Source organism: Mustela lutreola, chromosome 8 (assembly GCF_030435805.1).
Source record: "Mustela lutreola isolate mMusLut2 chromosome 8, mMusLut2.pri, whole genome shotgun sequence".
NCBI lineage: Eukaryota > Metazoa > Chordata > Mammalia > Carnivora > Mustelidae > Mustela > Mustela lutreola.
In genome coordinates, this window is record NC_081297.1 from 25,052,909 (window position 1) to 25,197,087 (window position 144,179).

Genomic DNA, 144,179 nt, shown 5'->3' on the forward strand with positions numbered 1-144,179 from the left:
TGCCCCATATACGTGCACTGAAGAGTGAGGGACAAGGATGTCATTATGTGGGGTCACTCATTATCAGCATCAACGTGGACCTTATATCCATCAGTTTATAAAGGATCTGGGAATTTCCCTCTCCTCAGACTACATTTGTCAAAATAAAGGGTCATATTTCTCTTTAATAAAAGACTAGGAGAATCACTATCTCTACATTTGCTGTGGAGTTGCAGAATTTTTGCCAAACCAAGAAGAAGAAATAAAAAGCTATCCAAATCAGAAAGGAAGAAATAAAATCATCTCTCTTTGTAGATGACATGATATTTTACATAGAAAATCCTTGGAATATCACTGAGCCATAAAAACAAATGGAATCTTGCCATTCGCAAAAACATGGCTAAGCGAAATAAGCCAGAGAACGATAAATACCATATGATTTTACTTTTATGCAGAATCTATAAAACAAAACAAAGGAGCAAACAACAACAACAACAAAACAGAAACAGACTCACACTGGTGATTACCAGAGGGATGGCAATAGGAGGAGGGCTGGGCAAAAGAGATGAAGGGGATTATGGGGTACAAACCTACAGTTATAACATAAACAAGTCATGGGGATGAAAAGTACTTTTCATAGGGAAATTAGGGAATACTATGAATAATATTGTAATAACTTAATGTGGTGACAGATGGTAATTAAACACAGTGAGCATTGCAAAATATACAGAACTGTTGAATTACTATGTCTTACACCCAAAGTAATCTAATATTATCAACTATACTTTGGTCAAAAAAGAAAAAAGAAAATCCTGAAGACTCCACCAAAGGCTTTTAGGACTAATGAATGAATTCACGGAAGGAAGGGAAGGAAGGGAACGGAAGGGAAAGGAAAGGAAAAGAGGAAGGAAGGAAGGAAGGAAGATAAAAAGGAAGATAGATGGATAGATGGATGAGTGGAGGATGAGTTTTGTGCCCCAATCATGAGCCTGACTCTGAACTCAGCAACTGAGAAAGAGATCTGGTTCCCATGAGGAAAGACTCTGCAATAACTAGATAGATGATTAGATAGCTAGATGATGGACAGATAATAAGTAGATGATAGATAGGCAAACAAACAAAAAAACTCACTTGATCATAGTGTATGATTTTCAGTGTATTGTTAAATTTGGTTTACTAATATTTTGTTGAGGAATTTTGTATTTATAATCATCTAGAATATTGACAGGTAATTTTCTTTTCCTGTAATGTCCTTATCTGGTTTTGGTATCAGGGGAATACTGGCCTCATAAAATGAGTTTGGAAGTGTTCTAGTGTTCTATCTGCTTCAATTTTTTGGAACCATTTGAGAAAGACTGGTATTAATTCTTTTTTAAATGTTTGGTAGAATTCACCCGTGAGTATGTCTGGTCTTAGACTTTTGTTGGGAGGTTTTTTATTATGGATTTAATCTCCTTACTAATAATTGGTCTGATCAGATTTTCTTTTTATTCGTGACTCAGTCTTTATTCTTTATTTCTTTTGAATACATATATTATGAATGTAACGTGTAATGCATATGTAATATGTAATACATATATTATGTATCTGCACCACTCAGATCCCTCTTCAGTGAAGGACTTGATATCGCACATGTTCGTGCCAATGGCAATTGACAGATAGTTTTAGTTTCCCGCATTTGCAGTTTTCACCTGAGCTGCAGAGACACCCTCAACTAAGGTCATGCCCTTCTCAAAGTGGTGTACACCCAATGACTTCTCGAAGCAGGATTAGAAAATGCTAGCACTTTGGGGCACTTGGGTGGCTCAGTCAGTTAAGCATCTGCCTTCTGCGCAGGTCATGATCCCAGAGTCCTGGGTTGAGCCCTACACCACTCTCCCTGCTCAGTGGGAAGCCGGCTTCTCCTTCTTCCCCTGCCTGCCATTCCCCTGCTTGTTCTCTCTCTCTCTCTGTCTGTCAAAGAAACAAAATCTTTTTTATAAAAAGTGCTAGCACTTCTCCTCAACTTAAGGCAATTCTATAGGGCCATTTTGGCTCCAGAGCTCTCATGTGGTCAGCCAAGATTGGTGTTGGGTCTGCTGGATCTCCCTCTGCCCAATCCTGCTTCGACACCCTCCCTTTCATAGGTGATTATTCCACGTACACCTCTAATTGACATCTGGAACCCTAAACTCTATCTCACAGATTGCTTCCTGGAGAAGCCAACTTGCAACAATTGGTACTAGGAATAGTCTGTGAAAGCAGGAGATAAGATGGGGTTTTGGAGCTGGGTGACTTGCCACTTTCCAGCAATGAGGACAATATCACTGTTAGTAGGCAGAGCATAGGTAGTTCCACGAAAAAAGTAACAGTCTGGTCTTTCAAACTTTCACTGGTGATGAACTGGGATGGTATTTCAGTGGAAGAGAATGCACTAGCAGCTGTGGTGAATCAAGCATCTGAGAGATATGCTGAAAGTAGTAACTACAAAGATAATGAAAATGGGTGAGTCTGGTTAAACCATAATTAATGCTGGAAAAAAGATAACAAAAAGCTCAGAGTGATTAGTGGCCAATTGAAAGCTAAATCTGAAATCCAGATGCTTTTCTTTGTAGTTTATCAAGTATTGGGAGGGCAGTGAAAGCTTAGGATCATGCCCAGGAATAAATTTTCAGTGTACAGTTACACTGAAACTCTAAAGAAAGTTGAAGTTGAAACTGAGACAGGTCAGGGTTGGAGTTTGATTGGGAAGGAATGGTCCTGACACATGAGAAGGGTACATCTGGCTTAATGGTATCAAAATCTTGAATTCCAAGATTCCCCTGAACCTTCTGAACCTGCACAAGGGTTCCGCCCCTATTAAAAGCTAGCATCCTTTTAAAGAGAATGCAAAAGCCTTCTTGGGAGCCGAGCAACATGCTCCTACCCAAGATCTGCCCCATCTCCTCTCTTGGTGTCTAGGTCTGTAACTAGGATTATGTCACAATATAACCCATCAGGAACATGCTTGACCTGATTTGAAAAAAAAAAAAAAAAAAAAAAAACACCTATACCTCAAAAGACCTACAAGTTAGCTTACATATACTAGAAAGAATCAGGAATATGCTCATGGGAATATCTTCTAAGGGAATTGTGATGAAATGGGCTGGTGCATAAAGGTGAATGCATATTCTAAAGATTCAGGATTAAATATCCTGGCAAGGACCACAGAAGATGATACCAGAAGCAGGACAAAAGCAATGGACCACACTAAAGGATTTAAAATACCAGAATTGCCATAGAATATGGTATAAAAGGGGATGCAAAGGCTCAAAGAAGTGTTCATGCTAGAGTGAATATATCATGTAAGGCCAGAAAACATATCAAGTTATTACATTCTGTTGGATATCCAAAAGAGACATTATTTCAAGTCCGTAAGAAATACACTGGTGAGAGATCACCAATATCATTAAAAACTTCAGTAGTACATCTCCTATGTAGTCTGGGACTGACAGCAGGAGAGTCCTTTAAAGAGTCTCTCTGGTGACCATGGAGTTGATCGAAGCCCCTATATGTTAGAGTCCAGGTGAAAGTACATAATCATAGGAAACCAGTTGGGTGCAATTATAATGGGTAATGAGTTTGGAAGGGCATTTAGATGGACCTGATACATAGGGAGTTGTGGAGATGGTTTAATAGAACATGGTCCCTCAGGGGCAAAATGGATGGATAGCCAACAAAGTTACTACTCAATTTGTCCCATCAAAAGAAAGAAAGAATTGATATTGAAGTCAGTTGCCACAATTTTTTTAAAGTGATGATCTGTACACCAGCTTCCAGACATCAGTCAGGTTTTAAATATGGAACTCATTGCCTTAAAAGAAGACTGGGTCTCTAGGAAAAGGGATCTTGTAATAATAAAGCAAGTGCACACAGTCATGATCTTCCTTAGTGCTTCCCCAACAGAACCCACAAGTATTTACTCCTATAACTGTGACCTGTGGAAAGGGAAATATCCAGACATTTCTAGAACTCTTTAAAACACAGAGTCCAGGGGCGCCTGGGTGGCTCAGTGGTTTGGGCTGCTGCCTTCGGCTCGGGTCATGATCTCAGGGTCCTGGGATCGAGCCCTGCATCGGGCTCCCTGCTCCGCAGGAAGCCTGCTTCCCTCTCTCTCTCTCTCTCTCTCTCTGCCTGCCTCTCTGCCTACTTGTGATCTCTGTCTGTCAAATAAATAAATAAAATCTTAAAAAAAAAAAAAAAAAAACACAGAGTCCAAGTTAACAGTGATACTCAGTGACCCAAAATGTTAGGACCCCTAGTATTTCAGGGGCATATGGGGAAAAGACAATATAAAAGTTCTAGACAGGGTATTACCCTCAGTGTGTTCACAGGGTCCATGTACAAACCTGATGGTCACTTCCCTAGATCCTAATAGCAAAATTGGAATTGGCATTACTTAGAGATTAGCACAAACCGCACATTGGATTCTTGGCCTATAGTGTAAGATCTATCAGTGGAAAAGCCCAACTAGAAATCTCTGAATTTGCCCCTCATTCAAGTAAAGGTAATAAGATTTTTGTTTTTGTTTTTGTTTTTTTTATTATTAATTTTTTATTTTTTATAAACATATATTTTTATCCCCAGGGGTACAGGTCTGTGAATCACCAGGTTTACACACTTCACAGCACTCACCAAAGCACATACCCTCCCCAATGTCCATAATCCCACCCCCTTCTCCCAAACCCCCTCCCCCCAGCAACCCTCAGTTTGTTTTGTGAGATTAAGAGTCACTTATGGGGGGCTTAAGTGGGTAAGATTTTTTTAAATGTCATATTGAACATGTGTCAGGTGCAGAAATGAGTGCCACTCTTAAAGATTCAGGATGAGGGGTGATGGACCCCATTACCTAATTCACCAGTCTGTCCCCTGTAAAAATTAGATAGATCCTAGAGAATGACAGAAGACTACCACAGACTTAACCAAGTGCTAGATTTAATTATGGCTATGTTGCTAGATATGGTTATCATTGCTAGAGAAGATTACTACATCCTCAGTTACATGCAATTGTTGATTTGGTCAGTGAATTTTTCCATTGCTATGGAAGGTCAGAATCTGTTTACATTCCCATGAAATGGACAACAGTATATACTATTAATTTTCCCAAGGACTCTAAGTATCCCACCTTATGTTAAAATATTGTCTGAAAAATATGAGGACATGCTTCAAAATATCACATTGATCCACTATATTGAATATTATCGTGCAAAACACCAGGTGGCTGGCATGCTGGATACCTTTGTAAGAAACATATACTCCAGAGGTGAGCGATAACCCCTCTAATACTCAGGGCCCTACCACATCAGTAAGATGTTTAGTAGGAGTTCAGTCAGGGGCCAACCAGAATATCCTATCTATGATAAAGGAAAACTTAGGACACCTTGTAACTTTCACCAAGAAGAAGGAAGTACAAAGCCTGATATCTTTGGATCCTAGAAACAGCATATTCTATACCAGTATATGCTCCAACCCATACACTGGGTGGCAAAAACCTGGAGCAGGAAAGGACTTTACAGCGCATCCAGACTGTGGTGTAAACAGCCCTATTCTTTGGTCTGGACTATGAGTTAGACTCTGTGATATTAAAAGGAAAGATATTGGGAAAAGTTGCTATGTGATGTTTTTGGCAAGCCCCACAAGAGAATCACAACACAGAGCCTTAGAGTTCTGTAGAAAGGTCATTCCACCTTCAGATATGCTCTTGGGACCTAGTAAAGACAGGGTCCAACTGATGAGACAACAAATGATCACATGGCTACAACTGCCCATCTTGAGGAGGTTTCTGTTAAACCCAACATTGAGTCTTAGAGTTGAGAGGCCCAAAGATAATCTATCACAGGTAGCAGGAGTATGCCTGGGATCAAAGCAGAGCAGCACCAGAGAGCACAAATCAGCTCCATGAGCAGATAACCCAGACTTCCCATCATCACCACAGTTGTACTAGTACCTGTGTCTAAGTCCCACTGAGGGATTCCTTATGTCCTGGTGACAGGGGAGGAAAAAGTTCAAGCTTGATTCACAGATTGGTCTTGGAATGTGGGTACAAACTGAAAATGGATGGCAGTATAAATCCACTCAAGTACAGCCTTAAAAAACAGGAGAGGGGTGCCTGGGTGGCCCAGTCAGTTAAACATCTGCCTTCAGCTTGTGTCATGGTCCCAGAGTCCCAGAGTCCCAGAATCAAACCCTGCATCAGACTCCCTGCTGCCCCTCACCCCACTTGTGCTCTCTCTCTCACTCTCTCTCCTTCTCTCAATAAGTAAAAACAAAATCTTAAAAAAAAAAAAAAAAAAGGAAAGAAAAACAAGAGGGAAGAAAATATCCTTGTGGCCAGAGCTTTTACAGTATACATTGTCAGTTATTTTATGGCAAAAGAGACATTGCTTAACGTTAAAATATATATAGGCTCTTGGAAAGTGAAAATGGCTTGGTCAACTGGCCATGGACATGTAAGAGGAAGAAAGATTAGAAGATTAAATATAAGAAGGCCTGGCATAGAGGCATGAAGATGGGCATATCAAAATGGCAGGAGGTATGAAGACTTTCATGTTCCTGTCCATCAGAAAGCATTAACTATGGATGAAGTATGACTCAACCAGTGACACTAGCCATCTCTGACATCAGTTTTTCCACTACTGATACAACGGACACATGGCCATAATGTCAGGGATTGAGGACTTTTTGTGGAAAAAACATGGACTCCACTTACCAAATGTACCACACACCAGCAAAAAACTAAATCTGACTCACTAATATGGCACCATTTCCCAGCCATTCACTGGCAAGATGACCACAATGGACCTTTTCAACCCTGGAAGAGATAGGAATTTGTTTTAGTAAAAATAGATACAGCCAGTTCAGCTTACGCTATCTATGTTCTGCAGCTGCTTTAATGAATAATCCCCTTCTTTCCTTAAGTAAACCCATAAATTCTCCAACCAGGTTATGTAAAAGCCTTTAGGAAGAGGCATCCCCTGGCCAAACTGGAGACATTTGGGGCATCAGAATAAATAATGATAACAACATATTCAGTGATGCTTTAAATGATAGGAAATATACCAGAAAATTCGTTACTTTTGTATATGATGACATATGAAACACATAGTTTCAAAGTATCCCATTATAAAATACTTATTAATGACAAAAGAGGAAAAAGTAATTTTATGGTAGACCTAGATGTCACTATTTTGATCAGTTGAATGACCAAAGTGAACATCCCTAGTAATGGGACAAATTAAAATTACATGCCATTTGGCAGGATCCCATGAAGAGAACAAAGCATCACTATCAAAGATGTATAACTTGAGTCTCATCATGGGCAATATTAAACAGATGCAAATTGATTAAAGAGATGCAAATTGACTGATATTCCACAAAATAAGTGTCCCATATTTCTGAAAGTGTCAAAGCCATTGTTATGAACTGAGACATGTCCCTCACAATTCATACGAATTTTGGATTGAAGCCCTCTGATGTGACTGTACTTAGAGAAAGGGACTTTAAGGACATAACTGAGATTTAATGAGGTCACAAGAGCAGGATCCTAATCTGATTGGGTTTATAAGAAGATAAAGAGAGAAAGGGAGATAAGTAAGGAGTGAGACAGAGAGAGAAAGAGAAAATTAGATCTCTTGTTCTCCATGCAGAAAGGAAAAGCCATATGAGGACACAATAAGATGTCCACAAGCTTAGAAGAGAAAGAAGTCTTATCAAAAACTGACATTGACCTTGACTTGCAGCCTCCAGAAATCTGGAGTTGGACTTGGACTTGCAGCCTTGATATTGGACTTGCAGCCTCGATCTTGGACTTGCAGCCTCCAGAAATGTGAGAAAATAAATGTCTCTTGTTTAAGCCAGTCTTTCCTATGGCAACCCTAATAGACTAATACAGTGCAAAAATCAAGAAGACTAAGTAACTGTCTTTGCCTTTCTAATATGTACACATGAATCTTTCTTAAGCAAAAGAATTCCTAAGTTTTATTAGCTATACTATTTGTCTCAAATGTCTTCTTTATGAATTTTGTAGAGAACATTGTGGTTAACTCCTCAAAATCCAATTCCACCTTTCTGCCACTATATGTCAACAATATGGTTGAGTAAATTGCTTGAGCTCCAGGAAGATTTCTGATTAATATAAACCAATCGTTGCAATCATAAAGCTCTTCTTGCAGAGTGGTTAATAACTTCAAGCTTAAACCAACCACAGCATACAGAGATGGATTTCTAAACTGTTAGCCAAATTAAGGAAGAACACTTCTTCAAAGGTTAAAGAAGAGATGTTCTCTTTATTCCACTAGATACCAATGAGGAAATAGCCATCATCCTTAAACTCCAAGAAAAACAAGCCTTAAAAAGAAGCATATACTTTGTATACCGGAGAAGAGCAATAGTGAGGATATAGTTCCTGAGGACATTCTTGAACTACTGAATCAACCAATCTTGACTTTTATTCTACTTCTGAACTTCTGGTTATGTGAACCATTTTCATTAATGATTTAAGTCAAATTGACTTGTGTTTTCTATGTTGCAGATTAAAGCATACTAACTGAAGCAGCAAGCAATTATTTTTTCAGTAAATACATAATGAATACCTACCATGACCCAGGCACTCTCCTATACATGAACAAAGCAGAATCAATTGCCTTTCCCTCAAACAGCTTATTCTAGCCAATTATCTTTATTTTGATTCTCCATCCTTTCTACTTTATCTACAATCACTTTACATATTGCTCTGATCTCTTGTGTGCATGCTGGAAGACTTATTCCAGTTTGTCTACTTCAGTGCTTAACTCATTTTCTACACCACTAATTATGTTCTTTATCACCTCTATGACCGATCTTCCTTCTTCCCTCTATTTTGCTACTATGTTTTTAGTTTCTTTACAATCCTCTCCCAATGTGAATCCATTTGGTATCATCCATCCTCACTTTCCTCTTTTTCTATAACATTTTATCTCATATTTTCTATCTTCATCAGTTTTTTAATAAATAAAGGGAATTCCTTTTTTATACTATTGATGATGCAAACAATATCTTAAGTTGACCTCCTACAGTATTTTCCACTAAAAGCATCTTGTCTTCCTTGTAACTTCACCTGTTCTCTATGACCTTCAATAATAACAAAAAATTAAATCCTCTCTTTTCCCCAGTTTCTTAAGTTATACAAACTTCATTTGTTATATGTTTCTATGTAATATATAATATCAATATATATAACTATTGTGCATAAAATTTCTGTGAAAAAAAATGATAAGCAACAACTTTTTCAAAGAGTAAAAGCATGCTTTCTACTATCAAGGAATAAAAAGTCCAACCTGATTTTAAAAATCATTATTTACTTCCCTGGCATAAGAAAAAACAGAAAATGTAAAATCTTATGATCTCTCATGGAATGGGTAAGTAAATGCAAACAAACTTTGGAAGAGCATAATGGCAGATAGGAATTGAATATTAATAAAATAAGTCTGGAATATACCTTTATTGTGTTTTGTGCCAGGAGAAATGATACTCCCTCTCTTAACTACTCCAGCTCAAAGAAGAACCACATCTGAAAATCAGAGATTTGCCTTCAGAATTTAGACCCTAATGAAAACAGAATCACAACATGGTAGGATAATTAATGAAGAAGATAGGATACATATCATCTGTTAACACAATTTAATAGAAATAACATTTGTACTATTCTATATACTACCTTTGTTCTCTTAACTTCCTCACTTACTATACAATAGAGTAACTATAGTTAAAATTTAATCTTTTCAATCCCCATTTTGTAATGAAAACATAAATTAGAGTGATCTGGCTTAGTCTAGGCTACAAGAGTTAATTTCGGTGTTACTTTTAAAGATTTATCTTAATTGTGAATTGCAAAAAGAAATGGGTTGTTAGAGTGGTATAATAAGAATCAATGAGAAAAAATTTGAACATATGTCTTTAAACCATAGAAATATGTTTAAAAATAATTACATATTAAACTTCTCACTAAAGGAACATAGTTTTAAGAATACCTCTTAGTTATTCATAAAAATGAAACAAAATGTGTTTACTGTTTGATAATTATATCACTTAACATATAGCCCCTAACTTGGGTCTCTGCTCCTAAATGGATTATATTTTATCTACTTTGAACTGAAATTTCCATCTGCTGACCTACTCATCTAGCTGATACAAATGATTTTAAATATGTTTGTCTCATTTGTTGATATTTGTGTTGCCTCCATTTTTAGTACTGCTAAAGAACTGTATCACTTTCATTTACTTTTTCTCAGATCATCCATATCAACAACACAGGACTAATTAGCTTAGAAGAGCTACCTGTTCTGAAATCACTGAGGAGAATCACAAGAAGCCTCAAAGTAATCTCTGTCAATGAGTTCCCACTTTTTATCACCACCTTCTGTGATCATGCTGTGACTTTGACAACCACCCTTGAGGGAATATTTTTGCCAGCTTACACAGTGAATCAAATGCAGAACTAGGAAAGGGATGGAGCCCAGTATTTTCCACTATTTGTCGTCTTTATACCAGTGTATACAGTGTTTCCTATTCCAAACGGACCCTGCATGACTTTCTGCAACATGATAGGATCCCCACAGTGGTGTTATTTCTGGGAACACTTAGGTACAAAGAGAGCTCTTGACATAGCTTAACCAATGTAATATTTAATAGCATCCATAAAGGAAAAAATCACAAATGGGTATTGTCTTGATTTTCTCAGTATTAAAAAAAATACAGTGTTTTTACAAATACAAAGGAGTATTTTGAAATTTATAAAATTAAAATGAGAATTTGTGATTATCTAAAATATTAAATCATATATTGTAGATAGATATCAGAATACATAGCTACCTGTCACAAATATTATTTTTCGGGGCACCTGAGTGGCTCAGTGGGCTAAAGCCTCTGCCTTCAGCTCAGGTCATGATCTTAGGGTCCTGGGATCAAGCCCCGCATCTGGCTCTCTGCTCAGCAGGAAGCCTGCTTCCTCCTCTCTCTCTGCCTACCTGTGATCTCTCTCTCTCTCTCTCTGTCAAATAAATAAATAAAATCTTTAAAAAAACAAATATTATTTTTAGTTATGAATTGCTTTCTAAGCAAAATAGCATACAAGTGCTCCTACAATTTCTATAAGTATAATATACATTAGAAGAATCCAGCCAATTTTATTCCACATGATTTTAATAATATAACAATTTTTTTTAAAGAAAACCTAAAATCATGGGGTGCCTGGGTGTCTTGATTGGTTAAGCAGCTGACTCTTGATTTCAGCTCTTGTCATGATCTCAGTGTCCTGGGATAGAGCCTCGAGTTGGCTGAGTGGGAAGTCTCCTTGCCTCCCTCTTGCTCCATCTCTCTCCCTGCTCATTCTCTCTCTTTCTCTCTCACATACACACACAAATAAATAAATCTTTAAAAAGAAAATGTAAAATCAAATTTTATTAAGGTGTAAAAGCAATGACAGAATCATCTAGAGAAGGTGAGATCCTGGCTGATAGGTGCAACTATTCCAAAATGTTTTTTCCCCTTTTGCAGTATTCAAACCATAATACAATGCCACCACCTATTGATGGAATGGCAGAATTGAAATTCCAAAATTGAAATTTTAAAATTACAAAGAACACAGTATCAAATATTTATAGGAATTATAAATCAAGATACAGAACATAGTTCATTAATCAATGATTAGATGAGATATATCAGTAATACATTTAGATGGTAATAGATTTGTTTACATCAATTGCTTCTTTGACATTCTGGCATTCTGTGGAATGGCGCAGTCTTTCTTTAAGTGCCAATTATTGCTTGAACATAAGAAAATATATAATTAATGTTAGTTTCCTTCCATATATTTAAAAGTAAATGTTAGAAGAAAAATATTGTAAGAATCATTTTTTCACACAACACATAGTCACATTGGATTGAATATTAGGGATCTGCAGAATACATTTTGGGGAATCTAGACTTCATTTTCCAGAAATGGATTGGATAACATCCAGTAAGCACATTTAAAAATAAACTTTATGCTATGGAAAATATACTCTCCGGTGCTTACTAACACTTGCAAGAAAGCAAGAGACATCCCTCAGACCAAACCCAAGGAAGAATCCCAAGAGAAGAGCCATAAGCCAATGAGCTAAATATCTCCCAGATGCCCTGAAAGAATGTGTATCTGTGTTTGGGCGGGGGGATGGAGGGGAAATTGCTTTCAAAGTTCTTGGGCTTTAAGATGTCAAATCAAAAGACAATAAGTTGAACTTCTTTGATGTTGTTAGATGAAACTGAAACTTTCAAATAGTTATATTTTTAGCAAATGTGCAGAATAGAAAAAAATACACTCACCAACTCAGGAAAATAACAAGAAAGTAAGGTTGTGTTCACACAAAATCTAGACAGATCAATAAAAGTTGGGATTGAGAATTTGTGATATTGGAGTTTTCCTCTGACATGATGAAGTTCTTATTTCCGTTATCTATATGGTCCAAGAATGTTTCAGCTGAGAAAGCAAGATAAAGTGGTCTATGGCTGCATTACTGTACAATATCACTGTAACATCTGGATGAATCAAATTGAAAATCTCTTTAAAGGACAAATAATCTACATTGTAAAGCCACACCAGATTCTCACAAATAAAGCTTCACAGAAAATATGCTTATAATACAGAATCATAGAGCCAACAAGGAAACATTTCATCATAAGTGAGTAAATTTTTAAAAAATCCAAATATTTTTGTTGGTACAAATTAAAGTCAATCATTGATATTTAAAATTCAGTAAGTTTGTTAAAAGCAGGTAAAACAAAGCTAAGTAGAGAATTAATAAATATAAGACTGTATTTCCCATATACAATGCTTCAAAGACATATACAATGCTTCAGAGACAATACCATGAAAGAGAAGTTGAGACATAGAATATGAAATGATTAAACCTAGTGTGTGCTTCTTTGGATTTCCAGAGATAGACAGTAAGTGGAATGACTGAGAGAAAATATTAAAAATTAAGTGGTTGACAAATTTCCTAAGCTGATGAAAAACATAAATCCCTTATGGACATCAGGGAGGGTGTGTGCTATGGTGAGTGCTATAAAATGTATAAGCCTGATGATTCACAGACCTGTACCCCTGGGGCAAATAATACATAAACATTAATAAAAATAATTTTTTAAAATACAAGAATTTTTTTAATTATTTTTTCTAATTTGAAAATGTACAACAAACACCAAGGTAGATAAATACAAAAGAAACATACCTACGTAATACAATGAAACACAGAAAACCAAAGGTAAAGAAGTGCTTTCATGTGCAAACAGAGAGACAAGGCAGGCTTCCTAAAAGAAATGACAGTTACATAAACTACAGACTTCCCAAAAGAAATGGTAGATAGCAGACAATGGTGGAATGCTATTATCAAGAAATGGGAGAAAACAACTCTCACATTATTCATTTATTATTATATTATATTATATTATATTATTGATGTAGGGTTGACACATAATGTTACATTAGTTTCAGGTGTACAGCATAATGATTCAACAAGTCTATAAATTATGCTAATCTCACCATAAGTGTAACTTACCTTCTATTGCCATACAACACAATTAACAATATCATTGACTATATTCCCTATGCTGTATCTTTTTTCCACATCACTTTTTCATTACATAACTGGAATCCTGTATTTCCCATCCTCTTTACCCATTTTACCCATCCCTTTTCTTCCTTCACCTCTGGCAACGTTCAAATTGTTCTCAGTATTTATGAGTCTGTTTCCACTTTTTGTTTATTTTGGGATTTTTAGGTTCTACATATAAGTGAAATCATATAATAATTGTCTTTCTCTGTCTGACTTATCTCACTTAGCATAGTATCTTCTAGATCTACCCATGTTATTGCAAGTAGCAAAATCTTAACCTTTTTATGGCTGAGTAATATTCCATTGCATATAGCATTTCTTCTTTATCCTTTCATCTGTGGATGGATACTTGGGTTGCTTCTGTATATTGGCTATTGTCAAAAATGCTACAATTCACAAAAAGGTGCATATATCTTTTCTATTTAGTGTATTTGTTTTCCTCATGTTAATACCCAGTAGTGGAATGACTAGAGCATATGGTAATTCTGTTTTCAATTTTTTGAGGAATCTAAATTGTTTTTGATAGTGACTGTACCAATTTACAACCCCAGCACAGTACACAAAGTTTCAATTTTTCCCACATTCTCACCAACACTTGTTATTTCTTGCCTTTTTGATTCTAGCCATTCTGACAGGTGTAAGGTAATGTCCCATTATAGTTTTGGTTTGCATTTCCCTGATGATTAGTGATATTGAGCATCTTTTTATGTATCTCTTGGCCATCTGTGTCTTTTTTGGAAAAACATCTATTCAGTAGATCTTCTGCCCATTTTTTAATTGGGTTATTTGTTTCTAGAATGTTGAGTTGTATGAGTTCTTTACAGATTTTGGTTATTAATCCTTTACCAAATCTATCATTTTCAAATATTTTCTCCCATTCAGTAAGTTGCCTTTCCATTTTGCTAGTAGATCAAAAGATATTCTTTGGTGTAGTCCCAATAGTTCATTTTTGCTTTTGTTTCCTTGCCTGACAAGACACCTCCGGAAAAATGTTACTACAGCTGATGTCATAGACATTACCACCCGTGTTTTCTTTTAGAAGCTTTATGACTTTTTTCACATTCAGGTCCTTGATTCATTTTGAGTTTATTTTTGTATATGGTGCAAGAAGGTTTAGTTTCATTTTTTGCATATAGTTATCCAGTTTTTCCAACACCATTTATTGAAGAGACTGTCTTTTCCCCTATTGTATATTCCTGCTGCCTTTGTCATAGATTAATTGACAGTGTGGATTTATTTCTAGGCTCTCTATTTTGTTCTCTTGATCGATGTGTCTACTTTGTGCCAGTACCGTACTATATTATTACAACTTTGTAGTATATCTTGAAATCCGGAATTGTGATGTCTCCAACATAGATCCTGGAGAATGTTCCACAAGCACTTGAAAGGAATGTGTATTCTATTGTTTTTGGATGGAATTTTCTGTTTATATCCATTAAGGCCATCTGATTTAAAGTGTCACTCAAAAGACATTGTTTCCTTATTAACTTTTTTACCTGGATGATCTGTCCATTGACGTAAGTGGGTGTTAAAGTCACCTACTCTTATTGCATTACTGTCAATTTCTCCCTTTATGTGTGTGTTAGTATTTGGTTCCTGAGCCCTCTGCACCAGGGGTGCTCTAGGAAGCTGTCTGGATTTGAAGTGACAGAGACCTGTGTTCTTAGTGCAATGGCTGGAGCTGTAGAACCAAGGGTGTCACGGTGTGTGCCGTGTTGGGACCATATAGGTAGATGGCTGGAGCTGGTATGGTCTAAGTAACCAGGACTCGCTAGGTAGTGAGTCCTGCACTACCAAGACAGAGGGGAAAAATAACCTGGGACACCTGCCAGCCTGTCTGACCCAGAGAGTTCTAGCAGCTCCTCCAAAGTTTGGCACAATTCTAGGTCTAATTCCTTTATATTCTTTTGCTCTTTTAAACCCACAGCTTTTTTTCTGTGCCCCAGAGCATCCAGGGCTAGGGTGGGCTAGGGACCTTGCTCACCAAGGCAGCAGGCCAGCTATGGCATCTATAACTAAATATCAGATACTACCACAATTCACACGAATTCAGATCATTACTTATAGTTAAAGGAATAATTTTCCAGATAGAATAATTCTAAATTCATGGGCACCTTATATATAATACAGCAAATTATAGAGCTGTGTCTGTCACAATAAGAAAGATATTGACAAATCCTCCTTAACAGTGGGAGATTTAACATTCTCTCTAAAAGACTGAGCAACTAGATTTTTTAAAAAGGTTTTCAGACTGTGGATGGAGACAACAATGAATTAACCTTTTAATCTATTAGTGATACATAGGATGACACATTAAAAAATCAGGGAGGAGATACTCCTCTCAGTCGTGGACCAAACTTTCACAAAATTTGACCATGAACAAAGCCTAAAAGCAAGTGTTTCCAAATACCAAAGTAACAAGATCACAAAATGTGTATTCCCTAAACAAAGGGAAAAAGTAAAAATTAAAGTAGAAATTGATAATAAATAGATTAAGAAATACTTAAGTATTTAAAATTTACTTATAAATAATAAATTAAGGGAGAGAAATAATGAGAATATAAATATGTTTAAATGAAGGGTGATTATGAAATAGTATATACCAAAACTTGTTTAATTCTTAGCAATTCTGTAGTACTAAATACTATATTAGAAAACATTAGAAAATTAAAAATTAATGACACTAACAATCTAACTCAGAAAATAAGTAAAAAAGAACAACAAACAGAAGATAATCATTTTGCAACTCCTAATGAAGTAATTGATTCAGGCGAAGTTTTTAGTGGATGCCAAACCATTTGATAAAAAGCTGACATAAAATGGAATTGATACAAAACTCAAATAGGGCCCACAGATTCCTTGCTAGTAAATGGGATCATCTTCCACTGTGATCAATATTAGCAACATTAATAATTAGCCAGATTTTTGATGTAATTAATAATAAATAATTAGTCTTATAATATTCTCACAAAGAAGCATTTTATCAACTTAATAATGTACTCAAAGTAAGTCAAATAAAATCTTTACACTTAAACTTCTAATTTATAGGAAATACCAAAGCCTACAGTGATAACAAATACCAAACAATCCACAAATACTTTAAAATCCACCATATACTTTAAAAATCAGATGTTCTGGGGCACCTGGGTGGCTCAGTGGGTTAAAGCCTCTGCCTTTGGCTCAAGTCATGTTCCCAGGGTCCTGGGATTGAGGCCCACGTTGGGCTCTCGGCTCAGTGGGGAGCCTGCTTCCTTCTCTCTCTCTGTCTGCCTCTCTGCCTACTTGTGATCTCTGTCAAATAAATAAATAAACTCTTTTAAAAAATCAGATGTTCTAAGGGAAAACTGATCTGATCTCTTCAAAAAACTAATGTCATAAAAAAGAAGAGAGGGGAATGCTCTGTATCAAAATATCCTTTAGAGAAATACTACATATTGCCATTGATTGAATCATGGTCTGAAGAAACTAGATTTGAAAGGAATTTTATGAACTAATGGAGACATAGATAAATAATATTAAATTATTTTAGGGAATGATTAATTTTGTTAGGTGTGATAATCCTGTTGTGGTTATGTAGAAAAGTGTCGTAGTTTTAGAGATGGATACTGAAAGAATTAGGAGTCTCTTATGGGTTTTTTTTTTCATTTATTTATTTTCAGCATAACAGGATTATCTTGTTATGATATCTTTAATTTACATTTAAAAATTTACCAAAAACAGATGAAACCAATGATTTAATTGTTAAATCTGAGATAGGTGTTTATAATTCCCTTTATTCTTTGTGTGTTTGAAATTTTTTATAAAAGTTTCAAAAATAAAAAGCAAAGAAAATAGATGCAGCCTCAGAGATCTACTATTCTTAGCTAATGTGAACCAGACATCAGCCCATCCAGGCTCCGGTCTCACCAAGAGCTGCCTCCCAATGTTGCACGATGTCTGGCCCTGAAAGTTATAGCGGCAGAGGTCATTCATTCCTCAGCAAGCATGGCCTTGTACACTGAGTGATCATGACATTAATTCAACCTTCTCTGGTCTTAAACTTAGTATTTGAACATGAACTGGGAGTCGAGCAAATTTGGACAGCTCCTACTTGAAATAACCAAGAACACTGGGGAGACATTCTAGGATTAAAAGCAGTTTCAACTCTTGGAACCAATTTTCCTTTCCAGTTATACCATTGCTGATTTGGCTTAAATCCTGCCAAATATTTCTTTTCTGGCTGTCTCATTCTAACCAGTTTATAAGCTTTATCCGACGGAAATTGCCATTCTTCTTCCAGAATATGGGGAAAAGAATTATATTCTTATATGGATAAAAATTAAGCAGTCCAATTTTATATTCATTTATTTGAGCCTTAATCTATCCAAAAGGTATGCAGTATGTGCTACGAGGGACTCATAGATAGGCAAGCTCTAAAGAAAGCATAAATGACATTGGGAGAGAAAGGTCTTAAAGATTAAAGGCATAGTTTGTTGCAGAAATCCAGAGAAAAAACACTATCTATAGAATGAACCATGGGACAGGCTATGAATAATGATAGTTTTGTTTCTACCTTATTCACCCTTTCATTTCTTTTTCTTTCCTTACTGACTATGACTCCTTTATTAGGCTGAATAAAAGTGACAATAGCAGGCATCCTTTTCTTGTTGCCAATCTGAAAGGGACATTTTTCTAGTTTCTCCACTAGTATGCTGTTGCCAAAGGCTTTTTTATTTTTTATTCTTGTAGTGGATTCTATTGGTTGCCACCAAGGTTCTTTTCATTAAATCAGTCAGTGTAGCCAATCCCCAGCTATTGAAAATTAACTGACAGTTTAAGTTTATAGCTGCCTTTTCCACAAAGAATTATCTGGAGCCAGTGGGGCAACTAGTGTCAACTCATTGAAATATGATTACCAAGACTGACCACTTTGTAAATGCCGTTGAGACATTGAAGAAAGAAAATTGTAGGCTCATATTGAGTAATCAGCAATCTAAGACAAAGTATGAGACTCAAAATTCTCCTTGGCAGCATTAAAAAAAATATTTTTTCCCATAAGGTAGTAAATAAAGCGAAAGGCTAGATTTAGAATTTATTTGTGAGACTATCATAAATTTTTTTAAAGATTTTATTTATGTATTTGACAGACAGAGATCACAAGTAGGCAGAGAGGCAAGCAGAGAGAGGAGAAATCAGGCTCCCCGCTGAGCAGAGAGCCCGACCCGGGACTCGATCCCAGGACCCTGAAATCATGACCTGAGCCGAAGACAGAGGCTCAACCCACTGAGCCACCCAGGTGCCCCGAGACTATCATAAATTTAGAGGAGGTCATATTCTCCTTGCCTAGGTCAGTGCCCTCATAATAAAGTGGGATGCTGAGGTTTGGGATGGGCCATGTAGCTTCACTTCCTCTCTACATGTGCCTATCCACAGATGCCTTGGATATCTTCCCATTATGGCAGTTGGCTTCCCACAAAGAGAAGATCCAAGAGATCAGGCAAAAACTTCAATACCTTTTATAACCTAGTTTCAGAAATCAGGTACCATTACTTTCACAATATTGTATTGGCCACTCAATTCAGCCCCATTCAGTGGGAAGAAACCACTCAAAGGCCTGAATATCAAGAGGCATGATTCCTGGTTGCCATCATGGAGGCTGAGTCCCACAGACCACACTTTGGTTTTTAATAATTCAAGTCTCTCCTACACATGAATTCTCATAAAGTCTCAAACCCTTGCAGTATCAGCTTGAATTCCATGGACTTCATCCTCTAAATCAGGGACAACCATGTATGTGCTTCCTCGAATGTAATTTCTAAAGACTAATAAATGAAGAGACAGTTATCCGTTCTGCACACCCATTAAAATGGCAGGGCAGGGATAGGATAATCACCATAGACTCTTCCATGTAAAACTGGAAAAACAAGAGGTACAGAGAGTTATGGGCCCATAACATTCCTAAAATCTAGAATGTCAGACACGTGTTCATAGTGCCTTGATGAGGATTTAAGTTTTGGGAATCGTTCACTGTGTTTCTGGATCTGCCCTCTGAACTTTTTGTTCTACCCTTCCTTCACTATAAAATGTGTCTCATGTTTATAATTGGGTCATGTTCTCAGCCTTCTTCCTATATAAATTTGAGGATTCAGAGTTCAATTTTTAATTTTATTGTCCCTGTTCCTTTCAGTTCAAATTAGTGCTACTTCCATAGTCTGATAATTTTTAAAATTTTACATTACTGTTTTTTAAAGTTTTTATTTTAATTTCAGTTAGTTAACATACAGTGTAATATTTGTCTCAGATATACAATATAGTGATTCAACACTCAACAGTGTGAGAAATGAATTCACAACTATATGGTCAATTAATCCTTGACAAAGCAGGAAAGAATATCTAATGTGGGAGAAGATAGTCTCTTCAACAAATGGTGTTGGGAAAACTGGACAGGAACATGCAAAAGCATGAAGCTGGACCATCTTCTTATACCAAACACAAAAATAAATTTAAAATGGATTAAAAGTCCTAAATGTGAAAACTGAAACCATAAAAATCCTAGAAGAAAACAAAATATGTTTATTTTTAAAATCTTTGTGGTTCTCCTAGTAATCTTACTAAAGTTTAATCCTATAGATAAAAAGCCACACTACAAGTCTCTTTGAGATAAGCCTTTTTCTAATTGGACTTCCCAGTGAGGCTATTGAAGTATAACACACTTTAGATTCTTAGAAGCCCTGCTATTTAAAGTAGAAGGTCCATGAGACACAACATTAAAACATTATAAGGATTTTGTTTGACTGATTTTTCTAAGGTCTTTACTGGCATATTCTCCTCTTCATCTTTAGACCATGTTTTCCTGAACTTTTTCTGTACTTAATCTTTTCCTGGGAGCCTTTTTTTTTTTTCCTTGAAGTAGAGAGGTTTACTTTATTTTTTTTTTATTAATTTCTTTTCAGCATAACAGAATTCATTGTTTATGCATCACATCCAGTGCTCCATGCCATATGTGCCCTCCATAATACCCACCACCTGGCTCCCCCAACCTCCCACCTCCCGCCCCTTCAAAACCCTCAGTTTGTTTTTCAGCCATTTTAAAATGTTTACATCATTCATCATATGGAAAGTCTAAGAATTTTCCACACCAGCAAATCCTTCGTTTTCATGTTTAACAGTTATTTCCTGAGCATATCTCTCTCTTCTTGCATTTTACTACTGGCAATAAGAAGCAGTCAACTGGCATGTTGAGTAGTGTGCCTGGAAGTTACCCAGTTCACTAAAAAAAATTTTCTACTCTCCATGTTAGTGCAGGAAACAGCATATTACACAGGGAGTCCCTTCACTCTAGTTTCCAGTAGTATTTTTCTCACTTTTCTTTAAGCCCTCACTGTCCATCTCCTTGGAATCACCTGGCTTCCATAAACAAACTCTTTGCTTCCATTTCCCTAACATTCCTTTTAAAGGCCTTCCCCCTTTTACCTCTTTCCTTGTTTCAAAGCAATGCCCACATTTTTTAGATTTTTCTTAGAGTAGTATCACAGTCCCAATACCAAAATCTCTATTGTCTATTGCTGCGTAAACAGTTACCCCCATATGTAGTGGTTTAGAATAACAATGAATATCTTCTATCTCTTTGTTTGTTTATACAAGAATTTAGGTGTAGTTTGGCTGGGTAGTTCTGACTCAGGGTTACTCATGAGGTTCCGTCAGACATCAGCTGCGGCCGCTGTGATCTGAAAGCACAAATGGGCTGGAGAATTCACTTGAAGATGGCTCGCTCACATGGCCACCAAGCTGATGCTGGCTATTGGAGGACAGTTTCAGTTCTTCTCTATGTGAGCCTCTCCACAGGACTATCTCAGTGTGTCATGACATGTTAGTTGGCTTCTCCATGAATAAGAGATCCAAAAGAACTAAGGCAGAAATTTTAACACCCTTTATGACTTACCGTCAGAAATCACACACACCACTACACATGACATCATGTTAATTGAACCTGATAACTGAGAAATGGCAAGTACAGCTGAGCCTTGAAAAATGCAGGGGTTTAGGGGTGCTGAATCCTCATGCAATTGAAAATTTGTGTACAACTTTTGACCCTCCAAAAACCTAACTACTAAGAACTTTCTGTTGGCTGGAAGACTTACAAATTAAATAAGCAGCCAGTTACCACAGGATTTAATGTAACATACCAAATACTTCATATATTTGTTTTTTTTGTATGTGATCCACATTGTAATGTAAATTTGATGAGCTTAAGAGCATTTGTCAATTTTTAAACTGTCGGATCCCCAAAGTATATATAGAAAAGTGCCTGTATAGCAGAAAGTAAGAAAATATTTATTGGGTGAATAAATGCTAGACCCCGAATTTTAGTGAACGTCTAATGAACATCTTCATTTCAATGCCCTTGAAACGTTGATCATTATCTGTCATTCCATACGGCAGACAGAAGAATAACTCCATCCAAAGATGTTCATGTCCTAATCCTTGGAAACTGTGAATATAACTTGTGTAGATTATGTGGAAAGGGAGAATTAAGAGGAAACTAAGATTGCTAATTAGTTGACCTTAAAATAAGGGCATTATCCCAGAGTAGCTGGGTGGATTTAGTGTAATCCCAAGAGTCCTTAAACCTGTAAAAGGGACAAGAGGAGGAGCTCAGAGTGATGTGGTGTTTGAAGAATTCAATTAGCTCTTGCTAGTTTTAAAGATGGAAGAAAGGGGTGACAAGCCATGGAATGCAGGCAGCTTCTAGAAGCTGGAATAGGCAAGCAAATGAACCCTTTGCAAAGCCTATAGAAAAATAATCCTTGGGTTTAGCCTGGTGAGATCCTTGCCAGGCTTATGAACTTCAAATCTAACGTAATACATTTGTGTTGTTTAAGTCACTAAATTTTGTGGTAATTTGTTATGATTGCAAAATTAATACAAAATTAATACACTTCCTCCCTGTTCTCTTTAGATCTACTTATTCTCTCCTATACCCTCTTTATTACCAGGGACACAGTGGTAATAAAGTGTTATAGGTTTCTCTTTTTTTAAATTTTTATTTATTTATTTGAGAGAGAGGGTAAGAGAAAGTATGAGAGGGGAGAAGGTCAGAGGGTGAAGCAGACTCCCCATGGAGCTGGGAGCCCAATGTAGGACTCGATATCGGGACTCCGGGATCATGACCTGAGCCGAAGGCAGTTGCTTTACCAACTGAGCCATTTAGGCACCCAGGTCATAGCCTTCTTTCAGGAGCAGTGTCGGCCTCCTCAAATCCAGTTTCTATGTAGTAGTTTCAGGAAACTTCAGTTCTCAGAAGATACAATCTTGCTCATTTACTCCTGTATCAATATCTGGAACCAAGCACACCTTATAGTTTTGATCCCCATTTGTGTTTCTAATCTGTTTCTGATACACAGAGATGCTAATCTTGTATTTAAACATAGTTGTTTTATTACATTTTTAATATCCCCTTACTTTCATAGTAAATAACTAAGTTTTATCCATTCTATTACTAAAATGTCTTGTGGGATTTGCTCCTCATTGGAACTGTCACTGGTAATGTTCTCCTCTAAGTCCTAAGCATCTCTTCAGGGATTATTGCAGTTAACTTCCTAACTGGTTTAGCTGTTTCCAGGCTTTCACATTTTAATTCATTGTCCTCTGCATACTGCCAGTTATCATTATAAGATATAAGGATGATGTTATTACTATACTGTTGAAAAATCTTAACTAGCTCCTATAAGTCCGTAGTATTAAGAACTGAGTAGTATTAAGGCCATAGGCTCTGGAATCAAATTGCCTGTGTTCTGCACTTTGTTTCAATTCAGCTTCTGGCTCAGAAAAATCTGGGTGTAATAAGTCAAGCAGAGAGAGTCAATAATCGTATGGTTTCACTTATTTGTGGAGCATAAGAAATAACAGAGAGGACATGGAGAGATGGAGAGGAGAAGGGAGTTGAGGGAAATTGGAAGGGGAGGTGAACCATGAGAGACTATGGACTCTGAAAAACAATCTCAGGGTTTTGAAGGGGAGTGGGGTGAGAAGTTGGGTGAGCCTGGTGGTGGGTATTATGGAGGGCACGTATTGCATGGTGCACTGGGTGTGGGGCATAAACAATGAAATCTGTTACACTGAAAATAAATTAAATTTTTAAAATGCCTTCATTTAAAAATAATAATAATAATAGATGTTCCTTCACCATGTAGTTTAGGAGTCATGGTGAATAGCACATATATCTTAATTTTATTAAACAAGTTTTTTAAATTTTTAAAAATATGCTTTCTTAAATAAAAAAAAAAAATCTGGGTGTGCATCCTAGTTTTTCCATGTATTGCATGACTCAGGGAAAAGTTTTTATCCTCCTAAGAGATCATTGTAGTACTTTCTCCAGAGTGGTGAATACTGTACTGTAATACATGGAAATTTCTTAGACAGTAACTGGCATGAAATGTGATCAATAAATATTAATTGCTTAACTATATAACATAGTATTCAATGTTATTAAGATTCTGGTCCTTTATATTAGTCTGTCCAGGCTGCCAAAACAAAACACCAAATATTGGGTGACTTAAGTAACAAATTAATTTTCTCACAATTTTGGAGGCTGCAAGTACAAGGATCCAAGTGCCTTCAGGGTTAGTTAGTGGTGAGGCCTCTCTTCCTGGCTTGTAGACAGCCGCCTTCTTAGTGTGTTCTCACATTACCTCTTGTCTATGTGCATGTGCAATCAGAGAGATTTATGGTGTCTTCCTGTTCTTCTTAGGACACCATTGGGTTAGGGCTCCATCTTTATGACCGCATTTGGCTTAATCACCTCTTTTACAGAACAGTCTTTAAATATACTTATATCAAGGGCTTCAACATATGGATTTGGAGGGGACACAATTCAGTCCATGACACCCTCCTTAACCTGACATTCCGGACTCATCTCTTTCTAGTGATACAAATGCCAGACTCCTGCCATACTAGTATTTTGTGTCAAAAATGCACATCCTCCCATTCTTCTCTTTTCAGAGTTCTATCTGGTTCAAATGCAGAAATAACTGACCTTCCATCTTTGCTCCTATGTTACTTTGTTCAGACCATTAACATAGCTAACATGAGATTAGTATTTTTCAGGTACCTATTTCTTTTATATACAATGTTTTCTGTTAAATGTCATAAACATTGTATAATGTAATTATTATTAATGACCTTCCTTTATGAATGTAGCAGCTGAGCCTCAAAGAAGTTCTTTATTCATCTTATCAAATTTGAGAACACTAAAAATGTGCTTGTTTGTAGAGGATGGTACTATTCACTGATTAGGAAATATTGAAAGAGGAGTAGGTTTTATGGGAAAAGATGTTTTATTTGACACATACCAAGTACAAGGTACCTATGACTTATCCAAGTATGCAAATATTCTGTACCCATTTAATATAGCCAGTCTTGGATTAACATACAATTTGGGACTTAGTCTTCTCAGTCCATCATGGTTAGTACAAGTAAGTGTTTGGTGGCAAATAATCTCTTCTAGTGGTTAGTGAAAAATAATGTGTTAGTGAGTAATAATGCTAAATTATTTGTTTGTTCTATATGTTCAACATTCTTTCTCTTCTCATTTTTACCATATATCTTAATTTCTAAACAGACAATTTTTTAAATCATAGAAGTGGACAGGATCTGAAGTGAATGACACAAGATAATCTAAAGGTAGTTCTTTTAATTTATAGATGAAAAAACACATTTTAGTTAAAAGTGGCTCGTCCAAGGTCACAATTAGTACTCACATAAGAAGTAACACTCATATTTTCTTAAGTTTAAGTTTGTACTTCTTAATCATATTCATAATCATAACATTCAAAATGTTTTCTAATTCCAATCAAAAGCCTATTCTACCAGTGATTCTCAAGCAGTATTCTGCAGAACATAAATTATGTGAGAAGCTCAGTGAATAAAATTCAAATGTCTTTGAACTCTGAATACAATCCTCTCTTAGAGAGTTGCAGTGAACATTTAACCCAGAATTTAATTTATTTTTATTTTATTTTATTTATTTAACCCAGAATTTAATGATAGAACCCCTTTTCCAGCATGTATTAATTCTAGTAAAAGATGCTTTGGAAATTATGCACTATGCCATATTTGAGAATGACAGTGGTTGGCCTAAATGCTTGATAGGAAAATTTCCTGCTGAGATGAGGTCAGGCTAATGCAAAGGTAAGAATTTCATTTGTTTGGTAGATTTACATTGTTATTGGAAGATGTAGCACATATTTAAAAAGTTTCATTAATAAATGAGTATGGGATCATTTGAGTAACTTCCTTAGAATGTATTAATCATACTGTAAGGTAGGTTTTTTAAAGATCTGATTTCTTTTAGGTAAATGGAATGTAAATACACTAAACTGGGTGTTTGAGGGCTTCCGGTTGGAGAACTGTTCTTTCCATGGTAATTGCTGGAAACCAGGTAATGAAGTCATTGTTCTTTGTTTGACAAAGAAATGCTGGGAAAGATGGGAAACTAAACACAGAGTTAGGATTTGACAGAGTAATTAATTCTGTTGCTGTGAAGTAGTAAAGAAGCCTCAAGGGAATTAATCATGATGGAAATCTCAGCCCAGTTTTACGGCTGTGCATTGACTTGAATTTGAATTAAGGGGAAATATTTCTAATAAAATTTACACATGAACAGAAAGTTTCTGATTTTTTAGGACTGTCTTTTAGGACTAAAGATTACTCATGCAAACTGTGTACATCTTAATGATACACATCACTTCAATCAAAACCATGGTACTAAGAAAAAAATATGTGCTAAAATATGGAGCAATATAAATACTTCAAAGTAAATTTACATAATTTTCAAGTTATTTTGGTAAGAGAAAGGCATTATTGTCCTGTGCCAGTTGTAAATGCAACAAACTTGACTACTTTCAATATGTATTATGTTTATATATAGTGAATAAGAAAAATTTAAATATTAATTTGCGTTTCTATTATCTTTAAGCAAGTTCAGATTTTAAATGTTATAACTAATGAATTAATCAACATAAATAACTTAACATTAATTTAATATTCCTTGTTAAAAATACTCCCTAATTAAAAAATTTTAAAAGTTGCAAATAAAGAATATAACCTAAAAGTGGAAAGGACATACCAACGTACTGAAGATTTTGCCAGCTTATTGTAGCTGGAAACTTAGAAAAATCACAGATCAAGAAATATTCTATTTTTAAAACTACATTTGGAAGTTTAGCCTTTTTCCCATATCTATAGATACAAAATCAAATCTACAACTACAACTATAATCTATTATCTATAACTATATTAATGGAAAGAAAACAATTGTGGCAAACACCTCTGAACTTAGAGGTCTGCCTCTTACATGCTCTATGAAAGCAGACCCTTCTGTGTCTTTCAGGAAGTGAAATAAATCTATAAATTATAAACAACCAAGCAAACATTAGATATTTAACTGGACCAGTCAGTGCTACTTCCCCTGATCCCTACTTCTCCTGCAAGATAATGAATTTTTAAATTCAGTAAAGGCAAGCATCACTCCTTCTACTAATACTTTTTGATCCAGCAATGTTCAATGCGCCATACTAAGTACTATGAATAAGACAAGTCCTTGACCGCCATATATTTATATCTCAGGAAAGCAAGTAATTCTTTGCAAATACCAGGATGAAGGTAATTATCATAAGCAAGCTACAGAGAAGTTATCACGAAAATTTCAGATGCTAGAATTTTTACTTCAAATTGTAATGACTGGAGCCAGCTTTATTACAAAATGGCATTTACACTATGTCTTCAACAACAGGTCAGATTTGTTTTTGCAAAAATAGGGGTAAAGAGAATTCCAAAGGGCATAAAAATTAGAAGGGTTATCGGTACGGTTCAGGCACTTTGAAAATTCCTCTTTTAACTACAGCAAAGATTGTTGAAGTTGGAAATAAAGTATAAATTAGCAAAAACCCTCTTACTTGTAAACTGTAAAGCACCCATGAGATTTTGCCGTTTTGTTGTCAATTCAAAGGTTAGGCAATAACTCTTCTTTTTCACCAGCACAAATACAAGGTTTTACACAAACTAAATTCACCTGAATGCTTGTCAATGACTAAAACCTGGACTTCAGTTCCAGGTGTTGTCCACACACCCTACCCTCTGGAGAGGGTAATGTTGTGGAGATGAAAATGCTCTACCATTTCCAGACAGGCTGTTTTCAGTCTGTTTTCCCTATAAATAGCTTTGTAATTCTGCATTACACCACACCCTTTGGTTACGTATATAATAGTTGGTTGGGCTTTATATGATTTATCGAGGCACACAGGCTGACAGCCTTCAAATTATCGGTGGTTCTCCATACAGACATGGCCGTTTCCTCCCTGAGACTCAACCATCCTCTTAAGAGTGGTAGTTCAGTGTAATCAATATTACAAATTTTAAAAAACGGGCTATGTTCCAGGCCCTAAAGCTCGGGCCTCAGAGCCTACAGCTAAGCCCAGAGCAGCGCGCGGAGGGAGGTGTTTCGGGATGGTAAAAACATGCCAACGCCCAGGGAACCGGACCGGCCGGCCTATTCAGAAACCAACACCCCACCGAAGGCCCGGGGGCTGAGCTCCGGAAGGCTGGCCGACTCCAGAGAGCTGCGAAGCCCTTCCTGCCTCCCACTTCCGCTTCCGGGGAGGTGACTCCCGGGTACTCCCGGCGTGAGGGGCGGTAGCGAAAGGGGAGCCGGAAGTAGCCCGACACTTCCGGTACGGGAAACTCCTTGCTGCCGCTCGGGCTGGCTTGACAGGCGCGGTCTCTGCAAGTAGCTCTGTCTCCTTTCGTCTTCCTCGCGTCCAGCTTTCCAGCTCTTTCGCCGCCGCCGTCCCGCAACTCCTGTCTCCGCAGGCGCCCCTTCCCCCATGTTCCGGGGCAGGAGTCCTGAAAGCGAAGACCCGCTCGCCGGTACCCCATCATGTCCGAACTGACTAAAGAGCTGATGGAGCTGGTGTGGGGCACCAAAAGCAGCCCCGGTCTCTCTGACACCATCTTCTGCCGCTGGACGCAAGGTACCCTGGCTGGGCTCTGACTTCCAGCCGCTTCCTTTGCCCTGCGAGAGGCTAGCTGGACGCCTCTGGCGCCACAGCTCCCCGGCTTGCCCCGCACTGTGTCCCAGTTGCCCAGCTCAGCTCTGAAACTGGACTTTCTAGAAACGCCCTGCCTGCCTTGGGGGGAGTGGTTGAGTAGGAGAAGGGTTACAGCTGAATGGTGCCACTAAAGCCCCGAAGCGCCTCTGCCACTTCTGAGCTCCCCTCGGGCTGGAGAGCAAGGGTGGTGGTGGTTGGGCTGCAGTGTGTGACCCTGAGGGTGTGCCCTGTGCCTCGGTGTCAGCGTCTCAGGAAGTGTTGTGGCCCCCTGAATCTTGACCGACCCCCGCCCCCAACAAGGCTTCATGAAATGGGTGTTCGGTTTAATTTTGGAGAGCGCCAAGTCCGCACGAAAGTCAAAGTGGCTAATTCCAGAAAGCAGCTCTGCTCTTTGTATTTCAATTATGTGGTTAGACGTAGTACTCGGTGTACGAATTTAGTGTTGCTTGCTTATCAGGTGCTCTTTGGACCCAGAGTATCCCCGGCTTTGAGACGGTTTATGTCTATTACAGTTAAAAGCAATGTGGATAATAGTACTTCCTGTGCTGGTCTAATTATCCAGATAGGATTTTGAGTTTTGTAAGAAGTTTTATTAATACGAATGCTAATGAAATAAAAATGACCATTTATTGAATTTCTGCGCTGTGCCAGGCTCTGCGTTAGGTACTTTATGCTAGTAATTATCTGTAATTCTGAAGTTATAATAAAACACAACGTGGCACACTGCTTAAGGTGACTTAAAGACTGGTGAAGTTAAGAGCCTTTGGAGTCAGAAGGATTGGTAATGTAAGTATGTAAATCATCACAGGCCGGTAAATAATAGCATTTCATTCTTATCATTAAATCAATTTTTTAGTAAATACCTGTTCTCAAAGGATTTGGGGGAATTTTAGCATCGTAAATCCAAGTTCCTACCTCATAGTGTGTACTTTGTAACAAAAATGCAGGGTTTATGTAAATCCCTTCCTCTCTCCCACATATGCCTCATTTAAGAGCTGGTAAAATTAGACTCATAATGTTTTACAGTCAGCTTATTTAGCTGATCACTCTTGTTTTGCAGATGAGGAAAATGAGTGGTGGGGCCATAAACAGGCCAGAGTTGGGCAAATTGAAAGAATCGAGTGAATTACAAGTCTCCCAATTCCTAATGCAGCTCTCTTTTCACTTTATTCCTTTGAGTTTCCAAACCTTAACATGTAATTAGTTTGGCTCTTTTTACTCATTTTAATTACATCACTGAAGTAATATTTTCTGAAATCTTGGTCTCCTGCATTTGCAGATTTTAAAGCTTGCTTTCCACTTTGACTGAGTTTATCCTAATAATGAACAGCCCAGAAGTATACAAGGCTGTGAAGGATTAAGAAAAATTTTACTTCCTGTGTAATTAATTAGCATTAATTAAGCATTTACAACATAGAATAAGATAGTATTCAGCCTTGTTTATGTTAATACTGAGATGGAGATTCCAGGAGAATTCAGAGGCAGTTCTAGTAGTGGTTAAGAGAAGGCTTTGGAACAGGTGTGCTTTGGTCCCAGATTCAAGTTATTTAATTTAGTTAAACCTCAGTTTCCTTCTCTGTAAAATGCAGATAATAGTAGTGTCAACCTTACAGGGTCGTTGTGAGGATTGAAGGCGTGTAAACCCATGGAGGCACTTAGCACGATATCTGACATACGGTAAACACTCAGACATGGAAGTTCTTGAGACTTAATTTAAAAAGTGTTTAATTGTAAGATAAGCCAAAGATCACTCCAGCCATGACCTGATACTTACAAGAAATTATTTGATGAATAACCATTATTTGTTTACTTTTATTAATTTTTTATTGAAGCATCGAGGATACATGATAATTATTATCTAAAATACAACTTTATAATGACATTAGAGAATGCTGGGCCAGGAAGGTCCTTAACAAGATTCATTCAGTCACTGCCATTTAAAACTAAAGAATTTTTTTTTTCTTTTTAGAGTATGTTTACATTGTGGATATATAATTCTTCAGGGTTTTACATTGATCAGGATTTTCAGGCAACCGAATTTGTGTTTTTAATTTACCATCTCTGAGAGGAAGGTTGTTATTGGTTTTGCAATGTTAACTGTTGTATTCATCTAGAGGCAGAAATCATTGCTGAAGATTGCTTCGGCAGTCATTTGGGATTATGAGACTAGGCACAAGAAACTGCTGTGCTGCACTTGCCTTACAGCATTTGTAATGTGACACCAACTTTGGCTTTATTTCCTAGTCTGTAACTGCTCTGACAACTGTATTCTTACGAGTTTTTTGGAAGCTATTTAAAAGTGTGAGATGTTTAGGGTAAATATTTGTAAAATTATGTTTAGGCATAGTCTATTTATGAACCTATATTGATCACATTAAAAGTTTTTTGATACATTAGAAAAAGCTGCAGGAGTTGCTGCAGCACAGAGTTGGGTTTTTTTCTGAATTGATTTAACAATGTCAGATAATACGTGAAATCAGTAAGCCACAGAAGTGGCACATAGTTGTTTTAATTCACTTGGCTGTTTTAGATAATTCCATTCTATAACTCCTTTTTCTTTGGGGGAAAAATGGCATTTTGTGGGATTTTGGTTTGGGTTTTTTGTTGTTTTTTTTGTGGGGTTTTGTGTGTGTGTTGGGGGGGGGTTGCCAGTTTCTCCTTGAAAGACCATAAGTCACATAATTTAAAGATTTGCAGCTGTTATTTTCTTTTCCTTTTTTTCTTTTTTAAAGACCTTATTTATTTACTTGACAGAGACACAGTGAGAGAGAAAACACAAGCAGGGGGAATGGGACAGGGAGAAGCAGGCTTCTCTCTGAGCAGGGAGCCTAATGCAGGGCTGGGTTCCAGAACCCTGGAATCATGACCTGAGCTGAAGGCAGTCACTTAACAACTCAGTTGTTATTTTCTAACTTGGAAATTGAGTCTCTGCCCCTGCCTCCTTTTCTCCTGCTCAGTTGCCTATGATCATTTTTAAGAAAAGTGTATATTTTCTACCTCTTATTCAGAAACACCATTTATTCTCCTTGCCCTTTTTCCCACAGACTACAGCAGTGTTCCAGGCCTCTGCAGGTTAGGATGGGAAGGCAGACAAACAATAAGCATAGCACAAATGAAGTACATGTAATAGAAGGTAAAGAGATAGGGAGTTGTGGAGTGGGGTGGCATGGCTAGCCCTTATTTTAAGATGAGATTTGAGCAAGCACTGGAAGCAACTGAGTTAGTTATGCACTTATATCTGAAGAGTGTTCCAGGCAAAGAGAATAGCCATTATAAAAGACTTGATGGAGAATATTCCTGGCTTTTTGTTCAAAGACCAGGAAGGAAACTAGTTCAGCTGTAAAAGGAATGAGAGAAGGGGAGAGTAATAAAAGATGATGTAAGAAATAATTTTCATACAATGGCCAGTAAAGCCTTATAGGCCATGGTAAGGACTTTGGCATTTATTCTGAATGAATGAGAGGTCATTGCAGGGTTTGGAGCAGAGAAGAGAAACAACATGACAAGTTTGTTTGTTTGTTTGTTTAAGATTTTTTAAATTTATTTGATGGATCACAAGTAGGCAGAGAGGCAGGCAGAGAGAGGGGGGAAGCAGGCTCCCTGCTAAGCAGAGAGCCAGAGGGGCTCAATCCCAGGAATCTGAGATCATGACCTGAGCAGAAGGCAGAGACTTAACCCACAGAGCCACCCAAGCGCCCCCGACATGACAAGTTTTTAAAGGACTGATCTGACTGCTGTGTTTGAGGATAGAGTGTAGTGGCTTGAATGAGACAGCAAGATCAAATGAGAGACATTTGCAGGAATCCAGTGGGGTAGAGATGGTGGGTCAGACCAGGATAGTAGTACTGGGAATGGAAGCCAAGTGGTGCAATGGACCAACTCCCAGCAGAACCAAAATAAGAGTCATTTAGATCTGACAGGATTAAGTATAAATCTTATTATACATGAAAACATTTTGACTTATTGAGAATTTGTTTCCTTTTCAGTATTGATTGTCCAGTTCAGTGTTTGGCAAACTTTTTCTGTGAAAGAGTCAGCTGCATTTGTTGTTTCTGTCTCAGTACTCATCTCTACCATTGCAGCAAAAACAGCCCTAGATAATATAGGTATGGCTGTATTCCAAAACTGCATTCACAGAAACAGATCAACCCCTGATCTAGATGATAAGCTCCAAGACACCTTTATTTTTTTCCTTTCCTCTAAGTTTTAAGTTATTTTATCGTTTAACCTATTAGATTAACCCAAGAGGGAGAAACACAATTCCCATTTATACAGTTCATTGTTTGGTGGGGTTTTGTGCAGGTGGATGGAGAATGGAGATATAGTTGGCTGAAATTAAGAGTTTGGACTTTTGGTATAGGACAGTTTTTGTTATGTAATATGAAAAAAAAATTAACAAATAATTTATGTAAGTGAGGGATCAGTTAAAATATAAGTATCAAATGTATTTATAAGTTAATAGATTTTTTATGATTTAACATTCTACCAAATAATAAAATGATAAACCAGTATTATTATTGTTGTTATTATTATTGAGAGAGGGCGAGCAGGCATGTGCAAGCAGGGGAAGGGGCAAAGGGAGTGAGAATTTTTAGTGGGCTCCCAGCTCAGGGCAGAGTCTGACATGGGGTTCTTTCTCATGACCCTGAGATCATGACCTGAGCTGAAACCAAAAGTTAGACTCTTTATTTTTTTGTAATTTTATTTTATTTTATTTTATTTTATTTTATTTTTTCAGTGTTCCAAGATTTATTTATGTACCACATAAACAATGTACCACACCCAGTGCTCCATGCAATACGTGCCCTTCTTAATACCCACCACCAGACTTACCCAACCCCATATCTCCCTCTCCTCAAAAACCCTCGGGTTGTTTCTCAGAGTCCACAACTCTCGGTTCCTCTCTCTCTCCGCTTTCCCCCAACTCATTTCTCCTCTCCATCTCCCAATGTCCTCCATTTTATTCCTTATGCTCCACAAATAAGTGAAACCATATGATAATTGACTCTCTCTGCTTGACATATTTCACTCAGCATAATCTCCTCCAGTCCCGTCCATGTTGATACAAAAGTTGGTTATACATCCTTTCTGATGGAGGCATAATACTCCATTGTATACATGGATCATATCTTCTTTATCCATTCGTCCGTTGAAGCACATCTTGGCTCTTTCCACAGTTTGGCAACTGTGGCCATTGCTGCTATGAACACTGGGGTACAGATGGCCCTTCTTTTCCACTGCATCTGTATCTTTGGGGTAAATACCCAGTAGTGCAATTGTAGGTTCATAGGGTAGCTCTATTTTTAATTTCTTAAGGAATCTCCACAGTTTTCCAAAGTGGCTGCACCAACTTGCATTCCCACCAACAGTGTAAGAGGGTTCCCTTTCTCCACATCCTCTCCAACACTTGTTTACTGTCTTGTTAATTTTGTCCATTCGAACTGGTATGAGGTGGTATCACAATGTGGTTTTGATTTGAATCTCGCTGATGACTAATGATGAGGAACATTTTTTCATGTGTCTTTTAGCCATTTGTATGTCTTCTTTGGAGAAGTGTCTGTTCATGTCTTCTGCCCATTTTTTGATGTGATTATCTATCTTGTGTGTGTTGAGTTTGAGTAGGTCTTTATAGATCTTGGATATCAGCCCTTTGTCTGTAGTGTCATTTGCGAATATCTTCTCCCATTCCATGGGTTGCCTCTTTATTTTGTTGATTGCTTCCTTTGCTCTGCAGAAGCTGTTGATAACGGACTGAACCAGGCACCTTGATATACCATAATTCATTAATGATTCTTCCAAAAAGGAGGATAATGTGGATCATTATCATTTCAGAGGTTTTTGTTGTTGGATGCCTCTTTTTTCTCTCAAGGATAGATATTCCTTTCTCCAGCTTACCTGAGTCATGTCACCTAAGATCCAATTCTTTTAAATTAAAATTTGTAAGTTTATATGACAAAATTAATTTCTTGGTACTTTGAATACATTATGTATATTTTAGTTCAAAGTATCTATCATAATATCTTACATTGCATTATGCTTTACAGTTTTTCAAAGTCTTATTTAATCCTTGCAACAACCCTGAGAGACTGCAAAGGATAAATGTAGTTTTCTTCATTTTTATAAAGGGGAAACTAAGGTACAGTTCAGATTTGACTCAACCAATATCACAGAGTTTATAATGACAAACCAGGTCTTTCTGTGGGCTTTTGTTTACTTCAGAGCTTAGTGTTATGGAGGCAGAAGTTAAAAAACTGATTTGAATAATGTATATATGGGTAGTAAGTCATATGAAAGTAAAAGATTGGAAAACTACAAAGATGTTCATGACTTAGGTTTAAATTTGTTATGAGCTATAAAACAGATTTCTATGTCTGTAGAACTGTGGGAATGTGATACTAAATTATATATTTATGATCATATGCTTTAGATGACTAATTTCAGATCTAATCAGAAAAAAACCATTTTGAGAAAAAATAATTCCTTTTAGAAGTAGGAAATTATTTGAGTGTAAGAATACAAGAGAAATAACTGTATATCCTAAAAAACTTAAACTCAAGTGAAACCTTATTATAAAGGGAGAAGCCTACTTAACCTAGTCCTATTTTAGCATAGAATATTTAATTTACATTTAGTTGACTTTATTATATTTATTTTATAATAACCTTTGTGCATTATCAGCACACTGGAACATGTATACTGTAATTAAACAGAATTTGGAGTATAGCAGATCTGCCTAGAATTCTCTCCATGGGATTTTTCTATGTAACATACAAAAGCAACTCACTGTAGTTCATTTCAGCTATAAGACTTGCCCATGGAGCTTGAAAACTGCATTACATTGTTAGTAAATTTTAAGGAAGGTAAAATTCATTATTGATTCATGTTTATTACATACCTCAAATGTTTGATAGCTTCTAGTTTCACTTCTGCCCTTGGGCCCAACGTCAAAGATCCTTTCCTGTTCCTGTAGGAACAGAACTGGATGGAGTAAGGGGCCTTTTGGCTTCATCTCTTGTTCCTAGATTGGATCTCAGATTTGGTTGTCTTGATGTGATAACCAGCACCCTTAGATTTCATTTGTCCTTATTAAATTTGTCCTGTGCATCTTACCTATTTCTCATCCTCCGTATAGCTTGTCTTCTATTTTGTTTCTCCCAGGCTGCTGCGTATTGAGGGAGAAAATTGTGGTCAGCATCAATGCAAATGTAGTAATCAAACCTTAGCTGAGCCCTCTGCTTTTCTTTCAGTTCTTTATCTTGTCAGCTTTTCTTAGTGCTTTTTAGAATTAACATTCCCTCAGTTCTCTTTTTCTCCCATTCCCCTCATTCTTATTCAGTAATACCACTTCCTCTTTGTGTATATATTTAATTTAGAAGCCTGCTAAAATTCACTTCTTCTGCCAGGCCAATGGCTTTCAAGTTTTTTTTTTTTTTAACTAGAGGCCTCATTATACTCTGAAAAGTATTAAGTACGTCAATATGAAAAATAAAATTAATGAGACCTGAAGCATTATTTTACATTTCTGTAAGTCTCTCTAATGTCTGGCTCATTAGAAGATGGCTGGATCCTCACATTTGCTTCTCTGTCAGTCTGTTGCAGTCTGTGTTAGGAAGAATATGCAGAAAATCCAGCCTCACAAAGGTTTGTAAAGTAGGAATCATAAAAAAGCCTTTTTAGGTAATTGTGAATATTCATTTTTGATACAACACCAGAACTTGACCGGTGGTAGTTTCTTAGAGGTTATTCGCAGTATGGAATCTGAAACCACATGAATGAATTTTTTGTACTCTCTTAATTGAAAACCATTGGTTTGTCTTGTACTTTGAATGAATCTTTACCTGTGCATTCATATCTGACAGCCATGCATCAGTCATTTGAAAGTTACTGGTCCACTGGTTTATTCACATATTCCAAATGATAATACACTTCATTCTACAATAACAAAAATCACATTTATTACTGTCACCACTGATCTCATTAGAAGAATATCCAAGAATTGAGATGCTGTCAAGTTCACAGTGGTAGATGCAAGTTTTCCAAAATTTTAGTTATGCTCGAAAGCCTAAAATTTTATCACTGGTAAATATAACCGTCAGTTATTTTTCTCGATGTAGCAGGCTCACTTCATTCCCTTCTTAGAAAGTGTTTGCCGCATAATCAAGTCTGAATAATCATAGTTTGTTAGTACCTCTTCAGAATAAAAACAGTGCTCTACAAAAAAGTATGTCCAGCTTGCAATTCAGAAAATTACATACATGCATTTTCTGGAGACAAAGATCAGTCATCATCAAGGTATGTTGCACAGGTGCTTTGTGGGTAGTTTCCATTTTGTCATGCAGAATAATTTTTAAAAGGACACTTTATTCAAGTCAAAATTTAATAAAAATAGCATCAGTGAGGGCATTCTTTAGTTAAACAGGTTCTTTATGTGTGTTTGAGAGAGGGTAGTTTTGTTTACTGGGATGGTGACTGCTAGTACAGTTTAATGACACACTTTGTGTGTGCTAAGACATTAGCAGTCACACCTATCGCTTTTGTACCATGGCTATGAAAGTCAACACAGTGTAAAGGGCAAAAAATGTCTTAGTATCCTTATGAGAATTATTTTTACTCCTAGTAGATCCCCTGAAAGAGTCTCAGATTTTCAAGTTTCTATAGACCACACTTGGGAGAATCTCTTTTTCTCCAGTCCTGTCTGCACCCCACCACTCCACAACTCTTTCAAGACTTAGAGTCTTTAAACTTCCTTTTTCCCATGTAATCACTCATGCCCTTCAGTCCATATAAATAATAATTTTTTATCCAGCTATGTTTTAAGTTACCATATGTTTCCCCTTCATTGGTTTAACGAGTAGTTTGCATTTACTCTTTCTCCTTATATTCTGAATCACAGTTCAACCCTTTAAAATTTGCTTACACTCTCCAGTGCTTTAGATTTCTTTTTGTATTCCCAGTGATGTGCTTAATGCAGTGTTTTATGTTTTACTCTGCTCAGCAGCATTTGAAGCAAGTGACTACTCTCTGCTTCCTGGAGGACTTCAGTGTGTTTTCCTCTTACCTTTCCAATCTTTGTCCATCTTTACTGATTCAGCCTCTGCTAATTTTTTGATGTTCCCATCTCCATTATTTTTGTTTTACATATTCACATTTACTTGACTGCCAATGTTGACGATGATTCAAATTGTGTTTAATCCTAGTACTTGCCCTGAGCTCCAGACCGGTATTTCCCCACTTCTAAGAATTGTTGCCAAATGGGAGCACCTCGGTGGCTCAGTCAGTTAAGCATCTGCCTTCCACTCAGGTCATGAACTCAGGGTCCTAGGATCAAGCACCACCTCGGGCTCTCCACTCAGTGGGGAGTCTGGTTCTCCCTCTCCCTCTGTAATCTCTCTCACTTTCTCTTTCTCAAATAAATAAATAAATAAATGTTGCCAAATGGTTATCTCAACTGAACTTGGCACACCTAGAAACAGACTCTCCCATTACCTTCCCTTGCAATATTTCAAAAGTATTTATTGAGCATTACTATACAGTATACTAGGAAAACAGTGGTCAGCAGAACAGGCAAGATACCTGTAAGGCAAATATTAAACATGTAAGCAAGCAGTTACTTGTAGTAATCACAGAATATGAAAAGTACTAGTTGTGCTTAATGGTAGGAGAGACCTACTTAGATAGATTTATCAGGGAATATCTCTGAGAAGTTAACGCCTAAAATGAGAATGAGATGGATTCAGGTTTCTGAAGAGAGAAGAAACAGCAAGCACTAGGGCTGAAGTAAAGACTTTTAAGTAAATTCACTGTAGATGATGAATATGAAAGTGAACTAAGAAAATGTGGGTTTGATAGATCACGGTGTCTTTTAAGGCCATAAAAATGAATTTGGGTTTCATTTTAATTGCTGTGAAAAGCCACTGAATTGTATTAAGTAGGCATGACAAAATCTGATTTCCAAGGCTACAGTATTCCTCTGATAACTATGGTGAGCATATAAGGATTGGGAGCAGGGTAAGTGGGGAGGAATGGAGTCATCTAGTTGGAAACTTTTAATAGTACTCTAGATGAGCGATGACAGTGGTTTGAATCTCAGAGTAGACCAGAGATGGGATAGAATAGAAAATATAAATCATGTTTTCGGGTCTTGAACCAAGAGGATCTTGCCTTAAGGTGACAAAGGGTTAACAAGTGTTTCAAGTCACAGTATGTTCAAAGGGTAAGAAACCTGACAGAAAATGGATATTTAATGACCTGAAAGATACTCAGCATGCCTGAAGTCCAAGAGGAAGAGTGGCCAAGGATGAGGTAGGAGATTTAGGTCGAAATCAGATCATACAGGACCATGTTAAGAAAACTAAACTCTCTTTATGTCTGGGATTGTAATCTGGGCTCTGTTTGAGAATTCTCTGATTATAACCAATAATGGAAATCTTGAGAGTGGATGAGTTACACAAGGAGAATGTATGGAATGAAAAGAACATAGATCCTAAAGCCAAGACGTGAGAAACATTAACATTGAAGAGGAGTTGACTGAGGGGACTGAGAAGAAATGGAAAAGAAAAATTTGCCACAAGAGAAACCAGTAAAGCCAAGGGGCAAAGGTTTTTCAGAAGAAGCCCATGGTCAGCATTGCCGATGATTCTCTGGAGAGTAAATAAGAAAAGACTTGAGAAATTGCCCGTACTGGTCATAGATGAACTTGGTGAGAATGAATTTGATGCAGTGAGAGGTTGAAAATTTGGGAGATTGAATAAATTGTAAGGAGAATAATATTGTAAGGTTAAATAAGTATAAGGAGATTAAAAGAGTGCCTGTGGACAACTAGGTGGGCTTTGAGAGGGTGGTGATTGGAGTTTTTGGGTTTTTTGGGTTTTTTTTGACAATCAACTGCATTTTTTTTTAACTTAGACTTTACTTTTTTAGAGGAGTTTTAGGTTTGCAGCAAAACTATGGGGAAGCTACAGAGATTTCTCATATACCTTCTGCTCCCACAATGTGCATAGTGCTCCCCTATTACCATTACACCCCACCAGAGTGGAATATTTATTAATTGATGAACCTGCACTGATGTCATTATCACCCAAGATCCATAATTTACAGTTCACTCTTGGTGTTGTGCTTTCTCTTGGTTTGGACAAATGTATAATGACATTTATCCATCAGTGTGGCTTCACTGTATTTCCCTGCCCTAAAAATGTTCTGTGCTTTGCATGTTTATCCCTCTTCCCTTTCTTCCTTCACCAATCCCTGGAAACAACTCATCTTTTTATGGTCTTCATTGTTTTGCCTTTTCCAGGGTATCTTATAGTTGGAATCATACAGTATGTAGCCTTTTCCAGTTGGTTACATCATTGAGTAATAGGCACTTAACGTTCCTCCATGTCTTTTCATGACTTGTCAGCTCATTTATTTTTTTAGTGCTGAATTATATTTTGTTGTCTGGATTACTGTAGTTCATTTACCCACCCATTCACTTACTGAATGAAGAACAGCTTAGCTGCTTCCAAGTATTAGCAGTTATGTCTCAAGGAGCTTATAAACATCTGTGTGCAGCTTTTTGTGTTGACATAAGTTTTCATCTCTTTACTCAAAGAATTTTGGGAGGATTCTTAAGGAGGAGGATTGGTTTTTGAATATGTGAGAAACATGTTTAAGCCCTGTTTGAAAGAGAAGGATTGAAAGGTTGAGAGAGTAGAGGTGGGATGGAATGGGATCCTCTATGCTGTTTCTTATCTCAATTGTTACCACCTACTCTCTCAAGCTAGAAACTTCAGAGTCTGCTCTCATTTCTTTGCCCCACTTGTACGTGCTCATCAAACCTTAATTTTTACCTAAGAAATACTATCTAGGTATAGTTTCTCCTCCCCATACTAATGGCAATTTTATTAGGTCGCTAGCATCTCTATATGCCTGTTGAAACAGTCTCATCCCCGTTCTGTTCCTTTAAAAAATGGGGGGGGGGGGAAAGGCAGTATGATCATATTATAGTTCAATTAGTATTTGTCATGGTCTGGCCTTTCCCAGTACTACCCTCTTGTCAGCTTTCCCTCCCATTTACCATCTCCCCCATACTACCCTTAAGCTACATTAAATTTCCCCCTGTCCTATAAACTTGTCCCTTTTCTTACCAAACTCTTTCCTTTAATAAAGGTAAGTTTTCTTTACCTGAAAGTCATTCCTCATCCTCGTCCTCACAAATTCCTGTTCAAGATCAGCCTCAAAATCACCTATTGTGACTTGACTCAGGCAGAGTAAATCATTTCTTTCTGTATCCATAATACTGTTTTCATATTTCTGTTTTAATATCCATTTATGCTTTATTTGTTCATATGTCCATGCTCACCTGTACTGTTGGCTCCTGCACATGAGGGACTTTGTCATTCACGCATACATCCTAGATGCTTGCTGTAGTATTGTATGTTCATTAAGTGTTCGTGGGATGAATGACTGAACTACAACTATTAGTGAAACTTTACATATTCCTACCATTTTGGAATTATAAATGATCATTTTAAAGATAACTACACAGAGACCTAGGGAGGTGAAATGATTTCCCAACAGTGATACCGATAGTAACTCGGTCCTCTGGACTTCTGGCCCTATACTGTCTGTAGGAACATTTACTAGTTGTTCTGTCAGTGCTGGTTGGGTAATAGTGAAATTGAGCTAGAGCTAGTATGAGCACATTCATAGTCTATGATGCCTTTAATTTTTAGCTTATAGAATATGACTCAAAGATTTGAATGAAAAATATATTCTATATGGAAAGGATCCTGAAATTCTGTTTGAAATCAGTAGATAGACTAGTCTTTCTTCAAATAAATTATTTAGTGTTCTTTTACTAAGGTCCACACTTTATCCCCTTAGTCCACTTAGGAGGATCCCTACGTACAAATTTTGTGTGTGCATGTGTGAGTATGTTTATGTGTGTTTACATGCATTTGGGGCACAGGGTGGGAACAGGGACTCCAGATCTCTTTTCAGAGGGTTTCTTGATTCCCCAAAAAGTTAAGAACCACTGTGCCTGAATAACTTGGAGATATTTTGCTTTTGTAATAAATGATCTTTCTCAAAGCAAAGTACATTAAAAATTCTTTGGGCTGCTGTTTGAATTACCTTTTTAATCTTTGCTACTTGCTTTCATTTTTAGGGTTTGTGTTTAGTGAATCAGAGGGATCTGCATTAGAACAGTTTGAAGGTGGCCCCTGTGCTGTTATTGCACCTGTTCAGGTAACATAGACTACTTTACCGACTCCTTAGAGGGACATGTTCAAACGTTTCATATTTGACTTTTCGTTTTCTACTGTGTATGTAATTAGATGATGAGTTATCTCTTCACTTTTGTTCATGTAAATTGCTATAAATATCCAAAAATAAAAAATGAATTCAGAACATGGGCAGGTTATGCAGCAATAGCCTTTTAACGGTCTTTATTTTCAAGAAAACATAATAGGTGTTCTCTAACCTTCAGAAAATGATGGTGACATCGTTCTAGTATAGTGATCCTATCAAGTCATAATGTTTTATGCTACTGTTAGGTATATCATAGCAATAATACTCTTTTCATTTGTACTTTCTGTAAAAATGATTTTCCTACAAAGTTGAGGATGAGTAATACTTCCATGCTCTGAAACCGTATACATTTTTAAAATAAGCTGTATTTACAGTTTTAGGCTGTTGGCTTTTAAAATAAAATTAGTGGTAACTGACTACAAACAGAATTTCCAAAATTTAAAAAAAAGAGGTTTTTCTTTGACGAGATAGTGTTAATCTGAATGTGTGTGTGTGTGTGTGTGTGTGTGTGTGTATGAGATTTGAATCCTAATGTATTGTTTGAATTTCAAAGGCCAATTTGCTGCGAATGTTACATTGTTAAAACCACATATTGAATTTTCAGTTTACTGTAATACTTTAAAATGTCTGAACAGCAGTGTCACTTCGCAGCTGGTCTAAGAGAAGCTGGAATTGATTATGTTTTAATCAGCACGTTTTGAAAATACATATTTAATGTGATATTTATTATTCATTGGGCATAAGGAACACATTCCTGAACTTTGTTAGCTACAAAGTAAATTTGTCTCTCAAGCCTTATGCTCCTCATTATTAAATTAAAAATTTATCCTGAAGGAGGCGGCAAAAAAAAATCTTTCATGACTGAGTCCAAAATGTATCTTTTATAGTTCATCATTTTTCTTTGAAGGGTAAATTTGATTTTTTTTTTTTTGCATTAGTAGAATTACAAAAAAAATAAGAAAAATTTGAATGTTTGAATGTTGCCTGGGAGTAACTGAATATAAAGAATAAAATTTAACTGTAAATTAGTATTAGAGTTGTTATAATATTATGCTGGGCACAGATTTTGGTTGCTTTCAGAATCTTATTAACTGAATTTAAAGATTCCTTATCTTGTCAGTATTTAAATTAGATTATATTAACACTGCCCTTCCTGGTTTTTTTACTAAAAATCTATGAATGTAGTTAAATGCAAGGTATACCACAGTTCCCTGTTTTATAAAATTTTATAAAATTTATAAAAATGTGAAGTTTTACAAAATTCGGTATATTTCCACAATGATAGCTGTTTTTGCAAGGAATAATTGTAATGTTCAAAGCCCTCTTGTATCTTTGAGGTTGTAATTTAGCTTCATAGTCACATAAATATTCTCAATCATAGAATTATGGGTTTCTTTTTTTTTTTCCTCAGTGTAAAAGTCAAAACTGAGCCTTTAAGCCTAATGAAGGGAGATGAGCAAGTCTAGATAGTAAAACTTTTTTAAACTATAAAAATTAGAATATGGTACTATAGCCAGAAGAGTAGGCATATTATGGAACCCAATAGTTAATACTGGACAAATGACATTACATATAGCATTTTACCAAGAATTTATCACATACTGCAAATCAATGGTAGAATAAAATGATATTTAATGAATGTCACTTGATAAAACTGCCTGCCAGTTTGAGGGGAAAAAATGAATTTAGACAAGCTGATAGCATATATCAAATATGTTCTTGATATAAGATTTAACCACAGAAAAACTAAAACTAATGTATTGTCAGCACTAGAGAAAGGATGAGTTCCAGGCTCAGAAAAATATTTGTAGTGAATATTAGCAGTAAGTGGATATTGTTGTTCTTATACAAAGAACTTGTACAGATTGGTTAGAAAACACTAAAACTCGTCAGTGGTGAAATGATGTGTATAGAGTCATCACAGGTGGAATAGTGATCAAGAACTAGAGAATCAAAATGTTCAGTCTTACTAGGAATCCAGAAAAGTACAAATGAAACTATAACTAGATTGTGTTTACTCTTATTTTTAAATATAAAATAATTGCCAGTGCATATTATGGGTAGGATGATGCTGGCATATTCATAGTGCCATAAGTACATTTGTACTTTGATTTGGGGAGGATAGTTACATTATAACAGGAACCATAATGCAGATTGTTTTTTATGAAATCATTGAACTTCTGTGAATCTCTCTTAAAGAAGTAATCCTTCATATGGAAAAGGTTGTATTCAATAAGAAACTATTATAGTAGTAAAAGAAAAAATTATAAGCCTAATTTACTATAATGTAGTTTACACATGAAATGATGTTTGAGTAATTTTGATAGCTCAATAGACATTTAGTGATTAAGAATTACAGTTATGATGCCTGTGGGAAAGCCAAAATGAGAAACATGATCGCATACCCATTATGCTTCTCACTTGTAAGAAAAACTAAAACAGGTATGAAAGGCTGGAAGGAAGTATATCAAAATACTAACAGCATTTGTATTAGCGGTGAAATAATGGGTATCCCACCTAATTTTTCCCAAATTTTGTAAGGTAGTTACAATACTCCACAATTTTATGGTTGTTGCCGTACTGGGGGAAAGCCAGAAACACTTGATTGCAGCATTGGTAGATTTTACTAATATAAGAATGTTGTAGAATATTACTTGTGTGGTTTTTTTTTTGTTGTTGTTGTTGTTGTTAAAGTAATTGAAATGATTGCTTATTAGGTGGCAGGTACTGTGCTAAGTGCATTACATAGATTATTTCATAAAATCCTCACTGCAGCCTTTTAAAGTTTATGCTATTATTATTTTTAGTTAGTAAAGTAGTGGAACCAAGATGCACACCTAGGTGTGTCTGACTAAAAGCAGTCCTCTTATCAACACACTACCACTTTCAAACATGTAAGTGAGAAACATCGAAGTAACCTTTTTCTTGGATCTGCTTCCTGGAGGTTCAGATACAACAGGTGGCGCATAAGGGTCTTCATTTTTAATAAACATGTCAGGTGACTAGGATGGAAATGGTCTGTAAACTGCACTTTGGGAAGGAAACACTACTGAACTGCTTTCTATCAAATCATCAGTATAACACACTTAAGGAAAAGTGAGAGATCAGTTTGTTTTTTCTTTTAAATCTTGTATTTTTTTTAGTCAAACCAGGAAGTTGGAACTCGTGATAAGCGGAAGAGTCTTGTAGTGTATTTTTATGTCACAAATCAGAGCTAATAGAGCAGAACCACCTTTGTATTTTTATTTCTTTTCCCCCAAGGAACCTAAGAAAAATGTAGACTTGTTCCTGTTTCTAGGGTTTTCATTTTGTGAATGAGCAATTAAGTTTCTTTACTTTTCTGTTTATGTGTCTGTTTTTTTGAGTCAGTTGAGTCACTTTTTCTATGTATCAAAAAATATGTATCATGAAAGAAGAATTTTATGGATCTAGAATCAAGTTTATAGTAGTATATTCTGAATAATATGCTCAATTACTGTTGAATGTGGTGAGAAACTCCAAAATTTTTATAGTACTATTTAGTAAATCATAAAGGGTTTTTTTCCATTTTAAAATAAAAGAATAAGGTATGCTTACAATGCATTCTAATAATTATTGCTTTAATTGTGTAAAGGCATTTCTTTTGAAGAAGCTCCTGTTCTCTTCAGAGAAGTCTTCTTGGAGGGATTGCCCAGGTATGATCGTGGTTGGTCTTTAAACTTTTCCTTCACCTTCTAATTTATATATGATCTATGCAGCTTTTACTGGCAATAGTTTAACTGAAATTATTTATCTTAAAAAGTAAACCATAAACAGGATATTTGTTCTTGAGATTTATTTTTTCAGTGTTTCAGAAATTTTCATGAACAGTGATATTTTAATATGTGTATTACCTAATTTGGTTTACCCAAGAGTCTAAGACAGGATAATAGAACTAAGGGCAAAAAACTTTGGCTCTCACTAAAAAGTGGTGCCATTTCCCTGAACTGTTAAATGATAGCCTACCATAAGGAATGGTCATTTGTGTTTGTTTTGTCTTATTTGGCTCTCAGCAAGAACTGAGTTATCTTTGTATTCCTGCAACTTTTAGTGCAGTGCCTTACACAATGCAGATAACACTGCAAACGAAGCTGTCCTAGCTTCTGCGCTATGATTAGGTCAGAGAGCTGTGTGGTTCTACCTGATAATAACAAACATTTGCATTCCTCTTGACAGTTTAAAAGTCTTTCCTTCAATAAGTGAACAATTTCATGTGAACATCACGATAACTTTGAGAAGAATGGGGAATATATTATAATCCTGGTTTGGCATATAAAGGCAAAACAGTTTCCATTCCAATCCATACCCATAGAATCTAATGATTGTGAATTTAAGGGCTAAAGTGTCACTCATGTATTTTTTATTAATTAGTAGTTGAAATGCAAAATAAATTATAGAAAACAAATCAAGAGATATAATTATTAATATCAATGTTTTATTGATAAAATTTATAATAGCTGTTATACAGAAAGATATTTACATTGATAAAATATATAGCGTTGTCATAAATGTAAATGTCGTGGTGGTTATAAAATGAATGACCTAATTCTTGCCTTTAAAGAACTGCTAGTCTATTAAGAGAAGTAAAATTCTCCCCAGAGCATTAAATTTTACGTAGGATGTGTGTACACATCGTATCCCCTTTGAAAGTTTCAGGGGCAGTCCTACTGTTAGAGAGCTATCCTGCTTGGAAAGGGGAGGTGGCTAAGGCCCAGGAAGACGTTGAGCATTTTCTCATTGCCCCTTTCTATAAAAGTCTAATGTTCAGATCACTGCAATATAGTATCAGGAGCTTCTGTATTATGCAACGTAACCGCGATGGCGTCTGCTACTGTAATGGATTGTGGTACAGTATGTGCTATGTGTCACCTCATTATCCTTACCCCTATGGGACAAGGAGATCAAAGACATTAGACTGACTCAGAAATGAGGAAAAAATAGAAGTCTCAGCAGGCCCTCACACTGTGCCTGGTCCTGCAGTAAAGGAGCCCTCAGGGCTCCTAGTGCTCCCTTTGCAGCCTCAGGTTATTCCAAGTAACGTATTCTTTCTCCTAATGTTCAATTCATCATTTTTCTCGTTTCTTTTTCTAATTAATGGCCATATTTAATACTGATGACATATTAATCCTTAAGCACTTTTTTTTTTTAAACCTAAGTTGTTTATGGGGGGAGGAATCCTCCACTTAAAATGCTTGGTTTTCATTATTAAGTTAAAACATTCTTACTATTGTTATCCATGACAGGATATTTTTCTTTTCAAAGAAAACCATTATAACTGATACTTTGGTTATTTTTAGAGGAAGAGCGGAAGGAACTCCTTTGTCATACCTTATGTGATATTTTAGAGAGTGCTTGTTGTGACAACTCTGGATCATACTGCCTCGTTTCCTGGTTAAGAGGAAAGACAGCCGAGGAAACGGCTAGTATTTCTGGGAGTCGTGCAGAGTCTAGCTGCCAAGTGGAACATTCTTGTAAGATACATTTTTATTTCCTGAAGTCATTAATAAAACTGTCTTAATAAAACTGTTGAAAATTTTAAAGAAAAAAAATATTTAAAATTTTCATAACACTTCTTTTTTTTAGCCTGAGCTTAATTCATGAGCCTTAGAATCTTTCATTTCCCTGTCAATTATGTTAGTTGCTGGAGGATATTGCACTTGTTTATCATGTCATTTTTGGAAAAAAGAAAGGATTTGCATCTCTTGAACTTCTCTATAAGTTTTAGTTAGTTTCTGCTTGATGACAATCTCTTCTGATCTTTTGGAACTCTAATACAGAAAGTTAAAAGAACATAATCCTACGTACTTTAGTTTTAGATGCTTTAATGTTAGTTTTCTTGCTATTGGGAAAAAAAAGGATTTTTGGGGACATTAGAAAATTTCTTAAATATCTTTAGTTTCTTAGAGCAGAGATGGGGACATTATTCTTTATTACATATTATTTATTTTCCTCCTGAACTTTTTGGACATTGTGTAATACAGTCTACATATATAGGTTATTTTTAGGTAGTTTTAAAAAGGGTTTAATTATTCTTTCAGGTTTCTCATTATTGAAGATTTCTCTTTAAACAAAAGCTATTCTTATTCATAAAAAAAACATATTCTGTGGATTATAGCCTTTGACACTTCTTACATAATCAACTTCAAAACTGCCAGAATGCAGTAGTAAAAAGAAGACTTCTGGTGGTACTGAAGGTAGATAAAGAATTGCTTTTCTGTTTTTCTTTTCAGGAATGATCTTGCTAGTATGTGACTTCTGATAATTGGTAGTTCCATGTGTTTATATTGAAGAAGTGACTTATTCTGCCTATGATGCATTCCATTAATGATCATCTCTGCAGAAATTATTTTTAAAGAAATTGGACACCTGATTTACAGAGAGTAAATTTTGATTACTCATGATATATATATATATATATCTCAGTTTCCACGTAGGATTATCCCTGAGGCACAATTGTCTCCACAGGCTGAAATGACTCTGTAATGTCAGTCTTCTTTCTCCTGTAGTTAAAGTGGCAAATTCTAATAGGTGTACATTGGCAAGGAATAATTTTTAAAATTTAAACAGTTGAATGACTTTCTTTTGAGGCCTTTTAAATATAGCCTTTCAAAAAGAATTTAATATACTTTGAGAGTTGATGATGACAGTTGAAGAAGAAAATTGGAAAATATTCCCAAGGATGATTGTCAAGAATCTTAAGATTGGTTTTAAACTATTTTCCAGGTTTTACTGGGTTGCATGAAAGCATGTTTAATAGTTTCACTTAGGACATTAAAATCCTGACAGAGGAACAGTTGGACTAATTAAAAGTTCTTTTAAAGACTATCTGCTTAAAGCCAATCTATACACTAAAATGCAAGAAAATAGTACGATCTTTTCTTTTAACATTTTTCGTTAGTATTTTTGTAGTACAATCTATACATGCCATAGAGTACACTGTATAATTTCTGTAGTTAGAGGTTAAATCACTCTAGGTTAAATAGCCTTTATAATGTATTAACTTTGGTACTTGGTACTTGAGTAACTAATTTAGGTGGGCATATTAGATTTAATTTCTTTTCCAAAAACATATTTTAGTAGTTTTCCAGTTCACTTTGCCTCATTTTAAAAGTGGACATGAAATGAAACCATATATTAAATCTGTTTTTAGGTTAAGACTGTAAAAATTTGAAAAGTTTTGTTAAATGAAAATTTGAGAATTTACCTTAGATGTTGACAAATGCAAAGAACTTACATTAAAGTTTTTATTCCGTATAACAATCTGTTTTACCTGTTCTTTCCTTTGTTCCCAGCTATGTTCTTTTTCTTGTGTTTTATATTTTTTCATCATCCTGCCTGCTAAGCTTTTTATTTTGCTTGCCTCTTCTCTCTAAATTACTATCTTTATGTCTACTTTCATAGTGTATACCCAGTAGAATTATTTAGGTAATCAAGCACTGCAGAGCAATTAGTACAGTTTGGAAAAGGTTAGGTTGAATTTTTATTTTATCCTGAAATTTTACATGTGAACTGTTTTTCCCCTTGTCATTAGTACATTGTGCACAAACATTAATTTCATTGGCTTGTGTGGTTGTGTAGTTTTGGCTTTCAGTAATGCACACTTGTTTGCAATAGTGAATGCTCAGGTTCAATTTCAGTTTGTTTCCCATGCATATCAAAAGCTTATTGAAATTAACCCATTTGGGCTGGTAAAGATTTTTAAAAGTAGTTTAAAGCACTTGAGAATTAAAGTGATTTGAAAAGGAGAGCCTAATGAAACATTTTTAATTGTAATTCAAAAAATCCTAATTTTGAATTCATAATGAATTTCTTTCATTTTCTTATCAGAGAATGAAAGAAATTCATAAGAATTAATATTTAAAAGTACTAAGATTTGCTTTATAAAATATATATAAAATTGTTCATTGTGATAAATTAGAAGCATTTTGATTCATGTTTGAGATCTTTAAAGGTGTTATCTTTGTAAAGGGAGCCAACTCTCTGGATTCAAATCTCTGCTGTGCTGTTCATTGCATTGTGCTCCAGGGAGGCTTCTTCTCTGCCTTGGTTTCTCTTCTGTAAAATGCGGCTGATAGGGTTGTTAGAGGATTAAATGAGATAAAACCTATAGAGCATTTACAGAGGGGCCTGGCACTTAGTATAAAGTGCTATATAAACATCACCTTGGATTTAAATGATTTATTTTATTTCCTTTGCTTTTTTAATTTATAATTGTACTGTGTTAATGATCATAATCCAAATGAGTTACTGAAAACTTCTCTAACAATTGTACCAACAAATGAGGAAACAGACTTAAAGCTGTCGTTGAACCTGTGTAGTTTCAAAGTGCTATTCCTTTTTATACACATTAGTTTAAAAATTAAACTTAACCTAAAGATTTTATATTATAAAGGAAGAAGATTAGCTATGATGATTTTATTTGGATCTATGATTTGGAAGATTATTTTAAAGTGCAAGACACATTTCAGTGATGTGTGAAGCACTGTCAATAATTTCTCATATTTTATGTAGTATTCTAGCCTGACTGAGTTGAAAATAAATGTTTATCATTTAATCACCCTTCTACATTCTCAGTATTATATCCATTTTAGTTATAATCATGGTAACTAAGATCCTGAAATAAAAATTTGTGTTATAGTAAAGTTGAAAATAAACAGAATTTTAAGGGAGTAAGGAAATAGGGAAAATTTTGATTGCTTGAAAGTATTTACAGCCTGCTGTGTGTATCTTGTGTCATTTATTTGCCATGTGTAGTGCTGAAAAGTGTCTTTTATGTATAGCTGCCTTGGCTGTCGAAGAGCTTGGCTTTGAGCGATTTCATGCATTAATTCAGTAAGTAACATTGGAACATTTAAAATACTTACCTTGTGGACACATTGCCATTTTAAGTCTGTTCATATTGTGGAAAGGTACTTAGATATATATAATTGAGGATTAATTTGTTACCAGTTTTTTAAATAGTAATTTATTAATGTTTACTTAAATTATTCTGATTCCTAAATTAGCTAACTACCAGAATACACCTTTTATAATATTAAAAGCTTCTTCATCGCTTACAATGAAAAAAATCATTCTAGCTTGATGTCTCTCTGACCTGAATGAATACAAAAATTTCTAATAGGATAAATATTTGAATTATTTTGTTTGCCAATATATGCCTTCTATGATTCTCATTAAAAGTGCCATATTTTCACTAGAACATTAAACTTTTTATTATAAAAGGTAAGGATAGGTACATTGATAGTATTACAAGTGGCATTTGAAATACGACATTACTTTCTTTTAAAAGAAGCCACAATTGTACACCTTATCTTTGGTATTCAGATATTTATTACGTAGTTTTCAGGCTTTACAGAGTCAAGTTTTTTTTTTTTTTCTTTCTTGAACACCTCTTAAAGCTACTTCATTCTTTAAAAATGTGTAATTATTGTAGAATTTATTGATGCCAGACAGTTCACCTAAGTGATGAAGAGTTTTCCTGCCAAGTAGGCATTCTATTTTAATAGTATATATTTAGCAACATTTGTCAGCAGCAGCTTTTGCTTTTAATGGCTAAATCTGTATTTGAAAATTTGAGACACAGAAATCTCATTTGTACATATACAGTTTAATGTATAAGACAATTTTAAAAATTTCCCATTTGTCAATGTAGTCATTCTCATCTCTAATACTAATACTTAATTCTTTTCCCCCCCCCCAGAAAGAGATCATTCAGAAGTTTATCAGAATTAAAAGATGCTGTCTTGGACCAGTATTCAATGTGGGGAAACAAATTTGGAGTGTTGCTTTTTCTGTATTCTGTGTTACTGACAAAGGTTTGTTTAAGAAGATACTTTTGGCTTTTATTAGTTTGAGTTTAGTACTGGTTTTCATGCTGTGATGAGTAATTTTATTTTTGGTACCGTTTCTAATCTCAGAATAAAAGTCTACTTATGCTGATGATAAGGAATCATCCAGTTCTCTTTTCTTACCACTCACTTAGTACTTAACCACTTTCAAACTTAGTTTGACTCCTGATTTCTATGTTATAAAAGTTATCAGTGATATTCTAATTATGAAATGCTCTCAGTTCTTCTGAGTTTTATTTTCTTTCATCTTAGCAGTAACTGGCATTTGACAACCTTAATGCTTTCTGGAAGCTCTTTCTGACGCTCAGTCCCTCTCCTAACTGACCTAAAAAATCACTGTGCTAGTTCCCTTTTATTATTGTCCCATCTCCCCCAACCCTCACTGCTTTTTTCAATAGCTTCATTTTCTTCTTTACCTGTTATCTCCTGCTCCTTTCTCTCCCGGTCCAAATTTTTATATTGAAGAAATTTTCAGTCCCTGTCATCTTCACGCTTTTTCTCTTATGGGCATTTTATTCTCTCAACTTACTTTTATGTGGTTAATTTCAACGCGTATACTTCTGGCCTACCTTTTTTTCCCCCAACTCCTAATCTCCTATCTCTAACTGCCTGTTAGTCTCAGTTGAGTATCCTGCTAGATGTGTCATGTCTGCTATCAGACTTCTTTCATTTGACAGATGTTTATTGGGCATTGACTCCCTGCTAGGGATTGGAATTATAATATGAGAAACAGGTTTTTTTTAAAAGATTCCTCACCAGTACTGTGAAAAACAAATTTACACATTAACAATTCCATGCGGGCTCTGTTTTTAGGTGTTTATTTCTTGCATGCACAAAGCCATGGGGGCGGGGAGGCAGGGTAGAATAGAATGTAGCCTGAATCTTGGATTTGATTTGTTTGTCTTTGGTGGAATCAAGGACAGACTTTACATAGTAGGGACCCTTTGGTGGATATAGTGTCTTGGTGGATGAAGAAAAGTTTTCTAGAAGAAAAAGCTGTGGGAAGATTTTCTGAGCCATGGAAACAGCAAGTATAAAGGCATAATGAATTTGGGTGTAACACCACAAGAACTCTGAGGAGTTCAGTTTTCCTGCAGCATTTTATTTATGTAAAAAAGGCTCAGAATGTTAAGGCCCTTGTATTCTGTCCAAAAAAAAATAATTGCAGTTTCACTTGGTCAGTATTAGAACAGAGCAAAAATTTAGACAAGGTAATAACGAGATCTTTTGTTGGTAAGTTTCCTTAAATTGAGGTAAGACTTGTGTGAGAGGGAGTTGGTGGTAAGGTTGAAGACTGGAGTCAGGAAAACAAGAAAGAGTGGTTACTGAATGGTGAACCTAAGCTAGGGCAGTAGCCATGGAAATGGAAAAGAAAAAGACCATATTTAGAAGTGTGTTCTAAATTTGGAAATTTAAAAAGCACATTTAAGAGAAAGAACCACAAGTACTTTGTAGTTTGTTAGATGTGGTAAAGAGCAAGTGAGGGTAGGACTTAAGATGTCTGGCCTCTAACAGGTTTGGCTTTGACTATTCATTATTCCCCCCCCCCCCGTTTTTTATGCTCAAAACTTTTGATGCCTCCTCTTCCCTTTACAGCCAATAAACCGTCATGTCTAGTTCTTACTTGAGCTGGTCTTTGAGATGATGTCCCCTCCCTCACCAGTGATTATGTCACTTCTTCATATTACTCCTTTTGGCTTTATCATGGCCTGTTTTGTGTTGTTTACAAGGCAGCAAGTGCAAAAATCTCGTACTTGTTTGTATTGTCTTACAATATTTAGGCATTCGTTAAATATTTGGATTTTTGACTAATGCCTTTAATCCTTAGAAATGGCCTTAATCTGATAGAACCAGTGGTTAAAGTTAGGTGAATAGCACAGTGACCGGCAGTTATTCTTTATTCTTTCAACGCTGATGAAAATGCCCTAGTCTTGTACTTACCTAGACTTCTGGGGATTTGGATGCGTTTTTGAGGAATTTTAAAAATACCAGAAAATTCATTTTTAAGAAAAGAAGCTTCCTGCCCCCCTACTTTGACACTTTTATTTTATCAGTACATGTTTAAATTACTGATATTTCTGAGAATGCACAATCAGAATTCTATTTTCTTCTGTTTCAGACCTTTTCTATATTTAATTGATATCTCTATCAACACTTATGTGTATGTCTTTAATACTAATAAGTTTTTTAAAAGGCCTAAGTAAATACTTCAGATACCTTAGCAGATGTGTTAAATCTGAATTTACTTCGGCCTGAAATTAAATGAATATTAACTCTTAGGATTTAAAAACTTTCTCCTCCCTCCTGCTGAAATTTAAACCTCTCTCAGTACCCCTTTGGCCAACATGCCATAAGATCTATCACCTATGAGATAGTCAGTGCTCTGCATAGAGCCCAGGATAGAAAAGATACCCTTAGAGGAGCTCCTCTTACCATTATCATCTCATATGTTCTCTCATATCAAATATGGGTAACTTTTTAGGAGAAAAGTTACTTAAATAAATGTGTTTTATTCATTTATATAAAAAATGGTCAATTTATAAACTGTAATTTTCATTTTTAGTTTTTGAACTAAGTGAATGTTTTGGTTCCTTTAGGGCATTGAAAACATAAAAAACGAAATTGAAGATTCAAATGAACCTTTGATAGATCCTGTATATGGACATGGCAGGTAATTAACTAAAATCTGTCTTTTCTTTCATGGACTTAAGTTTTTAGAAACTTGACTTTAAGATAATCTGAGTCAGATACTTTTGTCAGTGTTGACAGCGTAAAGTGTGTGGATTTGAGTAGTCTGTGCTTTATGCATTGCTTGCTTTATGTGTGAAATGATAATTTCCACTTCAGATTTATGTATGCATTGCACTTATCATGGCTCATACTTTCTTTAAAGATGACAACAGAATTTTACAAATTCTGCTTTATGTTCCTCTTAATTTTTTAAAGAATGCAATTGACTCATTTCGACTTAGAAATAAGTGTATCCTTACCTGTTTGTAAATGCTTTCCTGCTTGAGGGAGATATTTTTTTCCTTATTTTTCTCTGAAACCACACCCCGCCAAGCTCTGTATAATTGTACTAAAATAGTCAAACAGTGATGGTTAACCCACTCTGTTACATAAGTCCTTCTCTTTAGATCTTTGTGCCTCAAAGGTTAAAATTCAATGGTCCATCAAACAAAAAATAATTACATATATATTTATAGATGGTTATAAATATAAAGTAAGTTATTAGTCTAAGTAACTTTTTTTCCCATCCATTTAAACATAATATCTTAGATAAATTTGTTAAATTTAGATGAACGTATAGAACAATAGATACCATTGTGATGATACACTAAGTCATACATTTCGAAAGCTGTTGTTGAGCATATAAAATAAAAATGTAAGGTATTCCTAACTTTGTTTCTTAATAGACATAATGTAGAAGTTATTACTTTATGCTTTACCATGGGATCATTTGATGTGGAAACTAGTTTATTCATGTTTTAATTACTTCTACATTTTTATTAATAGCCAAAGTTTAATTAACCTCCTACTGACGGGACATGCTGTTTCTAACGTGTGGGATGGTGATAGAGAATGCTCAGGAATGAGTAAGTATATTTTTTGCTGTGTTTACTCTTTGATGATGACTATTTCCCTAGAGTATCGTTGATTGTTATTCACCTACTTAATGGCTCTGTGTTACTAAGAGGTTAACATAAGTGCTTTAATATAGAAGAATGTTTCCCTGTTTTCAAGGCACTGTCACTTAGAGAGTGTGGAGTTTGAAGGCAGACAAACTTGGATTCAAATTCCAAGTGTTTAGACTTCAGTAAAGTTACTTCATCTACCTTTAGTTTTCTCTAGTATAAAATTGGGATTATATGACTTCTTTAGAAAGTAATAAATCGATCTTTTTAATCTATAAATCTTGTACATTTATGTAGTAATATCTATAAGTCTCAGACACTACTGCATTTTCTTAAAATTGAAAATTACAAGTAATGCAATTTGAAATATGAGTCTAGTGGTTTTTCCTATATTACATTTAGTGTGTATAATTTCATCTGAAATGTTGGGCAGATTTAATGTTATCTGAGAACTTTAAGTGACCCCCCCCCACCACCACCACACCTCCATTTCTGGTTTCATTTATTTCATTGCTATAACTTCATACATTCCCAAGGTCTTTGAAGTGAAACACATTATTGGCCAATTCATCCAGTTAAGAGCTGATATATAGTTCTAAGTAAAATTCCCTTCAGCTTATGACTGGGTCAGTTTAAATTCAGTTATTTACTCACTCAACTTGTATCAATTACTACGTACCTCTTTTTGGAGTATGTAAAGCATAGGACAGGAAGCTTCTATAGTTTCTATAGTCATAGGGGAATTTATTTATCCTATGAGATGAAACTTCACCAGATAGCAGAAGCAAATACTATGAGCTGTTCCTTTTTACTTCCATTTAAATGAGTGAATCTTGATCTTAAATTTGAATTATTCTCAAGTTTTAGAAATAGGTATAGCTAATTAACAAAACAGGAAAGGATATAATATTAACGGGGAGGGTGAAGGTCAGTAAAAATTTATAATTTCAGGTTTAAAGCACCCTAGCACAATCCAACCCTTATTTTTACTATTTAAGAAATGTAAGAATGACCTTCTCTCCCTCTACACATTAGATAAAATATGCAAAATCATTCACTTAGTGTTTAGGTTAGAATGAGAACCCAGTTTTGCTGATTTCTGGCAAAGAACAAAAAACTTACGGACAAAGAAACTACAAATTTACCTTGCTCTGTTTTTTTAAATGAGCCCATTCCATTCTTGAACCTTATTTTGATTCAGAGTTGTAAAGGCACTTAATCCTCCCAGTTAAAGGTATGTCATTCTTTCTTCAGTAATATGCACTCACTGTATGGCTTCTACACACCCTCTCTTTTTCCTTCTCCCTATGGTTTCTGGAGCCTGGAGTGTCTTAGATCATCTCAGATGATCAAAGGAATATCCGGTTCCTGTTAAACTTAGGTTAAAGTATCTCATCACACTTGTCCCTGTCTTTGCTGCCACTCATAATTCTATGGCTCATAATTCTTTCCACTTGGACTTTGATGGCATTTCTCTGGCTCTTGATCCTAGTTACCATAGTCCTCCTTTCTCCTTATTCTGCAGATTCTCCTAAGCCTGCCCTCTCAGAGCTAGGCTTTTCTGCCTCCCTAGGCTTTTCCTCCCCTATCCTCCCATAGACTTTTTTCTTGCCATGAATTTTTTACTTTCCCGATAGGGTATTAGTCACTTATCCAAGTTTAGGTTCTTGATGTGTACAAATTTATTCTTTTCTGTTGCTTGAAACATCAGCTTTCAAAGCTGTTGTCTCGCTGTGAATTTTTTTTTTTTCAGTATAGCTTAAATATCAAAACTAAGCAATTACTTGAATTATCTTGGAAAAGAAGGTAGTCAGGGCATATGTCTTTCATTTTCCCTTAATTGTTACGAATTATTAGGAATTTGTTTTCAGTCACCAAACTTAAAAATCTCTACATTACTCAGCATTTATCGTATGTTTTTCTGAACTGACAACATGGGGGGAGGTTGTGATATATGTAATATACAAATAAAAAGTATAAGTAGGTACTAGTTGTACAGTACTTAGGCAAGCCACTTTACTTCTCCTAGCTTCAATTTCCTTATTTATAAATATGGAGGTTTATTGCCTTCCTCAAAGGGATGCTCTGAAGGTTAAGATCAGATTTCTAAAATGCCTCAACTGGCCAATGGGGAGAACTCCGTTTTCCCTCGAAAACACACACACCTAGTTTGGGGAACTCAGAACGTGCACCCAAATAACCATAATGCAGTATGAAATGAAGCTTGTTGAAATAAAGTATTATAGAGGAAAGAGAAAACCTTTCCCACTATGTTTATGTTGGGGTAAGCAGAGAGACTCTCAGTAGGAGTTAACGTTTTGATGGGGCAAGATGGAACGAGTGAGAGGGCATTTTGAGAAAACTGCAGGTTGTGTTTAGGGGCTGGAGACAGTGGATGAAAGCACTGGACCTGTGAAGGAGACTGGTAAGAGGAAGGATCCTAAACATGGGGCTAAGTAAGAACCCAGAGTCTCTTGAATACTCAGAAGTTTACATTTTAGTTGGCAGACATGAGGAAGACAGTCATTGAAGGCATTTGGAATGGAAGGAAAGAGGGAGCAGCTAGTATTTATGTACTTGGGATAAGTAGCGTTTTAGACTGCTGTATGTTCTTAATGTTGGTAGATAAAAAGGTGAGCCTCGGGTGATTAAGTTGACTGGTGTCAAGCAACAAAGGCATAAGCTGCTGTGTCCACACCCAGAGCTTGTGCTCATTCCACTGTAGCATGTGCCGCTGTACCGCTCTGCCTCTGTCAGAGACCACAGCAGAGTGGACGTTCATGAGGTACCTAAGGGTAAAGTACAAATGACTAGGAGGTTTTCAGATAAAGCTTATTAAACAAATGAGCAAGCATGGCAAGTGGACTTGAAACCAGGTCACAGAGAGTAAATATTTTAGCCATGTAAGCAAGGAAGTTTTCCTGGTGGAAGAGGGAGAGAGGAACTGATTGCCAAGGCAAAGAGATGGTGTGTGTAGGTTTTGTTTTAGGGGATAGAAATCACTTAAATTGTTTGTTGGCCAGGGGAAGGGAACCACCTTTAATCAAAGTAAATGGGGTCAGGAGGAACTGTAACCTCGGAAAGATGGAGAGTTGTAAAACAGGAAGAAAGAACGGGCTGAGAAAAGAAAAAGGCATTCGAAGTGTGAAAGATTTCAATAGGGAGAAATTTTGAGATTTTTGAAGTCTGCTGAGAATAAGTGGACCGAGGTGAAGTTGGAGGCATATAAAGGAGAGAAAGGGTTTGAGTCCACTGCTTGAAGAAGGAATAAGAAAAAAAAAAATGGATCGTGGGAGAAATTTTGAATTGTGTCGTCAGCAGTAAGAGGGAGGGATGAGTTTACATAGAGTGATTTAGAGTGGATCCAACCAGTAAGGTTTATAGTTAGGCTTTTTCCTGCCAGTAAGTATAGATCGGGCAGTTGGAGAGAAAATGCAAATTATGTGGTACCCAGGAAAGACCAAGAAGGCTCAGTGAAAGATAAATAGGGCATTTTTCTTGCCTTTAATTCATAAGGATGTCAATGCTTGATCTGTCATATATTTTATATATACAAATAATATAACATGCAATAAACATTTTTCTCAGTTTGTCTTTGCCTTTAGTTAATGGTGGACATGTATATTAACATTTTTACTGTTATAAACAAATACTGCAGTGAACATTTTTGTTTATAAATTTTTACATATTCAAGTATTCTTATAGGATAGATTTCTAAAAATAGAATGTGTGATAAAAATTTAGGTGTGTTATATTTGTTACTAATAGCTTTATCAAGATAGAATTCACGTACCACACATATGATATTATTTAAAATTTATAATTCCATGGTATGTATGTATTTATTTTAATTCCATGGCTTTTAATACATTCTTAGAGTTATGTGACCGTCACCAGATCAATATTAGAACATTTTTTTATCAGTCCAAAAAAATACCCTTGTGCTCATTTGTGGTCACTCCCCATAATTGCCTTGCCCTTCAGCTCCTAGCAACAATTAATCTGTTTTCTGTCTCCGTAGATCTGTCAAAACTGGGGATTTCTTATAAATAGAATCATGTAATATCTGGTCTTCTATGACTGGCTTCTTTTACTTGGCATGTTTTCAAGGTTCAGCCATGTTTTAGCGTATGCCAGGACTGTACTCCTTTTTTTTTTTTTTAAATATAATTTTTTATTTTTTATAAACATATATTTTTATCCCCAGGGGTACAGGTCTGTGAATCACCAGGTTTACACACTTCACAGCACTCACCATAGCACATACCCTCCCCAATGTCCATAATCCCACCCCCTTCTTGTACTCCTTTTAATTGGTGAATATATCCCACTTAGTAGAGAGACCATAATTTATGTATTCCTTCATCTATTGTTGGACATTCAGCTTGTTTCCACTTGGCCGTCCTGAATAATGTGTTTAGGAACATTTATGTAAGTTTTTGTGAGGATGTATGTTTTAATTTTGCTTTGGTATCTACTTAAGAATGAAAATCCTGGGACATATGATAACTCATCTATTTAGAACACCTGTAAACCTGATAGATAAAGCCAGATTACCTTCTAAGATCAGCCTTACCAACTGCTAATATATCAACTTTGCTTTTTAAAAACTACTCGTGATCTCTCTCTGTCAAATAAATAAATAAAATCTTTAAAAAAAAAAAAAAAAAAAAAAACTTAACTGTTTTCCTGTATCCTGGCCCCACTCAGAACTGTCCATCTTTTATATGTCATTTACTGATAATTCACATTTCTCTGATTCTTCCTGAGCCTCTGTTTGATCATCTTTTTGTGTGTTTGTCAGCTTTTAGTATTTTCTCTTCTGGGAATTGCTTCTTTCTAGCTTTCGGCATTCTGAGGGGAAAGGTTACTGTCTTCTTCATAGTTGCTAGGAACTCTATAAATTCTTTCTTTGTTTAAAAAATGTGATGTAAATATTTTCCCTCAGCCTTTTCTGTGTCTTAACTTTGTTAATGGGTGTCTGTTATCATCCCGGAGGTTGTCATTTTTAGAAAGATAATCATTTCATCTTTTCTGTTACAGATTTTGTTTTTTAGTTTTTTTTCTTAAATCAGTTTTGTATTTCGCCACAAGATTAAACTAATATTTCCTAATATTTTCTTCAAATCATTTTATAGGCTTTTTTTAATGTTTAATTATTTAATCCACTTGGATTATTTATTTGTGAGTAGTATGAGATGGAGATCTACTTTTACTTTTTCCCAAGGAACTGCCCAATATTCCTAACTTGTCATTTCTCCACTGACACACCTACTTGATTAAATAACAGATTTTCCCATATGTGTGAAACCTTCTTTGTACTCTTCTGTTCCACTTACCTGTTTGTGAGTTTTTATGCCAAAACTACCTTATTGCCTAGTTGTATGTTCTTTGATATTTGTTAGCACGTTTCCTATGATTATTATAATAAAAATATTATAATGTAAAATTATTATAGCCATTTTTATATTATCTAGTCCAGTTGAACTTTTTTTAAAGTTGCAGTTTTAAGAAATTTGTAAGAATTCGAATGAGTTATGTTAAATTTGTAGATTATTTTAAAGAAGTGCCATTTTTACAGTAGTAAATCTTCCCATTTAGATTGGACTTTTTTGTACCTTTCAATGAAAGTATATAGTATTGATCATATGTGTTCTGTAGTTTCCGAATCCAGATACTTGATTCTGCCTCAACTGTTAAAACTATCTTTAGCTTCTGCAATAGAATACCGATAAACCTGCAGTAGAACTCGTCATCTAATTTCATTTTTGCCCACCCGCTAGTCTTTTACACCAGCTAGTAGGATATTTTTAGAAACTAAGTCAGATCATGACAGTTTCTCACTTAAAACCATTCAATGACTTGGTTCCCCATGCACTTCAACCCGTCTACTGCCACCCATGCACTTCAACTCCTGTCTACTGCCAGCTGCCTTTACTACTGCATGTCTTTTGAGCTGAGATTTTCTTTGCTTTGTTTGCCTATAGATCAGTTTTTCAGTGGCCTCTTTCCTACCTTTAAGGTATTCTGTTGTATTTGTGCCCTGTGTTATTTTATGTATTGAACATTTACTGTTTACATTTATTTGATTATTTGAATGTTTTCTTCATTTTATGGGATTGACATAGAGTCAGCTCTTATAAATCAGAAACCCAGAGCTTCCTTTCTTTTTTCTCTTTAATAGAAATCATTATCACAGTCCATCCAGGCTACAGTTAAATAGTTCATTGAATGTTCATGAACTTGTGATACGCAGACACTAAGAGACTCTAAACCGAAAATTTAGATCACTTTGAAATTTTAGTATTTTTTAAGTAATGTGAATTGCAATTAAGTGGTTAGGTGGTATATAAATTTGAAGTGTTTGGTTTATCAAAATTTGAGGAAAAAGTCAGAAGTGCTTCTTTTCTCTACATTTTATTACTATAAAAATAGATTTAACTAGCTGGAGTTAAGTTGCCAGAAGCAATACGGGACTCCCAGTTAAATTTATTTGCAGATAAATCATTTTTAGCATAAGTATGTGCCATTCAATATTTGGAATATAATTTTACTAAATACTGGTTTTTTATCAGAAATTTAAATTTAACTGGGCATTTTGTGTTTTTATTTGCTAAATTGGTCTATCCTAGCTATATGTCAACTCTGTAGCAACCTGACTTCTTAGGAATACAATAACCAGTAAATGGGTTTAAGAAGCTCTTCACTTTCAAAAACAGATTACACAAAGTTCATAGCTCAAATTGTGTGTGTGTGTGCAATTTATGTATCAGTGACATAATCAAGTCTTTCTCAGTATCCTACTGCTTTTTAGTTTAGCTAGTCTAACATTCTTGCAACTAACTTCATTTTAAATTTATCTAACTACAGATTTTTTCCCCTTACTTACTCAAGGATCCCATATAATTTCATCCTGGCTTATTTCTCAACTATCAGAAATCTATGCTTGAAGAAAATTGTGCCACTTGCTTTTATTTCTTTGTGCTACTTCATTTGCCAAAGACCTATATCCCTCTCATCTGTGCCTGTGCAGTCCTTCACTGCCTACTTCACAGGCCATCCCTTCAAGGAGAGCTTCGTGATTCTCGGGGCTGAAAGTGATCTACCCTTACCTCTGAGCATTTTGTTTTCATGGCACTTAACCACATTCTATTTTGATGCCTACTGTTTAAGGGGGGGATGGGATTTTTTAAATTGTAGTAAGAACATTTAGCATAAGATCTACCCTCATAATGATTTTTTTTTAAGTCAAGTTACAGAATTAACTATAAACACAAAGTTGTACAGCAGATATCTAGAACTCAGTCACCTTACATGACTGCAATTTTATCTGTTGAATAGCAACTTCCCTATTTCCTCCTTCCAGCTCCTGGCAACCATCATTCTGCTCCACTTATTTGAATTTGACTATTTCAAATACCTCATCTAAGTGGAATCATACAGTATTTCTCCTTCTCTGACTTCTATATTTCACTTAGCATAGTGTCCTAAAGGTTCATTCCTGTTGCCATGTATGATAGGATTTCCTTCTTTTTTAAGCCTTGACTAATAGTCCATCATATGTATATTCCATAATTTCCTTATCCAGCCATTCGTTGCTGGACGTGTAGATGGTTTCAACATCTTGGCTGCTGTAAGTACTGCTGCAGTGAGCATGGGAATGCAGATATCTCTTGCGATTCTGATTTCATTCTTTTGGACTGAATACCCAGAAGTGGAATGGCTCTGTCACATGGTAGATGTATTTTTAAGTTTTTGAGGAACCTCCATACTGTTTTCTATAGTTGCGACACCATTTTACATTTCCGTCAACAGTGTATAAAGGTCCAGTTTCTACATATCCTCACCAACAACTTAAGATTTTTTTTCCTTTTTTTTCATTCTTTTTTTTTTTTAAATAATGTCCATCCTAACAGGTATGAGGTAATACCTCTGTTGGGTTTTAATTTGCAACTCTTATGATTAGTGATGTTGAGCATCTTTTCATATATTTTTGGCTATTTATATGTATTCTTTGGAGAAATGTCTAATCATGTTCTTTGCCCAATTTTTAATTGGGTTATTTTGGGGTTTTGCATTTGAGCTGTAGGAGTTCCTTATCTATTTTGGTCCTTAACCTCTTATCAGATACATGGTTTGCAAAAAGAATCTTGCCAGCTTAATCTTTGTAGTCCCCATGGTAGCTTTGTATTTTTGCACTCTGCAGCATTGTTGGGTTTTTTGTTTTGTTTTGTTTTGTTTTGTTTTGTTTTGTTTTGAATACTTGGCACTCAGGGTATGCTTCTTAAATGCAGTGCAGTTATCTGGTGTCCAAGTCAGCATCAAATTTAAAAGGCCCAAATGGGCCTTCTATAGATGTACTGAGAGCAGTGAGAAGAGACAGCTGAAGTGGAAAAGAAAGGGGAGGCAACCAGGAATATAAAACTTTGCATATATATATGATCTCACTGACTGAAGCAGATGGGGTTGATAGGGAATCAACGTGATTATAAGAAAACAAAGTTAGAAAATTCTAAAATAAAATGACACAATTATTAGGATGTCCTGCAAGTGTCTCAGTAAGTCTTGAAGTCATCTTACAAGTCTTATATAAGTAAATTCTGTAAGTTTTAATATGTGAGATTGGTATATCCTCACTACATTTACAACTTTGTACACTAATAAATATTCTTAAGAATGAACATTAGCTATCAAAAATAAAAATTTAAGGGAGCCTGGGTGGCCCAGCAGTGGTTTAAAGCCTCTGCCTTCGGCTCAGGTCCTGGTCCCAGGGTCCTGGGATCGAGCCCCGCATCGGGCTCTCTGCTCAGCGGGGAGCCTGCTTCCTCCTCTCTCTCTGCCTGCCTCTCTGCCTAATTGTGATCTCTATCAAATAAATAAATAAAATCTTTTAAAAAAGAGAGAGAGAGTCTTAAATAAATAAAAATAAAATTTAAATAGATGATATTCTGTCTAAAGAAATAGTAATTTGAAATAATACCATTTAAACTATATATTTAAATATGTGCTTACTGACCTAATCTGAATAATTCATTACCCAAGAATTATGAACAGCTGGTTTTCTATACTTAATAGCATGATATTATTATAAATATACTATTTTAGGTGTATGTTTAAAATTCCAAGGCAGTAGATGGTGCAGTATCCAATCATAACACTAGGTGGTGGTATCCAATTTTAAGAAATTGAAGTGTGGAAATGTTTCTCAACATACGTATTCTTTGACCTTGAAATCATTTAGTGCTTAAATCTCAGAAGAAAGAGGAAGGAAAAATTAATAAAGCAATAGAGTACCATTTCTACTTATTAGGGTTACTCACCCCTACTCTCTTTCTTTCCTTTGAATGCTATAATCCAATTATTCACATGTTGTTTTGTCTCATGCTGTTGACATTTGTATTTGTTTTGTTTGGGGTTTTGCATTTTTTGTGGGGTTTTTTTGTTTGGTTTTGTTTTTGTTTTTGCTCTTGACACTTTTAAAATGACTGAAGATCTTGGGGGCACCTGGATAGCTCAGTAAGTTAAGCATCCAACTCTTGATCTTGGCCCAGGTCATGATTTCAGGGTCATGAGATCAGGCCCCATTGGGCTCTGCATTGGGCATGGAGTCTACTTAAGATTCTCTCTCTCTCTCTCTACCCTTATACCTTAGGCATGATGTCTCTCTCAAAAAAATTTTTTTAAAAGTAAAATAAATGATTCAGAAATCCCAAAGAGCTTTGGATTGTATGAGTTATAAGCAAATAATGATCAATATTTTTCTTCTTAGAAATTATGACTGAGAAATTTTAAAAGGTGTATTAACTCATTTTAAAATAATAATACACCCATTACATGTTAATAAAAATACAGTAAATTTTTTTTTATTTTTTTATTTTTAAGATTTTATTTATTTGAGACAGAGAGCGCGTGCAAGTGGGGACAGTGGGAGAGGGAGGGGAAGACTCCCTACTGAGCAGGGAGCCAAATGCAGGGCTCGATTCCAGAACTCTGGGATCATGATCTGAGCTGAAGGTAGATGCTTAACGACTGAGCCACCCAGGCGCCCCTGAAAAGTAACTTTTCTAAAATGAGAAGAAAATTTAGAAGAGTGACTCTGTAAGTCCCTTCAATGTCTATGTTATTAGTGGAAATTCTCTTACATATTTATAGATTCAGTCTTTTGAGGTGGAACAAACATATCATTGGGCCTCTGGAAAACTTCACTCTACATTCATGAAAGCTTAAGAGAAAAAAGCAATGTCTTTCTAGTGGAAATCATTTTGATTTCATGTAGTCTCTAAAAGGGTCTTGTGGACCCTTAAGAATCCTAAAACAAAATTTGAGAACTATTATTATACCTCCTGAGTACCTGTAAGAAGCTAGTGAAAAAATAGAAACTCTATGTATAATTGCATACACATTCTATTATTTTGGATTTGTAAATCCAAAAGACTCAACAGCCAGTTCATAGCTTATACCATCTGAATGTTTTGTTTAAGATTACCTAGCATGACTAAGAATTGATGATATTACATTAATTAGAAAAATACAGTATCTTAATGGAAAAATGGACAAAACATGACCAGATGGTAAAAAGGAAACCAAGTTATAAATACGTTTTATTTACATGGGCATAATTTTTAACCAGAAAAAAAATGCTTTTTAAAAATAAATATATGAGGAAGTGGTGATGCAACATGGAGGCTTAAGTGGGTAGAAGAATAAATGAAACAAGATGGGATTGGGAGGGAGACAAACCATAAGTGACTCTTAATCTCACAAAACAAACTGAGGGTTGCCGGGGGGAGGGGGTTGGGGAGAAGGGGGTGGGATTATGGACATTGGGGAGGGTATGTGATTTGGTGAGTGCTGTGAAGTGTGTAAACCTGGTGATTCACAGACCTGGGGATAAAAATATATGTATATAAAAAATATATGTTTATAAAAAATAAAAAAAAAAAAAAAAAAAAAAAAAAAAAAATATAGACCCAAATTACTATTATAGTTCCATTTAATGTATGTTAGCTGAAAGTGATAGTCTATAAAACACTCAATTATTGTTATAATTACATCTCTGTTGTGGAATAATCTACTCTTCATTTTCTGAGCTTTGTTCTTTATTACCCACATGCATGCCCTCAATTCTCTTCTCTATGCTGATGATTCCCAAAGCTCTGTATCCAACCTTGATCGCTTTTCTTTGTGTTTCTCAGCCTTACTTCCAATTGTGAATCCATCTCTCACTAGAAGTTCCGAAATTTTCTCCATCCCAGCTTGTCTAAAACCAAAGTCCTGTTCTTTATTCATACCACTTTGGGACTTCTTAATTTTTCCTTTTAGTTAATCACCATTTATCAGGGTCCCCAGACTAGAAACCTTTGAAGAAAGGTTTGACATATTCAAACATTAAATACATAGATTTTTTTTTTCATACTTTGTTCTTTCCTCCACCTTGATCTTTCTTCGTATTTTCTTCTCGGTGACCTGGAAAATTCCTACATATGCTTAAAGATTCAACTCAACTTTTTTTTTTTTTTTTTTTTTTTTTTTTTTTTTTTTTTTTTTTTTACTTTTTTAAAGATTTATTTAGGGATACCTGGGTGCCTCAGTGGGTTAGGCATCTGCCTTCAGCTTAGGTCATGATCCCAGCAGCCTGGGATCAAGCCCCACATCGGGCTCTCTGCTAAGCAGGGAGCCTGCTTCTCCATCTCCCTCTGTGATCTCTCTCACTCTTGTTCTCTCTCAAGTAAGTAAATAAAATCTTTATTAACAAATTTATTTAGGGGCACCTGGGTGGCTCAGTGGGTTAAAGCCTCTGCCTTCAGCTTGGGTCATAATCTTGAGGTCAGATCAAGCCCCGTACCGGGCTCTCTGCCTAGCAGGGGGCCTGCTTCCTCCTCTCTGCTTCTCTTCCTGCTTCTCTGCCTACTTGTGATCTCTGTCAAATAAATAAAATCTTTTAAAAAATAGATTTATTTATTCATTTGACAGAGCTAGAGGGGACAGAGGGAGAGAGAATCCTCAAGCAGACTCCCACATGAGCAGAGACCCCCATGTAGAGCTCAACCCACAACCCATGAGATCATGACCTGAGCCAGATTTAAGAGTTGGATGCTCAACCGACTGAGCCACTATGTGCCCCTCACATGTTGTCACTTCTGTATATCTTCCCTAATACACTAGGCAGATGTTCTTTTATCAGAAGATAAAGTGTGTGTGGGGAACCTGGGTGGCTCAGTTGGTTGGGGGGTTGGACTCTTGGTTTTGGTTCAGGTTGTGATCTCAGGGTCATGGGATGCCCAGGCACTCCCACCCCGACCCTGCGTCAGACTCTGTGCTCAGAGCTTGCTTGAGATCCTCTCTCTGCCCCACCCCCTCACGGGTCTGCTAATTCTTGCTCACTCTCAAATAAATAATGAAATATTTTTTCAAAAAAAGTACAGTGTGTGTGTGTGTGTGTGTAAGCATGTGTAAATAGAGAAAAGAGACACATCTTTTTCTTCTGTCTTTCTTGATAAACTTAGCCTTTGTAAGGCAGACACCTTGTTCCATTTGTCTTTATTTCCTGAGTCTTAAGCACACTGTTTATAGGAGAAAGGAATGGTATCAAATGCCACTGTTTTAAATATTGTGCAAGTAAGTTCACTGCTATCCAGTGATAAATTTTACAAACTAAGATGAGCATGTTCATTTGTTTAAGTCAAAGTCAATTCAAGTTAGCTTTTCTGCATGGATATTATTATATCTTTCTTCTTCATTTTTGCCAGGAATTCCTTGGGTTTCAGAGGGGATGATGTCTTCATTTTAAAAGTTAAAGTTGAATATAAGGTTTTCTAAGTACATTTACTATATATCTGAAGCATCACATCACCCACCACAAACATGATCTAATGGGATTTTATAATAAGTAGCAACATAATGATAATTTGATGTAACCACTCAACAATAAATATGTGTGAAGTTTTAAAGTATACTTTTGGGGAAAAGTAAAACTTTTGGGGCAATATATATATGTGTATACATCTATATATAAGTAGTTTTCAGATTTATGTCTGTTAATGCAGTACAAACTTCTCTTTTTAGAACTTCTTGGTATACATGAACAAGCAGCTGTAGGATTCTTAACATTAATGGAAGCTTTAAGATACTGTAAGGTAAGTTGATTTTAATGGTACTTTTCAATCCTTTTTATTCACATGTCCACTGTTGTGGACAGTATTTTCTTCTATGACAACATATAGCTTACTGCTGTTACTATGTACTTCTTAGTTCTTTCCTGATCTCCTTTCCTAAACTGACAGGCATATTAAGGGTAGAGTTAAGTTGGCTGATCATGCTGAGTTTCCTATTCGTGAGGTTCGTTTCTTTTTAAGGATAGAGGGCAGAATCCAGTAAAAAACAGTTTATAAAAATAGAGACACCTATAATTGAAAGTAAATATATTTTTTGGTAAACCAAGAGAAAAGGATATATTGTTTCTTCCTCATAACAGTATGCTTCATGGAAAAAAAAATTTGCTAGATGCCTGAAGTTTTAACTTTTGTCTGTTCCAACTGAAAAACGACTTCACACTCGAAAAAACAAATTCCAAGCATTTCATAGTATTAAATTCTTTAGCACATGGGCTAAGGTTAGAAACTGCCATGAACCTCTCATTTATTGATAAAAGTTTCATTGTTTTCCTGCATCATCTGAAATAACTATTGGATATTCCAAATAGTTTTAAATGGGATTCAAATCATTAGTGATTAATACTTAATGAGATGGCCTCATTTGGAGAAAGGAAGAAGTAGATCTAATTAGTAGATCTAATTTTCTTTTAGAATGTTGGGTCCGTAGCAGTAGTTCTGGTGATGGTGATTTAATACAGTTATGTCTTGCCCTCTTTCTTTCTTTCTTTTTTCCTTTAACTGGAAGTGTTCCTCTGTGTCATGACAACACTTGGAAAGGAGTGATATGGGTATGATAATCAGATAGGTTTCATCCTGTCCTTATCCATTAGTAGGGATTGTATTGTATCAAAGTAGTAACTCTTTTATTTTCTGTGACTTTAATTTACAAGCCAAAACTGTTCGGAAGGAGCCTGGCAGCCAGAGCATCAGGCTGCATCCCGTTCTCCCAAGAAACACACACAAACGTCATTGATCCTAAAAGTGTGTGTGCATGCTTGTGTGCATGTGTACACACATACAAATGACAACTACGTAGAGGTGATGAATATGTTAATGAATTTGATTTTGGTGATCTTTTCATAGTGTATACATCTACAAAAACATTAAGTTGCACACTTTTAATATATACAGTGTTCACATGTGGAAGATATTTTAATAAGGCTGTTTTTTATAAAGCATGTGTGTGTTTTGCAGGAGGATCGGGTGTGGAGATGAGACTGTGAAATCTTCACTGTGTAGCCTGTAATTTCCTGATCTAGAGCCTGTCTGTCCCTCTTCAGTTGCTTTGCCCTGTCCACTGCTGTGCTCTAGCTCTGCTGGTTTCCTGCCAGATTCTCAAACACACCCAGGCCCTTTCCTGCCTGATAAGACTTCATACTTGCTGTCATTTCTGACTGATACTCCAGTTTGTAAATGGATGGCTCCCTCTCCCCATCAGGTCCTACTTAAAGTGGTGCCTCAAAGACCTTTTCCTCAGCTATTCCTTCAGTTAAATTTTCACAATTTCATAACAATAATCACTCTATAAAGATCTTTTCATTTGCTTTTTTTATTGTTATCCCCAGTGAATTATAGACTCTCTGAAGCCAGTGACATTGTTTTTCTGGGTACATATTTGGTGTTCAGTAAACATTTGTTGAATGAACGGCCAATTTAACCAGAATTGTAAGCTTTTCTAAATCATGCTTTTGCTTTTCTTTAGCTGTTAGGAAGAACTGGGGAATGAAAGCCTGTTTTCCTCCTAAGATCTTAGTGAGAAAACAGTACTGGCTGTATATTCTCCTATTATATATTGCGTTAGTGTTCTAGCAGTAACTGGTATTTTTAAGATTTAAAGATTCTTTTAATGGCAGGACACAATACAGTGGTACTGGGATAGATGAAAGGCAGAACTGTCTATTACTTACACCTCCAAACAAGGGAAGGCTACCAGACAGGGCCACAGAGGGGATTATACCGGTGGACAGCGCAACAGTGAGGGGCGACCGTAGGTGGCAGCTTTGGTATGGGTGTTGGGATGGAGTCAGCTAGGTTTCATGGGCTCTGCTTGGATTGGAAAATTTCAGTGAGCTCTAAGGCTTAAGGCTGTTTCTTCTTGTCTGACACCTAGCTGCAGGGAGCTTAGAGCCATACACAGTGGCCCAGAGTGTGGGAGACCTGGAAGGGAAGTGGTTGGGATGGTGTGATTATAGCTTTTGGAAAAACTATTGTTACCCTGGTGTGTTCATCTCAACATAACTGTAGACGTTCCTCTGAAAACCTGTATACATTTACTTTTCACCAAACATTTAGAGAAAAGTATTAAGGAAATCATTGTGTTTGTATTAGTTTTGTGAATCTGAACATCTCCCTGTTAATATTGTAGCAAATTGCTCTCTAGAAATTAATATTTTCATATCATTTTGACTAGATGTGTTCATTAACACAAATGAAAGTCTCTTTACACACACATACAGTGAAGAGGATGACTCTGAATGCTTTTGATGGTGCCCCCTCTTTTTAATTTAATTTAATTTAATTTTTTTTTAAAGATTTTATTTATTTATTTGACAGAGAGAAATCACAAGTAGATGGAGAGGCAGGCAGAGAGAGAGAGGGAAGCAGGCCCGCTGCCGAGCAGAGAGCCCGATGCAGGACTCGATCCCAGGACCCTGAGATCATGACCTGAGCCGAAGGCAGCGGCTCAACCCACTGAGCCACCCAGGGGTGCCCCCGCTGTTTTAAAGATTTTATTTCAGAGATAGAGAAGAAAGCACATGAGTTGGGGGGAGGGGTAAAGGTAGAGGGAGAAGCAGGCTCCCCACTGAGCAGAGAGCCCAGTGCCTGGCTTAGTCCCAGGACTCTGGGATAATGACCTGAGCTGAAGTTATACACTTACCTGACTGAGTCACCCACCTTTTTTTTTTTTTTTTTTTTTTAATAACTCACATAAAACTCACCATTTTACAGTGTACTGTTCAGTGATTTTTCACAAGGTTGTACAACCATCACCACTTACCTAATTTCAGAATGTTTTTCTTAACTCTCACAAGATACTCAAAACCCATTAGTGGTCACTTCCTCACTCCTCCCCAGCTTCTGGCAGCTTTATTTCTCTGGAGTTTTGCCTGTTCTGGACATTTCATCTAAATGGAATTGTACAATGTAGCCTTTAGTGTCTGGCTTCTTTAACTTAGCATAATATCTTCAGTGTTCATTCTTCTTTGAACTTATATTAATACTTTGTTCTGTTTACGCCCAAATATTCTGTTGTATTATATGCCGGTTTTGTTTATCTGTTCATCACCTGATGGATATTTGGGTTGTTTCTGCTTTTGTGCTACTAGAATAACACTGCTAGAAACGTGCATATGTATAAACTTTTTGTGAACATGTTTTCACTCCTGTTGGACATATACCCAGCAGTGAAATTGCTTGTCATGTAGTGATTATGTGCTTTATTTGCTGAGGAGCTGTCAGCCTGTTTCTCTCAAGTGCCTGCGTTATTTATGCACTCTTACTTATTTATATTAGTGTAAGACACTTAATGAGTTCATTCATTTATCTTTTGATCCTTCTATGTATTATACTCATATTTTACTTCTACCTTAATTAAATACACACAAATACACACTCATTTTCTAAAAGGGAAATTAAATAATCATTAAATTTTTCACCCAAGAGGCAGCTACCACATGAGTCAGAAAGCCTGAGTTTTAATCCCAGCTCTGTACTAGTTACCTGTTTGAAATCAGACAAGGCACTGATCCTTTATATTTCTGTTTCTGATGTAAAATTGAAGGACTTGTGCTGAGCACCTCTAAAATCCCTTCTACTATGAACCTGTGATCAGACCTTTTCCTTTGTCTTTGTCCTTTGCTCTTATTTTCTGTTGTCCCCAAACCATCATCCTTCCTGCTCTTTTGGTTCACCATTGCCATTAGCACATCCCGTTCATCCTTCTCATCAGAGGACAAAGATACTGGTGTTTTGTCCCTGAATACAAGAGAGTGCCTATTTCCCACTTCCAAATGATAATTTAAATTCCAAAGGGCCATCGTGGTGTTTGAAAGCAGGGAATCCTATCAGGGCTAATGACGAATAAGGGAAGAATTGCCCTGACTGCTTCAAGTAGCCACTTGGCATTTCCCCATTCAGGGGAGTCTGTGTGAGAAAAGAAAATAGAGCAAGTGGGATTGGTAAGGTTGTTTTTAAGTTGTAATCTCTGTCCTCATAAGAGTATAGAATTAATTGATATGAACATAATGGGATTTCCCAAGTCTTCTTGTTTTGTTGTTGTTGATTTTAAACTTTCTCAGTCACACACACACAAAAACTTTGGATACTGTGTTTTTTATAGATTAAATATATAGACTTGAGACAGACTATAACTTTTTGTACAATTTAAGGAGACTTCATATTGTAGAACTCTGAATTACCTCCAATCATGAAGAGTCAAGTAACAGGATTCTTTTATATTCTTAGATATTTTATAGTATATATTTTGCTTTAGAGAGATTATTATATTGTCCCAGGTTCTTTGAAGACATGATGTGCTTAAGGATTTTTCTCTTTCCTTATTTATTAGTAAATATATTCATTTGTTAATTTATAATTGTTCTTCTGATAAAGTAATTATTTTCAAGGTTATAGTTTCAGGATTTGACCACCACGCTAAAAATCTAGAACATTTTGTCTAGCAATTTTAGTCAAACCTGAAAATGATTCTTAGGGCTAAACTAAGTTTTTCCAGCTGAGTTAAATCTGTATTATTGTTACTCTGATGTAAAGGTGCGATATAAGCTTAGCCCTGACCGTCTTTATAACATTGACTTTTACATTTGGCATTTGACCTTTATGGGTAAGGCATTCTGGCACAATACATTATTCCATTTAAGTATGAATTGGACACTTCAGTTACGCTTCTGATACTCATGGGCAGATACTCAGCAGGCAGTATAAAATTTTCATTTGTTTGTTTATCTTGCTACATTTGTTCTAGGTTGGTTCTTACTTGAAATCTCCAAAATTCCCTATTTGGATTGTTGGCAGTGAAACTCACCTCACCGTATTTTTTGCCAAGGTATGCTTATAGCAGGATTTTTTTTTTTTTTTTTTTTAAGTATGACATCAGGCAACAAGTAATCTAAGTCCATATTTAGTTTGGATCTTCGTGCAAAATTCAGTGTATTCCTACTAACAAGTGGATTGTTCCAAAACCTAAAAAATTAATAGTAAAGAAAATATTATTACACTGCTCTAGTTTTACAGTTATTTTAGTAAACTCTGTCATGATTTAGTTATAATTTCTTTATCTTTTGTGACTTCAGAGCTTTGGCTTTTGATATTTTTCAGAAATGACTGTTAAATAACTAAATTTAAAAGTTTTGGATTGCTCTTTTGTAGAAAAGATAAGAATCTCATTTATATAATATAAAATTTTAGTTAAAACATCTAGGAAAATATTTTTAAATCTATTAGTAGTTCAGTGGTATAGAAGTGATCTTTTTAAGATGTAATGTTTCCTACAATTTTGATATATAAGGTTATAATATTGACATAGATTAAATGCATTTGAATATGTTTATTTTAAAATTCTTAAAACAAACCTGTTTCTAAATTTCCTCCTTTAACAATAGTACTTCTTTCTCCACATAGAGTGGTTAGAGCTTTGGAGTCAGACAAACTTCATTTGAATCCTAGCCTTACCACTTCTGAACATCATTTAGCCTCTTTTCCCAGGTCTTTAAAATAAGGGTTTCTGGTAATACCTCGCTCTTAGATTTGTTATCAGGTTTAAATATATAGTGTTTAGCAGTACCTAGTCCAAATTAAGTGCCCAAGGAATCTTGGCTGTTGCCATCTGCCTCCCCACTGCCATCATTATTCTGTATTTAGTAAACATGGAGTTGCTGATGTTGGAGTAAAGAGAGAAAATATAGAATTGTTTATTTTGATGTTCTTTATGTCTAGAGGACTTTCCTGATTACCCCATACACTTTTTTAGATTGTACCTGTTAGTGTAATTTTCCTTGTGTCTGAAAAAGTATAACTTGTATAAATTGTGCCAAGGAGTGAACTGATAGTGCGAAGTTGTGTGGGTCTATTTCCTCACTTATTACTGGATTACTTTTAATGTGCTGTCAAAATCTAGTGATTGGATTTAGAGTGAGTACTTACCTTAAACAGAAAAAGCTATAAAATATAACTCAAAAAGTACAGACTTTGACGGAACTACAGTAGTAAAAAGTACTGATAAGTTACATTTAGTCTGAAAGCTTTTGCTCTTTATTTCCCTCCTAAAGTAGAAAAGAAGTTAAAAACATAATGTAAACTATAGAAACTGGACAACTTTGAATTCCAGAGGGAGGATTTCATCATTTGACTAATTTTTGTGTCAAGTGTTCTAAATTTCCAGAAAAGAAAATCAGTTCCAATTTGCATGCAAAAATGTAGTTTCAAGCCAATTATTATTTTTATCTCCAGCTCCATATTTTAGCACAGGAAAACTAATAAATTCTATGAAACACTTTAAGTTTCAAATACAAAAGATAATGAGATGAAAATACTTTAAATCTTAAATTTTATGATTGACATTTAAGAAATGATTTTGTTATCAAGTAGCAGAAGAGATTTTACAGAAGCTTAATAGAAGGAACAGTGTCGGCTTAGCTATGTAAATACAGACACTTTGTATTTTAGCATCTAAATATCAGATCTGTTGATAGATACCTTCTTTTCTATGAAACATACTCTTCCTATCCACCTGCGTGGTTTTCTTTATATTTTCCACAGCATTTGATCTCTTGTGCAGTTGAATTTATCACACAGTGCATTGTTCCTATTTCCCGTACCTTCTGTGTGTGTGTCCTGTGACCAGCAGTGAGCCTTGTTCAGGACAGGGACCCTATCATTCATCTTAATCACAGATCTCAACCACGTGCAACAAAATGTTGAATGAGAGACATGAAGTGCATAGAGAGAAACAAAAACCCCTACCACACCACACCCGAAAGAGCAAGCTCCGTGTATGCCCTCTCAGTCAGATGAGGTTTTCAAATCTCTGTTCATTTGCATCCCCAGAGCTACTGATAAACCAGACAGGAAAATGCACAAACACAGAAAGTGATTAGAAAGAATTTTATGGTAAGATTTTAGTTCTTCAACTGTTATAAGTCCTAAAAATCACAATTATCAAGTACCTTATTTCTCTTTTAGAAGTCCTGAACTTTAAAATGATTGTTTTGGTACTTACCTTTGTATCTGTGGGTCTGATACATAGTCTGGCACATAATATAGGGGATTCATTAGTTCAGTGAATAAAGTCTATGCCTAAATTTTCTACACTTAGGTTCCAGTGATAATTATATCTTCTTAAAAATATTTTTTCATGACTCATTCTGAAGCTGCTTAGAAGCATGGATACTTCCTCTTCAGTGAATTTTAAAACAACTGAATTTAGATTGTTTGAACATGGCTCTTTCAAAAGAGTTAGAAGTAAAGAAATTTTCCCTTTGAGATAAAAGGTTGAAGATTACCTAAGTAGTAAATGAGATTGGTGATGCTTCATAATATTTATTAGGTCCAGTTGAAAAAATTTTTTTTAAAGATTTTATTTATTTGTTTGACAGAGATCACAAGTAGACAGAGAGGCAGGCAGAGAAAGAGGAGGAAGCAGGCTCGCCGCTGAGCAGAGAGCCCAGTGCAGGGCTCGATCCCAGGACCCTGGGATCAAAGGAAGAGGCTTAACCCACTAAGCTACCTAGGCGCCCCCAGTTTAAAGTTTTTTCTAAATAAAGCATTTCTCTAGTCTTCATAATGTAGAAAATACTGTAAATTTGTTGTTCTGTACATTATAAGACCTATTATTTGATCTTTCTTTGATATTTCTATATTTGAGCAAGTAATTTTGGTTTTGTTTTTGTTACTCAAAGAGTAATGTGGAGGTTTGTTTTTCTTATTTATTTTTGGTTTTGGTTTATTTATTTTGGGGAGGTTCACTGACTTTATGTTTCATGGCCTGAAACAAAGAGCAGCATAATGTAAATCCTGAGGTCTTTTTCTGTAAAACTGATAAGTTTGTATGGATATGTGTTTCATTTGCTGACCTATTTGTACTGATTATGATTAAGGATAAAGCATATTTAAAGGTCACAATTTTCAAAGTAAACTGTAATTTAACATTTTAAAATGCTTTTGAGGGACACCTGGGTGGCTCAGTTGGTTGAGCAGCTGCCTTCAGCTCAGGTCATGATCCCGGCATCCTGGGATCGAGTCCCACATCGGGCTCCTTGCCCCGCAGGGAGCCTGCCTCTCCCTCTGACTCTGCCTGCCACTCTGCCTGTGCTCACTCTCTCTCTGACAAATAAATAAATAAAATCTTTTAAAAAAAATAAAAAATAAAAATAAATAAAATAAAATGCTTTTGAAAAGTAATGTAATTCTTCATGTGATACACCGGAGGTGATGGTAGTTGCACCTGTCATCATTCACATGTCTATTCATTTGTCAAATATTTACTAGGCATATACTATGTACCTGGCATTATGCCAGGTGCTGTGAAGACTGTGGTGCAAAAATAGATGGGCTCCTGTTCTTATGGAGGTATATATTCTAAAGGGGGAGGCATTCATTAAGGAATCATTTATAAAACTATAAAATTATAACTGATGAGGGCTGACAAAGCACAGGTCTATAAAGCTCTAAGAATGTACCTTAGTTTTGGAAGACTAGGAATGTTTCCTAAGGAGAACTGATGTCTACAGTGAGCATCGAGGCTTTAGTAAGGTGAAACAATGGGAAGAGGGGAAAAAAGCCTTCCCTAGACCAGAAATAGGAGCTCAGCACTATGGTGGGAACAAACTGGAAGGGAAGAGTAGGAGCACAGAGGATTTAGAGGGCAAGATGTAAGATGAGGGTACAGAAGCAGAAGCAGGTCTTTGACTAGAAAGACTGTTCTGGGGAGATAGGAAGGAAAGAAACAGGATTAAATTTGCATTTTGGAGGACTATGGCTAATTGTGGAAAATAGACCTACTGGAGGATAACCTAGGGAGTGGGTAAAGAAGACTTGTAGTATTCTGGGTAAGCAGGGGATATGGTTTGGCCAGGGTGATGATGGTAGACATTGATGGAAGTTCATAAATTTGAGAGATTTATTCCCGAGGTAGACTGACAGGACTTGGTGACAGATTGAATGGGATAGATAGAAGTAGAGAAAGTTAATGAGATGAGTGTTTTTAATGATTAATCTTAGAGTCTCAGAAAGAGCTCAGCAGCTTTGCTCTTGTTGAATTCACCCACTCGTGATTACAGCAATTAATGCTTCATTTGGCCACTTGGCCCAGTCAAGAGTAAAGACTGAGACACTGTAGTTCCAGGTCTTAATGGGCCAGCCACATAATGCCACAGTGCGGTTTACAGTCCCGCCCACACTGGCAATGCCTGGAATGCTCACATGAGAAACAAATCAAAGGAATAGGGGAAAAGGAACTCAATAAAATAAATTTTAAAAAAAAGAAAAAATGGAGATAGTATAGGACAGTGTAGAGATCAAAAGAAAACTTCAAAAAACCAAACACTTTAAGAGAAGTTATTATATCCATGAAACTTTGGAGGCTATGAGGAAAGGACATTTGACAGACAAACTAGAAACTGAAATCTTACTGAAAGAACTGAAAGACAAATTGGAGAAAGCTCTCCCCTACATCATTGGCTGTAGCTTCCTAACAGAGGACTATGCTGTTGCCCTTCAAGGAGCTGTGGTATCTATTAAAATGTAAGTCACTTCCTGTTACTCTTAATCTCTGAGCCCTACATTGGTTCGCCTTCATTAAACATAAAAGCCAAAGTCCTTAGAATAACTTAGTATGCTTTGCGTCACCTCATCTGATTATTTCCCCATTGCCTTTCTCATCACATTTCCTACTACTCCCCCTTCCTGTCTTGCTTAGCCATGCTGATCTTTCCTCCATCCAGTTCAGGAACGAGGCAAGCCCTTTGCACGTGCTCTTCCCTTTGCTTAAAATGATCCTGCCTCAGATGTCTGTAGAAAGGGTTCTTTTCTTCCTTCAGGTTGGTATTCAAAAGTCACCTCACTTTCCCTGGCTACCTTTTCTAAAATGTCAACCCCTTATCCCCCTGCCTTTTCATTAACATTCTCACAAATATAGATATATTTTAATTGAGGTGAAATTCACATAACAAAAATAACCATCTTCAGGTGAAGAATTTAATACATCTTAGAGAATGGTGGTTGCAAAACATACATAGAAGCCATCCTGTGTGAGTGGGAGTTTTATGCTTAGGTTACAAGCTAGTCCTCCTTGGTATCAACTGCGGGGAGCGCATAGGAACTGAGAGTCATCAAGCAGCAGGGGTCCCACAGAACTCTGTAATAAGGGGATGTGGGTGAGGTAAAATGCAGTGCATAAAAGGACTTCTTCAAAGAAGGAAGCTTAATTTTCATTAAGGTGGAGAGTTCTCCAAGTCATCTGAGCCATGACAGAATGAAATTTTCAGATCTGTACATTGTGAGAGACCTTGCCTAATAGGTATGGGTAGTATGTTAAAAGTCATCATATTATAGTATTTTTTTTTTAATTCAAGTACCATGGAACTTTTGGTAAATTGAAAACTTAAGAACTTACTGTGCAGGTAAAAGAAATGATTTTGAGTAGTAGATGCTTGATACAGAACCTCTATTTCTGAAACCTTTCTTGAGTTATTTCCCTTGATTTCAAAAAAATGGCTCTTATTCTTAAAATAAGGCTGAGTAACATGTTTAAATCAAATTTTAGGAGTCAGGTCTTTTCATACTGAAGCATATATACTTTAAATACCCAAGTATCACCTGAGAGACTATTTGGGCAGTTGTCCACTTACCTTTCTCTTCTCTCTAACCATCATTTTACCCCCTGATTCCTTGCCTTCCTTTTTTTATATTTTAGTTTTAAGATTAAATTATTTGGGTCATTTTTATTATTTCCTCTTGAATTGGAACTGATTTTAAAATTAATTTTTAGAGCAAATTCAAGATGAGGGCTCTATATTTGAAAATATGATTCTCTGATTTTGTTAGAATTTTATGTGTATAAAGTAGATAAAATAAATGTCTTATTTGTTTTTATTGTGCATCTCAGTCTCAGTGTGGAATGACAGCTGGTGGTTTAATATAAAAATGGCTGGAACCCACCTATATAACATCTAGTTTCATCTTTGGAAGATCAGTGACTAATTTCCCTTATAATCCATTTCATGCTGTCTTTTGAAGTTGGAGAGATGAGTTTTACATCCCTTTTTGTTCTCTTTTATGGTTATAAAAAGGACTCGCTGTGTATGTGCAGAGTATCACCTTTGACCTTTCGTGTGACAAAAGCAGTTTTCCTTTTAGGTAAGAACACATGAAAACACATGACCATTGAAACTCAGAATATAGAAAGAAACTGAATTGAATGCAAAGGAGGAATAAAACATGGATCTGTTCCTTCATGAGCTGACTGCTCTTTCTGTGGTGTCTGTTACTGGGAGTCAGTTTAGAATTCTTTCTCCAGGGTAAGCTCCTTTTGTGTGTTCATCCTTGGGTGTAACGTTAAGAAGACTACTGCGATTAAGTGTTAGGTTTCTTTTTTTAAGAGTTTGAAAACTGGACAGCCCTACTTGACCATTAACATACATTTCTCTACATGTTATAAACGCAGTTTTAAGAAAAAGTGAAACAATACTTTAGAGACTTTGTTATAAAGAAAATTCAACCTCTGTGTATCATTCCTGTTGGGTCAAAGTCTTGGAACTTGGAAGGCGGGTAAATTCACAGTCAGATCTGTAACACGTAGAATGTTGCAGTTTGGATTTTGCTGTATTAATGCAGTTAGTCACCCCATCCATTTATCTTAAGTAAATTTGTGAATTTGTGTTTATGTTTCAGTGCCATGCCTTCTCTACTACAGAGAGGAAATGGATTTGAGAACTGAATTATTTATTTTTATAGTTAAAGTCATAACTTGTCATGTGTGCTTTTAACACCTTTTCTCTAATGTAAGAATAGCATCTGGTATTTGAATGACATGGAATGTTTGGGTAGAAGTCTATATAAATGAACTATTTTCAGTTTTTAAATTATTGAAAAACTGTGAATTTTTTAACCATAAGCTGTTTGCTAACTGCTTAGCACACTTTGGAGCTACCCCCATCTCTCTGTAGGGTTATGCCAAGGATTTGTACAGTCTTAGTAAAGCATTCTTTTTGGCTGTTTTTATCAGAGATCTTTCAAAATGTATTATAAATATTCTTGCCTCATTCAACAAAGTGACAATGAAATTGCTCTTACGTTCTCTTTCATACTACTCTGAACACCTTTAGGCAGCTGTTTCTGTATCTGGTTTTTATAATTTTTAGGATTTTGCTTTTTCTCTTTGTTCATCATGTCAGTCATGTCAGCCTGCTGGCTAGAGGCCATCCCTCTTTCCCTTGCAATTCGTGTCTAAGAGTTTTTTGTTACAGTAGAGTTAGACAATCTTCCAAAGGTAATATGTTGTTGATAAGACCTACAGGTGTTCTGTCATGAGTAAAGTCTATGAGTGTTAATTAGAGTCAGCGTTGATAGGTCGACATCTCTAGGTGTCTGTGTGTCATTAATGGAAATAATTGCAGTCAGTACATTGGATAGCAGAATGGAGCAAAAGGTCTTACATCATGTATTTAATGTATGATAGTGTTAAGAAGTTTGTGGTTTTCTTTTTCTGTACTTTTATCTGTGTTACCCTCGGCCCAGAATGTGATCAAAATCCTGCTCATTGTTCATGTTCTAGCCTTGACATTTTTCTTGTTTTGGTTTTTTTTTTAAAGATTTTATTTATTTGACAGACAGAGATCACAAGTAGGCAGAGAGGCAGGCAGAGAGAGGGAGAGGAGGAAGCAGGCTCCCTGCAGAGCAGAGAGCCGGATACAGGACTCGATCCCAGGACCCTGAGATCATGACTTGAGCCGAAGGCAGCGGCTTAACCCACTGAGCCACCCAGGCACCCACATCTTTCTTGTTTTGACTCCTGCTTCTCTTACTCCCTTGCTGCTCCTAAAATTTCTTCCAGCTGTCTACCTTCTTGTGATCACTGATGTTAACTGCACTTTACCTGTTTTTCCCACAGGACCCAGTATAGCTAACATTAGACATTGTCCTAAGTCCTATTGAAATGCATAGATGAATGATGCAGTGTAGTCGTTTTCTGTTTGCATTTACTGAGTGGTGCCTGTGTCAGGCATTATGCTAACCATCTTGCATGCAGTCCTGATTTAATCCACAGATAACCCTGTGAGGTAAGTACCATTTCTCATCTACATCTAATGGTCTGGGGCCAGTGACAAATAACCTCTCCAAAGTTACATATTAGCGCCAAAGCCAGGATTCAAACTCTAATCTTCTGACTCCGTAGCTTTTCACTATTTCTATTCCTTAGGATAACAAAAAACAAATAATTACACCAGGACAGAGTAGAGACTGGAAGAGGGGAGAGGTGGGTGCACAGGATATGATACTTGAATGTAAAGGACATGCTAAGTTTTTGACTTAATATGAAATGAGGGCTGTATTCGAGACTTGGAGAAAAGAATAAGCAAAAAGGGACGAGATGGTGGGATGTGATGGTCTACGCTATATTTGGGGACTAGTAGTTCATTCTGTATGGCTACACCATCCTGGTTGTGCCAAAAGATTAAGAAGGAAGCGAAGGTTGGGATCAGATCCAGGACTAGCTGGAATAATCCTTTATTCCCAAACTATCTTCGTTCTATAATGTCTGCATGCTTAGCTTGATATGGAAGGCTTAACATGCATTTCCAAGGCATGAGTGTAAAGCATGTACAAGGAAGTTGAATAACCTTCATAATGAACAAGAACTTTTCCATAAAGCTCTGATAATACTTAGAGTATTAGAAATTTGAATATTGTGACTATTTTTCATAGTCAAACCCTGTTTAATATAAAAGAAAGGATTTGTGGGTGGCGGGGTTGGGGGTGGTACAGTCTGGGCTGACCCTCACTTTGCATTGACACTAAGGCAAGCCTGTCAAGCTTAAATTACATAGTGGTGTGTGGCCTGCAGTGTAATTCTTGTAGACCTTCATTTTCATATGAACCATAGAAGGTCTGTATATGTGGAGATTCCCCTTTATGTGGCTTATATTATAATCGATGTTGGAGGGTAAACATGAAGGGAAAGACAAGAGGAAAAGGTAGGCCAACTATAAACAGGAAGAGCAAATATACATAGCACAAACAAAATAAAGCCCCAGCCAGAATATGAGGTTTTAATTCCATTTGCCAGCTTCCTGAAGTAGTGACCCTGAGATCTCAGTGATTTATTCCATATTCAAGGAGGCAGTGAGAGCAGTCCACCCCAGGCAGGAGGCATATTTGACCACTAGAATTGTCTAGATTTGCATGCATGCGTTGGTGATCATAGAAGCATTTCAACAAGGTGAGTTTTGTTATATTTAAATTGTCTGTAGACAGTGTACCCTGTATTTGCCTATACTGAGTACACCACTCCCACCATACCCTTTCTCCTCAAACACACACCAGAGCTTATTTCTCTCTTAATTTACATGGTGGCTGCAGGTGTGTTCCATGTACCTTCTTCTAAGATCTGGAGTGAAGGAGCAGCCTGTCAGAAGGTGCGATTCTCCTGGTAAAGGGAAAAGAGAGACACTGGCAAAGCCACAGGTGGCCCTTGAAGCTTTTAGGAGCTAGCAGAATGTCACTTTTGCTTATCCTGCTCTGACCAAAAGAAGTCACCTGGCCAAACCTGACATCAGTGAGGGTAGGAAGTAGACCCGTCCCACAGAGGTACTTCACAAGCCCATAGCCACAGGCTATGCAGTTCACATGCAGTTTATATTATATATAAATATAATAATATTTATATTATTATAAATAATGCTCTTACAAGGCAGGGAGGCATAAGAAATTGAGAACAATAATGCCATCTAGCTCCATAAGTTACATTGTGTCCACGTGATGTAAGAGTTTAAAATGCTTCAAATGATACAAAGTCTTTACTTAGAAATGAGGAGGAATTTTCTGACTGATTTTTTATCCAGGTGATCATTGAATATTAACTAACCATTTAAAGAAGTCAGAAAATCAGTTTTCTTGAATTATGTAGGTATTGATGTGCTGAGAGAGGAATGGCTTGGGTGAGCTGTTCTCTTAATGAAATTCAGTAGTTAAAAGGCTAACAGTTTTTCTCCACCTGGTTCTTCACATAAGCAAGAGAACATGAAAATGCTTATAGATATCCACTTTATTCAGAGTGGATGCCTTAGGCCTTAGGGATGAATTCTCTGGCAGAAACCAGTTGAGAAAGACTGGTAGGATTATTAAGGTGAGTTGTGTAATTATGATAATAGGGAGAAAAAGAAACCATTCATTAGTATTAATAATAGTAGTGATTCTACTCATGCCTGTATGACTTCCTCCTCCTGCCTTATTTCTACTTGTACATTTAGAGTTTGGTTTTTTGGAGAAAGAGCCTTGAAGGGCTTTTCTTTCTGTTCCTCCTCTGACTTTTCTGCTAATGCAACACAAATGAGCACTACATAGCAGTGGGCTGTTGTGGAGAGAGCTGGGGGCTTTTGCACATTTGGGGAGAAGTAATGGAAGAGCAAGGAAAAAGTCCACTGCCCTAGCTACTGTCAGATGACGTGGCATCACCCGAATTGTTTCTAACAGTGGCACTGAAGAATATTATGTACTTGGTAATTGATTTGAAATCTGTCTCTTAGTGATTCCCAAAATATTTCCAGAAGTATAGTGAGTTTTAAAATCAGTATGAAACATCAAGTGATTTTAAAATGAAACGTTACTTTAAAGTTTAAAGGGAAATTATGTACCAGCTAACTTTTTTCTTTTGAGGGCCTCTTCATGGCACTAGGTAATGTTGCCTATGAGCTAAAATGTAACATATATGTGTGGTCATTCCTGAAGTTAGGTAAAACTCTGAGGTTCTTTGATTACTTAGGAGATTTCTCTTGATAATGATGAAAGGTATAATGAATAAGTAAAGACCTTTTTTCAGTAATGAGCTACTTATACCTAGCCAACAAACTGAACACAGGCCTTTTATTTCAGTAGGTGTTTAGAAGGATAGCTCGTGTTACAGGATTTTAAAAGGTTTATGGTGAACAGCGAATAATTATAGTAATAGGGCAGGCAGAACTGCATGAAAAAGAGATACTTGTTTCATGACTATAGGATATTAGATAGTCCCATGACAGCGTGGCTTTCTTTCCCCCCTTCTCTTCTATAGCAGTTTGCCAGTTAAGGAAAGTTGGTTGAGGCTAGATAATTTTAAAAGCTATATTGTTTAGCAATCCCTGTTGGCCAGTAAATTGGCTAAATAGAAATTGTTTGTTCTAATATTCCTCTGATAAAAGCATCAGATTATTATATTTAACCAAGTAGAGAACTACTTTTAGAGTAAAAATAATTTTGATGGTAAATCAGAGTTTAAATAATGAAAACAATATTTAAATATTTAACTATTAGGTTTAGTATCTTTTCCCAGAGGGGGTACCTAAAAGAGTTTTTGATGCAATATATGTGGAAATTTTGTTCTACTTAATAAAGCTAGTGATGAAGAAAAGAAAATGCTTACTGCTAGCCTTGTTGACTTGGATAACTTGGAATTACATCTTTGGAAACTATAACTGAATGGTTTCCTGAGGATGGTGGCAGGGGTTGATGTATGGTTTGGATTTTATTTTAGGAGGTAATTCCTTAATTTTAATATTGTTCATCAACATAAACATACGGTAGCATATTTTTCTCTCTTCCGTTTGATTGTGACCATACACACACACACACACACACACACACACAGAACCTAGGTCTTTCTTTACCATTTAACAGGCTTGCCAGCCAGTATTCAGAACATTGTGGGTGTGTGGGTAGTTTTATGCAAAATATGTATTAAATATAGAATCTAAAAACTATTGCTATATGGAGTCCTTGAAATGGAAATCCGAAGGGTCAAGTTCTCGCATTCTTCCTTGCAGTTCTACAGCTGTTACATGAGAGTTCTCTGACTTCATCTTTTATGTTTAGCAAGAAAAATACAGCAATTGTATCACTCTCTAAAATATTTTGTCTTTAGATTATAAAGGACACTTTATCAGTTGAATTAATTCTTCCCATTCAAACTTGCTATGCAAGTATGAAATATATTTGACATTTAATATATTACCAGATTCACCACTGTTAAAGATCTTTAAAATAGGAATCTTGTTCAGAAGTGTTTAAGTTAAATAAATTGGCCAAAATTAGTATTGGCATTTGTCATTTTAAATCAAATTAGAAGTTAAAAAGAGTTCAGCATGGAACACTTTAATGGGAATAGGTGGATTTATAACTTTTCCAGATTTCATCCATAAACCTTTAAACAGTATATAAATTTGAACAAGCTTTAACAAAAGATCATTTTCTCTAATAATCTAAAGAGCATGTAAACAATCAGACTTCAAAAAATCAGATTGGAAGACCGTACTGGCTTTGATTTGTGGATATAGACTATTGGAATGTTTTCATTGGAATTTTTTGTGGGGGGCGGGGCTTTTCCTTTTTCCTCCCTCTAGCAAAAACACATCTTAAAATGAATGGTATGATTAAAAACAATGTCTAGTGGGTTTAGCAGATTAGCTATTAGTGTATCATTGAGACAAAAGGAGCAAAACAAGATATTAAAAAAACCATTGATGACAAAATTTATTATTAGTAATGACTGTTAGAGTTGCTGGGCTCATTATGTGGAACCTGACCAGTGCCACTGGTTGTATTTTGGGAGGAGAAAAGGGATTTCTGTTTAGGTGGTCTGCATCTGGGTGGTTTGCTCATATCCAGTGTTTTGAGCTACTTCTTTCATACTTCTGAACTTCAACCAAGAAACTGTCTAAATTCCTTTTCTACCATCCTCCATTCTGACATCTTTGAAGTGATCTGCTGTCCTCCATTTCCATGTCTTGCTTTGTAGGTTTTCTAGCGCTGGCCTCCTCCAGTGCTCAGGTCCTGCTCCCACTGGCCTGTGAGCAGCTTGCAGTTGGCAGGCATGGAGTGCTGGTGGTGTGCTCAGCATTGGGAGAACGCCATGTGCTCTACTGGGATATATAACCGTCACCTCCTAACCCCTCATGTTCACAATCAGATGCATTCTGCCATCAAGGCTGATTTCCCTTCCTCACAGCTTTTCTCACAGTTCTAGTCCCCCACCTATGGCTCTACTAATTCCTTCTAGGATTCCCTACGCTCTTTGTCTTTGAACTGAGAGCCAGAGAATCTTTTTTGTAAAATCTATTAAGGTATACCCAGATGTGTCAGAAAGTTGTTAAATAAGTGCCAGTGCACTTGGAGAAATAATATATTCTCAGTGGGTCAGCCATATGGAAATTTTACAGTTTTAAATATTGTACAATATTTATTGGAACACATCCATGCTCATTTGTTTATGTATTACTGTATTGTCTTGCTGCTGCGATCATGTGGCCCTATATACTCTCTGGCCCATTACAGAAAAAGTGTGCCAGCCCCCATTCCAAATGAAGATTTGTTAAAACCAGATTACACTGGGAGTTGTGCCCACGTGTCAAACGATCTTCTAGATCAGACCAGCATATATAGCCTCTTCAAACAAGAAGAATACATTTTCTAAAGCCTAAGTATTTTGTGTGTTCATAACCAGAGGCAAGAGATACACAGTGAACATTTTTCAGTAAGTCTTAAATTTGTCTTCTCTGTGTTAGCATAGTACATTTTATTTATAGCACTCGTAAATAAGGCATCAGGTAGTTCACTTTCAGTTCTTTCACACACCTGCATTTTCTGACCTCTTTAATGCCAGAGAATTTGATAAAAACTTTTTCTGTGGTTAAAACTGGAATCTTCTTTGTTAGCTTTATAGTAATTTCCCAAAATTTAACTTTGTAAGAATATTAAAGGAGTGCTTCAACCATATTCTCTGCCACCTCTTCCCGTAAAAAGATTTTCTTTTGTGACTGAGAAAAACAGTACTTCCTTTCCCGCTATTAAATCGTATTTATATTTAGAAAATTCAAAGTCCTGTTCTAACAGGTGTTTTAAGTTTTTCCTCATCACTTAACTAATAACAAAGGTTAAAATGCAACACCTGGTTAATAGAAAAAATGTATCCTCCTCTTGGGCCAGTATAAGTTTACCCTTGGGTAAAATCTCATCTGCAGCTCTACCTTCTTATCCAGAATTTCAGTGATAAATCCCCAAATTCCAACAGCCATTCTAAAGGAAAGAATTGGAAAGAAGTGAGGTTGGAAGTAGTCAAGGAAACTAAAACCTGTGGTGGACTACATGGAGAAACTTCTGGAATTACGGTTGAAAGTGATAAAAGCAAGTAGGGGGATCATGGTAATAGTCCCAGTGTTAGTAATTGCGCCCTGAATCAGAGAGCTGACATGCAGTCCTAGCGTCAGTACAAAGTTAATGATAGGGCTAAGGCTGTACTGGTGATGTATTCTAAAAAGGAAAGCGTTTTTAAGAAATTAGGCTAAATAAACACTACCCAGGAATCTCGCATTATCATCCCAAATTACGAATGCATTCTTCCTTTGACCCAACAATCCTGCTCTGGTGCTCTGTCCTACAGATAAAACTGCATGTATGAAATTACATGTTCAGGTTTCTTTGGTGCAGCAGTGTTTTTCACAGCAAAAGATTAGACATTATCCAATTATCCATCAATGAAGGACTGAATCATAAGATCAGAAAGTGATTGAAAGGCCAGATGAAAATATGCCACATGACATACATCTCCGAAGTAATATTGAAAATGCAGAAAAAGTTGCTATCAAGGGATAGTAAATGCGAAAGAATTGTACATTCCCAAATCTTACTGTGTTATAAAATAGCACTTTTTTACTTTATTTTAATATGTGAAATACATGTAAGGGCTTACATCTGTTGTTCTCCCATCTGACTTCTATTCCCGTTCAAACTCAAGTATCTTATCTCATGAAAAGACCTACACTAATTGATTCTTAAGCTTTGTTCTTTCATCTCCAAGGTAAAGAGGGGGTGATGTGGTGATTAGGACAAAAGTGAACTATAAAAATTTATTTCCACAGAGGAACAGCATTTCAAATGGTATTTAACACTTTTATCCTATAACTTGTTAAAAAGGATTCAAGAAGGTAAAAGGGGATAGTTAGAAACTTGTTCTCTGATGAGGTTTGTGTGAGTGACCACAATTTTAGACAAAGGCTCCGATCAACGCCATGAATAGAGGAAAACAACTACAGCCCAGAACCTAGATTTCTGCCAGTAAAGTAGAATTTCATAACAGTTTAAATATGTGGAGCAAAGGTTTGTGAAGAGTCTAAATTAATGTTGAGTTTTGTGATCATTTTTGATAAACTACAATATTGCTTCCTACATAAAATTGCTTACTATAATGTAATTATCTCTTCCTATAGAGAATTTTAAATCTACTTTCTAGACATTTCGTGGCTAGGTATTGCTATAATATACTTACTAAAGTAATAAATACTAAATGCATTTCTATGTAATTATTTACTATCCTATATCTCTGGATTTCATTTTTAAATATTTGAAAACTAGGTATCTTATAAGTTATATTTTTATTTGAACAATAATTAAAGCAAAAGTATGTCATTACTTTTTGCAGGTTGCATTTTATAGTAATTATTTAATATTAGACTTCTCAAGTGTTTTTATATGAAGCTTCAGTATCATGCTCACGACGATTGCCTATGGTTGCAGTATTATTCCCATTTTTCCAATGTGTGGTAAAGGCCCAGAAAGTTTGTGGCTTAGCTAGTCACACACATGATAGAAATGTCACTCAAAATCTTCTGACTCCAGATTTCCTCACCCTAGCCTCATACTTGTTCTGTTTATTTGTGAGGCCATGGTATTGCTGTGTCTGGTTGATAGCATGCTTTTTCTCTTTTCAGGATATGGCTTTAGTTGCTCCTGAGGCTCCTTCAGAACAAGCGCGGAGAGTTTTTCAAACCTATGATCCAGAAGGTAAAAGATTTTATTATTTTATTATCAATGGCTGAGTGTTTTATATCTTTATATATTTGAAGTGGATTGATACCTGAGTGTTACTCAAAAGCATTTTTGGATTATTGAATGGGTGGCATTTCTTCAAATTTTTAAATTGGAAATGTGAAAATGGGAACAAATAAGGATGCTTAATGAATTTTAGGTATACAAATTTGATAATTTATACATTGCAGAATGGTAAGTATAGTAGCATTAGCTAACACCTCTGTCATGTCACATAATTATCATTTTTCTGTGGTGACAACAGTTAAGATTTAGTCTCTGAGCAACTTTGAAGTTTATAGTACAAAATACTGTACTGTATACAGTATACACAATACATGTATACAGTATACACAATACAAAATATAATCGCTATGCTGTGCATTAGCTCTCCAGGACTTACTTATCTACTAGTTCCGAGTAATGTCTTAAACACCTCCCCTGCTCACCTACCTCCCCAGCTCCTGGTAACCATCGTTCCTAATCTGGCCTTGGTATCAGAATAATACTGGTCTCATAATATGGTTGAGGAGTGTACCCTTACCTTGAGTTTTTTTGGCACAGTTTGAGAGGAACTGGCTTTAATTCTTTAAGCATTTGGTAGATTCACCAGTGAAAATACCTGTTTCTGCAGTTTGTTAAGAGGTTTTGGGTTACTTTGTCAATCTCCTCTTTGTTACCAATCTGTTCGGATTATCTGTGTTTTCATGATTCTGTCTTGGTAGTTTATATAGTTCTAGAAATTAATTTATTTCTTCTAGGTGGTCTAATTTGTTGGTGTATGATTGTTCATAGTATTCTGATACTTAGTGTTTCTGTGGCATCAGTTGTAATGTTTCCTCTTTCATTTCTGATTTTGAGCCCTCTCTTTTCTTGGTGTATATAGCTAGAAGCTTGTCTAGTTTTTCAAAAACAAGTTGTTAGTTTCCTTGATCTTTCCTATTGGTTTTCTGGTCTCTATTTCATTTATTTCCATTTTGATCTTTGTTATTTCCTTATATTCTGCTAACTGTGGCTTTAGTTTGTTTTCTAACTTCTTGAGGTATAGCATGAAGTTATTTGAGATCTTTCTTACACTTCTTTTAAAACTGCTTTTGAGGGAACCTGGGTGGCTCAGTGGGTTAAAGCCTCTGCCTTCAGCTCAGGTCATGGTCTCAGGGTCCTAGGATGGAGCCCCTTATTCAGGCTCTGTGCTCGGCAGGGAGCCTGCTTACCCCCTACCCCGTCCCCCGCCTACCTCTCTGCCTACTTGTGATCTCTGTCAAATAAATAAATAAACTCTTGAGGGTGGGGGGCCTGCTTTTGCAGCATCTCATAGGTCTTAATATATTGTGCTTGCAATTTCATTTGACCGTATTTCTTGATTTTCCTTTTGAGTTCTTTAACCCATGGGTTGTTCCGGAGCATGTTGTGGAATAGCCATGTATTCCAGATTTTCTTTATTACTGATTTCTAGTTTCATTCCCTGGTGGTCAGAAAAGACCCCTGGTATGATCTCAGCCTTCCTAAATTTGCTAAGACATTTATTTGATCTATCATGTGATCTATCGTGGATGTTCATGCGCACTTAAGAAGAATATGCCTTCTGCTGCTGTTGAATGGAATGTTGTGTATATGTCTAAAGTGTCATTTAAGTCCATTGTTTGCGTACTGATTTTCTACATTGATCATGTGTTTGTTGTTAAAAGTGGGGTATTGAACCTCTACTCTTATTTCATTGCTGTCTAAAATTCTCCCCCATCTGTTAATAAGTGTTTAATATATTGAGGTGCTCCAATATATGGTACATAAAGGTTTATAATTGTTCTATCTTCTGAGAAATTGATCCCTTTATCATTATATTGTGACCACCTTTTCTCCTGTTAGCTTTTTACTTGAAGTCTATTTCATCTGATATAAGTATAGTTACCCCTATTCTCTTTGGCTTCCATTTACTTGGAAAATCTTTTTTTGATTCTTCTGAGAGTCCTTCAAGATTAAGTGAGTCTTTTGTAGGCAGCATTTGATTGGGTTTGGTTTTTTTACCCATGTAGCCACTCTTTTAATTGGAGAATTTAAACCATTTAGAGTAGTATTTTGATAGGTAAAGACTTATTATTGCTATTTTCTTAGTTGCTTTCTAACTACAGTTATATAGTTTCTTTTTTCTCTTGCTGTCTTTGTGACTTGACTTTATAGCAGTATGCTTTGATTCTTCATTGTTTATTACAGGTCTTTGCTCTGTGATTACTATGAGGCCTTCGTCATATGCCTTATAGCCATCCATTTTAAGCTGATAACAGTTTAACTTCAATTACATCAGAAAGTTCTGCCCATTTATGTGCCCTGCTCATAATTTATTTTGATGTCCCAGTATACATCTCTTTATACTGTGTATTCATTAACATAATATTGTAGCCATAATTATTTTTAACACTTTTGCCTCTTATATGCTAGAGTTCAGTGATTTACACACCATTACAGAATGAGAATGTTCTGTTTGTTCATTGAGGTATAATTGACATGAAACAGTTTCAGCTGTACAACATAATGAGTATGTATATTGTGAAATGATCACAGTAAGTCAGGTTAACATCCATCACCATACTTAGGTTTTTTTCTTGTGGTGAGAAGTTTTAAGGTCTATTCCTTGAGCATCTTTCAAATATACAATACAGTATTACCTGCAATCACCCTGCAACACATTACATTCCTAGAAGTTACAGCTTGGAAGTCTACACATTTGATGCCCTTCAACCTGTACTTCCTCTGTCCCCTACCACCAAAGCCTCCCCCCCAAAGCAATTAGTCTCTTTATCCGTGAGTCAAGTTTTGTTTTTAGATTCCACACATAACAGAAATCACATGGCATTTGTCTGATGTATTTCACTTTGCATAATACCCTCACCTTCCATCATGTTGTAGAAAATGGCAAGATTTCCTTTTTTATTGATGAGTGATATTCTATTTTGTGTAATTTTTTTTTCCATTCACCCATTGATGGACACTTAGGTGGCTTCCATATTTCAGGTATTATAAGTAATGCTGCGGTGAACATGGAGGTGCATATATCTTTGCGAGTTAGGTTTTTAATTTTTTAAGGAACTTCCCTACTATTTTCCAGAGCAGCTGCACCATTTTTTATTCCCATCAACAGTGCATAAATGTTCCTTTTTCTCTGTATCCTTGCCAACACTGGTTATTTCTTGTTTTTTGATAATAGCTATTCAACACGTATAAGGTAATATTGCATTATGGCTTCAATTTGCATTTACCTGATGGCTAGTGATATTGAGTACCTGTTCATATACCTGTTGGCCATCTGTGTATCTGCTTCAGATAAATGTCTATCCAGATCCTCTACCCATATTTTAATCAAATTAATGTTAGGGGATTTTGCTCTTGAGTTGTAGGGGTTGTTCATGTATTTTGGATATTGACCCCGTATCAGATGTATTATTTGTGAATATTTTCTCCCATTTGGTAGGTTATCTTTTCATTTCATTGATTGTTTCCTTTATTGTGTAGCTTTTTAGTTTTGTTTTTTTTTTAAAGATTTTATTTATTTATTTGACAGACAGGGATCACAAGTAGGCAGAGACACAGGCAGAGAGGAGGAAGCAGGCCCCCTGCCAAGCAGAGAGCCCAACATGGGGCTCGATCCCAGGACCCCGAGATCATGACCTGAGCCGAAGGCAGAGGATTAACCCACTGAGCCACCCAGGCGCCCCTGTAGCTTTTTAGTTTTATGTATTTTTGCTTTTGGTGCCTTTGCTTTTGGTGTTAAATTCCAGAAGTCATAGCCAAGACATGTCCTAGAGCTTACCACCTATGTTTCATAATAGGACTTTCATGTTTTCTGATACTCAGTTATTAAATGGATTAAGTTTTTATGTATGGTGTAAGACAGTGGTCCAGTTTCATTCTTTTGCATATAGCTCTCCAGATTTCCCAATGCCATTTACAGAAGAGACATACTGTCCTTTCCTTGTTGTAGATTACTTTGTTGTAAATTAATTGGCCACTTGTGGGTTTACATCTCTGTTCTGTGCCATTATTTGTCTGTTTTTATGCTAATACCATACTGTTTTGATTACTGTAACTTTGTAATGTACTTTCCTATCAGGAAGCGTGATGCCTCCAGCTTTGTTCTTCTTGCTCAGAATTGCTTTGGGTATTTGGGGTCTTTGTGGTTCCATATAAATTTTAGAAATGTTCATTCTAGTTCTGTGAAATATGCCATTGGTATTTTGATAGGGATTGCATCAAATGTGTAGAGTGCTTTGGGTAGTACAGACATTATAACAGTATTAATCCTTCCAGACCATAAACACAGAGTAGCTTTTTACTTGTATCTTCACTTTCTTTTCATTAAAGTGTTACAGCTTCCTTATTAAATTATATTCTTCTTGGAATTGTGTTCTTAGTTAATTATTAGTGTATAGAAATGCAACAGATTTTTTTTTTTTATATTCTGCAACCTCACTGAATTTGTTAAGCCATTTTTTAGTAGAGTGTTTAAGGTTTTCTATATAGAATGTCATGTTCTCTGCACATAGTGACAGTTTGACTTCATCCTTCCCAGTTTGGATGACTTTTCTTTTTCTTGCCTAACTGCTTGGTTAGGACTTCTAATACTGTGTTGAATAAAAATGGTGAGAGGGGACATCTTTGTTCCTTACCGTAGAGAAAAGGATTTCAGCTGTTCACTATTGAGTGTTACAGTAGCTGTAGGCTTGTCAAACATGGCCTTTATTATGTCAAGGTAGTTCCCTTTATATCTGCTATGTTGAGAGTTTGAATCATGAATTGTTCAATTTGTTAAAGGCTTTTTCTGCGTCTATTGAGATGATCATATGATTTATTTTAGCCTTCATGCTGTTAACGGGGTATACTGAGTTGTGGATGTCAAACCTTCCTCACATCCCTGGAATAAATCCCACTTGATTGTGGTATATGATACCTTTAATGTATTGTTGAATTTTATTTGCTAATACTTTGATGACGATTTTTGCATCTGTGTTTATCAGGAATATTGGCCTACAATTTTCCTTTCTTGTGCCATTTTTGTCTAGTTTGGGTATCAGGATAATCATGGCTTCCTGAAAACATTTGGGAATATTCATGTCTTTTCTACTTTTGGAAGAGTTTGAGAAGAATTGGTATGTATTCTTCTAACATATTTAGAATTCACCAGTGAAGCCAGCAGGGCCTGGACTTTTGTTTGTTGACAGACTTTTTTAGTGATAGTTTCCTTATTCACAATTGGTCTGTTGTAGATTTCTAGGAATTTATCCATTTCTTCTGTCTAGTTAATAGTCTCCTCTGATCATTTGTATTATGTGGTATCAGGTGTCATGTCTTTGATTCTGATTTTATGTGAGTCATCTTTTATTTTCTTGGTACATCTAATTAAAGGTTTCTCAGTTCTCTTTAAAAAAAAAAAAAAAGAACAGCTCTTCATTTCATTGATATTTTTCTGTTTAGCCTCTATTTCATTTATTTCCACTCTGATTATTGTTCCTTTATTATTTTCTTTCTAGTTCCTTGAAGTGTTTGACATAAACAGTCTTCTATTACACTTCCAGTAGAGAATTTTGAATTTGACTGTATATTCACCTTTACCAGTGAATTTTATACTTACATTTTAATGTTACTAATTTAGTGTCCTTTGATTTCAGCTTTAAAAGCCTCATTATTTCTTACAGGGTAGGTACATGGTAATAAACTACCTCAGCTTTTGTCTCTCTGGGAATATGATTACCCAGCAAAATTGTCATTCAGAAAGGAGAGAAAGTATTTCTTTTGAGCACTTGCTCTCTGAGCCTACAAGTTTTCTGCTGAAAAAGCTACCTATAGCCTGATTGAGATTCCATTATATATGATGAGTCTTTTCTTCTGTTGCTGCTTTCATAATTCTGTATTTGATTTTTGAGAGCTTGATTACAGTAATATGTCTTGGTGAAGAAGAGCTTTCAGGACCTTTGAACTTCATGTACCTAGATGTCCCCTCTTGCTTCCCAAAGTTTTCAGTTCTGTTTTTTCCATATGGGACTCCCATGCAGAATTGTAGAGAAGACGACTATGTCCCAAATGAAAAAAACAAGACAAAACTACAGGGGAAGAAAAAGGGCTAAACATGAGGGAGATAAGCAGTCTACCCAATAAAGAATTCAAAATAATGGTCATAAAGACACAGTGGATGAAATCTGTGAGCACTTACTCAAAGCGATAGAAATTATAAAACATAACCAGCCACAGAGGAAATGGTAACTAAAGTGAACAATGCACCAGAGGAAGTCAAAAGAATGGGGTCAGCAGTCTAGAAAACAGTAATAAGAAGCAACAATGCTGAATAGCAAAGAGAAAATTAAAAAGTGAGGATGGGTTAGGAGACCTCAGCAACATATCAACCATAATAACATTCTCATTGTAGGGGTCCCAGAAGGAGAGAAACAAGGTGGGGAAACCTATTTGAAGAATTAACAGCTGAAAATTTACCTAATATGGGGAGGGAAATATACATCCAGGTCCATAAAACACAGAGATCCCCAAACAAGATGATCCCCTGGAAAACAAGATCCACACCAAGAAAACAGTAAAGAGAATCTTAGAAGCAGCAAGAGGAAAAGCATACAAGGGAAACCCTAAAAGATTATCAGCTAATTTTTCAGCAGAAACTTTGCAGGCCAGAGGGAGTGGCTAATGTTCAAGTGCTGAAAGAAAGAAAGGGGAAAAAAAAAAAAAAACTTAGAGCCAAGAATACTCAACCCAGCTAGGCTATCATTAAGAATTAAAGAGGAGGGGGCGCCTGGGTGGCTCAGTTGGTTGGACGACTGCCTTCGGCTCAGGTCATGATCCTGGAGTCCCGGGATCGAGTCCCACATCGGGCTCCCAGCTCCATGGGGAGTCTGCTTCTCCCTCTGACCTTCTCCTTGCTCATGTTCTCTCTCACTGTCTCTCTCTCAAATAAATAAATAAAATCTTTAAAAAAAAAAAAAAAAAAAAAAGAATTAAAGAGGAGGGGCACCCGGGTGGCTCAGTTGGTTGGACAACTGCCTTCGGCTCGGGTCATGATCCTGGAGTCCCGGGATTGAGTCCCACATAGGGCTCCCTGTTCGGCAGGGAGTCTGCTTCTCCCGCTGACCTCTCTCCTATCATGCTTTCTCTCTTTCAAATAAATAAAATAAAATCTTTAAAAAAATTTAAAAAAAAAAGAATTAAAGAGGAGATAAAGGGGTTCCTCACCACTAAAATCTTACAAGAAATGTTCAAAGGACTATTTTAAGTGGAAGAACTAGAAGAAAATTATGAAAAGAATTGGATACAAAATCAATACACAAATCTGTTGTGTTTCTATACACTAATAATTAACAAGAGGGAAATGAAGGAAACCATGCCATTTACCATTCTATCAAACAGAATAAAATATGTAATAATAAATCTAACCAAGAAGACAAAAGACCTGTTCTCTAAAAATTGCAAGACAGGGGCACCTGGGTGGCTCAGTGGGTTAAAGCTTCTGCCTTTGGCTCAGGTCATGATCCCAGGGTCCTGGGATCGAGCCCCACATTGGGCTCTCTGCTCAAAAGGGTGCCTGCTTCCCCCCCTCCACCTACTTGTGATTTCTGTCAAATAAATAAAATCTTTTAAAAAATAAAAAAAAATAAATAAAATTGCAAGACATTGAAAGAGATTGAAGAAAACACAAATAAGTGGAAAGATATACCAGGCTCTTGAATTGGAAGAAGTAATATTGTTAAAATTATTGATAGCACCCCAAGCAGTCTACAGTGTATTCAGTGAAATCCCTATCAAAATAGCAATAGTGGCTTTTATAGAACTTGAAGAAAAAAAATCCTAAAGTACGTATTAACCTCAAAAGCCACAGCAAGCTTGAGAAAATGAACAAACTTGGAGTTCTAGATTTTATATAATAATCCAAACAGTGTGGTATGGCATACAGACAAATGGAACAGGATAGAGAGCCCAGAAATAAACCCATGCTTATATATGGTCACTTAAACTATGACAAAGGAGGCTATACAATAAGAAAAAGACAATCTCTAAAATGGTGCTGGGAAAAGTGGACCACTTTCTTAAACCCTGCACAAAAATGCAAAATGGATTAAAGACTTAAATATGAGACCTGAAACCATAAACTCCTAAAAATGAACCCTCAGAAAACCTACATAGGCAGTAATTTGGATGTCAACCTTAGTGATATTTTTCTGGATCTGTCTCCTCAAGGGAAACAAACTATTGCATCTACATCAAGCTAAAAAGCTTTTGCACAGCAGAGGAAACCAGCAAAACAAAAAGGCAAACCCTGAATGAGAGAAAGTATTAGCAAATGATATATCTGATAAGGGAGTATTATCCAAAATATATAAAGAATTCATACAATTCAACACCAGAAAAGCACATCATCCAATTCTAAAATGGGCAGAACACTTCTATACATATTGTCCAAAAAAGACCTACAGATGGCCAACATACAGATGAAAAGATGCTCAACATCACATTAGTGGAAATGGAAATTTAGGAAATGCAACTCGAAATCATGAGCTATCACCTCACATCGGTCAGAATTATCTGGTATCAAAAATGCAAGAAATAAGTGTTGACAAGGATATGGGGGGGAAGGGGGGACCCTCATGCAGTAGGAGTGGTAATATAGGCTGGTGCATTGTGGACAGCAGTATGGAATTTCCAGAAAAAACTAAAAGTACAAGTATTTTACCAGAAGATAAGGAAAGTATCGATTTAGAAAGACATAGACACCCCTATGTTTACTACAGCATTATTTACAATAGTCAAGATAATGGAAGCAACCCAAGTGTCTATAGAAGAATGGATAATGTGGTATATATACAGGAATATTACTCAGCCATAAAAAAGAATGAGATCTTGTCATTTACAACAACATGGATCCAAAGGGTATAAGGCTAAGTGAAATAAGCCAGACAAAGGAAAATACCATATGATTTTACTTAGATGTGGAATCCAAAAAATAAAGGAGCAAGCCAACACTACAACAACAAAGGTGACAAGAGAAACAGACTCATGGAGAACAAATTGCTGGTGGCCAAATGAGAGGATGTTGGAGGGGCATGAAATGGGTGAAGGGGATCATGAGGTATGAACTTCAAATCTAAAACTTAAGCCTATTTAAAGCTAGCCTATTTAAGCTAATTTAAATGCTATTCCCTTATGTTTATGAGATATACTGACTCTGATTCTAATGTGCATTTATGTAACCTTGAGAATAATTTCACTTGGAGGTTGTTTCCTGTTCATCAGTCCTTAGGCATTCTCTAGAAATTCCTTTTGTTCAGTTCAGTTCTCTCTATTCCTCTTAATGGAGCCATTTTCTCCTCTGTTCCCTTGCTGCTTCCCTCCTGCCACCCCCACTTACCCCGACCCGTGTCGTCCCCGCCCTCCTTCTGCTCCAGGTTTTGTAGCTTTTCTATCACATAATACAGGGGGTTTTGCAGGCCAGCCCGTAAATTCACTACTCCTTTCTTTCTGATTTTTCAAGTGCTTACACAGTGTTTTTGGTTGAACTATGGTGCCTGAACCTTGTTGAAACTTGTTCAGGCTAGTTTGAACGGTCAGACATGACACTGCTTGTTGGGCAGCCATGTGTCAGGCAGCCCTTCCTCCTCAGGCGCTCCCATCTACTGGGGAGCCAGACGAGCAAACCAGTAGTAATACGAAGGCAAAGAGGCCAAGGAACGCTGAAACATGACAAGGTCTTAACTTCATGATGGTGTCCTAAAATCATGATGAGATGTCACCTCACATCAGTCAGAATTATCTGGTATCAAAAATGCAAGAAATAAGTGTTGACAAAGATATGGATAAAATAGGGGGGTACCCTCTTCGTTCCCTTGCCTGGGAACAAAGGTTGCATACTTTTTTCTACTGGTTATATTACATTGCAGCTATGTGTTATTAAATTTTTAATAATAAGGTTAAGTAAAGTATAATACATCGTTTAGTGAAAGAAAAATTATTATTTGACTAAAACTGGCATTAACTTACTTTTAGATCTCAGTTTTATTTTGTATTCCCAAAAAAACTTGACTCTCTCACACCTACAGTGGTTTGAAAACGTTAACAGTCCTAAGTGCGGCCGTGTCCCCGCTCCCCCCCGCCCCCATCCTCCATCTTCTCACAAGTTGTCTCCTGCTTTCTCTGCTAATTCTGGGCTTTGCTTTCCTCCTGCAGCACAGTCTGACTGGTGACCAGACTTGCCAGGCTTTCCCTTTTCTTCCCTTGTCTTTCAGAACAGAAATTGGGATTTGGTGCAAATGGTGAAGCTTCTCGGGAAACGACTCCCTTGACTGTCACTTGCGTTCTCCTGCACCAGTGCTTCTTTACACACAGTTATTCCTCCTCTCAGCCACTTGACACATTTTACAGTCTGTTAAGTCAAAGCTTCTTTTTCTTCTAAAGACACAGCTTTTTCCCTTTTCAAGTGTTTTAAACACAACTTAACCATACCAGAACACTTACATGTTACCTGCTTAAGATCACAGCTGGTGCACTCTCGTCCTCTCGCCACCTCCGGTTACCCGTGCGTTCAAGGTCTAGAGCACTGCTGTGGTCCGGTGTGACGGTCAGCAAATGGTCCTTGCCGGTATTTCCTCTGTTGTTGGTACCAAGGGCTTATCATTGCAGCATCTACTTCCATCATCTCTCAGGGAATCGGTGCCTAAATACTAGATGTCCTAAGCTTCATCTGCTTTCAGACTTAAATATTTCTTTTTCTAAAGATTTTGCCTGATACTTTATTTGGTATGAATTCAAGAATAAAGTAATATCAAAATAAAGGTTTTAAAAAGGTAAGCAATTGTCCAAATCACCTCTTCTAATCGGGGGTATAGTAAAAGTCTTCAGTGTATTATGAAAATTACACTACAGTCTAGCTTTAAAATACCGTTTGCCCTAAATGTAGAATCACTGGGCTGGTAGTTACTGTTGTTCTCGAGAATGTGTGTGATTAAGATACTCATAAGTATCTTAAAAATATGCTGGACTATGTATGCTTGAGGTTAATCGTGTTTGAGTGAAGAAGGTTGTTTGTTGCCCCAGTTTTTGTTTGCCTACTTTATAGGGCCAGTTAGCTCCTGGTTTAGTCTCTATTATGTTAAGAAGTGGTAAGACTGCCCACCATTCAGGGTTCCTGAGGAACATTGTAATACAGACTGTTTATCAGGTGAATATACACATAGCCCCAAAAATAAGGAAACCTATGGAGAGAATTGTCCCTTTCAACTAGGGGCCAAGTAAAGCCTGTTTTACATTTTGAATGCTAAGGTTTTAGCTGTGACTTAGCTAAACAAATGAGTTTTCTACCTTTTAAACTGATCAAATTTAAGCTTACAAAGCTTGAGTATTTTCACACTTACCTTCAAACAAGTTCTTTACTCTCTATACCTCAGATTACTGGTAACTTGAAATCTGGGAATTAAACCTTCCCTTCTAAAAATTATACATTTTTACTTATCCTAAATAAGGGGGCCCCGGGTGACTCAGTTAAGTGTCTACCTTCGGCTCAGGGCATGATCTTGGGGTCCTGGGATCAAGTTCTGCACTGGGCTCCCTGCTCAGCAGGGAGCCTGCTTTTTCCTCTGCTGCTCTCCCTGCTTGTGTGTGCTCTCTCTGTCAAATAAATAAATAAAATCTTCTTTAAAAATAGATATAGGTATTTATATCTATATATCCTAAATGATTCTTTGTTTTTTAGGCAAGGCCAATTTTTCTTCAAATGGCTAAGCATCTGCTTAAGAGTTTCAGACTATAAAATCTTAACTTCTTTCTTCCCTTTCTGAAAGAGTATATGCCACATCCCGAAAGAACCACTGCACTGTATTCTGGAGTAAGATAGAAGTGGGCCTTTTGTACATCTTGTTCTCCATGACAAGACTTTGTTTTTTAAATATCTAATTCCCGAAAAGGATATTGTGTGGAAAGTTGATTTAAAGCTGAAATAGTCTCCAGGAATGAGTAAATGGGTTGAGAAACTCAGACACTGCACATTTAAGGGAATGAACTTGCTTGTTAAAACTGTGATTTCAAGTGCCCCTACACGCCTTTGTGTGTCATGTGCTATTGCATCATCCGAGTTTGGGCCCTTTCCCAATGCTATTTCCTCAGCAAGCCCAAGAAAAGGAATATTTTCCATAAACTCATCTTCATCAACCGTTTGTTTCTGTCCCAAATTCTCAACTTTTGAATTTTTCCCTTTAAGTCTATGGCTTTTACTTAAATGAAGTCTGTTATAGGGATAGCTCTTGGTCTTAGAGCAGCGTATCATTAACATTCTTTCAAAAAGAATGACATTATAACTGACATTGTAACTAAAGAAATTTGGTGGTAAAGACTTATTTTAATTGGCTTTCTTAAAGGGAATTTAAAGGTTCACACTGTTATTCAAAGACAGACATACCTAATTACTAAATAATTATGATAACTTTAAATAGAAAAATACTTTTATCTTTGACATTTATAACCTTTTTTAAGGAGTAATTTCACTTTTAAGTTTCCTGAGAATTCTCAGGTACAAGTCATGTGGGATTTTTTTATTAGAAAAATAAATCATTGCCTCTGTGCCCAGAAAAGTCAAAGAAGAGAGTATCTAATAATAGGCACAGTTGCCTCTCACATGATTTTTCTCCTAGCATTTCTTAAAGCAAACTCTTACTCAAGATGCTAATGCTATTTTTCTCCCCCAGATAATGGATTCATACCTGATTCACTTCTAGAAGATGTGATGAAAGCATTGGACCTTGTTTCCGATCCTGAATAGTAAGCGAAACAGGAAGAGTCTATCACATTTAAAACATGACACAGTTTTGCCTTTTTTAAAAATCTAAACCTGAGTATAGGAAGCTTAGTTCTTTATGTAAAGCAAAGATGTAAGGAGAAAGCAGTATTTATAGCAGATTCAACATACTTAAAATGACCTTTTCCCCACACTTTTCCTATTGTTTTTTCTCACTATAAAACCTTCTCCATTTTTAAAAATTCTGTGCATATCTGAAAGTAATGACAGATATCTATGATGTCCATATTGCTAGTCGTCTCACTTAAAGGACCGGCAAGCTTCGGACTTGGTCTTAAAGACATTTGATCGAAGACATTGCACATTGTATATCATTAAATTGACTGATCTAAAACCTTTTTGTAAGCAACCCCAGTATGTTACAGAATATAGTTTTCAGTATTGCTAAATGTCCTCTTTTTATACTTTGTAAATTGATAGATCTCTAACTTTTCATAAATGTGTGTTTTTTGATATCGATGAGAATCTCTTAAGGGGATATATCTGTTGCTCAAATATGAAAATACAGAGATCACTAGATTTTTCCTTCGGTAGATTTTAATTTTCAGTCTCAAAGTTATCTGACAGTGAACAAATTAGAGCTTACAAAACAAAAGAAAAGATTCAGCAAAAGCACCATCAAACATTTAAATACACAGTTTTTAGAACTTGATATTTAAAACTGTTTTTAAATAGCTTGCTACATTTTGTTTGAGAGTATGAAACACATTTTCAAATGGCTCACATCTGAATTAATTTATCTATTACTAGAGCTCTGATATTATTCATTCTTAATAGACATAATCATTTCTAACTTAAAGAGGAGGAACTCAATTCAGAAAAATGAACTTGTCCAATAAATGGTATAATTGTAATTATGTATTTTGTAAAATCGCAAATCGTTATTTCTTCTAAATGGATTTCCAAATAGAAACCATCTTGTTTATATCACTGTAGTTTGCAAAAGAGAATTGAACTCAAGCAGTTTTGATTGTTGACAGTTCTTAAGAGGGAAAGGAGAAAAAAAAAGTTGTTTTTTTTCCCTCAAATTCTTACGTATGTGGCTATCGTCTACTTAATTTTCCTTTATTCATCAGGATACATAACATACCTTCAATTATAAAGTTAGTGCACTTGAGTTAGATTGTTTTTCCTAGAGGTAGCTGACAAATTGGACTGAGTTTTTCATTCTGTATTTTGGCCTACTCACATTTATAATATGTGATGGCCTATAAACAAATAGCACCGCATTAAGATTAATGAATTAAATACATTAAATATGACCTTGCCTTCATTTGTTTCATGCCCTAATCTAACCTAACATGCCCAGTCTTACTCAGACCCGCTCTACCGTCATATCCTTTGCATTATGTAACAAGGTATATTTAACCTGTCATTTAAGATCTGGGAGAGAGGGGCTCCTGGTGTGGCTCAGTGGGTTAAAGCCTCTCTGCCTTTGGCTCATAATCCCAGGGTTCTGGGATCGAGCCCCACATTGGGCTCTCTGCTCAGCAGGGAGCCTAATTCCACCTCTCTCTATCTGCCTGTCTCTGCCTACTTGTGATCTCTGTCTGTCAAATAAATAAATAAAATCTTTAAAAAAAAAAAAAAAAGGTCTGGGAGTAGAACATAGAAAATGAAAATTTTCTGCAAAGACCATTTTCATTTTTACAACTCTGCCTTCCCAGTTCCACCTAACCCCTTTCACCAGCCTTGGCTCCACCTACATGGCAAGCAAAGCGTGTTCCTGGTAGGCTGTTCCTGGAACAACGCAGTCTGCGCAGTCCGCGCCTCTTGCGGTCACTCGCTGTGCTTCAGCATTCTGTGCCTCTTCACCCTATACCCTTCAGTTACATTGTCTCAATTTTAGCTTCCTTTGCATTTGGTTCTTGAAAGTAAGCCTTTTGGGAGATGTTTTTGATTATCTGAAGTGCCTTTGACATGGTTTCTTTTTCTCTTTGAGCTTAAACATTTTTTTTTTTTTTTTTAAGTTCAGTGGCTCATATGATTGTTAAATTCAGGCATACCTATGAAGCAAAAAGAATTGCCTTTGGGAGGTTATAAGCCTGCGTTTACAACCCAAGCTTTTGAAATTACTTTACCTAATAAGGGGCAATGTTTCAAAGTCGTCATCATCATTTAAATTCTAAATAGTAACAGAGTACTCTGGTTTAAAAATAACCAAGTTTTGGCAAATTAGATGTCATTCCTGTGTATTTGTCACTAACGGTCTAAAAAGAACAGCTCTTAAGATTTTTGGCAGTGAGATGTGTTATAGTACTACTAATTTAATCTCTATGAAAGAAGGAAAATAAGCTTTTTCTCCTTGGGTATCCACTGTTTTTCTTTTTTTTTTTTCCCTCCCCGTAGTATCAATCTCATGAAGAATAAACTAGATCCGGAAGGATTAGGAATCATCTTATTGGGTCCATTCCTTCAAGAATTTTTTCCCGATCAGGTAACATAATTGAAGACATACTATATGTTTTGTTCTCCTGGGATGAGCATTTCATGATTGTTTCAGCATTTCTTTTCTACTCATGTAAAATGGTATAACATGCAGCTAGAAGACGAAGAAAGTGCTGTTACGATGTAAATACTTTCCCATACAGAGAGGATAAAAGGGTATGTGTGTTCCAGTACAGTAATGCAGAATTTCTGGGGAGGGGGAAGTGGAAGAGCGTGCATGCACCGGCACATACAGCTAGGGTACTGGTTTTTAAAGGAGCTGTAACAATGAGAAGTGCGCGCAGTAAGAAGAGAAAGACCCTCTCTACCCTCCTGCGCCCTGTTTTCCTGCTCTCAGGTCATTCTTACTCATAAATGGTACTTACCTTTTTGGAACTTTTAAAATACATTTAAATAAAGAAAGAAGGTAAAGGAGTCTGTGTGCAGGAGAAACACCTAAGTTGCAGGAGAATTTTAGTTGAGTGAAAGTAGAACCTTGGAGTGGAGCTGTACTGTTTCATGTTAGGACATGTCTTCCACAGGGCTTCGACAGGCGCTAGTCTCCATACTCCTGAGTCACCTCTACATCGTTGACAAAGCCAGTTCTGTAGCCCATGCCTGTTTTTTCTTCGTGTTTCCTAGCTCCGTGAAGGATGTTACTGCTAAACCAGATGCCAAATTTAGGCCAGGCATAGTGGGATCATTTCATCAGATACTATAATGGTTTAAGTTAAAGATCTGTGTTTCAGTAGAAATGCCAGTTTCTATTTCACCTCTCTTATAAAGGAGATGTACTGCCAAGCTTGAAGTCATGGAGGGAAAAGGTCAAGATAGAGTTGTTAATTTTATGTTTTAGGTTTAAATTATCTTTAACAGAGTAGACATTACTGACATTCAGTCTTGGTAATTAAAAGAGAACCCATATTTTCTAAATCTAGATCTGTTATGGTTAATGCGAGTAAAGAAAGTGAGGTGAAATTCAAAGTAAGTATATAACAGAATAGCTAGAGGTCTTTAAATTTTGGTAAATACTTCATGAAAAACTTTTTTTTCTGACATTATTAAAATGACTATTGGATTGTGATATCCTCTCTCTCTTAGATATCTTAATAAATGTTTAGTAAATGATAGCATTAACTTTATAACATTAAATTTAAAATTATTGCACTAAATTTGGGGGCAGATTTTGAAAAGTGCTTGGGAAGGATAAACAAAGTGGGATAGTTACCAGCTCTTGAAAATCTGCATCTCAGATGTGATTCATTACATGATAGTACTTATAAATATTTTAAGAACTTATTAGTTCAAGAAATTAAATTTTTAATTGTATTATTCCTTGAGATAATTAAAGAGAATTTTAGTCCCCTGGTCTTTCAAAATGTAATCTCCAAAAGCTTGTTAGAAATGCAATTTCTCAGGTCCCTCCTCCAGGGGATTCTCATGGTGCCAGACTTGCTGCTTCAGAGAAAGACTGGGCACATTCCCGCCCGCTCACCTGCTTCTGAACTTTCTGGGGCACATCCCTTCTGACCATGGTCCACACCACTGAGACCTCTTTATACTGCTTTGTACCTGACCAATTTTGTGAAAGTCAGTAAACCTTTAATCAAGTAAAGTTGCAAAATGGGTCAGAAGGGCAGCCAGGAAAATATTTATCTAACTTCAGTGATCTCTACAAACATTTAAAGTAGGTGCGAGGGAAGAGCAACTTCTTTGCCTAAAGGAGAGGCAGAGTGGAGAGGGAGGGAGGTTGGGGGGCTGCAGAGGAATCCAGAAGCATTTCAAGGCAATTTATTTATAATAAGAATAGCAGAAGCAACTTCCATTTTTTTAAAGCTCATAACTATGGCCCAGGTACTGTGTCCCTTATAAATTAGGTACTATTTCCCCTCCATTTTGGCAATAAGGAAATTGAGGATTAGAAAATGTAAAACAATAGCTTGAGGTCACACAGCTAGACAGTGGCTAATGGAGCAGCCCCGGGATAGGTATTGCGCCACTGTGTTACAATTACCTTCTGTTGATATTTTGCATTTTCTGCCAGTTGTTCATGAGTGGAACTAAAGAATATAAATTGTGTATCTATTCCAGTGAAATATTTGCTTTCTAAGTTAAAGTACATTAACTCTGAAAATAAACAGCCAAATTATCTAAGTAACTAATTCCATCAACTCATGTATGCAATTAAGAAAATTATCACATTTTTGATTTTTCTATTTTTTAGAAAGCATTTTGAGTAAGATACAAGAGTTATAAGCTTAGATTTATTAGATTTTTTTTTTTTTTAAGATTTTATTTATTTGAGGAGAGAGAGCATGTAGGGGGAAGGGACAGAGGGAGAAGCAGACTCCCCGGCAAGCAGCAAGCCCGATGCAAGGCTCCTCCTCAGGACCCCGGGACCAGGACCTGAGCCGAAAGCAGACACTTCACTGACTGAGCCATCCAAGCGTCCCGATTTATTAGATCTCTTTTCTCAATTTTTAAGAATTCAAAAGAGGCAACAGAGTCTTTTCATGGGAAAATGACTATTACGTTTGTCTACAACAGAAAAGTCAGACAACTGAGTAGTTGGAGAAATGGCATAAAAGCTAGACTGGTTCTGTATTTTAGGATTCTTGGTTGCAAATCACAGCCTGAGTTGACACAAGTGGGAAGGAAAGGTAAGAACTGTGAGGAATCGCTTACAGGCATTCAGGAACTGAAGCAGGGAGGACGGGGGCGGGCTGCCCCTCTCCCGTGGATTCTCTAGAAAATCGAGCCACTGTTGCCAGCAGCTCTCTTCTCTGAGTTACAAAATGGAACAGATTCTAATGTGGACGAGGACCAGCTTTTGTCCCATGCATATCCTTATATCAGTCAGTTAAGGCAAAGGACACGAGGCCCTAGGCCCTGAGGGAGATCACTGGAGCCAGGTACCTTAGGTGGGGCCAGACCATTGATGGCCTTGAATAAGAGGTTAAGAGAATTGGACTTGATCTTTAGCGAAGGTTAAGGCAGTAAGGCTAACATGATCAGATTTCCTGTAAGTTTAGTAAAATGGGAATTTATAGGATTTCACTTCTTTATTGGTTATTATTAAAGGCTCTAAGTGTAATTCGCATCTTCATTTCCCACCAGGCTCTTTTCACTGTTTAGAAGTTGACAATATTTAGATGGGAGAGGGTGGGTGGAAACCCTTTCCTTTGTAAGCCAGTGGAAAACACTGGTACATAGATGTCTGTCTGCAAGCTGACGAAGAGTGACATTACTGCTCTTACGTATTTATTGAGAGGAACAAATTATTTACAACCAGAAAAAGGTAAGATTTTAGGAAACATTTTTGTTTTTTAGAACCTTGTCCTTTAAAAAAAAATAAACCAGAAGAGCTTATAATAAATATCAGTACTTCCCCATTTTACAGCATCTTCCCCAGAATCCACTAGTTAAGTTTTTATGTTTTTTAGTAGATAAGGTCTTAAGTTTCTTGCTTCAGCAAATGATTCCCCCATCAAAGTATATGGATTTAAGAAACTTGAATTTTCCTTTCAACTACATTTTCCTTTCGAAGTATAAAAGTAAGCTTTAAAGTTTTAATAGTATTTTATTTATAATAGGGCTCCAGTGGTCCAGAGTCTTTTACTGTCTATCACTACAATGGATTGAAGCAGTCAAATTATAATGAGAAGGTATGAGCATTCAGAGTAATTTGTCTTCGCCTTAATTTGGTAAATATGAGTCTGTAACAAGGTTTGATTCCCATAAAATTGTCCAAGAGTCTTTTACTCTCTTTACTGCTACAGCATATTTCAGAACTGGTTGTATTTTGGTTTGATCAGTATATGTTAGTCATTGAGATCTTCATTAGTGTTTTGGAACAATAGTTTCACTGTGACAAAACAGCTACATTTACATACATTTTGTTACTCTCGGCTGTATCGATATTACTAGATCAGATTTTGCCCATAAAATAGGTCCTGTTTTATCTGATAATTGTAATAACTTGAGTTAAATGCTTTGTGGACCATTTTTCAGAAAAGATTATACTGTGGAGAGTTGAAAAATGTGAGTTGTAGTCTCATTGTATTAAATTGATTTCATCATAGAGAGTAATATATTAATGCAAATAAGAATTACAAATGTGTTTTTATGAAAACTCCCAGTTAAAACTAATAAAGTTATTTCTTTAGGCTGCTCAGATAGATTAGAGCTTTTATATTGGAAGAACATAATTAGAACAATCCTGTGTACCAAACACTAATATATAAAAATACATATACTTTGGAAGAAGACAGTCTGTATCTATTCCTTTTAAATTATACATTTGGAATTTCCCTTCCTACAAAAAGAGATTAATGACGGACTCGTTTAATATACACAGTAAGCTCTTTTAATGAGTTAGGGTATTAGTATATTATTTCACAGACAGTCCTAAAAGTTTTTTGCAATTAAATCAGAATAAAACTTGTTTCTAGTATCCATCTGCCCATGTATATTTTATATGATCATCACAACTGTATATAAACTACTTGGCTAGTTTTACCTACCAGACTTTTTCTACTGTTTGATTTTTGTTTCTGCCCTGACAGCCGCCTTAATTTTTTTCCCATGGTTTTTCATGTAGTACGGAATACACTCATGAATAGCATTTTATAATTACAAAAGCAGATTTCATTGACAAACATCCAGTTTGCTCCTATCTGTGGAAATTTTAACCCTTTCAAATTTTAAAAGGTGAACTCCTCCTCTGAATATATAGCTCTTTTTCTATTATAGCTTCTAATCTCATGAGACAGCATGACCATTCCAGTGCCTCCATATTAAAGCAGTAAGAACTATATGTTATATAAATAAACATTTCTTCCAACTGATATGTTATTTAAAGGATGGTATTTTTTCTTTATCAGAAACAACCTGCATGTATTTTAGGATTCACATGTTTTTGAAGTCATGATCTTAATATCTAAAAATGAACTGCCAAGCTATGAGTTAAAATGTGTATCACCATCTTGTTTCCAAATACATTTTTACATTAACTAGTAAGCAAATATTCTTGCTCATAATATCTATCAAAATAAAATTAAAGTTCCATATGAAATAATATGCAAGGCCTGAATAAATATTATATATATATATATATATATATATATATATATATATATATATGCAAGGCCTTACTTGCTAGCCCATGCAAAGTTCTCTGTCCTTCTTAAGACTGACCTCTGTGGCTTTCTTTGTTCAACAGGTAATGTATGTTGAAGGGACCGCAGTTGTTATGGGTTTTGAAGATCCTATGCTACAAACAGATGACACTCCCATTAAACGCTGTCTCCAAACCAAATGGCCATACATTGAATTACTGTGGACCACAGATCGCTCTCCTTCACTAAACTAATTTGCCTATTTATAAGGAAGATTGTAATAGCAGATGTTGAAAGAGGGATGCAAGACTGGCAGTTGGCTACATGAAGCTATACACTGGTATCATTGATTAACTGTAAATAACAATTAAAAACACATTTTCAGTGTTTAAGATATGTTTAAATTATTTGTTTTAAAGCTTTATGTTAAAGGTTACCCTATTTTAAGTCTTTGTGTGAAATTTACTAGCAAAACTAAGCTTTAATCAGAGTTCATCACTTTTACAGTCAGATAATTGGTCATTTATTGAATTATAAACATCCTAATACTATACAGCATTTATATATTGAGTATCAAAGTTACTATTTATAAACTACTTTGGGTTTTTATTTCATTCAGACATATTTTATGGTTTCAATGATTCTGGCTTGCAGTCTATCAGCCTCCACATTGAAATGCACAAGAGTTAAATCTTTGTTGTTTCTTCTCTAAAATCTGGTTTCCATTAGGAATACTGATAAATTATCAACCTGGATTCTTTGCCAATTGGCTTAGCTCTGGCATGTTTATAAAAAGTAGAAACTATAAGGGAACATTACCATTTATTCACTGATATATAGAGGCTGTATTTCAAAAAAAATGATAGGTAAGAGAATCTGTTTGATAGTCTTAACACTGTTAACTCACTGTATTGCCAAATACACTTTTCCAAATTTGTCCCAGCAGCCCTGTAAGCCAGCTTTCTTGTATATTTATGTGATAAATGCATGAGAACATCTGTTATTACATTAGTATATTGCATTATTTATTACAATCCTAGTGGATGGCTAAATAAACACTTTTTTTTCTTTAACTGTAGCTTGGCAGTTTTTACATTAGTGACTCAAAAGAAGCTAATACTTAACGGTGTTTCTGCCCACCAATCCTTAGACTATATCATAGAACAAATGCCTAATGGACTTCTACAACCTTGAAAAGGAGACCAAACTGTACACTGACAAAAGAATTCTGTAACTTACTTGTCAGCCAGGAGTACTAGAAGCTCAGGAGGCAAAGTTACAGAAAGGCCCACCCTGTTTATTTTAGAGAGAGATTTTACTTTATTTCAGTAAGTTTGTTGCCCAGCAATTTGAAAGGTGAATAGCTAGAATTACTTTCTTTCCTTCACTTGAGAAGCATTTGTCAAGTGTACTCTTAGGAATTTAATAACTGAATTTCATGGACACCTGTGTGGCTCAGTTGGTTAAGCGTCTGCCTTCAACTCAGGTCATGTTCTCATGCTCCTGGAATCGAGTCCCACATTGGGCTCTCACTCAGCGGAGCCTGCTTCATCTCCCTCACTTCCACTCTCTCAAATAAATAAAATCTTAAAAAAAAAAAAAACCTAAATTTTACCTTTATTATTTAGCTAAATATGTTTGTATTCGCTCTGTGAATTTGGGGTTTTATTTAAATTTTATTTTTATAAATGTTAATGGTTCCAGTATAAGGTTTATAGCATAAGAAAAGAGTGGAACAAGATTTTATGTATGATTTTTGGTGACATTATGTTCAAGAGTGTGATACAAGCTACTAGAATTACAGCTGTACAATGTCTTTGTTATTAATGTTGGCTGCTTCCAAATGTATATAAAACACAATATGCTAACTCTGGTCCCAAATTCCATAGGATTATGAAGAAGCATAGATTTTCTCATAAACATTGAACCTACAAAATAGTGTTTACTTTTTTACGATTATATAACAAACCATCCCAAAAACTTCATGACATAAAACAATTGTTTTACAAATTCTTTGGCTGTGGACTTTAAACAGCACAGTAGGGAGGGCTTATCTGCTTCTCAATCTAGAGTCTCAGCTTAGAGAGTGGAGGGATCTTTACTCACATGACTGGACCTTAGCTCCATCTAAGGGACAGATATGGAACACATAAAGCTGTGGATACATTTTCCTTCCACATGTATGTGAGATGCTTACCAAGATCAATAATATGCTGGGCCATAAAGCAGTCTAGAGAAACCCCCAAAAGTTGGGTAATTAAGCAGCACATTTCTGAATAACCCGAGATTCAAAGGGAAATCAGAAGTTAGAACATGTTTTACTGAATGAAAATAAAACAGCAAAAATTATGGATGTGACTATAGCAATGCTTAGAGGGAAATGAATGGCTTTAAATATATTATTAAAATAAAGGTTTGAAAATTGGAAAGCTAAGCTTTCATCTCAAAACAAACTCAAAATAAACCAAAGAAAGTAAACAAGATAAAAAGATGTATTCACATATAAAAGGATGAATTTGTACCCCTACCTCACACCATATGCAAAACATAACTTAAAATGATCAGAGGTCCAATTGTAAGAGCTAAAACTATAAAATTCCTAGAAGACACAGGAGTAAGTCTTCATGAGCTTGAACCCATAGTATGGTTTCTCAAAATACCAAATACAACAAGATTGGACTTCACCAAAACTAAAACCTTTGTGTGTCAAAGAGCATTATGAAGAACAGAAATATTTTCTCCCCATTCTATGGGGAGAAACCATATGTATCAGGGAATTTGTATCTAGAATATGTAAAGAATGCATAATTCAAGTAAAAAACAAGTAGTTTTCAGTGGGCAAATGATTTGAAAAGCTTTATCTCCAAAGATGATACATAAATGTCCATCTAGTAAACACATGAAAAGATGCTCAACATATAGCCATTAAGCAAAATCAAAATCGCAAAATAACCATGTCACACCCACTAGGATATTTAAAAATCAAAGAAGACAAGAATTGGCAAAGATTAGAGAAACTGGGATCTTCATGTTGATGAGGATATGAAATGGTGAAGTCACTTCAGAAAAACGGTTGTACAGTTTCTCAAAAAGTTAAACACAGCATATGATCCAGCCATTCAATCCTAGCTACATAATTTGTACAAAACATTTATACAAAATCTTTTATGTGGGTATTCATAGCAATGCTTTTCATACTAAAATGGCAACAACCAAATTGTCCATCAAATGATGGATGGATAAATATAGTATACACGTATACAACTGAAAATTATTTGACAGAAAGAATTCCACATGCTACAATATAGATGAACCTTGAAAACATTACAATAAGTTAAAGAAGGCTGTCACAAAAAGATCATCTATTATATGATTCTATTTCTGTGAAATGTCCAGAATGGGCAAGCCATAGAAACAGCAATGGGATTAGCAGTCACCAGGGGTTGAGAATATTGGAATACAGAACTGAAAGCAAATGCTTCCAAACACTGATGAGAAAATAATACAAATTGTAAACCAGTACCCCCAGGAAATAGACAAAACAGTATTTATTTTATGAAGCCAAAATTGTGCTGAAACAAGACCAGAACCTGACAAAGACTTTACAAGAAAGATTACAACCAAATATTTCCTATGATCATCAGCACAAAGATCCTATACAAATATTAAACCCATGAATAAATTTGTGTGTGTGTGTGCGTGTTTGTGTATGTATACAATGTGCTTATATGTAATACATAACTAGTGAGTACTGCAGAAGTATTAAGTTTATTTAAGATTAATAAATCTGTAGCTTAACATTAACAGATAAATAATGGTAAGAAACTAGAAATCAATTTTAAGAACTGGAAAAAATACAAACAAATGGAGGCTAAATAATATGCTACTACACATCCAAAATGTCAAGAAATCAAAGAGGGAAGCAAAAAATACCTGGAGAGAAATTATAAACACTACAGTTTAAAATGTTTGGGCTATAGCAAAAGCAGCTCTAAGAAGGAAGTATATAGCCTATGTCTAAAGAAAACAGCCCTACATTAGTAGAAGCAAGGAAATACTAAAGATCAGAACAGAAATAAAAGAAAGAAAACTAAAAAAATAATAGAAAAGATCAATGAAACTAAGAGCAGATTCTTGGAAAAGATTTTAAAAAATAGTGACAAAACCTTATACTACTCAAGATAAAAAGAAATTCAAATAAAATCAGCAGTAAAAGAAAAGTTACAACTAACACCAAAGAAATACAAAAGATGTTAAGAGACTATTATGAATAATATTATCTTCCAACAAACTGGATAAGCTAGGAGATGTGAAAAAAACACAACTTCTAAGACTGAATCAGGATGAAATAGACTATCTACAAAGACTTATTACTAGTAACCAAGTTGAGTCGGTTAAGAAAAAAAATCTCCCCACCAACAAAAGTGCAGGACCAGATGACATCATTGGTCCATCCTACTTAACATTTACAGACAAGTTAATACATACACTTCTCAAACTATTCCAAATAAATACAAGAGGAAGAAAGGCTCCCAATCAGTCTAGGAAGCCAGCATTAACCTGATATCCAAACCAGACAAAGACACTACAAAAAAAAAAAAAAAATTATAGACCAGTGCCTCTGAGGAACATAGATACAAAAGCCCTCAACAAAATATTAGCAAATTCAAAAAATACATTAAGAGGATCATTTAACACAACCCAATGAAATTTATTCCAATGATTTAGTATTTGCAAAGAAATTAACAAGATATACCACATTAAGAAAATGAAAGATAAAAAGCATATGATCATCTCAATAGACGCAGAAAAAGCATTTGACAAAATTCAATATCCATTCATAAAAACTCTCAACAAAGAAGGCATAGAGGAAACATAATAAAGACCATTATAACAAACCCATAGCTTACATCATACTTAATAGTGAAAAACTAAAAGCTTTTACCCAAGAATATCAACAAGAAAAAAATGTCCACTCTCTCCACTTTTATTCAGTATAGTACTGGGTGTTCTAGCCACAGCAATCAGACAGGAAAAAGAAAAGCATCCAAATTGGTAAGGAAGAAGTAAAACAATTTGCAGATGACATGATACTATAAATAATATACTTTATATACTATATATATAAATAAACATATACTACAAATAGAAAACCCTCAAGACTCTACCAAAAAAAAAAAAAAAAAAAGAAAACCACAGGCCCAAAATCTTATGACAGTTTATTCAGTTCCACTCAGTAAACTGGAACTTAACCCCTAATTCAACCTCCACCAGAAACACAGTCTTAACTGGTCAGTCAGGAATTTTCTGGTCAGCATCAATGAGGTGACTTGCCACACAGGCCATCTTCATCTCCAAAGGAAGAGTGGGATGCAAAATAAGATCCCCTGATCTTCCTTGTTAGGGAAGGTGATCTTGCCTTAAATAATCCTTTTATTTTGCTAGTAACTTTCTTGGCCTACCCTCCTTCCTATAAAAACCTTCCATTTTGTACAGCTCCTCAAAGCCTCCCTCTGTTTACTAGATGGGATGCTGCTTGATTCATGAGCCATTTAATAAAACCAGTTATATGTTTAAATTTTACTTGGTTGAATGTTTGTTATTTAACAGATTTAATAGCAGTAATGGGATCCTAAGTGAACTCCAATAGCATTCATTGACAAAAAACACGGGCATGGAACTCAAGAAGCTTTTGAGTCCACTTTCCTGCTATTTCTGAGAGCTGCAGGTAAACTCCTCTCAGTTGTGAGCACCACTGTTATCTTAAATTTGAGCTTCCAAACTAGTTGTATTTCCTTCACAGAGCAGGTCAGCTTGAGAGGACAGACAGGCCAGAAACCCAAAATGAGCTGGCAGTTTTGCACAGGGCCCAACTGAGGCAGCAGAAGGATCCACCAGAACTAAGCCCTAGCCTTTCATACCACAATTCCCCAGGTGGAAAACCTCAGTAAGGTTCCATGGGAATTGGTGGTGCATAAAGGGCTTCTTGTGTCCCAGACACAGTAACATCTCTTGATTACTGCAGAGACATTAAGGTGCAAGTTTGTCTTGTTTTGTGTAGATAAAAGCTATTGCTGGGGCGCCTGGGGGGCCCAGTGGGTTAAAGCCTCTGCCTTCGGCTCAGGTCATGATCCCCGGGTCCTGGGATCGAGTCCTGCATCAGGCTCCCTGCTCGTTAGGGAGCCTGCTTCTGTCTCTCTCTCTCTCTCTCTCTCTCTCTCTCTGCCTGCCTCTCTGTCTACTTGTGAACTCTGTTAAATAAATAAAATCTTTAAAAAAAAAAAAGCTATTGCTAATAGGGCTCTTGGAGGAGAAAAAGCTTCAAACATTAGTGGGCACAGGCTAAGCATGTAAAGGCTGTTAAGGGGCTTCCCACCTTTAGAAGACTCCCATAACAGAACATGTTGCTCACAGAATGGGTTAGAATGACACTATGTCACCCACTGAACTCAAGAAAACTTCTGTGCAATGAGCTCCACTGTGAATCACCCACAATTTCCAACCCTGAGGCACACCTGTTCTAGGTGTTAGTTTGGCTTTGAGAAAACCAAAGGCTTAGCTAATGGGATGCTTACATTCTCAAGAGTCAAGCATACCACTTTCCAGCACACCTATATAGTTTACGTCTTAGAACTATAGTCCCAGAAATTGCAGATAACTAGCAAAAACAGCAAAATCTTACTAAGCTTGTTTCAAGTTACCAAGAATTACTAAGCTTGGTAATTCAAGATAAAAATAAGTACAACACACCTAAATACAGGATGATAGTTCGTGTAACCAACAGAGATATCATCTGTCAGATTGCTTATGCCGCATAGAAGGAGATATGATAGTTTGTGCATCTTCTGCTCATGAACTCCCAAAGTATGGTGTGAAAGTTGGCCTGACAAATTATGCTGCAGCATATTGTACGGGCCTGCTGCTGGCCCGCAGGCTCCTTAATAGGTTTAGCATGGACAAGATCTATGAAGGCCAAGTGGAAGTGACTGGAGATGAATACAATGTGGAAAGCATTGATGGTCAACCTGGTGCCTTCACCTGCTATTTGGATGCAGGGCTTGCCAGAACTACTACTGGAAATAAAATTTTGGGGGCCCTCAAGGGAGCAGTGGATGGAGGCTGGTCTATCCCTCACAGTACCAAACGATTCCCTGGTTATGATTCAGAAAGCAAGGAATTCAATGCAGAAGTACATCGAAAGCACATCATGGGTCAGAATGTTGCAGATTATATGCGTTACCTAATGGAAGAAGATGAAGATGCATATAAGAAACAATTCTCTCAATACATAAAGAACAACATAACTCCAGACATGATGGAGATGTATAAGAAAGCTCATGCTGCTATACGAGAGAACCCAGTCTATGAGAAGAAGCCTAAGAAAGAAATTAAAAAGAAGAGGTGGAGAGAAAGACAACTATCATATGATCTCCCTGATATGAGGAAGTGGTGATGCAACATGGGGGCTTAAGTGGGTAGGAGAAGAATCAATGAAACAAGATGGGATTGAGAGGGAGACAAACCATAAGTGACTCTTAATCTCACAAAACAAACTGAGGGTTGCTGGGCGGAGGGGGGTTGGGAGAAGGGGGGTGGGGTTATGGACATTGGGGAGGGTATGTGCTTTGGTGAGTGCTGTGAAGTGTGTAAACCTGGCGATTCACAGACCTGTACCCCTGGGGATAAAAATACAGGTTTATAAAAAAAAATAAAAAATTAAAAAAAAAAAAAAAAAGAAGAGGTGGAATCGTCCCAAAATGTCTCTTGCCCAAAAGAAAGATCGGGTAGCTCAGAAGAAGGCAAGCTTCCTTCAAGCTCAAGAGCAGGCTGCTGAGAGCTAATAAACCAAACCACAACTTTCTATGAAGATTTTTCAGATAAAGACAATAATAAACTTATTCATCAAGCAGAAAAAAAAAAAAAAAAATTGGCTTGGTAACCATTAGGTGGAGAGGGAGGTAGGCAAAATAAGGCCAGACAGAAACGTGGGTTAATTCCATTTGCACCTAGGGTCCTACAAACCTGCTGCCAGTCCTCAGGGGAATTAGGACTTAAGACTGCAATGGTCATTTTGAGGAGCATTCCAATTAGTAAGATCACTTAAGAAATGCACTTGAAGGCAAGGGTTCCAGTTAAATAGAATGGGATACCTATTTTAACTGGCATGAAGAAGCCTCCTGAAGGTTTCAAATTTCCAAAGTACTTTCACTGAAATTCATTACCGAAAAAGAGGAAAAGATACCTAGAACAAAGGATTGTAAGACTGATATAACTCCTGATGTTCCCCTCTATCATTTGAGTACTCATCCTAGTAATTCTCTGTCTGAACTGTCTTTCCACTCTTGAGTGACTATTATGCAATTACCTTTTAAAATAATGCTACCCAGAGGGAAAGAAAGACATTCTAGCATAGATGAATGGAGGTTAGTCCTTAATATCATTTAGGTGGGAACCCAGTTCTTTGAGGAATTAAAAACTGCCCTTGTTCTACAAATCTAGTCTTGATAAAAGCAGGGCTGTGCTTCCAGAAGCGGTTCGAAGTCCGCCAATCCTTTGTGCCAATTCTGAAAACCTCGCCTGTGTGTCTCAAAAGGCTTTTAAGTATTGCAAAAATTCTGATCTTAAGGGAATCGAAGCCCTTCCAGGAGGAGTGTGCTTTATTCCCATTTTTTCCAAGGTCTTCCCCAGAACTCTCATCTAGACCATCTTTTTGATGGGGGTAATTCAGGTACATTTTAAATATTATATGTACTATATTTATAAAATATATATGCCAAAGTGGACATAAAAATCTTAACTGTGTTCTCCAAAGATAAAAAAGGGAAAGCTTTTTATCTGGGAAAGCTTAAACTATCTGGACAGGTAACTTTAACATATTCCATCTACCAGAAAAATAAATTTAGATCCAACTTTTATAACAATGGCAATAATTTTAAGACAGAAGCCATGATTATGATCTCTGGTTTCACATGTTCATGTGTATCTATGTGTATGTGTTATAGACGTGTGATGTTTTCTACCCCCAGATGTTATTGCTAAAATTAATTTGTAAGCTCTATTTAATTGGCTCAAAAAATTAAGCACCTATGTAATTAAACTTTCAAATGTAATAGACATAACCCAAATGTTATTCAAGTTCATAAGTTCTGGGGTCATCTTCAGTAAGTTAAATTTAAATCTGTTTTTAAAACAAACATGTTTAGAATTATCAATATTGAATATAATGCAGATAATCATCTTTTATTCTACTTGAATTTACCTGTTAAATTCACATTGTATCTTTTGCAATTTGTGAACAAAAAATGGCTTAGAATGATAGTTGCTTTTGTCTAGGTTTTAATGGAGTTTTCATAGGTAAACTAGACATAAATGTTAAGAACAAGTAGATGGAATAAAAATTTCTAAGTAAGCTTTTTAAATGGTTTCCCAAATCTTAATAACTTAAAACCTTGAAGGTTTGCTAAATGATAAGTTAAATTCACTGAAAATATTTGGGGTACCTGGCCTGGCTCAATGGAACATGCAACTCTTAATCTTGGGGATGTAGTTTCAAGCCCTGTGTTGGGTGTAGAGATCACTTAAAAGTAACATCTTTAAAAAAAAATTCATTGAAAAGTTAAAAAAAAGTTAAAATCTAGATCAATTCCCAATAAGATAATGCAACATTAGTTACTGTACCTAAGTTTATCTACTTTGGCTTCTTACTACAGAGAAACCAGAAGATAACTGGATGTGTTAGTGAGATATTGGAAAATTGAAAAAAGCATATGTTTCTAGAAATTATGAAATATATTCATAAATTTGCAAATTTAAAGAATGCTGGTAAAGCACTTTATAATCGTTCACTTCTTAGTTTTCACTAGAAATGAAGGTTTCTAAGCATTAAGAATTCAAAATAATATGTGTAATTAAATGTACTAAAAATAATAAGGAAAACATCTTTGTATGCCAGGAAAGCAGGATTGGTTTTCAGAAAGAGAAGGTATGAGAAATGAAAATACATACACTTTGTTGTTGAGGGAAAAGAAACAATTTAATCCTAAGGCAAATGTGATTATTTAAAGAGGAAAAACATCGGACAAAATCATAATATAAAAAGAAAATTGTACAAACTTGTGGAAAAGGCATCTTTAATGTGTGGTCAAGCTGGCTAAGATTAAAATGAATTTATTTTAAAATGAATTTTAATGTCAAAAGGAAGCTGCCACCATTTTAGAATTTGGTTTTCTTTCTGTTAAAAGGACAGTATTCTTGGACTTCTGGTCTGCTTCTGGCAACAGACTGTGAAAGTACATCTTTTAATTATTAAGTTCCGTGATTATCTGTGATCCAGTTTAGACAAGTGCTTTAAAAATTTTTAAAAAATATTGTTTCACAACCTTTCCCAAAATGAAATTCTAAGTGAAATCTTCTTAACCTGGAATATTCCAAAGGGCTTGTTAAAGTAACTGGGTTTATTTGGTATGTTAATTATAGGGAAAACACTGTCAATAAGTAATACTAAGCCTTTTTTACATCATAATTTTAAGATTGCAGCATGTGTAGAGTCCATTCTCCTTCTGCAAGAAACTGCCCCTCATTGCCAGACTTTTGTCATCCTGATGTCCTTTTAAAATGGCAATGGTGTGTTCCTGAGTCAGAAATTAAGAAGACTAAATCATGGCTCTAGCCGTCAGGGCCACAGGAAACCCAAGACAACCACTTAGTTCTTCCTGGAACCCTGACAAGCCCCATTTTTTGGTTTTTGCACTCCTTCACCTACCATAGTGCATTTAAACAGACTCCAATTATGAAAAGACATTGACAGAGAGACTCCTATAAAATTTCTTCAATATTCTACCAACAATGTCTGACCTGTTAGCTCCATAATCCTAGAAAAACTGGCTTTGTTCCCAGAGACTTCAGGCCTCCTTCTGGACCCCTTGAACACCTGCACCTGCACTTCATTGAGCTGCCACTGAGTAGGAGTTACCCATCTGTTCTTGCTATTGTAGGTGTGTTTTCTGGATGGGTTGAAGCTTTCTCCGATGCAAGGCTGATGTCCAGTGGCAAAGAAGCTGCTAGAGAGTGTTTCCCATTTGTTATACCTTCCTGAAACTACAATGATTGAGGTGCCCAGTTTACAGAGCCCCTATCATATGAGCCTTAACAAAATCCTTGCAACCTTCTTGGAATTACCATTGTCCCTATCATCCTCAATCTGCAGGCAAGGTCAAGAGAACTAATGGGATCCTCAGACTTAAAAGCAGTAAACTTGCCAAAGCTACCAGATTTCCCTGGCCTGAGGTATTGCTTTTAGTCTTGCTGACTGTTCTCAGTATCCCCTTTGGGAAACAAATTCTTTCCACACAGGATAGACTGACAGACCAGTGTCTATTGGTATACAACTTTCTGCTGATCTTTTATTATCTCTCATTTTCTCATGCTAATATGACCAGCTCTGGTTTATGTCTTATGCTAAAGCCTATCATCAACAGGTTAAAGAAGTCTTCCTGGATTCCAGTTGAAAGGATCCTGTTGGTCTCAGTGTGAAGCCTGGTGATTCGGTGTTCTGGAAATGTCATCGGAAAAAAACAGCCCTCAGAATTGATTGGAAAATACCTTACCAAGTGATCTGACCATTGACAAGTCTGCAAAATTAGAAGACGCTGAGCCCTGGATAAATGCCTCATGGCTGAGTAAGTCTTCACCTAACATCAGATCCTATATAGACACTGGGAACCTCCAAATCTCACTGATGAGGAAGAGAAGTAGCTGACATTGGGGAAGACTGCTTCTGCCCAAGACAACAGATAAAGATATTCTACTTTACCTGAATATAAAAATTCTTTTTCTTCTCTTCTATTACTCTGGCTTTGCCCTGGAAAGATAATGCCCGCATCAGTACCTCCTAGGCCACTGGAACAACATTGAGATTAATATTTCAGCTACTGAGAAAAAACTAACCTTTCTCATAACTTTCCACAGGAGAAGTACGATATTTCATTGGTTAACTCTCCTGACTTTATATGGTCAAGTTAGAAAAGACCTACTAGCGGGCTTTCATGATTTAGGAGTCCTTCTGGCAGGTCCCTACTTCTCTGGTTAAAGATGAATGTAAATGAGGCCATACTTCTTAATTCTTGAAATTACTGAAGAATCTGCTGCTAGAGCAATAGCTGTCCAGTAAAGCTTAGACTTTCTGGCCAAAAGTTGTATTTGGTAACAAGACAGCTCTTGGTTATTTTTCAGCTGAGCAAGGAGGATTTTACAATGTGGCTAACATCACCTGCTGCATCTGGATTAACACTTCTTGGGAAACAAATTCAGTTATAGACAATCACTGAGAAAGACACTTGGCTTAAAAGTGTAATTCCTTCAATGCAGTCTTTCTTCAGAAGTCTCCTGTGTGTTTTGCTTGCATCCTTCGATTGTGTCGGAGTCAGTTTTCCTTTCAGTCTAGATGTCTGCACTGACTCTCTGCCTCTTGTAGGCTATGCTTGTGCTCTATGTTAGTGTGACCCAGGGCGGCCACCTCTGAGGGGTGTGACTGTAGAAGGGCATGGGGATGGGGAAGTGGTGTTAGCAAAATTGGCACTAGTCCTAGGTCAGAACCCCTGAAGTGCAGTGGTGGCCTGAGGCATATAGCATGGTAGTGATTTTAGCCAGGTGTGAGCAGCATCTGTGCATCCAGGTCTGGGCTCAGCCACGTAGTATCTGTGCATAGTGGTAGGTCATGGAGCCTAATGGCTAAGGCACTTGGTATCTGTGTAGCTGGTGGCTAGGTGGGGTGCACAGAGCATAGCAGAATTGGTGCTGAGCCCAGGAACAAGGCAAGCAGGCTTCAGTGGATGACTCCTCAGAGAACTTATGAGTGAGGCACACTGCTAGCAGGTTAGGTAGCAAGTGTCTTTGTCGCACCAGCTTCCATAGGTGGCTCTGTTTCTAAGCTGGGTTGGGGGAACAAAATGGCACCTGCTAGCTCCTTTATTCCAAGAGAAGTAGCCCCAACATGCTCTGAAATCAGTATAAACAGATCTTCCTCCCATTGTGCAAACTGTGCTTCTATGTTGTATCTCCTCGGGCTGTTGTCTTTTTAAGGGCGGGGATCAGGCTATCATTCACCCTGTAGGCTCACCTAGTACTGAGTCAACTGACTTTTAAAACTCTGGGCTCCAAATCAAAAATTACATGGAAACAAATGAAAACAAAACACTATCATCCAAAACCTGGGGGATGAAGCAAAAGCAGTTTTAAGAGGGAAGTTTATAGCAATACAGGCCTACCTCAAGAAGCAAGAAAAAATCTGCAATAACTTAACCTTAAAACCAAAGGAGCTAAAAAAGAACAAAAACAAACCCAAGCCAGCAGAAGGAAGGAAATCATAGAGATTAGAGCAGAGATAAATTATATAGAAATTTAAAAAAAGAATAGATCTTTGAAAAAACCAACAAAATCAATAAACTTTTAGCTAGACTCATAAAAGATGGAAAGAAAAAGGACTCAAATAAAATCACAAGTGAAAGAGGCAAAATAGGATGCCTGGGTGGCTCAGTAGGTTAGGCATCTGCCTTCGGCTCAGGTCATGATCCCAGGATCCTGGGATCAAGTTCCACATCAGGCTCCCTGCTTGGTGGGGAGTCCACTTCTCCCCCACCTGGGCTACTCCCCCTGCTTGTCTCTCTCTCTCTGTCTCTCTCTCTCTGGTAGATAAATAAATAAAATCTTTAAAAAAAAAAAAAAAGGAGAAATAACAACCAACACCACAGTAATACAAACAATTGTAAGATAATATTATGAAAACCTGTATAAATTATAAAATCTAGAAGAAATGGATAAATTCCTACAAACATATAACAACTAAAGCAGAAAGAAATGGAAAATTTGAACAGACCAATTGCCAGCAAGGAGAGAGTCAATAATAAGAAACTCCCAATAAACAAAAATCCAGGACCAGATGGCTTCACAGAAAAATTGGACCAAGCATTTGAAGATGAGTTGATACCTATCCTACTCAAACTGTTCCCAAAAAATAGAAGGAAAACTTCCAAATATATTCTATGAGGCCAGTACTATCCTGACACCAAAACCAGATTAGGACACCACAAAAAAACACAGAATTACAAGCCAGTATCTCTGTTCAACATAGATGGAAAAATCCTCAAATACTAGCAAACAATACACTAAAAAAAAATTCACCACGATCAAGTCGCATTTATCACTAGGATACATACATGGTTTGATATTCACAAATCAATATGATAAATCACATCAATAAGAGAAAGAATAAAAACCATATAATCATTTCAATAGATGCAGAAAAAGCAGCCGACAAAGCAAAACATCCATTCATGATAAAAGCCCTTAACAAGGCAAGTTTAGAGGGAACAAACCTCAACATAATAAAGCCCATAAATGTGAAGCATTCATAGTGAACATCATCCTCAATGGGAAAACACTGAAAGCTTCCCCCCTACCGCCAGAAACTAGACAAGGATGACCACTCTCACCACTTTTATTCAACATAGTACTGAAAGTCTTAGGCACAGCAGTTAGACAATCAGTCAGTCAATCAATCAATACCGTCTCAGGGTCTTGGGATCGAGCCCTGCACTGGGCTGCCTAGTGAGCTGGGATCTGGCTTCTTCTCCCTCTGTCCTTCTCCCCTGCTCATTCTCACACTATCTCATATAAATAAAACTTTAAAAAAAAAAAAAACCTGAAGACTCCACCAAAAAATTATTAGAGCTGGTAAATTCAGTAAAGTTGCAAGATACAAAATCAGTGTACAGAAACCTACTGCATTTCCATACACTAATAATGAAGCAGCATAAAGAGAAATAAAGAAAACAACCCCATTTACAATTACACCAAAAATTAATAAGATAACTAAGAATAAACCTAGCCAAATAGGTGAAAGACTCATACTCTGAAAACTATAAAACATTGATGAAAGAAATTGAAGATGACAGAAAGAAATGGGAAGACATTCCATGCTCATGGATTGAAAGAACAAATATTAAGATGTGTATACTACCCAAGGCAATTTACACATTATCAAAATACAAGAGCATTATTCACAAAACTAGAACAAAGAAATCCTAAAATTTGTGTGGAACCATAAGAGACCCTGATTAGCCAAAGCAATCTTGAAAAAGAAAAGAAAAGCTGAAATTATCACAATTCCAGACTTCAAGTTATATTACAAAGCTGTAATAATTTAAAACAGTATGGTACTGGCACAAAAATAGACACATAGGTCAATGGAACAGAATAGACAATCCAGAAATGAACCCAGAATTATATGGTCAATTAATCTTCAACAAAGGAGATAAGGGTATCTAATGGGAAAAAGACAGTCTCTTCAACAAAATGTGTTGAGAAAATTGGACAGTTATATACAAAAGAATGAGACTGGGCCACTTACTTACACCATACACAAAAATAAACTCAAAGTTGATCACAGACCTAAATGTGAGATGTGAAACCATAAAAATCTTAGAAGAGAGCACATATAAACAGTCATTTCTCTGATATCAGCCATTGCAACATAATTTTCTAAACAGGTCACCAGAGGCAAGGAAAGCAAAAGCAAAAATAAACTTTTGGGCTTACATGAAAATAAAAAGTTCCTACACAGCAAAGGAAACAATGAACAAAACTAAAAGATAATCTGCTAAATGGGAAAAGACACTTGTAAATAACATATCCAATGAAGGGTTCGTATCCAAAATATATAAAGAACTTAACACACCAAAAACAAATAGTCTAATTTAAAATATACAGAAAGGGACACTTGGGTGCTTCAGTCAGTTGAACGTCCAAAACTCTTGATTTCTGCTTGACTTGTGATCTTGGGGGTGTGGGATTGAGCCCCATGTTGGGCTCCAGAGAGAATCTGCTTGGATTTCTTTCTCTCCCTCTGTCTGCCTCCCACCCTGTGCTCTCTCTCCCTCTCCGCAGCCCTCTCCACTGACTGAAAAATAAATCTTAAAAAAAAAAAAATGGATAGAAGACATGAAAGACATGGACAGCCAATTCTTAAAAGCAGACATCCAGATGCCTAACATATGAAAAGATGCTTATCATCACTTATCATCAGGGAAATGCAAATTGAAACTATAATGAGATATCACCTCACACCTGTCAGAATGGTTAAAATCAAAACCACAAGAAATAACAAATGCTAGTGAGTATATGAAGAAAGAGGAACCCTCATACACTGTTGGCGATAAAGGAAACTGGTGCAATCACCAGTGGAAAACAGTATGGAGGTTCCTCAAAAGTTAAAAACAGAACTACTACATGGTAGTAGTAGTAGTAATCACTCTACTTGGTATTTACCAAAAAAAAAAAAAAAAGAAGAAGAAGAAGAAGAAGAATACCTGTTCAAAAGGATACATGCCCTTCTGTGTTTATTCAGCATTGTTTATAATAGCAAAATCATGGAAGCAGCCCAAGTGTCCATTCATAGATGAATGATAAAGAAGTGGTACATACATACACACACACACACACACACACACACACACACACACAAAATGGAGTATTATTCAACCACGAAAGAATGACATCTGCCATTTGCAACAACAAGAATGGAACAAGAGAGTATAATGCTAAGTGAAATAAGTCAATCAGAGAAAGAGAAATACCATATGATCTCACTCACATGTGGAATTTAAGAAACAAAACAGATGAGCAAAGGGAAAGACTCAGACTCTTAGAGAACAAACTGATAGTCACCAGAGGGGAAGTAGGTGGGACAATGGTGAAATACATGATTGAAATAAGGAATGCCCTTGTTTTGATGAGCACTGAGTGGTGTATGGAACTGATGAATCACTACATTGTCTACCTGAAACATAACACTGACTGTTAACTAACTGAAATTAAAACAAAAGCTGAAAGAAAAGCAAATCAGAGAGTTGGGACAATCACAAAGTTTGAGAAACAAATAAAAGCTAGAACAGGATAGAACAATAAGTCTCATCTCTGGCAAGACTCCATCAAGACTGAGAGAGGTGGCTATTTTATCTACTATGTAAAAACCAACGTGGAGAATCAGGGGGAAAAAAGAAACAGAGGAATATGTTCTATATGAAACAAAAAGAAGAACATCAGAAAAAGATGTTATGAAGAGGTAGGTGATTTACCTAATTAAGAGTTTAAAATAATTATCATAAATATGATCAAGGTCAGGAGAACAATACATGAACAAAGTAAGATTTCACTAAGAAAACTTAAGAAAGTACCAGAGAGGAAACAAAGAGCTGAAGAATACAGTAACTGAACTAAAAAAAAAAAATACATGGGTTCAACAATGGAAGAGACAAAGCACAAGAAAGGATCAGCACTACCCTTAAACAGGGCAGTGGAATTCATCTGATCAGAGCAGCAAAATAAAGAAGTGATGACACTTAAGGAATATAGAGGACAGTATCAGGTAAAGTAATATTGCATCATAGAGTCCCAGAAGGAGAAGAGACAGACGAGGTACAACACTGAAGGAATAATGGCTGAAAACTTCCTTAATCTGATGAAGGAAACAGACTTCCAAATCCAGATCTCAGAGTTCCAAATAAGAAACCAAAGATACCCACACTGAGTCATATAGGATATAAAAGAGTCATATAGTAATGAAAATGACAAAGATAAGCAGAGTTCTTAAAAGCATCAAGAGAAAAACAAGTTGTTATACACAAGAGAACCATGATAAGAATAATCAGAGTTTTCTGTCAGCTTTGTTGAAAGTTATGTCAAACTTTCTAGGCCAGAAGAAAGTGGCACAATATATTCAAAGTGATGAAAGGAAAAACCAACAACCAAGAATATCATACCCAGCAAAATTTTCCTTGAGAACTGAAGCAGAGATAATTTCCTGTCTGGAAAAACTAAATAAGTTCATCACTACTAGATTGGCCTTACAATAAATGTTAAAGGGAATAAGCTTAAACCAGGAAAACCTGTTCAAGTATAAATTTTACAAAGTTAAATATTTATTTAAATTAATACTGTAATGCAATGGTGGTGAGCTAATCACTCTTAAACCTAGTATAAATAAAAGACAGAAGAAGTAAAAATAATTAAAAATATAGTAATTTTTAGTTAATACACAAGATAAAAATACATAAAATATGATATGAAAATCATAAAACCTATAGATTAGAAAAAATGCAGTGTTTTAAAATGTGTTCAAACTTAAGTTGTTATTAACTTAGTAGACTAGTATAAATCTAAGATTTTTTATGCAAGACTCATGTTAACCACAAGGAAAAACCTATAGTACATCACAATAGATGCACAGAGAGGATCTAAGCATACCTTTAAAGAAGCTCATCAAATCGCAAAGAGAGCAGGAAAAGAAGGTGCAAAGGAATCAAAACAAACAATGAGCAAAATGACAACAGTAAGTCTATACCTACCAATAACTACTTAAATTCGAAATCTACATGTTAAACTAGATGGACATAACATTTCAACAACATTCCATCCCCAAGCAACAGAATGCACATTCTGCCGAAGCACAATGGAATATAATTCAGCATTAATTGCAGGTTATACCACAAAATAAGCCTTAATAAATTTAAGAAGACTAAAATCATATCAAGCTTCTTCTCTGACCACAATGGTATGAAATTAGAATTACAAGAAAAACTGGAAAATTTTAAAAATACATGGAGATTAAACAACATGCTAGCAAATGGCCAAAGAAGAAATCAAGGCAAAGTTCAGAAAAATACCTCAGACAAATGAAAATGGAAAATACAATTATATAAAAATGAATAGGATGCAGCAAAAACTATTGTAAGAGGGAAGTTTATAGCAACTGACACATTAAGAAACATGAAAATACTCAAATAAATGACCTAACTATACCTTAAGAAACTAGAAAAAGAAGAACTAACTAAGCCCAAATTTAGAAAAAGGAAGAAAAGAACAAAGGTCAGGTGGGAAATAAATGAAATTGAGACTAAAGAGAAAACAGAAAAGATCAGTGAAACTAAGAGGTGGGTTTTTGATAAGATTTTTTTAAACTGACAATTAGCCAGACCCACCAAGGAAAAAAGGAAGGACTCAAATGAAATCAGAAATGAAAGGGAAGGGGCGCCTGGGTGGCTCAGCAGGTTAAAGCCTCTGCCTTCGGCCCAGGTCATGATCCCAGGGTCCTGGGATCGAGCCCCGCATTGGGCTCTCTGCTCAGTGCAGAGCCTGCTTCTCTCTCTCTCTATCTCTGCCTGCCTCTCTGCCTACTTGTGTTCTCTGTCAAATAAATAAATAAAATCTTAAAAAAAAAAAAAAAGAAATGAAAGTGAAGAAGTTATAGTGGATACCAGAGACATAAAAGGATCACAAGAAACTATGACAAACAATTATATGTCAAAACACCTAGAAGAAATGGATAGATTGCTGGAGACATACAGCCTATCAAAATTGAATCATGAATAGAAAATCTGAACAGACTGATTATTAGTAAGGAGACTGAACTGATAGCTAGAAACTTCTCAACAAAGAAAAGTCCATGACCAGATCGCTTCACTGGTGAATTTTACCAAACATTTAAAGAATTAACACCAATTCATCTCATTCTGTTCCAAAATTAGAAGAGGCAGAAACCATTCCAGACTTATTTTACAAGGCCAATATTACCTTAATAACAAAGCCAGGTAAGGGCATTCCAAAAAAAAAACAAAAAACAAAAAACAAAACAAAACAAAAAAACTATAGACCAATATCCCAGATGAACAGAGATGTAAAAATGCTCAAGAAAATATTAGCAAACTGAATTCAAGAATTTGTTATAAGGATCACACACCATGACCAATTGGGATTTATCCCTGGGATGGAAAGAGAGTTCAACAAATACAAAACAAAGAATGTAATGTATTAATAAAATTAAAGAAAAAACTAATATTAAATTGTGCTACCCAAAGTAAACTACAGATTAAATACAGTCCCTATAAAAATTCTATTGACATTTTTCACAGAAATAATAGAAACAATCTCAAAATATATATGGTACTCCAGAAAACCCCAAATAGCCAAAGCAATCATGAGAAATCAGAAAAAAGTCAGAGGCATCACATTTCCTGATTTCAAACTATACTACGAAGCTAGTATCAAAAGAGTATGGTATATAAAAATAGACACACCGATAGTACAGAGAGCCCAGAATTAAATCCCCACATATGCAGTCAACTAATATTTGGTAAGGGAACCAGAAACATCTGGTAGGGAAAGGTTAGCCTTTTCAATAAATGGTCATGGGAAATTTGGGTAAACATACACAGAAAAATTAAATTGGGCCCCTATATTACTCCAGGAACAAAAATTAACTCAAAATTGATTAAAGACTTAAACATAATGCCCCAAATCATAAAACTCCTAAAAGAAAACATAGGGAAGAAGCTTCTTAACATTAGTCTCAACAATGATTTTTTTGGATAGGTCTCCAAAAGTACAAATGAAAAAAAAAAAAAAGAAATTAAAAACTGAGGGGTGGCTGGGTGGTGGTTCCGTCAGTGGGGTATCTGCCTTCAGCTAAGGTTATGATCCTGGGGTCCTGGAATGAAGCCCCATGTCTGGCTCCCTGCTCAGTGGTGGGTCTACTTCTCCCTCTCCTTCTGCTTGCAGCAACTCCTGCTTGTGCTCTCTCGCATATCTGTCAAATAAATAAGATCTTAAAAAAAAAGAAGGAAAGAAAAAAAAAATCTATATACAGGATTACATTAAACTTAAAGCTCCTGCACTACAAAAAAACCATCAACAAATGAAAAGACAACCTACAGAGTGGGTAAGAATACTTGCAAGCCCATCAAATGAGTGAATATCCAATATTTATAAAGAATTCATACAATTCCATTTTTAAGAAATATTTTATTTATTTATTTGAGAGAGAGAGGCAGAGGCAGAGGCAGAGTACAAGCAGGGAGAGGGGCAGAGGGAGAGGAACAACCAGGCTCCCCGGTGAGTAGGATTGCTAGATCATGACTTGAGCCGAAGGCAGACGCTTAACTGACAGAGCCACCCAGGTGCCCCTCATACAACTCAATTTTCAAAAATCCCTAACAATTGGATTTTAAAATGGGCACAGAAAATTAAATATACATTTTCCAAAGAAGACATCCAAATGGCCAACCGGTGCAAGAAAAGGTATTCAGTAATCACCAGCGAAATGCAAATCAAAACTACATTATCACTTCATAGCTGTATGAATGGTTAATCATCAAGAAGACAAGAGATAACAAAATAGACAAGGATGGGGAGAAAAGGGAATCCTAGTGCACTGTTGGTGGGACTGTAAAGCACTTCAGCCACTGTGGAGAACAGGATGGAGATGCCTCAAAAACTTAAAAACAGAACTGTCATAGAATCCAGAAATCCTACTTCTGGGTGTATATCCAAAGGAAATAAAACATGTTATCCAAGGGATGGATGCACTCCCATGTTTGCTGAAGCATTATTCACAACAGCCAAGATATGTGGACACCCTAAAAGTCCATCATTAGGTGAATGGATATAGAAGGTGTGGTATATACATTTACAACCGAATACTATTCACCCAGGAGAAAAAAAAGAAACCTTCCATTTGTGACAACAGGGAAGGACCTACAGGCTATTATGCTGAGTGAAAGAAGTCAGACACAGACAAGTATTGTATTATCTCATTTATACATGGATTAAAAAAAATGAACTCAGACTCAGAGAACATACTGGTGGTTGTCAGAGACAGGGGTTGGATTGTGGGTGTGGTGAGGGAGGGGTGGGTGAAATAGACAATTGCTCAAAAGGTACAAACTTCCACTTACAAGATAAATGAGTTCTGATGATGTAATGTACAGCGTGCTGAATACAGCTAACAAGACTGTGAAACGTATTTGAACGTCGCTAAGAGAGTAGATCTTCAAAGTTCTCATCCTAAGAACAAAGGTCTATAACTAAGGGCAGTGATGGATGTCCACTAAATCTACTGCGGTTATCATCTGCGATATGGTATACACACATCAAATCATTAAATTATGTACTTGGACTAACAATACAAGGTTATAGATCAGTTGTAGCTCAGTTGAAAGGAAGGAGGTTGATGATAGGGACATGGGATAAATAATGATCGACAAACTAAGCAACAGAGACAGATAAAGGCTAATGAAACCAACATATTCCTCTCCTTTCAAAATCAAACCCCCATTGCCAAATGAGTAACACAGGATACCACTGCTGTTTTAGGCTCACCCCAGTCCATTCCAGGAAGACAGACAAGAAGCCAGAAAGAGCACTGAACCCGAGATTATAAAATCTGATTTTAAATCGTGGCTCTGTCACATATTTGACTCACTCATTTGGCAAGCATGCAGTGACTAGCTGCGAGGCACCAGGCAGTGTGCTGGCTAGGTCACTCATGTTTGAATTCTCATTCCTCTGCTGTTAAACGGGAATAAATAATTACACCTGTCTCACACACTTATTACCAAAGTCAAATGAGGTAAGCTGTGACTGTTCTCGACTCCCATTTATAGTCCGTAGTAGCCGAGGGAAATCATTTTCTCTTGCTTAATTTCGCAGCATAAGATTCTTGCTAACAATCAGAGAAAAGAGGCCAACTAGAAACAAAGGTCACATTGCGGGTCAAGTTCAGCTTTAGTTCTGACAGTATGTCAAGTATTACTTCCACAACATTTTTCAATTATAATTACAGATCCCCTTTTTATGGTGTCTCTGCCGCAGCCACTGGGCTTTTCCTAAGACTTTTCAACAACCCTACTGCACTTTTACAAGTATAGTACCTCAAGTTTAGAGATGAAGTTCCTGTGCCTGATCACATGATCAGAACATGGCAGAGCTGAGAGACAAGGCTGGGTTTGTCTGTCCCTTATACCCTGTCCCTGATCTCCAGTGGCCCTGGTGGCCCCGAGTCCAGAGAACAGTGTCGCGTGCTTTTGAAGTCAGGGTGACTTTTGCACAGCTCAGTACAATGAGGCACAAAAATGCCTGGTCTCATCTCTGAATATTTGCTCCTGGTATGGGTTTGATCAACTTAAATACTTTTATTTGTATTTTATGTAAGATGAAGTTGACAATGATAGTCATTTTCACTCCCAAGAACTTAGTGCTCACTGCTATATAGACTAAATGAGATATTAAAGATAAAGCATCCCAGTACACACTGGATGATCAATGGTTGTTTTTGTTTTCTTTTCTGCTTACCTTTTCCTCCTGAAGACGATGGAATGTGAAAATCGCAGAATTGCCATATGGACTTGGAGACACTTGCACTGCATTCCAAATTCACACCAGCCCAGAATTTGTAAAAAGTATTGATCTAAATGGAGGAAAAAAAATACATCATGTGATTTACTGGCATATAAACATAGTATAATATCCTATCAGGGTATACAACTTAAAACAATTTCTAAGTATGAAAAAAATGCTTTGCCATCAAAGTATTATGATTTGAGTAGAAGACTCACAGTACAAGTAATTTTTTTTGCCCCTTTCCAAATCAGAATTCATGCTAAACATCTCCACTGAAGAACACTAACTCATTCTATCAACACAGTGGTTACATTATGCAATAACATTTTCCTCCCTGTCAATGCATTTCTTCTCTTGTTCGCACTAACTGGGCTTACATATTAAACCAAGTGACTAATTCCAAACAAATATTTTGAGTGAAAAAGCAAATGCAAGCCATTTCTAGCTGTCTTGCAGAATTAGATTAAAACATGTTGTCACATAAACACACAAGTAATCGTGTTAAAAATTTAATAGAGGAAAGGTGCCGTGTCAAAACCACAGTGCTCCAGGAAAACTAAAAAAGGTGTTTTTTTTTTTAATGTACTAAATTTCCTATAATGTCTTATTTAGTTACTGTCACACTTCTCATCTATTCATTCTTATAATTTCAAGATAGTCGGTACCACTTTTTCTTCTAGGGCAGAGTTCCAGAATCCTAATTGAAATACACAACCTTGCAAGAGTTTGGAACCAAAAGCCAACCTCGTGGACGTTTCTGAGGGCATGTGGACCCCTGACGCAGGTCCTTCTACTCACTAGCTATGCATTCCTGAAAAAGTTGCTCTGTTTCTATCTTGTTTTCCTCACCTACGAAATGGCTTATTGTGACAATTCTAAATATTTTGCATGCACTTTCTGGTTCAAAGTGGTGGGAATTACAATGTTTATCATCAATTTTAAGGTCATTCACTTGCCAAATAATGACTCCATACCCTGACCAACCAAAAATACTCCTTTTCTAAAGGAGATGGTGCACAAATCTGGGACTGGACAGAATTAAAACAAAAAAAATAAAAAATAAAAAAATAAAATAAAAAATAAAACAAAACAAAACATAAAACCAAAATAGAACCACATTTAAAATGTTCAAGCTCCCAAACCATCCAGCCTCTTAGGGAACAGGATGACAGTTTTGAGAACATTCCCCATGGAGGTCTGTGACCTCAGGTACAATGCTAATAATCACAGCAGTAAGTCTGGGGCTTCTAAGAGGTAGCAACCAAATCTCATTCCCATCTGAGGTTCTAATAACACCTTACCAAACAAACACTCAACAGTGGTGTGTCGAGTTGTTATTCAATACAATACCCATTTTTAATCCATTTTAATAATCGCCCACTTGAATAAGGGAATTTTCATGAATTGCATTTTTTTAAGATTTTATTTATTTATTTGAGAGAGAGGGTGTGTGTGCTTGTGAGCATGCCCATGGGAGAGGCAGAGGGAGAGAGAAAGGGAGAAACAGACTTTCCGCTGAGCAGAGAGCCCGACGCGGGGCTCGATCCCAGGCCCCTGGGCAGATCCTTAACTCCCTGAGCCACCCAGGTGCCCATGAATTGATTTTTCCCTTAAACTGCTGGGGTTATAAGAGTCCCCTTCCCCCAGTCCCCACTATCCTCAGTACATGTGACACCTGGTACAACTATAATAAAAGATAATGAAGAATAAAGTAACATTAAGGTTCAACTCACTAAAGGTCCCATCTCCAACCAGTGAGGATATTGGGTGGCCCCCCTGACTTGACGGGTGAAATCTGAAATGGGATTGGTTAGGAGAGTAGGTAAAAATCCCAGGTGATGGCATTTTTAAAAATTCAGGAAAAAAAAATGCTCTTGGTCCAGAGGATTCTCTCTCTCCTTGTATGAAACAGAACCTTGAGCAGAGAGCAGGTCTGGCTGGGCTGCAGAGGAGTCTTAACGTTTATGGAGCAAAAGCATGCGGGGCCTGGGGGCAGAGTCCCACACCAAGGAGTTGCAGTCTCATGCTTCAATGTTTAAGAAGACGGGTGCAGAGTGCTGAGGTTGCAGAAAGAGAGGAGGGAGGAGGCCAAAGGCAAGCAGCCTGGGGCAATGTTTCAAAGAGGAAAAGGTGCGATGGCCAGGACAGGGGCATTTAGAAATCAAAACCAGGCATTCCCAAAGGGGTGACATCCAAGAAGGGGGAGCCCTTGCAAGGAGCAGGCAGGAGGGCTATCCAGAAGGGCAGACAGAGGCTACTTGGCTGAGTTCATGCTACGTCCCCACTCCACACGGGAGAAAGCAAAAACTCGGAGGTTAAGGCCCAAGGTCCCTGGTAAGTGGCAGAGCAGGGGCTCAAACACAAGTCTCCGAGTAGGACCCACCCAGCCCTAAGCCAAAAGCAAAGCTGGACGGACAAGCAGGGAGTCTGGGTCTCCAGGGGCAGGGAGCCAAGCCCATCAGCACCCTTGCTTCTGCAATCAGTTTCCAGCCACCCCGAGCACTGGTTCTCCCGGTTCAGCAATGCTGCCCTGCTTCACCAGCTCCTGTCCTATCGCCACTTTCCTCCTTTCTCTGTGTAAGAAAATGAGAGGAAGAGGGTGAGCAGAGAGGGTCTCTGGGGTGGGGTCTCCTTGTGGGAGTGCAATATTCAAAGGGCGTTTCCTCCTCAAACCATGTTTGGGAGTGGGTCCTGGGACTCCCCTCCCTAAAAACCAAATGAAAGAGGCATCAGTGGAAAGCCTTTTTATAACCATGGGTGCCTACAGCATCGAGAGACCCTCTCAGACAGTAGCCCTGGAGAGATGTTCATTTGCTGTTTTGTTTTCTGTTTTTTTTTTATAAACATATAATGTATTTCATATGCTGTTCTGAACAACACGGAAAGAGAACTAGAGAAGCCTAGTGGAATGACCTTCATTTCTACTTACTGGGGATACCGGGGGTGGGCATGGGGTAGCTGTGTTTGAACTATGTCCAGGTGGCCCAGCTAGGAGAGCAGCCCACAGGAGTCTAGTATGTCACACATCAGGGAACTGTAGAAGGGAGCCCCTCAGCATGCTGTAAAGAACTCATCCTAGTCCCCGGTGGAGAGAACACCCCTGGGAACACATACATGAGAAGATCAATGGCGGGTTAGTCTCACCCAGGGACGGAGTACAGCCAGCCAAGAGACAGCGGCAAGATTCTCCAGTTACATCCCTTCCCTCCCCTGCCTCCTTGGCCCAGCAGGGTGGAACCCCATCCCCAGCACTTTGCTAAGCCCCAATCCCAACAGGCAGAGTCGCAGTAAGGGTGGGGGATGGAGGGAGAAGGGTTTGAAATTCAAGATTTAGACCAGATTCATTCTGTAGCTTTAAGTGAGCAGAAAGTTAAGGACTCCTAAAATAATTCTTGATCTCCACCCCACCCCCTCCCCACAATCAAACCAGCAAAGGAACCTATCAGTTTTACCTCCAAAATATGTCCACAATCCAGCCACTTTCACCACCACACTGCTTCCATTCTGGCTACAAGCTACCACTTTCTTTTTCCTAGATTATTCCAAAAAGCCTCCCCCACCTAGTGCCCTGGCTCCCAAAACCTTGCCCCTCTACAGCCTATTTTCAACACAGTAGACAGAACAATTTTACTGAAATGCAGTTCAGATCATGTCACTATCCTGCTCAAAACCCTCCAACAGTTGCCTTTCTTGTTCATGATCAAAGCTTAACTCCTCACACTGGTCAGTATTGCCAGATAGGATCTGTACCCACATACACCCCATTTCTTCTCTCATCGTATTCCTATAACCACCCTACAAAGACACTGATATATTCGTCACAAGTGGTCTCTTAGCCAATTTTCAAATTATCCTACACACTCTTGCCTCAGGACCTTTGCACTTCCTTTCCCTTTCCTTGAAATTCTCGTCACTCAGATATCCCAAGCCTCACAGATACAGCTGCCAACCTACAAAGGCCATATAATGTAATCTTTGTCATTGTCCTTGAAGATCGTTACCACACAACTAACTCTAAGCTAACTGATACACTTATTTTTTTATCTGTATTTTCCTACTAGGCTCTGTAAGGATACGGATGTTTGCTTCTTTTGGTCACTACTGCATCACCAGTGCTTAATACACAGTGGGAATTGAATAAGCAATTGTTCAATGAATTACACTAACCAAGAATCTGCTGAAGGATGGGAAAGAGTATGTGACAAATTATGGTTTAAGCCAGTGACTGGGGAGGGGGAAGGAAATGTTTTGACACTTTCACTACCGTAGAGTTATCACACAATAAGGAACCACTTATCTCTGTGCCTGGTATATAGCAAATGCTGCATTAAGGTTGTATTATGCCTGTTATTATTTGTAGGTCAAGGATGTGTAACTGAAATGAGGGTAGAAAGGCCAAAGTTATTTCATGAAGGGAAAACTACATGTTGGGGCTGGGATGCTGGGATAGTGGGAAACTCCCAATGGCCGTGCTCATGTGGTTGAGCTGGTGCAGGCTGGCCCTGGGAATTCACATGGGGTGGTTTCCAGGGTCTTCCATTCATGTCTATGTAGACCTCACCACACAGCTGCTTGACTTTTGCCACAATACAAAAGCACGACTCAAAAGGAGTGGTCCAAGAGGCAAGTCTCAATGTGCTCATGCCAAGCAAGCTTCCACTCACATTTCTTTCGTTGGTGTTTCAATGACCAACATCAGACACATGGCCAAGCTCAGAGACCAGGAATGAAGTGACTCCAGCAGGACAGGAGCACCCGGGAACCTGATCATTGGGAGGAGCCAAAGGAGCAGCTTCTCATCGCCATCTCAGGGAAGGTCTGGACCAAATACAGACTAAACATCCAGCATCTCGAAAAGATTGCTTAATCCAAGTGTAAACTCATTTGCGAGATCATTTCACGCAAACCAACTCTGCATAGCCTGATTTATAAATTATGTCAATTCTTTCATTTTTCTCGGGAAATCTGCTTCAAACTCAATGCCATCCATGTACAGCCAACAGGTCCTTGTGAGGGGTCAACAGGAGATAAAAATCTCTGGGTGCCTGGTGAGCAAGCAATCAGTAAAAAAGAAGGAAAAAAAGAATAAATAAAATAAAAATTGTGCCTTGTCAAAAGGCCATTATAGCAAATTAATAACAGCTAGCACTATCATTTTCCAAGTCAAAGAATATTTTCATTTCAGTCACTGCAACTGATCATTAGAGTCAAAGCAAGGAGCCCCATGGGTAATGCTAGAGAGAGCAACCTTATTTCACTCTTTGAAATTTCTACTTTAAAGACTTAATATTGGCTTGTGCAATTATTATTTCAGAATTAAATATCACCAGATTACTAAGGACACATCTACTTTAAATTTAAACTGGTGGTTTCTGGATAAAATTCAAGGATACTGGTTTCAACAGCAAAATACATACAAAATATCCCACAGTGGTTTAGTTACTCTAATAGTGAATCACATTCACTCCTTTAAGCTTCTCCTTAGCAACAATTGTACAGAGAGATATTTTTGTACTTGCTTCCAACTCCTAAAAGGAATATACCCTATTTGGGCATGACATTTGACAACAAATCTTTTAGAAACATCGGTCTGGCATCACTCTCCAGAATCTTAGGAAAATATAGAAAGACCAAAGATGGAAAAACAGATCAATGATATGGACCATGACTAAGAAAGGGAAGAAGGAATCACAGAAAGAAAGATCAACAGTACGTACTTGGAGGGTTGTATGGGATATTGGGTACAAACAAAAGAGAGGAAGTAAAGAGGACTCCAAATTTTTCCTTTAGAAGATGGAGAAAATGCAACTTGAGAAAGAAAGTCATTTAGTATCAGATGGAAGAATAGGATGAGAAATTACTGGAGGGAAGTGCTGAGTTTCAAATATATTTATTCAGCCAATGTGTTTTGAGCCCCCACTATGTGCCAGACACTGGTCTAAGCTCCAGGTCCCCATGAGGGATATGAGAAGGATGCTGTCCTCGGGGAGCTTACATTCTGCTGGAGAGAGGCAAACTGCAAATATGTAGGCAAATGAGATAATTTCCCATAATGATAACTTAGAAGTGCCATGAAGGAAATACAAATAGGAAATGTGATAGAAAGTGAATGGGACCAATTGCAGAGGTAGCAACTACATTACCTCAGAAGATGAGGGAGACCCGAGAGCTAGGGGATGAGAGTAGGCTAGTGAAGGAAGCACCTGGGAAGGCATCTGGAGCAGAGAGAGAAGCAAGTGCAAAGGCCCTGCGATGGAAAGTTACTCTGCAAGTTTGAGAGCTGGCACTGAGAAAGACAAGACAGGAGATCAGTTTGGGAAAAGCAGGCAGAAATGATAAACCCAGGGGCTTCAGGCCGTGGTGAGAACTCTGGACTTTACTCTGATCATGATGGGATGCCACTGGAGAACATGAAACAAGGTAACAGGATCTGATTTAAAAGCTCACTCCATTGTCAAATCAATATGCTGTACACCTTAAACTGACACAATAGGTCATTTACGCCTGCAGAAAACTGGGGAACACTCTAGCTGCTCCATAGGGATAGATCATAAAAGGTGCAGAAGTCAGGGCAAGAAACCAGCGAGGGAGCTACTGCAGGACTTCAGGTAAGAGGGGCAGAGGTGAGAACTGTCCTATTGGTGGGGGATATTCTCTGATGGAAGCCCCGCTGATGCATTCAAGGGGGATGTAAGGAAAAGAGATGAACACACAAGACAATCACCTGCAAACTTCAGAGAGAGATTTGAGGGACAGCAAAAATAAGATTGCAAGATACTCAAGACTAAGGTCTTCTCTAGATACCTAAAAATACAGGGCTAGAATTTAGATGAGAAGTTCACGTTGGAGGCCTAAATTTAAGACTTATTAGCTTGAGTATGATGGCTGATGTGTTCATGCACTCTAATAGACTAAGCATAGAATGGGAACAGCCTGGCATGCCAAAGTGAATATTCTTATTTAGAAACAAGATGGAGAGTCACAGAGTCACACGTAATTGGCCATAGTAGGGAGATAGCCAAGTGTACTGAAGCCATCCATGACCGACAGGCTCCAGGTCTCAGAGGATTTTGTCTCTTAGCGATGCCCAATATAGGGACTTGTTTATTGCTTTGTCTAATCTGAGACCCAAGAAAATGTTTCTAAAATCTGAGAGGAAGTCCAAAAGGCTTTAGTGATCCAGGAGAATAAGGTCTTGGAAAAAGCTAGGTAATTAAAAAACAACAAAACATCTTATGGCAACCGTTTACCATGAAATAAATTAAACCAACAACGAGATACTGAAGGACACCTATTAGAATGGGCAAAACCCAAAACACTGACTATACCAACTGCTGACTGGGATGCAGAGCAACACCAACTCATTCGCCATTAGTAAGAACACAAAACAGTACAGTCACTTTGGAAGACAGTTTGGTGGTTTCTTACAAAACTAACCATATTTGACCAGATGATCTAGGAATCACCCTTCTTGGTATTAATCCCCAAAAGTAAAAAAACTGTGTCTACCCCAAAACCTACACATGGACATTTATAGCAGCTTTATTCATAATTACCAAAACTTGCAAGGAACCCAGGTAACCTTCAGGAGGTGACTGAATACACTTCTTATGGGATTTTAACAACACCAAAAAAGTAATGAATCATCAAGCCATGGAGGAAATTTAAATGCATACTGCTGAGAATATGAAGCCAACCTGAAAAATGTACATAGTTTATAATTCCAACTATAGGACATTTTGGAAAAAGTGAAACTGGAAACAGTAGAAAGATCAGTGGTTGTGCGGTGTGATGTCGGTGGGCGGGGACAAATAGGCAGAGCACAGAGGATTTTTGAGGCAGTGAAACTATTCTGTGGGATACTGCAATGGTCAATGCATGCTATACATTTGTCCACAATATGTACAACACCAAGAGTGAACCCTACTGTAAACTATGGACTTTGGGCGATTATGATATGTCAGTGTAGGTTCATCAATTTTTAACGCATGTCCCGCTCTGGGGGAGGGTGTTGACAATGGGGGAGGCTGTGCATGGTAGGGGAGCATAGGTCTATGGGAAATCTCTGTGCTTTCTGTTCAATTTTTCTGTTAACCTAAACTGCTCTTTCTGTTTTTTAATTTAAAAAAAAAAGAAAAAGAAAAAAGGAATCAGATTGGTGTGGCGCAAAGTAAAAGACTAGAAGCCCAGAACCACAGCCAGAGAAACCAGTGAGATAAGCATGATTGCTATTTTTGGTTAGATAAACTTCATTCTTCTCATTGCTCAGACCAAAAATCATGATGCTGTCTTTATTCCTCTCCTTCTAGTTCACGAGCAAATACTATTGGCTGTACCTTCAAAATAGAAGGTAATCACTTCGTATCTCCATGACCTTCTTCTTACATTATTGCAAAAACCTCCTAATTAGACCTCTGCATCCCCTACCTTGACTTCTCAAGATCTATTTTCAGTGCTGGAGCTGAGGGATCCTGTTAAGGTCGGAGCCAAAAGCCATGCTTCCACTCAAAATCCCCCAGACTTGGGGCACCTGGGTGGCTCAGTCAGTTAAGCTTCTGACTCATGACTTTGGTTCAGGTCATGATCTCTGGGTCGAGAGATTAGGCTCTCTGTGGGGCTCTGTGGCTAGGTGGGGAGTCTGCTTGAGATTCTCTCTCTCCTTCTTCCTCTGCCCCTCCCCCACTCATGTGTGCATGCTCTCAAATAAATAAATCTTTTAAAAAAATCCTCCAGACTTCCCATCCTTACATGGTCTTAAAGTCCCCCACATTGTGCAACCCCCTTTTCCACTCCGTATTGGTCTCAACTCATCTCCCTACCTTCTCCTCCTGAACTCCATCCACACTGCTTCCCTGTGCTCTAGATCCACTGGGAATGGCCCGTGTGCCTCCTGCTCTTTCTGCACAGAATGTTCTTCCCCAAGATACCCACATGGCTCATGCTCTCATTTCCTCTAGATCTTTGTACAAGTTCTTATCGGCGAGCCCCTCCCTGTCCACTCTAAATTATTAACAGCTCCCTACAAATTTCTGACCGGACATTTGCTCTCCCCCTTACCTTGTGTTACTTTCTTCCACACCGGTTTTTACCATTTGGTATATCGTTATGGTCTATGACTTTTATTGTCAGTCTTTCCTCTCTAGAATGTAAGCTTCATGACTTGAAGGATTTTTATCTACTTCTGCTGTGTCTATCCACCTAAGATCTGGCACACCTCAGGAACTTGAAAAATATTTGTTGGATGAATTAATAATTTATAAAAGAAATTCCCAACTTTTTATTTAAAAGTGCACATAACAAAGAAATTGAAAAGTCAGAGCCCGAGGCTACTGAAATGTCTCTGTCTTCGTTCATTTGGGCTGCTCTAACTAAGTAACATAGATGAGTGGCTTATAAACAACAAGAATTCGTCACAATTGTGGAGACTGGGAGCTCCAAGATCAAGATGCTAGCAGATCTGGTGCTGGTGAGAGCCTGCTTTCTGGCTCTTAGACAGCCTTCATTTTGCTGGGTGCTCACCTGGTAGAATGAGCAAGGCAGCTCTCTGGAGTCTCTTTGATGAGGGCACTAATCCCAGTGGGACCTAAACACTTCCTAAAGGCTCCACTTTCAAGTATCATTTCTTTGGAGATTAGATTTCAACATATGGGTCTCACAGGGCTCTATAGCAGTCTCCTAGCAGTTTTTCCATATAATTTGAGAACAAATGGCATACTACAGATTTTTATTGATTACAGAAGATCTGTGCCTCTAGTTATTCTGCACTGACCAACCAAACTGATATATGTTTTATATCTTTCATTTATATCTGACTTTAAAACTCATTTGCTCGCTGTAATCTTTATGAACTACATTAAGTTCTTAGGATGCATGGAGTTGATTATAAATTCCAACAAAGCCTGAATTTAGAGGGCCTTTGTCTCTCAGTTGGCTATTTTGGGATGCCTTTGCTTGAACACTGTAACAATGCAACTAAAAGGAAAAAACGAAACAAAACAAAACAAAAAACTACACACTCAAGGACTAGACCACAAAACAACTGTCTTGTTTATTAAAACCTGATAAACTTTTCAAACTATATTTATCATTTGTTTACAGACAAAGCAAACTGTTAACAGGCCAAGCATGTTTTTGGTGATACATCAATTTCTGGCCACTAAGAAATTATAGCATAAGGAAAAATCATTTGTCTTTCTTCTTGGTGCTTTAACTATACTTCCCGAAGCAACAGATAAAACCAGCTTAAAGTTTTTAATAGCACCACTCAACGGGGGAAACATTTATCCCTACAATTAAGTAGTGCCACTGATATTTTCCTTTGTATCTTTAATTACTGTTAATAACACAGTTAAAGGAAAACATGGATCCCTTCATTGAGCCACTTGAAAATGGGACCAAAATTCCAGATTCTGTGATACCTTTACAATTACAGCTGTTTCTTTTCTACAGTTTTGTTACTGCTGTTCTATCCTCACCATCCCTTCAGACCTCCTTATTTAACCAGGAAATACATGAAACTTAATTAAGAAGAATGAAGTAGGGCCATCTGGGTGGCTCAGTGGGTTAAGCCTCTGCCTTTGGCTCAGGTCATGATCTCAGGGTCCTGGCATCGAGTCCTGCATCAGGCTCTCTGCTCAGCGGAGAGCCTGTTTCCTCCTCCCTCTCTGCCTGCTTCTCTGCCTACTTGTGATCTCTATCCATCAAATATATAAATAAAATCTTTTAAAAAAAGAAAAAGAAGAAGAGTGAAGTACCTCAGTACTCTCAAGGTAAAAGAACACTAGAAGTTCACTATTTGTGTTATACAGCAATAAAACAGACATGAAGTTAAAAGTTGTCTGTTATTTCTATT

The 144,179-nt window shown here is 36.6% G+C and overlaps 1 protein-coding gene and 1 pseudogene across 3 annotated transcripts; both read left to right on the plus strand.

Annotated features, from left to right (window-relative positions):
* Positions 1–28,301: 28,301 nt before the first annotated feature.
* Positions 28,302–111,171, plus strand: MINDY3 (MINDY lysine 48 deubiquitinase 3). 3 transcript variants are annotated; one of them, XM_059184046.1, is made up of 15 exons: positions 28,302–28,633; positions 41,859–41,938; positions 45,615–45,675; positions 47,317–47,490; positions 50,800–50,851; positions 51,720–51,834; positions 54,465–54,538; positions 55,384–55,463; positions 68,568–68,638; positions 73,638–73,718; positions 89,626–89,698; positions 102,445–102,517; positions 104,904–104,991; positions 108,575–108,646; positions 110,203–111,171. In XM_059184046.1, the coding sequence occupies exons 1-15, from the start codon at positions 28,540–28,542 to the stop codon at positions 110,350–110,352; spliced, it is 1,338 nt and encodes a 445-aa protein (XP_059040029.1). In that variant the 5' UTR covers positions 28,302–28,539; the 3' UTR covers positions 110,353–111,171. The 3 variants fall into 3 exon arrangements, with proteins under 3 accessions (XP_059040029.1, XP_059040030.1, XP_059040031.1); XM_059184047.1 differs by lacking the exon at positions 73,638–73,718; XM_059184048.1 differs by lacking the exons at positions 28,302–28,633; positions 41,859–41,938; positions 45,615–45,675; positions 50,800–50,851 and having other exon boundaries at positions 47,353–47,490.
* Positions 111,172–116,844: 5,673 nt separating this feature from the next.
* Positions 116,845–118,034, plus strand: LOC131838240 (large ribosomal subunit protein uL18-like; annotated as a pseudogene).
* Positions 118,035–144,179: the final 26,145 nt, after the last annotated feature.

What these genes read in the sequence shown, in the direction of transcription:
- MINDY3 (XM_059184046.1), top strand. Translation starts at nt 28,540, where the DNA reads ATGTCCGAACTGACTAAAGAGCTGATGGAGCTGGTGTGGGGCACCAAA. An exon ending in AAGCTTTAAGATACTGTAAG is followed by an intron (nt 68,639 to 73,637) that starts GTAAGTTGATTT and finishes CATTTGTTCTAG; the next exon opens with GTTGGTTCTTACTTGAAATC. An exon ending in AAGAATTTTTTCCCGATCAG is followed by an intron (nt 104,992 to 108,574) that starts GTAACATAATTG and finishes TATTTATAATAG; the next exon opens with GGCTCCAGTGGTCCAGAGTC.